This window comes from Canis lupus, chromosome 6 (genome assembly GCF_011100685.1).
Source record: "Canis lupus familiaris isolate Mischka breed German Shepherd chromosome 6, alternate assembly UU_Cfam_GSD_1.0, whole genome shotgun sequence".
Taxonomy (NCBI): Eukaryota; Metazoa; Chordata; class Mammalia; order Carnivora; family Canidae; genus Canis; species Canis lupus.
Window position 1 is genome coordinate 11,842,373 of NC_049227.1, and position 123,304 is coordinate 11,965,676.

At 47.5% G+C, this 123,304-nt stretch overlaps 3 protein-coding genes, 2 long non-coding RNA genes and 1 other non-coding gene across 11 annotated transcripts; 2 read left to right on the top strand and 4 right to left on the bottom strand.

The window, feature by feature from the left end:
• Positions 1 to 1,199: 1,199 nt before the first annotated feature.
• Positions 1,200 to 33,921, bottom strand: DAGLB (diacylglycerol lipase beta). Of its 2 annotated transcripts, XM_038539486.1 has the most exons (15): positions 33,706 to 33,921; positions 32,112 to 32,263; positions 25,542 to 25,713; positions 24,410 to 24,668; positions 22,111 to 22,233; positions 21,264 to 21,391; positions 19,644 to 19,770; positions 19,215 to 19,298; positions 17,055 to 17,132; positions 14,026 to 14,106; positions 13,805 to 13,932; positions 5,659 to 5,727; positions 5,503 to 5,575; positions 4,133 to 4,383; positions 1,200 to 4,027 (listed from the first exon to the last, which is right to left on the bottom strand). In XM_038539486.1, exons 1-15 carry the CDS (start codon positions 33,798 to 33,800, stop codon positions 3,832 to 3,834), a joined length of 2,016 nt encoding a protein of 671 aa, XP_038395414.1. In that variant the 5' UTR covers positions 33,801 to 33,921; the 3' UTR covers positions 1,200 to 3,831. The 2 variants fall into 2 exon arrangements, with proteins under 2 accessions (XP_038395414.1, XP_038395415.1); XM_038539487.1 differs by lacking the exon at positions 32,112 to 32,263 and having other exon boundaries at positions 33,706 to 33,853.
• Positions 33,922 to 38,514: 4,593 nt separating this feature from the next.
• Positions 38,515 to 57,740, bottom strand: KDELR2 (KDEL endoplasmic reticulum protein retention receptor 2). Of its 3 annotated transcripts, none has more exons than XM_038539489.1 (5): positions 57,548 to 57,740; positions 47,817 to 47,917; positions 43,510 to 43,668; positions 42,231 to 42,483; positions 38,515 to 40,609 (listed from the first exon to the last, which is right to left on the bottom strand). In XM_038539489.1, the coding sequence occupies exons 1-5, from the start codon at positions 57,636 to 57,638 to the stop codon at positions 40,575 to 40,577; spliced, it is 639 nt and encodes a 212-aa protein (XP_038395417.1). In that variant the 5' UTR covers positions 57,639 to 57,740; the 3' UTR covers positions 38,515 to 40,574. The 3 variants fall into 3 exon arrangements, with proteins under 3 accessions (XP_038395417.1, XP_038395418.1, XP_038395416.1); XM_038539488.1 differs by lacking the exon at positions 38,515 to 40,609 and adding an exon at positions 42,004 to 42,149 and having other exon boundaries at positions 42,189 to 42,483; XM_038539490.1 differs by lacking the exon at positions 42,231 to 42,483 and having other exon boundaries at positions 57,548 to 57,726.
• Positions 41,842 to 41,945, bottom strand: LOC119872421. The gene has a single exon (XR_005361511.1). It is a non-coding gene; the product is annotated as a small nucleolar RNA U13 (small nucleolar RNA).
• Positions 57,741 to 70,817: 13,077 nt separating the features above from the next.
• GRID2IP (Grid2 interacting protein) lies at positions 70,818 to 97,885 on the bottom strand. The gene is made up of 21 exons (XM_038539491.1): positions 97,757 to 97,885; positions 94,909 to 95,157; positions 94,601 to 94,686; positions 91,729 to 91,798; positions 91,021 to 91,115; positions 90,526 to 90,709; positions 86,822 to 86,976; positions 85,793 to 85,951; positions 85,438 to 85,535; positions 85,146 to 85,263; positions 84,028 to 84,383; positions 83,206 to 83,622; positions 82,601 to 82,688; positions 81,754 to 81,831; positions 81,053 to 81,249; positions 80,590 to 80,745; positions 80,365 to 80,451; positions 79,348 to 79,477; positions 79,132 to 79,250; positions 78,292 to 78,456; positions 70,818 to 78,048 (listed from the first exon to the last, which is right to left on the bottom strand). The coding sequence occupies exons 1-21, from the start codon at positions 97,789 to 97,791 to the stop codon at positions 77,977 to 77,979; spliced, it is 3,114 nt and encodes a 1,037-aa protein (XP_038395419.1). The 5' UTR covers positions 97,792 to 97,885; the 3' UTR covers positions 70,818 to 77,976.
• LOC111096225 lies at positions 74,236 to 81,077 on the top strand. Its single transcript, XR_005360614.1, has 3 exons — positions 74,236 to 74,411; positions 76,682 to 76,858; positions 80,689 to 81,077. It is a non-coding gene; the product is annotated as an uncharacterized LOC111096225 (long non-coding RNA).
• Positions 81,107 to 88,144, top strand: LOC102151186. Of its 3 annotated transcripts, none has more exons than XR_005360616.1 (4): positions 81,107 to 81,232; positions 84,048 to 84,114; positions 85,220 to 85,284; positions 85,729 to 88,144. It is a non-coding gene; the product is annotated as an uncharacterized LOC102151186 (long non-coding RNA). The 3 variants fall into 3 exon arrangements; XR_005360615.1 differs by lacking the exon at positions 81,107 to 81,232 and adding an exon at positions 81,311 to 81,396; XR_005360617.1 differs by lacking the exon at positions 81,107 to 81,232 and adding an exon at positions 83,577 to 83,639.
• Positions 97,886 to 123,304: the final 25,419 nt, after the last annotated feature.

Below are 123,304 nucleotides of genomic sequence, written 5' to 3' on the forward strand. Positions count from 1 at the left end.
CCCCCCGGACACACGCTTCCCGTTGCCCTGCCTGACCATGTTCCCTTGGGTCTGTGACATTCTGTAAGCCCGTGCTTGTGCTAACGAAGTTCTGTACGACTTACCCACTGGCAAGAATACAAGGTTGGACCTCTCAACCAATAAAATAGAACAACATTTTTTAAATTGACAGTTACAGAATCGTGGAGTGTTTTTACATTGATCTTTTGCTAATGCAATTAGCAGTATGTTTTGCATGTATGACTTAATAAATCCTTGAATCATATGATTGTGATACTTGAATTCTTAAGAGCTCGAGCAATTTCCTGGGGTGTGTTCGGTTGTCTCACCTGAAAATCCTGGGTTGTGGGAAACCTAATTCCCAGTGCATGTTTTCATACTGGAGGGCTTGGAAGGGGCCCCTCCTGGAGAGGAGCTGGGGAATCAGGTTGGGTTCTGCACCTCCTGAATGCTGGGGAGACCTAGGTGACATCCACACTGGGGTGCATGTGCATACATCCTGGGCCAGAGCTCTGGGCTGAGGCAGACGGTGGCAGCCTGATAGGGAAGAGGCTAATGATGACTTTGAATCAGATTCTTTCTGGAGCCTGAAACTGTACTATGAACTGGTCATGTTAGAATCAGTTTTTTAAGTAATCCTTTTTATTGCTCTGAAGATCGCTTTGAGTATTTTTTAAAGAGTTTAAAAACCACATAATTCTAGGGATGCCTGGGTGCTCAGCAGTTGAGGTTTGCCTTCGGCTCAGGGCATGATCTCGGGTCCTGGGAGCAAGTCCCGCATCGGGCTCCCCATGGGGAGCCTGCTTCTCCCTCTACCTAGGTCTCTGCCTCTCTCTCTCTCTGGGTCTCTTATGAATTAAAAAAAAAGATCATGTAATTCTAAAGGTTTGCTACAAAAACAGCAGCCTTCTCTCTTCACACCGTCCCCAAAGGCAGTCAATTTGAGTTCTTTTAACTGTTTCTCTCCATATGTCTAAGTGATGCCCTTTTTTTTTTAAACCTACTAGATCACCAGTTATGAAAGGATGGATAGACTCCCAACAGCCAGATGGAAGAGATGCCTAGATGCCTAGGGCCAGGTATGGGGGAGGGGCATGGAGCCTCCCCAAATCTCCACATGCTCCCCAGCCTGTAAGCTACACCCACCCCCCATTCTTACAGGTTTTTTTCTAGAGGCTTTGTTACATAGGCACGGTTAATTAAATCACAGGCAATTTATTTGCTTCAGTCTCCAGCCCCCCCGCCCCGGGCCCTGGGGGTCAGGCTAAGTCACTTTATGGCTGGTTGCATTTTCAGTTTCAGCTGCTACCACAGATACTCCTGGAGTGGCAACTCCCCCCACTCCCTTCCCTAAACAGAATTATTTTGGTTGGTGGTCACTATTGAGTATCCATGTGAATATTCCTTGCTGAGCTGTGGAGGAACAAAACTTGGCTGCACAACTGCTTTTTTTTTAGGAATAACTGGTACTTTGCTTAATTTCGATTTTGCTTAATGATCTAGTAAGTGAACTTCCATCTGTGATCTAAATCTCAAACGTGTAGATTTATTTTGTTTCACAAATTTCATTTTCCTAAAAGTCTCAGAATCCTTGGGCCACTGTTCCCTGATGTGCTGATCTTCGTATCCCCTGGGCCACTGTGGGCCTCACTCCCAATTCCAGCATCAGGAGCCCACGCGCAAATGACTGAGCCAGCTACATGCCGCCAACTCCTTTTTAATTTGCTTTATCTTGAACACCTCCAAGAGTTTCCTGAGAAAGAAGTAAGTGTGTGGGAAATGGGTTTCTCAGCCTTGTGTCTTTGAAAACAACTTCCTTCTCCCTTGATCCTTCCTGGCTGGTCCGAAGTGCTGGAGTGGAAATGGTTTCCTTTCCGTTTTGAAGGCCGCTCCCTCGGGTCTTCCTTGGCCATTTCTGTTGTGTGGAGTGAACTTATGTTGATAAGCTCTGTGAGATTTCTTCCCGTCTTGCACAGCCTGGGCTTCTCTGAGCCTTTTTGCTTGTGGGTTCTGTCGGCTGGGGCGCTGTTGCCCAGCTGCCCTGGAGTCCAGTGCTCATGCTTTTCACCTTCAGGGGTTATCCTCCGTCGTGTTCCAGCCTCGGGACCTGTTTTGTGGTTGCAATGCTTTCTCTGTTCCCACGCTGTAGCTGGGATTGCTACTCCTGGTCCCTTGTTTTTCTGTGCCCGGTAGACCCGGGCCCATGCTTAGAAGTTGTGAGGCTATGAAAGCAGACTGGGGGGGCACCTGGAGGTACAACTGGTTGAACGTCTGATTCAGTTTTGGCTCAGGTCATGATCTCTCAGGGTCTGAGAATTGACCCCTGCAATGGGCTCCCTACACTCAGTGTGGTCTGAAATTCTTTCTCCCCTCCTACCTCCTCCCCATGCTCACTCAATCTAAAATAAATCTTAAAGGGAAGGGATGCCTGGGTGGCTCAGCGGTTGAGCCTTCGGCTCAGGGCATGATCTTGGAGTCCTGGGATTGAGTCCCACGTCAGGCTCCTTGCATGGAGCCTACTTCTCCCTCTGCGTCTCTGCCTCTCTCTGTGTCTCTCATGAATACATAAAAATAAAATCTTTAAAAAAATTAAAAAAATAAAGGGAAGGGGGCAGACTGGAAACCAGGCACCATAGGTGGTAGCAACAGGTGTCCAAAATCTCTTAGCTTTCTGCCACTAGGAACGTACAGGAATTGTGTTTAGACACAAAACCTGTGGCAGTTAAGACACCTAAGTAGAAGAAGCTGAGGAGTGTGTTGTTCCCCCCGCCCCCCACTGCACTGCTGTCTAGGGCTCTTCCCCCCCAGAACAAACCCAAGGGCCAAACTTCCAGCTTTCAAATAAGCAGCCTCACTTTCACTGGTTCCCTGCTGTGCACAGGGGAGAGGGGATCAGAATCCTAAACCAGGGTAGTTCTGGTTTTTCCTCCTCCACTTAGGATTTTATCTCTAGCCAACCAATTGTTCCTTCTCTTCTTTCCCCATCCGTGTGGGTTTATGCTTTTTAAAGAGATCTGTTTACTGTCATTTTCTAGCACTTTGGTGGGGTTAAATCAGATGCCTGTGTGATCTTCAACCTTTAGGCCAAAGCTCCAAAAAAGCCTAAGGCTTCATTTTTGTTCACAATGGACAAAACTTTTACAACAGGATTGCTGGTAAAACCTTCCTGGAAATATCCAATAGATAAATACATCACAGTAATGACACGTGTAAGTGCTTTATTCACTCCGAGTCCACTGGCTGATCTCCAAAAGCCAGAATATTTTGTGAAAATGAAACAGCTTGAAATTGAGACTGGAGTGCTTGGGGGCAGTGGTCCCATTCCTAGCCCAGCCTCGGAGCCAGCCCTTCAGGCCACCCAGGAGAAACCCATCTGTGCCCTGACAATGGAGTACTGAGTTGGTGCAGCCAGGAAAATCCAGTTTGCAAAATAAACTGCAGATCTGCATGCAGGTCTCCTCTAAACAATGGTAAGAACCTGTCAGCAAAAAGGTGGCCTAAGGGGTGGGAATCTACAGATCCATCCGGGTCTTAAACCTGGCCTTGGGTTCCCACCCTTTCCTGGGACAGTTCTCAGATCACCAAGGGAGTTGCCCTGAAGCTTCAGATTGAGTCCCATCATCTCAGTCCTCTCTCCTGATAACTGATCCTGCTAATACTTGGATCAAAGTCACTTCCCAAGTTATTCAGTGATTTAGAAAACCATCGAATTTAGTACCCACCAGATTCCTACCAATGGACATCCAAGGTACTGGCATCATGGAATCACTCTGATTTTGTCCATGTAAGAACAAAAGTGAGTCATCCCGGAGCAGGTGGCATTAGCCCCAGTTACACCACATCCACGTTCGAGCTGCCTCCGGCTGGACAGAGAACAAATGCAGCCCTGTCGGCTACCACGCTGTCCAAGGCCTTCATCAGGACGTCAGGCATGTGGTCTGTTAACATCTTTGGGCCGATGAGTATTTTGCTGAACTGTGATTCATGGGACCACCTCGCACAGTACTGAGCAGCAGCACGGCAAAACCTGAGAAGGACAAGAGGTGACCTGGCTAAGCCTCCCTTTAGGGCGCCACCGTGTGCCTCGTCTTCCACCTGCTTAGTGGCCTCTGCCCACACTGCCCACACTCACCTCCCCGAAGTGCCTTCTTCCTCCAGGTGGATGATCCTGCCGGGAGGGTAGAGGGGTGGGTACTTGGTGGGGGACTCCAAGGGGGAGTCGCTGGAGAAGCTGTATGTCGGGGACCCATGTGTTAGCAGGCTCTGCTCCCCCAGAAGCGGCTGTGTCAGGTCCCCCTGGGTGCCCCCATCCAGCTCCGTGGGAGAGTTATCAGGGCTTCCTCCGAACAGCTCATACCAACACCCGTGCAGCAGGATCTTGTACTGAAGGAGAGACCCAAGAAGGCAGTACGCTCGTTACACTGTGCGGCTGGCACTGTCAACACAGACCCTGGACCCAGAAACCTGTGCTTAGGGACCGTGATCCTCAGAGCTCAGACCAGTGGTCTCTTTAAATCCTGGGTTTTGGGGATCCCTGGGTGGCGCAGCGGTTTGGCGCCTGCCTTTGGCCCGGGGCGTGATCCTGGAGACCCGGGATCGAATCCCACGTCGGGCTCCCGGTGTATGGAGCCTGCTTCTCCCTCTGCCTGTGTCTCTGCCTCTCTCTCTCTCTCTCTCTATCATAATTAATTAATTAATTAAAAAATAAATAAATCCTGGGTCTTAGGAGTGTGGAGGTCAGTGGCCCGACCTCCTGTGTCTCTTGGCCAGTGAAGCCATATCAGACTTGAAGTAATATGTGAAAACCAAATCCTGCAGATTTTGAGGAAAAATCATTATCATTTTTCATTCTTTTCAGGTAGTTCTGCCAACCAGCTTGACTTTTCCTTAAAGAGATTTATTAATTTTTAAAACTCTGGATTGGGGGGGTAGTGGGTAAGGAGAAAGTTATTTTAAATTAAAATTTCTGAGTAGCATCAAAGAAATGCTAGAAAACAGGTTAAAAACTTCTCTATATCCCCTGCCTTGGATCACATCGCTAAGAATTTTTTAAATCTGCCCTTTTTAAAACTTCAACACATCATAGATATCTTTATTGGTAAACATAAACTTATGTCACCATTTCTAGTGACTAGAATAATCCACTGTATAAATTTGCTAGTTCTTCTTAAACTCTGGGAGCCTTTTTTTCTAAGCTTTGAGACCAAAAGCATCCAAATACTGCTGGTCACAAGACAGGGCTAAGAAAGCATGAGAAGGTAAATCACCTAACTAGGACAGGGATGGTTCTAGTCAGTATTCTGACTGTGACATCTCATGACTGAGCCGTTTGCTTTCTTCAGCATCGTTATAGGATGCCAAAGATCTGTACAGAAGGTAGAGAGAGCTTCAGGCAACAGCATCAAATGCTGTGGTCTAAGAGGCTCTGAATTTAGAAATATCCTCTCCTTGGCACATACAGCCGCAGACTCCTTAGATCCTCTCACAGGCACCCCAAGTTACCTTGGGCTTGTTACAGTGAGCAATCACTCGCAAGATTCTCTTCTTCAAATCTTCCAGGTTAGTCACACTTAACCTGTTTAGCAAAAGACCAGATTGAGGCTCAGAACTTGGCCTTTCAGCCACCCCAAACCCAGATGAAGCATCCAGTGGACTCACCTGGGAATGACATCCTTGCCTAGGACAAGTGACACGATGAAATTCTTAGAGTATTCATAAAGGGATTTGCTGAAATTTCAGAAAAATAAAAATTAGTGAGGTCTGAGGATTATACTGCCCATAAAGAACTCCACAAAGAGAAATCAGGTCACTCTGCCAAGGTCAGTGAGCTAAGTTTCAGAGAATAAAACTGTTCTCTACTCTTTAAAGGGGAAGAGAAATAAAATGGAGAGACTCCAACCAGAGCAACACATTTCCAGATTCTAGTAAAGCCACAACATCCATCAACCAGATCAAAATCAAGCCTATGCTTGTATCCTTTGACCCAGGAACCCCACTTGGAGGAATCTAACAAAGACGCTTTGGCAAAATGGTAAAGAGATGCAAAAGGCTATTCACTGCAGCTCTTATATAAGTTTGTCAGAGCACGCCACGGCTACCATGTATTATGATTACCATTTTCTAGGACGTACAGCCAGTAGTGCAGAGGAACATGGGAAGCAGCATAGTGAGTATACAAGAGAAATCCAGAATGTGGATTCTCCAGAACAAGTAATGTGGTTTCAGATACAGAGGGAACTGAAATGTCTTTTTTTTTTTTTTTTAAGATTTATTTGAAAGAGCAAGAGCGCACGAGTGAGTCGGGCAGAGGGAGATGATTCCCCATTGGGCACAGAGCCCATGCAGGACTCCATCTTGGAATTCTGGGATCATGACCCAACCCAAAGGCAGATGCTTAACCGACTGAGCACCCAGGGGCCCCGGAACTGAAATATCTGTATGTTAAAGGAGAATTACATTATTTCCATGTCTGTGTGGATTCCCTGTACATAGGCTATTAAATCTGATTTAAAAACAATAACAAAAAAGTAGTTACAAGGCAAATCCACTATATCCTTGTTTGGAATTTAAAAAAATCAACTGTAAAACATTTAGGAGATAATTGGGAGAACATGACCAATTACTGGAATCAAATTTTCTCCAAGTGCTCTCTGCTTTAAGGACCCCCAGGGTATTTACAGATGAAATGATAGGTCTCAGATTTGTTTCAAGGTACTCTAGCCACAGGGATGTGTGGGAAGTAGGGTGTGTACGTGAAGATTGGTTATGTTAACAAATTATGGAAGCTGATTAAATGGTGGCTTATACTACTTAATTTTGATTTTTAATTTTTGTATGAAAATTCCAATTCCATTTAACAGATCATTAGAAGCAGTGAAGAGAGAACCAGTGACCAAGTAAATAGATCTGAAGAACTATCTAGATTGTAGCACTAAAAGTAAAGATACAGAGGTAGGAGCAAGAGGTTGGAGATACCCAACAAGATCAAGTGGAGGGAGGTGCCACCCATCTGTTGGGAGGCCCTGAAAGAGTGTGAGAACACAGCAGAGGCACTCTGTAAACCTTCACAGACTGGAGAATCTACAACTTCGAAGTGAGATACACTGAAGATCATACACTCAGAATAAAGCAAATGTCCACATAACCTGGATGCATCTTACTGAGTAGAAGAAATGCAACACAATCCTGCACATTGTAGGATTCCATTTATATGGCATCAAAAAAGGCAAAACCATAGTGACAAAAAGATCCTTGTATACCCGGGGGTGCGTGGAGGGGACCGATAATGGTGATCCTATCAAACCCCAAAGGCAAAAGGATGATAAAACTGTCATTCATGAAATTAGTTTATAGAGTAAAAAAAAAGGCATCCGAAAATGAATTCTAACTAATAAACAGATTTAATGAGGCTGTTGGATACAAAATCTTGGCAAATTTCTCAGAAGACTGATCTATGACAACAAAAGATGTAGAAAATCATAAAACTCAACTGAAAGACACTAAAGACTCCCTGAAGTTTGAAATGTGATTTCATGTTCAAAGGTAGGAAAGCTCAATGTCCGTTACCTACAAAATAGAGGCAGTTGAAATAAAAATTCTAAGCTTTTAGTTCACGGAATTTACCAAACTGATTCTGAAGCTGACATGGAGATGTCAAGGGCCAAGGATAGCCAAGATGCTTTTTCAAAAGTAAAAGGATTTGCACTAGTGGATGCCCACACTTGATGTCAGCAGTAGGGTAGGGGTTATGATAATGTGCCATGTGCAGAGGAAATAAAACTGGTTCCCTGCCTCACACCACAAACAGAAACTCAGTGAAACAAAGAGACTGACAGAAAGCTGAAAGGCCAGACTAAAAGAGTAGAGGACACAAGGTCCAGATCCTTACGATACAAAAATCATAAACGGGAAGATAGACAAATTAGTGTTACGATTAAGAAGTGATGACCTGAAGACAGGACTCAAGGAAAAAAGCACACCAAGGACCAGGAGAGAGCATATTCATGACAGAGAACTTGCAGCCACAAAAAACAGATTACAGAATATATGTGTTTACAAATCAATGAGAGGAAGAACCGACCCGACGGAAAAATGGCCAAAAAGAACATCACAAAAGTGGAAACTCAACAGCCAATAAAGACCTGAAAAGAGAACCAACTTGGTTAGCAATCATGGATATGTAAGTTAAATCACGATGAAACATCACTATGTGCCCATTGGACTGGGAAAGTTTTAAATCTGAGATTAACGGTTGGTGAGAATGTGGAATGAGGTGACCTCCCATCCGCTGCAGGCCAAAGGACAGTGGCAGAGCCCCTTTGTAGAGCAAGGGGCATTCACATGCAGAGGCGGGGCATGCGCACACGCACACTCCGTGATCCAGTAACACCCCCCCACCCTCGGTCTACACCCAGAGAGGGTCCAAACAACCAATGACCATCACCAGCAAAACAAACCTTTGTGATGGATATAGGACGAAACAGAACCAGAACTGACAGGATCACATCTTACAGGCAGCAAACATAATGTGGAACAAAAAAGAGAAGTCACAGGGTAAATTAAGTACAATTCTAATTGGATAAATTTCAAAAAAATAAGGGCACCTCAGTGGCTCAGTCGGTAAAACACCTGCCTTGGGTTCAGGTCATGATCTCAAAATCCTGGGATGGAGCTCCTGATCAGTGGGGAGCCTGCTTCTCCCTCCACCTCTGCCCCTCCCCCTGCTTGTGCGCTCTCTGTCAAATAAAATCTTAAAAATAATACATTTCAAAAAAATTAAATTTCAAAACCATACAAATCCAAACTATTATGTGTCTATAGGTGGTAAAGCTACTTTTCAAGCAAAAGTATTTTCACACAGCTCACTTTCCTGAAGTAGACAGCAAAACCACCTGCCATATGTGTACAACCAGTTCTGACAAATCCATGTAGCTGTTTAACTACCACCACCATTAAGATAAAGAGCATTTCCATCACCCCCAAAAGCTCCCTGTATCCCTTGGCAATCAGTCCCACCTCCAACCCCAGGCAACCACAGCAAAATGCATACAACCTGTATGGACATTTACTTATTGTTCTCAAAAATATGTTTTTGGTTTTTTTTTAAGATTTTATTTATTTATGAGAGACATAATGAGAGGCAGAGGCACAGGCAGAGGAAGAAGCAAGCTCCCCACAAGGAGCTTGATGTGGGACTTGATCCCAGATCCCAGGATCATGCTGTGCCAAAGGCAGATGCTCACCAGATGAGCCACCCAGGTGTCCCTCAAAAATGTTTTATGTTAATGTTTCACAACTTACAAATTGTTATTTTAAAAAATTACTCGTGTCTTTTTATATGTACAAGTATATATATTTTAATCTAAAAAGAACTTAGGGGCACCTGGATGGCTCAGTCGGTGAAGCATCTACTTGGGCTCTGGTCATGCTCCTGGGGCCCTGGGATTGAGCCCCACGTTGGGCTCCCTGCTCAGTGAGGAGTCTGTTTTTCCCTCTCTCTCTGCTCCTTGTGCTCTCGCACTCTCTCTCAAATAATAAAATAAAAAAAAATAAAAGAAAAATCTTAAAAAAAGAACTAAACATTTAAAAGGTACATCAATATTTATATATGTGACAATTACTTGTAATAATAGAAAAAATGAATGTAAATATCCCACAGTGGTAGGATAAAAATGGTATAACCAGATGATAGAATACTAATGAGTTCTATAAAAAACATGTTCTCAAACAATATAAGTATATAGTGTATATAGAATATCATGTTAATTTGTAAAATACACACACAGAGATGGAAGTAAACAAACCTAAATAGTTATAATGGTGAGTTCTGGGTAGATCTTTGATCTTTCCACTTTTTTATATTTTCTGAAATTTCTATGATGGATATGAATTTTTTTCCTCCCTTTTTTCCATCTTATTCTTAATTTTTTAAAAAGATTTTATTTATTTATTTGAGCACAAACAGGAAGTAGGGGGGAAGGGGAGCAGAGGGAGAAGCCGACTCAAGGCTGAGGAGAGAGCCCAATGCAGGGCTTGATCCCAGGATCCTAGGATCATGACCTGAGCCGAAGTCAGATGCTTAACCGACGGAGTCACCTAGGCGCCCTTCTTTTTTAATTGTAGCACAAATTTCTTTTATAATCAGGGCAAAAGATTATATAGGATTAAGTATGTTAAGAAAAGAAAAATGTACTTTTCACACTTAAAAAATAATCAGTAAACAAATCCAGTAAAGTTGTAGGATACAGAATCAATACAGACATAACTTGAGAGTCTTGCAGGTTCAGTTAGAGACTGCTGAAGTAAAGCAAATATTGCAATACTGTAAAATGAACTGTTTGTTTTCCCAGTGCATGTAAGGTATGTTTACACTACACTGCAGTCCATTAAGCATGCAATAACATGTCTAAAAAACCAATGTACATACTTTAAAAAATATTTTATTGCTAAAAAATGCCAACCACTGTTGGGGGTTTTCAGGAAGTCATCATTGATTGCAGATCAGCTTAACAAAATATAAAATCATGAAAAAAATCTGAAATATTGCAAGAACTATTAAATGTGACACAGACAAAAAAAATGAGCAAATGCTGTTGGAAAAATGGCTCCAATAGACTTGCTTTTAAGGCAAGGTTGCCAAAATCTTTAATTTATTAAAAAAAAATTTAAAAAACAGTATCTGCAAAGTACAAAACAAGGTATGCCTATGTACAGAAATCTGTTCTTTTTTATAAAGTAATAATGAACTATCAGAAAAATAAAGCAATCCCACCTACAACTGTAGTGAAAAAAAAAATATGAAGTGAGAAATTCAACCAAGGAGGTGGAGACGTGTACCCCACAAGTAGTAAGACACTGATGAAAGAAACTGAAGACACAAATAGAAAGATGTTCTGTGCTCCTGGACTGGAAGAATCAATACTGTTAAAATGTCCACACTACCCAGAGAAACCTAGAGTCAGTGCAATCCCTATCAAAATTCCAATGGCATTTTTCAAGAAACAGATCAATTGATCCTAAAATTTATGTGGAACCACAAAAAAACCCTAAGCAGCCAAAGCCATCTTGAGAAGGAAGAACCAGGCTGGAGGCCTCATGTTCCTTGAGTTCAGACTGTTACAAAGCCACAGTAATCACAACCGTATGGTACTGGCACAAAACAGATACAGATCCCAGAGGTACTTTACAACAAAAGAGCCAAAAATATACTGATGGGGAAAGAACAGTGTCTTCAATTAACGGTGATGGGAAAACTGAAGCCACTTGCAAAAGAATGAAACTGGACCCCATCTCACATCTCTCTCACACACACACACACACACACACACACACACACACACACAAATTAACTCATAATGGATTAAAGACTTGAATATAAGACCTAAAACCGATTATAGAAAAGCTTTGTCAGATTTTTGAACATGATATTTACATTATTCTTTAGCAGACTCTTTCTGTAAATAACCATGCATAAATTACTTTCTGCGTTGTTTTCTTAGAAACTGTCTGGATATCTTTTCATTAATTTAAAATTAAGTGAACTTAATATATAGAGAAAATTTGAGTGTTAAAGATAGCTTGTTTTAGGACAGATTTTTAAAAAATGAGTATTCCACATGTCCTTTATAAGAAAATTAAAAAAAAAAAAAAGAAAAGAAAATTTTTTTATTTTCTTTTTAAGGGACATGCCAGTTCTAGGGATTCTCAGTTGAGAAGCTTGGTTTTTATAGCATTGCCATCTTAGAGATTCTTACAGGAAGAGATTGTATTAGATATTATATTTATTTCATTTAAGACACTTTTGAAAATTAATTTTCTGAGTAAGATATTCTCATTTGCATTTGTCTTTTAAAAGCCAATAAAATATCTTTCAATTAAAAAAAAAAAAAAAAAAGACCTAAAACCATAAAACAACTCGAAGAAAACAGGCAATAAACTACTTGACATGTGTCCTGGTGATAATTTTTTTTGATCTGACACTAAAAGCAAAGGCAAAAAAAGCCAAAATAAAAAAGGACTGCATCCAACGGAAAAGCTTCTGCACAGCAAAGGGAACCACCAACAAAATGAACAGGCAACCTAAGGAATGGGAGAAAACATGGGCAAATCTCATCTCTGAAAAGGGTTGATACCCAAAATATATTAAGAATTCACACAACCCAACAGCAAAAAAGACAGTAAGATTAAAAAAAATGGGCAGAGGATATTAATAGAGATTCCCAAAAAGAGACATGCATATGACCCACAGTTACACAGAAAGGTGCTCAGCATCACTACTTATCAGGAAATGCAAATCAAAACCACAATGAGGGATCCCTGGGTGGCGCAGCGGTTTGGCGCCTGCCTTTGGCCTGGGGCACGATCCTGGAGACCCGGGATCGAATCCCACATCAGGCTCCCGGTGCATGGAGCCTGCTTCTCCCTCTGCCTGTGTCTCTGCCTCTCTCTCTCTCTCTGTGACTATCATAAATAAATAAAAATTAAAAAAAAAAAAAAACAAAAAACAATGAGATCCCACCTCACATCTATCAGAATGGCTAGTATCAAAAACAAAAACAAAGCCCCCAAACAGGGCAGCCTGGGTGGCTCAGCAGTTTAGCGCCGCCTTCAGCACAGGGCATGATCCTGGAGACCCGGGATTGAGTCCCACATCAGGCTCTCTGCATGGAGCCTGCTTCTTCCTCTGCCTGTGTCTCTGCCTCTCTCTCTCTCTCCCTGTCTCTCATGAATAAACAAATAAATAAATCTTACAAAAAAAAAAAAGCCCCCCCCAAACCAAGAAACCCCAGGTGTTGGTGAAGAGATGGAGAGCAGGGAACCCATGTGCATTAATGGTGGGAATGTAAACTGGCATAGTTGCTGTGGAAAACACTATGGCAGTTCCTCAGAGAACTGAAAAAACTACCGTTATCATCTAACAATTGCATTTTTGGGTATGTATCCAAAAAAAAGAAAATACTAACTCAAAGAGATGTCCACATCCCAGGTGCACTGAAGCATTATTTGCAAGAGCCAAGACATGGAAACCACAACATGAGTGTCCATCAGCACATGAATGGACAAAACAGTGTGCGTGCATATGCATACACAGTGGCCAGAAAACAGAATGAAAACAGAATAGAGTAAAAGGAAATCCTGCCATTTGCAACAACATGAATGGACCCGAAGGCATTATGCTATGTGAGATAAGCGAGGCAGACTCATTTATCTTTACAAATACTGTATGATCTCCCGTTCATGTAAATCTAAAAAAAACCCCAAACTAAAAACCAAGCTCAAAGATCTAGAACACATGGGTTTGTGGAGTAGGTGAGGGGAGCCAAAGGGTACAAACTCCCAGTCATAAATAAGTCATGGAGACTGACGGGCGTAGAGTACGCAGCACGGGGACTCAAGTTAATGATACTGCACTGCGTGTCGGAAAGCCGCTGAGAGAACAAGTCTTACAGGTTCTTACCACAAGCAAAAAAATTCTGTAACTATGTTAACGTGGTAAGTGTTAACATGACTTCCTGTCATGTTATCATTTCACAACATATACAAATACCAAGTCATTACCGCTGCGCTCCTGATACGAAAGCAATGCTACAGGTCAGGTGCATCTCCATTTAAAAAACAAACCCTTAGTGCTGTCTCATTTAGGCAGCAGAGCTCCGCTCACATAGACCTATGAAAGGCTGATATTCAGTCTTCAACTGAACAGGGCCTGAAACAAACTGGTGCCAAGGAAGAGAAAGCAGAATGAAATCACAAAGAAAAGCCCAGTGTGGAGCACCATGGCCCAGGCTTGACGCAGAGCAAGTACCTCAGTAGCCCCCTGGGTGGGGAGAAGGCGTAACACCGGACCTGCGGGTATGAGTTCCGGAGCATGATGGCCAACACGGCTGCGGCGCCCGCCCCCAGGCTGTGCCCCACCACCACGAGCTGATACTCCTACAGGACAGAAGCAGAACATGGCAGGGTTACAAATTTTTTAAAAAAAGCAAACCGTGGACGACAACAATTAAAGAAAAATTAAAATCTCACGGGAGCGATGCTGAATGCTTGGCTCAAAATCCCATCGTTGACGAGGCGCTGGTAAACATATCTGGCAGCTTGAGAAATCCCCTAAAAACGCAGACAAGAGAAGGTGGCTATTGGTCATCAGAAGAGACAGGCTCCATCATGACATGGCAGGATTACTGTGTGCACACTTATTTGTGAGGAGCATGAGGGGGAATCAGCGGCCGCAGCTGCCGCCCACCGCCGTGTTCCTGGAACCTGATGCAGGGCTGGCAAAGAGTGGATGCTCTATGAATATTTCCATAAACTAAGGATGGGGCGACATCGACAACACCTTTACACGTCAACAGATCTTTCTATGGCTTTTCAGTAGCTACGTGGCATTTTGCTGCATGCATTTAGCACGGTTTAGTTCAGCAAAGTCCCAATGACTTAGATTTAGATTATAAAAGACTGATCTTGTAATGTGATATTAAAACATAAAAGTTCCGAACTGACGATAATTGATTAAGCATCTGGTTTCTGCAGAGGCAAAACTGAGACCACTGGAAGCCGAGTCCTAGGGGCGGTCAGGTTTTAATATCAAAAAATAAAATTTAAGACCTCCTAACAAGTATAGCTGTCCTAAGAAACAGATTTCTTGAAAACAAAGCAGTTTCAATGGAGAGAGCACCATGCAGACTGACAAGATGGGCCTGTCTTCTCACAGGACCAAGGGGGAGAAATCCTGCATTGAGATGGGAGACTTGGCACTGCCTGGAACGTTCCTGCCAATTCCCAAGTGGGTCATTACTGAGTTCTGTGGGAGAAGACTGAATCTGGCCGCATACAAGAGAAGCTAAAAAGAGATTTGCAGGGTTTAGCATCTGTGAACAGCACTTTCCCTGCCTTCCCTGTGGCCAGCAGGGCAGTCACCTCCCACATGCGTCAGGGACCAGTGTCCATGTGTCCAGTTCAGGTCAGGTATAGCCAAATGTGACCTGGACACAATGGCCATGGCTGCAGGCCCTGGTGTGTGTCGCACACACATGAAGGTCAAGATTGCGTTCAGCTGCGTAGCCTTAAACTCTGGCTATTTTGGCCAGTATCAGACAAAACTTGTACATGCAAAGCCAGAAGCAGGGAGCAAGAGTTCACGCCCTCAGGCATCACACTGCTGCCTTCCTGGCCCGAGGGAGTAGCTGTTCCTGGCAGGAACGGGACCTAGAGCGCACAGGGTGGATGCACAAAGGCTCGACCAGAGGGCAGATTCTAAGAACAGAGCCGCGGCCCAGCCCACTGAAACCTGACCGGTATTTTGTGGTTGGCTAGTTGATGTGTCTCTGTAAAAAGTTTAACATTTTTCTGTGTTTTTCTTCACATGTGCCCAGTAGTTAAACCGGACTTTTCTGTGACTTGAGGCACAAAAAGACACCTAAGGGTTAGAGGGGAAAATTCACATTCCCAGGACCATCATGCTTCTAACTGGTGGCAGAAGAGCCTCCAGTCTGGCTCCACATTGCAAACCGTCCAGGCAGGACACTGTCGCTCCATCAGCTACACTCTGGTTTTGACATGTATTTTATAAAGATTAAACATTTTACTTACAAAACATGATTACAATGATAGCAATGCATGTTTTGGGTCAAAAACACTCAGAGTATATAAAAACAGCACAGACCTGCTGCCCTGCACCTCAACATCCCTCTCCCCAGAAGGAGCTGCTGTAACCCCTGGGACCAAATCATTCCCTCAAATGTGTCAACACTCTGCTCTAAGCTGATCCATCATCTCGGAAACGCGAACCCAAACCACAGTGAGATACTGCCTCACACCTACTAGGATGGCTAGAAGAATCAAAAACCAGAAGGTACGTGTCCTTGAGCATGTGGAGAACATGCACCTTGTGCCCTGCTGGGAGGATGTCACATGGGGTAGCTCTGCAGGAAAATAGCTCGTGGTTCCTCAAAAAGTTAAACACAGCAGATACACAAGACCCAGCAATCCCACCTCCTCGGAGATTCCCTAAAGAACCAATAGGAGGAACTCAAACGGTAGTCTGTCCATCCCTGCTCCCAGCAACAGCGCTGACAGCAGTCCATTAGTGAACAAATGGATAAACCAAAGGTCATCTGTGCACAGTGGGATGTCAGCCAGACCAGGAAGGGGACTCTGACATGTGCTACGGCCTGGACTGAACTTGGGGACACTATGCTCAATGAAAGGACAAACAATTGCCTGATTCCACTTTTGTGAGTTCCCTAGAGCAAGCACATTGGGGTGTGGGCAGGGGGCACTAGAATGGAGGTGACCAGGGGCTGCGGGAGTGGAGGGAAAAGCTATTCCTTAATGGAGAAGGAGTTCATGTCCGGGATGATGAAAAAATTCTGAGTACAGATGGTGGTAACAGACACACAGCATTCTGAACTATCTGCCACCACTGAATGCATACTTACAAATGGTTACAATGATAAATATCATGTTACATAATTAAAAACCTTTTAAAACACAATTCTGCTCTAGGAAGGCTATTTCTGTCCCTTGAGGAGGAGCCTCCCCCACCCAACCAACACAGTAATAATGAAACGAGAACTTGTGTTGTGACATGGGCAGAGGAAACCTGCCAGACGACAGGGCAGTGCTGTGGGTGGCTGCCCCTCTGGGGGGCACAGGGCGGGAGGGCCTTGTGTGCTGGATGCTGCCCTGTACCTTGCTGAGAGGAGGTCACATGGTGTAGCTCTCTTTACCACATGGTGAAGCTTCTCTTCACAATATATTACTCCCATCAAGGGAAGAAGAGCATTCAACTGGGGTTCATAACTGTGTGGCCTCTGGCCGTCCCTTGATGGCTCTGAATCTGCTCCTTCCTCTTAAAAAACAAAAGCAGCCTCGAGAGGTTGCCATGAGAATTTCTACTAAAAGAACAAAAAGCCCTTACTTTGAACAGCACTTGGCACATGGTAGCTATCTATTGTAGGGTTAGCATTCACAGAGATTCAGAGTTGGAAAAATCCTGACCCTTTTGAGCTTCTCCTTAATGGAACATTCCTGAACACACACCCCAGGGCTTGTACCTTGTGTGCCGAACAGTCTTGCACCCCACATTCTAAGCTGAGGGTCTCACTCTCCGCTGACAGGTCCGTGAGGATGTCCTACAAAGAGTACAAGGGAAGAGGCTGTTGGGATGGACTGTGCGTGGAGGTTGGGGGCAGGTCCCTCTGAAGGATGGCAGAGAGGGCCAGCATTCTGGGTCACACTGCTGAGGGAGGGAAACCCAGGTGGCCAGGAAGCTCCTGAGGGACCCAGAGTGTGTGTGTGTGGGGGGAACGACACGTGGCTAAGACACACTTTCTGCCTTCCCTCACTGCACACCTCTTCTAAGTACCCACGAAGGAGAGAGCCCTGTACCTAGGTTTTGAACAAAGCATGGTTCCTGTCCTCAAGGGGCTACCAACAGATCACTGAAACCTAAGGGAGGGTAAGAGATGCATCAGAGGGGGTATGTGTGCTGTAGGACAGGGGTGGCGGGTGGGGAGCTTCCTGGAGGAGGTGGCAGACTAAGCAGAGACTAAAGGAAAAACTTGCTCTCAGGAAACAGAAAGAGGTGGGCAATGCTCACCTAAGGGGCTGGCAGGACTCAAGGCAGAGCATCTGAGCAAAGAAGCACGGGATCCCTGGGTGGCGCAGCGGTTTGGCGCCTGCCTTTGGCCCAGGGCGCGATCCTGGAGACCCGGGATCGAATCCCACATCGGGCTCCCAGTGCATGGAGCCTGCTTCTCCCTCTGCCTGTGTCTCTGCCTCTCTCTCTCTCTCTCTCTGTGACTATCATAAATAAATTAAAAAAAAAAAAATTAAAAAAGAAGCTGGCAATGGCCAGGCACATGGGTGCTAAGAGGGGCTGAGGGCAGAGCCCAAGAGGCGGGTGTATCCCCAGGACCCAGTACAGTTAACCTGCTGGGGGCGGGACTCCATAGCTAGACCCTGCAAAGCTCAAGGGGCCTTTGGGGCATTGGAGAACCACTGGCAAGCTGAGTGCAGGGTAGGAACTGGCAAGGCAGGCTGGGGTCAGGTCACAAAGCACCAACAGTGCTGTGATAAGACATACGAATTTTCTATTAAAAAGTAATGAGGGTGGGGTGCCTGGGCAGCTCAGTTGGTTAAGGGTCTGCCTTAGGCTTAGGTCCTGGATCCCAGGGTCCTGGCATTGAGCCCCCACATCAGGCTTCTGCTCAGCGGGGAGTCTGCTTCTCGCTCTCCCTCTGCCCCTCCTCCAGCTCACATGCTCTTTCTCTTAAATCCTTAAAAAAAAAAATGTAATGGGGGGCAAGGGAAGTTTCTAAGAAGCAGTGGTAACATCTGAAACATGTTCTAGAAAAAGTTCTCTGTGGACAGTATGAGGACTGACTGGGGAAGACCAGAGATAGGGACCAAGATAGAAAACTGCTTCCCTGGCCCAGGAAGGGGAGCAGGGCCACAATCAGAGCCGTAGCACCTCGAATTAGAGACAAGCAGAGAGACCTGAGGAGGAAGCCAGGAGACAAAGTGAGGACAACTCCACTGTTCCTTCAGGGGCCAACTGGGGGATGCTGCAGAATTACTAGAAACAGGACCTGGAGAAGGTGAGGCGTCCTGCTTTCTAGGTGCGGGGTCCTGGCTGCCACCCTGAGCTGCAAGCCCTCCGCTACAGCGGGTGAGGGCTCACACTGTGGTGTCTCAGTATGCTTTCCGGGTCAGCAAGGAAGTGAGAACCAGGAAATGAGACTGAAGAAGGGCCAAAAACAAACCAGACAGCATGACACAAAATCAGAGAGAAGCAGCCACCCAGTAGCTCCATGGGGCAGAGAAGCGGGGAGAGGCAGGCCTGAAGGCAGCTTGCTGGCTCTGGACGGACACATGGCTGGTCCCGAGGCCCCTGCAGGGAGAGCCAGGAGGGGAGGGGCAAGGGGAGCAGCTCAGGGGAGTCTAGTGGGAGCCTCTGGAGGAGCTCCTCGAGTGGGGAACCTAACCCTGATGGTTGTTTCTGGCATTTCTCACTTAAAAGGAAATGACTATTCATTTTTTTTCCAAAGGGAGAATTTCACAAGACTGGGCGGCTTCTGCATTTTCTACAACGGTGTTTTCTGCTGCTCTAACTGATGTGTCCTCTATCCTCATTTCCTATGGGCCTCCTGGCACCTGCAGCTCACTGTTCACCCCACCCCTTGTCCCCAGCTCCCGAGCATCAGGCTCCTTACCTGGAGAGACATGGTACCTCTCACAGCTACCACAACAGATTCTTTCCTATGGTCCAGGGCCACTAAGAAGGGGAGCTCATAGACCTGAAGGTGAGGGAAAGAAGCGTGAGGCCTTGACAGGGAGAGCGTGCAGCTATGGGGCCGTGTTAGGCCGGTCTGCCATCACTAACAGCTTGGCAACAGTTCTTCAACAGAAGGAGGGCTACATAACAACACAGGATGGTATCCCTATGAAGACTTCTGGCTCCAGCTAGTGTTAAGCCCACGTGGGGCCTAGAAGCCCCCCTGGAATAGTATGCAAATCGCATGTGTGCCTGTGCATGCGTGTGTGTCTACACATATTTTTGGGGGGCAAGAACTTATAACTTCCATCATTATCTTGAAGGATCCCGGGACCCTACAGAAGTTATGAAACACCGTTATTCTGACCTTGTCATGAAAGCTTATGTGAATGAAGTCCCTGTACTGCAGTCCTGTCGTATGCAGGATGGAGCCAAAATGACAGTGGAGCTGATCACCTCCAACCAAGTCATATTCTGTTGTCCTGTTTCTACAACTAAAAAATAGGCAAAGGCATTAGTTGCTGTACCACTTAGCAGATAATGTCAATCCCCACTGCCTTGTTTCCCCAGCAAACACAAGGACCAGAGTTCACAATTTTCAGGACTTACTCTGGCTACTGGAAAACTGCTCTATTTCTGTGCATAGTTTTTACTAAAGTTTTGACTTCTGGAATCATGTTACTGTTTTAAAATTCAAAAACTAGGGATCCCTGGGGGGCTCAGCAGTTTAGCACCTGCCTTTGGCCCGGGGAGTGATCCTGCAGTCCCGGGATCGAGTCCCACATCGGGCTCCCTGCATGGAGCCTGCTTCTCCTTCTGCCTGTGTCTCTGCCTCTCTCTCTCTCTCTCTTTATATGTCTATCATGAATAAATAAATACAATCTTAAAAAAAAAAAATTCGAAAACTAGGGCAGCCCAGGTGGCTCAGCAGTTTAGTGCCGCCTTCAGCCCAGGGCCTGATCCTGGAGTCCTAGGATCGAGTCCCACATCAGGCTCCCTGCATGGAGCCTGCTTCTCCCTCTGCCTGTGTCTCTGCCTCTCTCTCTTTCTCTGTGTCTCTCATGAATAAATTTTAAAAAATATTTTTTAAAATTCCGGAACTAAATTCTATTAAGAACAAGTGAGACTCTCAAATCTCCAGGAATGGGACAAACTGGCATCTTGTGCTTCCTGATATGATGGACTGAGAAGGGTATGGTATTCTTCCTGGCACATTCCTGCCAAAAAAAGGTAAACTCAACTTTAATCCAGAACAAACCATCAGGTAAATACAAATTGAGGGCCATTCACAAAATACCTAGATTGTCCTTTCAAAATGTCAAATTATGCAAGACAAGAAACTACCAATGTTCCAAACGGAAAAAGACTAGGGATGAGGGGCACCTGGGTGGCTCAGTGAAGCGTCTGCCTTTGGGTTGGGTCATGATCCTGGGGTCCTATGATTGAGCCCCTCCCTTAAGGGGCTCCCCGCTCAGCAGGAGTCTGCTTTTCCCTCTCCATCTGCTCCTCCCCCTGCTTAAAGACTAGGGATGCATGATAACCAACTGCAATGCATAAGCCTGAAGTAGAGGAAAAATTGCCATAAAGGATACTATTGGGACAACTGGAAAAATGTGAATACAAAATGTAAATGAGGTATTGCTTAATACTAGCTCTCCTGGCACACAACCATATCATAGTTATGTAAAAGGTCCTTGTTCTTAAGAAACAGAGGCTGAAACAGTTGGAAATAAGGGGCACGCCTCTGCCACTAAACTTCCAGTGGTTTGGGAGGAAGCAAGAGTGACACAGCATATGTGATTACAATGAGTCACAATTGGTGGCTCCAGATAAAGAATCTATGGGAGTTCTCAGCACTGTTCTGACAGTTTTGAAACATTTCAAAACAAAGTTTTTGGAAAGGAGAAACAGGATTATTCTTAGGATGAAGTGTGGGCACCATAGGAGTGACAAGCAGAAGGCGGGGGCCTCGGGCATGCCCACCTACCAGTCCCCACCAATCTTGCAGAGCCCTGTGAAGGGGTTCCGATAGATGTAGAGGGGCCATCCATAGGCCGCTGCTGCAAACTGCATGTAATGGTGACAATTTGCTAACTCTGCGTCCAAATCAGCTTCCTGGAACGGAAGAAAAAAAGCTTTTTGTTTCAGGGAACCCATTATGGACAAGATCATAACCTGGATTTGAACTCTTGACCTTCCTTTCCTCACAGAATAGACCTCTCGGCAGACTTTCACAAGGAAAACTGCTCCTTAAACACAGACTGAGACAGACCCCTCATTTAGAAGAATGCAGCAAGTATGGTGGAAAAAAATCCCTAATGACTTTCGTGCCTCATTCTGGAACGAGCCAGTGACTGTGCCAGAAGCACACGGGGAGAGCAGACCACTGGGCCCTTGTAACAATAAGTAAGCATGGAAGACCCGGGCGTCTATATGAGATGCAGAGAAATACATATATCCAGGTGCAACCTTCTCTTTCAGAAGCATGAACATCTGTGACAGGAAAACAACTCCAGAAAAACTCTGCTCCCTTGGTGCAGAGAAGAAAGCAAACACACCCAGGGAGAAACAGGCCCCATCCCAGAAAGAATTTTTGCTATGTAGACTTCAGTTGCCAATTTCCTAAAATAATGAAGTGGCCAGGAATGGGCTCCTTCAACCTGAGCTCCAGGTGAGGAGATGCCTCACCTGATGAGAGATACAACTAGCAGAAGCCACACATCAGATTCCAAGCCAACTGCTTCTGAAATTGTTGCTGGCTAGTTTTGTTTTTTTGAAGATGTATAAATAGGTATAAATGTCAAAACTTTACAACCCAACACAAAGGGGCTTACCTGGGGGGGCCCTGGGGAATGGCTGATCACCTCATCAGGCTCCTGGCCGTTCCTAATATTGTCTTGTTGCTGATGGAGAAGAGTGAGGCCTGCTGCAATGTCGCTGGGCACCAGATCGGTGTCCTGGATGAAAACAGCAGCTTGTCATGAAACTCATCAGATACTGCCCATTAGTTCCTTAAAACCCAGTTTAATACAGTTCACACATACACACACAGTTATGTGTAATGAGGCACCTTAGGGCAGCCCCGGTGGCGGAGCGGTTTAGCACCGCCTGCAGCCGAGGGCTTGATCCTGGAGACCCGGGATCGAGTCCCATGTCAGGCTCCCTGCATGGAGCCTGCTTCTCTCTCTGCCTGTGTCTCTGCCCAACGCCCCCACTTCTCTGAATAAATACATAAAAAATCTTAAAAAAAAAAAAAAAAAAAAAAGAGGCACCTTAAAAGTATTTTCAAGACTCCTACACGTTAGCTTAATGATTTTTACTGTCCTGCCCTCAGACAAATCCACCGGAGAAACAAATACTGCTGAGCTCTTATTTTCAAATTTCATTTCAAGTCACTTAACTACTTACTACTTCACATCTTTTGTATAGTTGGGAGCAAACGGATCAGTAAGCTCACCATCTTTGTAGTAATGGCCAATTTTAGCCCAAATTTAGACTCTTGCTCAAGATGTTGTGACTTTGTTCAGAGAGTCCCCAGTAGAGATTTAAGAGGCTCAACTTCTCACTGGCCGCAGCAAGCCTCCGAAAGAACCTCAAACTAGGGAAACAACAGAAAGGGTCTCATGCACCCAACTGTTTCTGTCTCCTTCAAGAGGATGCCTTGGCTGCCTCCAGGCACTTCCAGCTCATAGGGAAGGACCAGGCACTGACCACGCGGCCCCTGAGCTATCAGTTCTTCCATCTTAAGACCAGACCGAAGCACTCCTTTATGGTTAGTTTAGGGAGATGTGTGGTGGCCTGGTGCCAGCCTACAGGGCCAGCCCAGGGCCCTGCAGACACACCACATCCTCCCCCACAAAGAGGCAAGGAAGGACCAGCAGTGTGCAAGATGTCAGGAGAACTGCTCCCCCTTACCTAATCTCAATACTGAACACAACAGTTTACCAGAGAATATTACATAAAAACACTGGATGTGAAAGAAAATGAGTATTTTTTTTTTTTTAATTTATGATAGGCACACAGTGAGAGAGAGAGAGGCAGAGACACAGGCAGAGGGAGAAGCAGGCTCCATGCACCGGGAGCCTGCTGTGGGATTCGATCCCGGGTCTCCAGGATCGCGCCCTGGGCCAAAGGCAGGCGCCAAACCGCTGCGCCACCCAGGGATCCCGAAAATGAATATTTTTAAATCACAGGAGAAACTGCTCTGGAACGAAAACACCTTCTGGCACTATAATGACATATTCAAACTCCCCTTCAAAAGTAGAATAATCTGGGATCCCTGGGTGGCGCAGCAGTTTGGCGCCTGCCTTTGGCCCAGGGCGCGATCCTGGAGACCCGGGATCGAATCCCACATCGGGCTCCCGGTGCATGGAGCCTGCTTCTCCCTCTGCCTATGTCTCTGCCTCTCTCTCTCTCTCTCTCTCTCTGACTATCATAAATAAATTAAAAAAAAAAAAAAAAAACAAAAGTAGAATAATCTTAGGATGCCTGGGTGGCTCAGGAGTTGGGCACCTGCCTTCAGCTTAGGTTGTGATCCTGGGATCCAGGATCGAGTCCCATATCAGTCTCCCTGCATGGAGCCTGCTTCTCCCTCTGCCTGTGTCTCTGCCTCTCTCTTTGTGTCTCTCATGAATAAATAAATAAATCTTTAAAAAAAAAAAAAAGGAATAATCTCAACCCACCCCCACCCCCCAAAAAAACCCAGCAGAAGAATCTCTCATTTCTATCATGCTCTGACGTAGTAAACAAGGTCTGACTGATACCACCTCGGATGCAGGACACTGCCTGTGCCTGGCACCTGCAGAAGACCAGCTGGATGGAGGACACGGGATTCAGACAACTGGCAAATCATCCCCAAAATATCTGGGTTCCATTATTTAACTCCTTAAAAACAACTTAAAATCTGGACAATGTAATGGACAGGTAGCAACACCCAGACGCATCACCCAGAGAGACAGGGTCAGTAAGAGCAGGGCTAATGCTCCCTAGGGTCTCCCCGACTCTGCCACACCACAGACTACACATGTGCGAGAGGTATTTTACATGAACAGGGGATTAGCTCCAAACAGATGATTCATCTTAACATGACATTTACTTAGGAAAAAGAGACGAAAGCAGACCCCTTCAGCTTACTGAAAAGTAGGTTGAGAAAAGCTCTGCCGTACTCGAAAAAGCAACTCGAGTATGGTCGTCATTCCCAACGCAACAGCACAGGAACTTGATTCTGGTTTCCCACACGCTGGTAGCTGCTGTCTTGAGGCCACTGAATAGCTGGCTCGACTCATGACTGTCCAAGTGATTGGGGCCAGCAGAGGGATAGGGAGCCATTTTCCCCCCAAGGGGGTCAAACACAACGATGATGGTGACCACAGTGGAAATGATGATGATCCAGCTGCAAAAGAGAGAGAGAGAGGGTGTGATGACCTTGGATCCCACATGCAGACTCAGGAGCCATGGTTCCCTCTTCAGGGTTCAGTTTTTTCATCTGTACAGCTGTGGCTCTCAATACCTAGGAAAATGTGGATCTCCTAGAACCAGGCTGAGGTGAGCAATTTGTTTCTTCTAGAAAGTTCTTTATGAGCCCATGGCTGATCCAGGCCCCCCCAAAATCAGAGCCTTAGAAGTGAATACCACAAAAAAAAGGAGGTGCCTGGTAGGCAGTTGTAGCCCAGGCATGTGTATAGCTGGAACCTGCTCTCCATGGTCCACTCACCACAACCCAAGCCCTCAACTCCTCAGGGCCTTGGAGTTCTTCTCGGTAAAACCAAAAGAACTTTGCCACATTATGGGATACTCTGATGGCTCTTTTATGCACATGTGTAAGTATTTCTAGATTGTCCCCAGTGTGCCAGGCCCTGTGGTTCATGAATGCGTGTACCTCGGGAAGATGCATCTCTGCAAAGGGCCTCTGCTGTCCCTGAGTGTGTGGCACGGGAAGGGCAGTGTCAGCACGAGTGTCCAGAAGGGAAAGTAACTAGATCGGTTCTAATCCCGAGTCCTGTGCATGAGTCCCTGTCACAGTTCCTGCCTGATACCATGTTTCTTCTCATCCTGCCTTCAGTTTTTGCCTTTGATCCGGTCTTCGGGTTTTCTTCCTTCTTATAATAGAATGGATGGAATGCAGAAGAATAAGAACCAGCAAGAAAGAAAATGACAACAGATGCATAATGATGTGGGCTATCTTCAGTGACTCAGAAAGGTCTTTTTCCTTATACCTCAAATGCATCTGAGACAAGAAATGGAAAGAGAAGACGGAATGCCTCACCTGATGACAACGGTGGCAATGATACCGTTCACCACCGTCTTGTCACACTGAACGTCGTCTGCTATCCAGGCAGCCCCCAGAGAAGCCCAGACCATTTCCGGCAGAAAGAGCGCTAGGCGGATGTAAAGCAGTTTGGACATAGATTTCCGTGGCCCAGGATTGCAGATGGTTCCTGAAACACAGAAGATACTCAATCTAGCACCCAGCTCCCTCAGAGACTTCCCTTCCACAGAACAGTGCATAGAGCATCTGTTAGTACTGGAGGCATGTCTGGCAGCTTCTACTTGTAATTGGAAATCAATGTGTAAGGCTAAGAGCAAGTGACCAAGTGATGATGGAAAGAGGACAAAAAGCCTCAGATTCATTTCCTAGAAATGACAAGGGTTTCAAGATATTTCAAGGTTCTAGCCAGGATGATGATATACTCATTGTCTAAACTGGGACACTTCTGAGAGAAGAAGGAGGTGTTAATAATTATGCTGGGACAACCGGCACACAACACAGCTGTCCTGGGCCAACAGACATACACGGTCACCTGAGTTTTAGAAAATAACTCCCCCATCTGCCTGAGACCTATGGTGTTCAGGCACCATCTGAAAGACTTATACCCATTATTCCGCAATCCTCACGACTCTAAAGATAGTCACTATCCCATTTTACAAATAAGGAAACTGAGGCTAAGAGCTTAGTAACTGCTTTCTAAAACATAACCCAGGGGGTGCCTCGGTGGCACAGTCAATTAAACCTCCCACTCTTGATTTCAGCTCAGGTCATGATCTCAGGGTCGTAAGACCAAGCCCTGAGTCGGGCTCTGCACTCAGCGGAGAGTCTGCTGAGATTCTCTCTCCCTCTCCCCAAATTCTCTCTCTCAGATAAATAAATGAAATCTTAAAAGAAACAAAACAAAAACAAAACACAATCCAGGTCTGCATGGTCCCGGCTTCTCTGTCTCACCAATGTCTGCACTTTTGGGACATGAAAAATTCTGACATGTGAGAACACTTACAGCCTAATGTGCAGGCGGAGCCTTTTTACCTTGTGTCTCAAACAAACCCAAGTATCCGTAGAGGTCCGTGTGCTATAATTCCTGATGTAAAACATCAACCCTCTCCCTCTGAGAAAAAGTTGTGATAAATACCAATTTAAGCAATATAAAAATACCACGATTAAAACAAAAATACTGGAAACAAACTCCAAAACAGTGAATGAAGACAATCTAAAATGTAAAGAATGATTTGATGAGGAAACAGCTTTTATGTTCCAAAAAATCACCTTCCATTAGGATGGATTACTTAGAGTCACACTTTAAAATTTTTTTTTTTTTTTTTTAGATTTTATTTATTTATTCATGAGAGACACAGAGAGAGAGAGGCAGAGACACAGGCGGAGGGAGAAGCAGGCTCCATGCAGGGAGCCCGACGCGGGACTCGATCCTGGATCTCCAGGATCACGCCCTGGGCTGAAGGCGGCGCCAAACCGCTAAGCCACCCAGGCTGCCCCACACTTTAAAATGTTAAGACACTATCCAGCCTCAGTTTGGGCACAAAGTCAAAATTCAAGGCAACCAAAACAGCACATTCTCTCTGAGGGGCAAAGAGCACACGCTCTATTTGGGGTCTGCTGCTAATAATAGTGGCTAACCCAAAAAAACAGAAACACCATCTGGATGGCTCCAAAGTAAGGAATGAGGCCCTGACAAGCACCTGGGCCTGATACTCGGTGAATGAAATAAAGATGGAAATAAGAAAGCAGAAAATGGAGTTCTGGGTAGGATTCCAAAAAGAAATCAAGATACTGAAAAACTCTCCCTTGTATAGTCATACCCACCTCTGAAAACACTGTTATTTTATTTAGAGAAGAGACCTTCCTCCCAAGACAAAGTGTGACTCCTGTGGGCGCTGTGATACTGAGGCCCCATAATTAATGAGTAGAACTTCCTCCCTGAATGCAAGGTCTTCAGCATAGCCTTGGTCTGCATCAGGCAGAACCATTTACACAAAGATCACAAAAGGAAGGCCTGTGTCACAGTTCTTTGGTTCAACACCTCAACACACTGCAGCAATCTTCTCCAATGTGAGATAAACAATGAGCTCCCAATACAAATACAGAGGAGATGCAAGGAAATGTCTTACAGTCAGGATCAAACACAGTGAACGGCACACCCTGGAGTTTGAGGGCGTGTCTTTTGCTGCCATCAAAACATGGTAGTCATGAGGCTGGACGTTCCCTAATTAAACCTCCCATATGGTAGAAACAGTACGATTTCACCAGGGAGGTTCTCAAATCAAAACTAGAAACTACCACAATATCAAGATTCTTTTTTTTTTTTTAAGATTTTATTTATTTATTCATGAGAGACAGAGAGAGGAAGAGAGAGAAGCAGGCTCCATGCAGGGAGCCTGACGTGGGACTCAATCCTGGACTCCAGTATCATGCCCTGGGCCAAAGGCAGGCACTCAACTGTTGAGCCACCCAGGTGTCCCACAGCCTCACCAACCAAATGTATTATGTGAATCTTTGCTATTTTGACTGAGGCTGCACATTTTTCATACTTAAAAAGCCATTTATATTTATTTTACCATTTGTGATCTTTGCCCATTTTTCTACTGATGGTTGGTCTTTTCCTTACCTATGACAGAACCCCATTATATATGAAAAAGATTGGCTCTTAGTTACAATTCTTCCCATGCCTTTTTTTTTTTTTTTTTACTTTATGGCATTTTCATTGAAATTTACTTAATATTTTTAATAAGGCATATGATATTTATAACAAACTGATATTTAAACTAATATGATTCATAAAATACTGTTTTTAATTCAGTCATAGTATCTGTAGCCACAAGTAACAAAAGGTGTACAAAGAGGAAGGCCCTGGGACCTCCTGCACTGGCTTCGGGACTGGATAGACAGGCATCACAGATCTCTTGTCTCTCACAGCTCTGCCCTCTTCAGTCAGCTCATCCTGGCTGTGAGAGGAAATACACCAGGAATTCAGCAGTTCATCCCTCTGCAGAATCACCCAGAATGAAAACAGTGTCTTGTTTTGGTTATTTCCTAGAGGAGCAAGGAAAAGACTCCCCCAGAACTTTCTGGAAAACTCCTGAATTTCACTGGCTCAAACTGGGTCACACAACTATTCCTGAACCAATCACTGACACATGAGGATCATTCCTGAGCTGGGTGGAGAGTTGGCTTCTCTGACACCATATTTCACATGTGAGGGGCGGGGGAATGTCCCAAATAAAACTGGGTTCTGTCTGGAAGAGGCCACTGGGTAGGCAACCCACCCAGAACACACAAAGCTGGCACAGAATGCCTAACACATACTGTCAGATGTTTTCTGAGCTCTGGCTGGGAGTATGAGATGGTGCAGGCATTAGGCAAGTGCTTAGGAGAGGAGCCTCAGTGAACATGGCCAGCCACTACAGGGTGTGAATGTGCCCTGATATCACCAAAAATATCTAAAGAAAAACACTAAAGGGAAAAAAAAGCTTATATTCCCGCTTCAAATCTGAACCCATTATTTCAGTGGCACACTTGGTCTCCTAACCAGAACAGGACATGAAAACAGAGGACCAATAAATGAGATGATGCCACCGCTAAAGGGACACCAACCTAAATACTTCATCTTTCAGAAACTCAGACTTCATTAAAAAGCTCCATAGTGGGATGCCTGGGTGACTCAGCGGTTGAGCATCTGTCTTTGGCTTGGGGCATGATCCCCATCCCAAGATCGAGTCCCACATTGGGCTCCCTGCATGGAGCCTGCTTCTCCCTCTATGTCTCTGCCTCTCTGTCTCTCATGAATAAATAAATAAAATCTTAAAAAAAAAAAACTCCATAGTTCGAGGGTACATGGCTGGCTCAGTCAGTAGAGCATGTAACTCTTGATCTCGGGGTCATGAGTCCCATGTTGGTCACAGTTTGTTTGTTTATTTTAAAGATTTCTTATTTATTTATTCATGATAGACTTAGAGAGAGAGAGAGAGGCAGAGACACAGGCAAAGGGAGAAGCAGGCTCCATACCGGGAGCCCGACGTGGGACTCGATCGTGGGACTCCAGGATCGCGCCCTGGGCCGAAGGCAGGCGCTAAACCGCTGAGCCACCCAGGGATCCCCTATTTATTTATTTTTTTTAAAGATTTTATTTATTTATTCATGAAAGACCCATAGAGAGAGAGAGAGACTGAGAGAGAGAGAGAGAGAGAGGCAGAGACACAGGCGGAGGGAGAAGCAGGCTCCATGCAGGGAGCCCGACGTGGGACTCAATCCCAGGTCTCCAGGATCAGACCCTGGGCTGAAGGCAGCGCTGAACCGCTGAGCCACCTGGGCTGCCCTAGAGTTTACTTTAAAAAGACAAAACAGGGATCCCTGGGTGGCGCAGCAGTTTGGCGCCTGCCTTTGGCCCAGGGCGCGATCCTGGAGACCCGGGATCGAATCCCACATCGGGCTCCCGGTGCATGGAGCCTGCTTCTCCCTCTGCCTGTGTCTCTGCTTCTCTCTCTCTCTCTGTGACTATCATAAATAAATAAAAAAATTAAAAAAAAAAAAAAAAAAGACGAAACAGGGTTCTTGGGTGGCTCGGTCAAGTAAGGGTCCGACTACTGGTTTCAGCTCAGGGCATGATCTCAGGGTCATGAGGTTGAGCCCCTGCATCAGGCTCCGTGCTCAGTGCAGAGTCTGCTTGGGATTCTATCTCTCCCTTTGCCCCCCCACTACCACTCACACTCTCTAAAAAACACCACCACACTACAACCACAACTCCACAGTGGTAAAGCCACACAGCGGGCACTGGCACACCACAAAACTGGGGCCTTCCTTGCTCTAGACATTTGTTCATGCATTCATGTTTCCAGGGGCATGCTAAAATACACAGAGCTCTCTTTTCCATACATTTCTCTGTAAGCAGGCACAAGCCACTCTTCCCAGTTTTCCAAAACCCTGTGGTGTTTCCCATGAAACACTTGGCCACTAACATTTCTCTATCACTCCCCATGAGCTATCCCCATCTTTTAAGTTGCAGATTGTCATTCCAAAGCATTAAGATCATGCCACCCAGTATATCAACTATTCCCTCCCAGTACTTTTACCATCTCCTGGAGTGTGTAAACATGCCATCCATAGCCCCACTCAAGCAATGGTGAAATGTGCTGGAGGGCAGCATGGTGTTCAGCCCTGCCTCTGATCAAGGTTTTAGTTACTAACACACTACCATGCTCAGCTCATCCTATGAACCTGAGCACTCATACAAGGAAGGCCCCCAACATTTGCAGTGAAGTGACTACAGAAAACTGTAACATGTAGAAGACAATAGTTATTAAGAATAGATGGAACTGGGATCCCTGGGTGGCGCAGCGGTTTGGCACCTGCCCCTGGCCCAGGGCGCGATCCTGGAGACCCGGGATTGAATCCCACATTGGGCTCCCGGTGCATGAAGCCTGCTTCTCCCTCTGCCTGTGTCTCTGCCTCTCTCTCTCTGTGTGACTATCATAAATAAATAAAATTAAAAAAAAAAAAAAAAGAATAGATGGAACTGTTACAACTCATTAATAAAGAGGACAAATAACCCAACTTAAAATAGGCCAAAGGATCTTAGTACACACATCGCCAAAGATGATATAAGAATGGCCAGTAAGCAGATGAGAGGATGCGCATCAAGGATACTAATGAGACACACCAGGATGGCTAAGATCAGAAATTGGACAATGTTAAGTATTGCCAAGGGTGTAGAGACACTGAAATTATAAACTGAAAGAAAGACAGTGTAGCTGCTTGGAAACCGGTTTGGCAGTTCCCCAAAATGTTAAACATAAGGTTACCAAATGATCTAGCAATTCCATGCCTCCACATATATCCAAGAGAAGTGGAAACTTGTCCATACTAAAACACCTGTGTGAAAGTTCATAGTAGCACTATTTGTAACAGCCCCAAAATGTAATAACCCTAAATGTTCAACTACTGACAAATGGATAAGCAAAATGTGGCAAATCCATTCAACGTAATTTTTAAATTTTTAAAATTTCTTTGAGAGCAAGCGAGCACGAACAGTGTGTGTGTGGGGGGGTTACAGAAAGAGAAAGAGAGAGAAGCAGACTCCCCACAGCCTGACATAGGGCTTGATCCCAGGACCCTGGATCATGACCTGAGCAGGAGGCAGAAGCTTAACCGGCTGAGCCCCCAGAAGCCCCCCATTCAATGTATTACTGAGTCGTAAGAGGAATGAAGAGCTGACACACACTAAAATGTGCATAAACCTTGAAAACATCATGATAAGCTTAAGAGGCCAGACCAAATGGCCACATAGTGGATGATTCCAACTGTATGAGCCAGAATAGGCAGATCTATAGAGAGAAAGATTAGTGGATGGCTAGGACTGAGGAAACTGGGGGGTAATGGGGAGTGATCCCTCATGGGTATAGGATTTCTTTTGGGGGTGATGAAAATGTACTAGAATTGCGGTGATGGCTGTGTAATTCTGTGAATATACTAAAAATTCACAGACTTGTTACACTCTAAATGGGTGAACTGTATGGTATTTGAATTATATGTCAATAAATTCCTATCCTTTACCTTTCATGCTGACACACACGATGGCAGACACTGTACATATAATAACTGCCAAGAGAACGATAAGAACGATCAAGTAACTGCTGAGCAGAACTCCACCTGCACAGTCCAGCTTCCCTCTGTGCATGAGATACAAAGTCAAAATGCCAATCCACCTGCCAAGAGATAGGGAGGGTCAGAAATGGAAACCAGGGAACTACATCATAAAACATTACAAAAAGAAAGAAAAGGAGTTAATATTTAAACAAAAAAAATCTTAAAGGAGTTAATATTTCCCAAAACAAGGTGAAGTTTGCTTTCAAATACAATTTTCTTCAATAAAAGATCTACTAAAACAAAAATAAAAGATTAGAGTATGACTTTTTAAAAAAAAAACTGAACTTTAAAAAAAAAAAACTGAACTTTATACTTCCTATGCTTACATGATTGTTCCTTTTTTATTCCTGCTGTAGTTCCTAAGAGGCACTGAATGCCATAAGCAAGCAAATATAATGTGAGCTGCTGAAAAAAAGCACAGCCCCACAGGACTCAGAAATATGCGAGCGTAAATCAACAAAATACATGCTTGCTAAATTATTAACAAGATAATGTTTACTCCTGGGGACAAACAAGAAATTGACAAACACACATTGTAATCTGCTGTGTGTAATACAAAAAAATAAAAAATAAAAAAAAAAACAGGAGGTGGGAATCAAGTTATGCCAAGATGTTCCATAGTGAACAGTGATGAACTTGCAAGGCCACATACTGCCGACTTCTTTATTTTGTAATTCAGTGCGGAATAAGGAAAGAGCACCAAGCAATGCAAAGTAACAGTGATGGATCACTGGAGGTGTTTCACCAAAGGGCAGAGCACCGCTGTATTAAGGATTCGAGCCCAGGGGTGGAATCTGGGCTCTATTAGGAGACTGGGTCTGGAGACAAATAGTGGGAAATGATCTCGGAGAGACGTGGCTCTTAAAACTATGAAATTACGGAGGGGTCTCTTCCAATATTCCTTTGCCCTCAAGAATCCACTCTTCAGTAACAGAGGTGCTGTATTATTCTCTGCTCACACTCTCTGGGAGCAGACTTGAGGCGCCCAATTCACTGCCCATAGGTTGCACGCTTTGTGCCAGGCCTGGCTGCTCCCCAGGGAATTCAGCCGCCACCGGTACAGAAGGCTACTATTTCCCATCCTTTCCTCTGGCGGACACCAGATGCCCTGTGTTTCCATGCCGAGCGCCGTAATGATGCAAGTGCCTGCTCTTGGCTCGGGGAAGCCGATCCCGAGGCCACGGCCATGGGTCGGCGACCACGTCCTGGAGGCTCCCGGGGCCAGGCCCCTCAGTGCCGCAAGCGGCGGGGGCCCAAACAGGGGACCCCGGGCCCGGCCTCCCCGCTCCGGCCTCAGTGTGCCCTCCGAGAAAAGGGGAGAGCAGAGCGGCAGGACGCCGGTCCTCGTAGGTCTCGCGCGGTGGAGAGGCCCGCACAGGAGAACGTGGGCACCGCGTGGGCGCGCACAGAGCCGGAGACACGGCCACTCCAACCCGCTCCGTCTGCGTCCCCCCAGCTCCCAGCCGCCCGCCCGGCAGCCCGCACAGCCTGCCGCCCTTACCACACCACTCTCAGGGACAGCTCGAAGAACCCCGGGAAGACCAGGTCGTCGCTGGCGATGGCCCAGCGCCGACCGAACAGCACCATCCCCGGCATGGCGGAGGCCCCGCTGCCCGGCCTCGGGGCGGCCGCCGCGCGCCGCTGGCCCTTCAGAGCCCCACTCCCTTCGGAACCCAAAGCCAAACTGACTGCGACTCAGCGCAGGCGCGAGCGAGGGTCGGGCCCGGCGCACGCGCACTGAGTCCCCGCGCCGCCGTGGGGCCCTCCGCGCCTGCGCAGAGACGCTGACCCTGACGGGGCTGGCGCGGGTGGTCTTGCCAGCTGTCTTTCACGTGTGCAAAGTCCGTTCTAATAATATTCGCGTTTTGTAGATAAGGATTCTTCCGGGCCGGGAGGAATGAGCACACCTAGAGATCTACGGATGTTAATGGCGGAACTGGGGCTGCTCTCAGTTCACCCAGGCCTCAGATCAAGTGTCCCCCTCTCAAAGAGACCTTCCCTGGCCACCCTCCCTGAACAGCACATCCACCTGTTCCCATTCCCTTACTCTGCTTCAGTTTTCCTCCTAATATTTGATCGCTCCCTGACATTATACTGCGTTTGTACCTCTTTCCTCCCACCTTAGAGTGTAAATTGCATGAGCAATTTACCTCGTCCATCTTGTTTTACTGCTACGCTCATAATAGAGCACACTACCGGATATTTGATGAAATCATACAGGGAATTATAAGTGGGGAAGTTACAAGGTTTCTATAGAAAAAGAGAACTAGGGATCCCTGGGTGGTGCGGCGGTTTGGCGCCTGCCTTTGGCCCAGGGCGTGATCCTGGAGACCCGGAATCGAGTCCCACCTCGGGCTCCCTGCATGGGGCCTGCTTCTGTCTCTGCCTCTCTCTCTCTCTGTGACTATCATTAAAAAAATATATATATATATAAATATATATATATATTAGAAAAAAGAAAAAGAGAACTATTCATTACAAAATAAATATTTTGGAGGCACTTGGTGTGGCCAGAAGTGACCCAATCAGAGAGGTCAGGGAAGACTTCCCTGGAGAAGATACTAAAACAAAATCGGAAGGAAGAGTAGGAATTCAGTGGAAGAGAGTGATTTAGAAGTTAGAGGGCTGTGCCTATGATCTGAATATTCCCAAATGTGGTAATAGTTCCCCTTTTGAAAACAGGATTTGTAAGGCTTAGCAATAAGATTATTCTTCTATATAAGCTTTTGTTAGTAAAGATACTGATGACTTAATGTTATGAACAATAACAACCCACAAAACTATAATTTCAAAGAGGTAGTATATGCATTAAAAAAAAGAAAATGTTTTGTATAATTCTTTTTTTTTTTTAGATTTATTTATTTATGGGGGGGAGGGGCAGAGGGAGAGAAAATCCAAGCAGACTCTGTGCTGAGTGCAGAGCCCAACACAGGGCTTAATCTGACAGGCCTGAGATCATCCCTGAGCTGAAACCAAGAGTTGAACACTTCACCGACGGTGCCAGCCAGGCGCCCCTGTATTTTGTGTAGTTCTGATCGTCTGCAAATATGTTCTGCCATTTCCGTGTAACATTAGTCCATTGGTTGAGTTAAAGCTATTTAAAACATTGTTCCTTTATGTGGGTATCTCATACAAAGAATATCCTTAGACAAGTTTTTCTACTATTAAAAATAGCTCTTTTTAAAAATATTTTATCTATTCATGAGAAACAAAGAGAGGAGAGAGAGGCAGAGACACAGGCAGAGGGAGAAGCAGGCTCCATGCAGAGAGCCTGATGTGGGACTCAATCCCAGGTCTCCAGTAACACACCATGGGCTGAAGGCTGTGCTAAACCACTGAGCCACCCAGGCTGCCCCTAAAAATAGCTTTTAAAAAAATAGATCCGGGACACCTGGGTGGCTCAGCGATTGAGCATCTGCCTTTGGCCCAGGGCGTGATCCTGGAGTCCTGGGATCGAGTCCGGCATCCAGCTCCCTGCATGGAGCCTGCTTCTCTCTGCCTGTGTCTCTACCTCTCTGTGTGTGTCTCTCTCAAGAATAAATAAAACCTTTTAAAAATAAATAAATAAATAAATAAATAAATAAATAAATAAATAGGTCCTTGGGACACCTGGGTGGCTCTGTGGCTGAGCACCTGCCTTTGGCTCAGGTGTAACACGGGGGTCCTGGGATCAAGTCCCACATCGGGCTCCCAGTGGGGAGCCTGCTTCTCCCTCTGCCTCGGTCTCTGCCTCTCTATCTGTCATGAATAAATAAAATCTTTAAAAAATCTTTTTAAAAGATTTATCTTTATAAATACAGTTCCTTGAACATCGTAGAGATTAGAGATGCCAATCCCACACAACTGAAAATCTGAGTATAACTTTTGACTTGCCTGAAATTTAACCAATAGCTTACTGGTGACCAGAACTCTCATCGATAAGTTAACACATATTTTCTATGTCACGTATTATATACTGTATTCTTACAATAAAGTAAGCTAGAGAAAAGAAAATATTAAGAAACCCATAAGGAAAATACATTTATAGTTCTGTATTGTATTTATCGAAAATAATCTGTGTGTAAGTGGCCCCATGCAGTACAAACCCATGTTGTTCAGGGTCAACTGTATTTCCTCTTTCTAAAATGAAATATCAGGGCAGCCCGGGTGGCTCAGCGGTTTAGCACTGCCTTCCGCCCAGGGCCTGATCCTGGAGACCCGGGATCAAGTCCCACGTCGGGCTCCCTGCATGGAGCCTGCTTGTGTCTCTGCCTCTCTCTCTCTCTCATTAATAAATAAAATCTTAAAAAAAAAAGAAAAAAAAAAAGAAATATCCAAGTCATAGCACAGCCCTTGAAAAGGTAAATGGGCCATCATGACTTTTTAAAAAATATTATTTATTTATTCATGAGAGACAGAGGCAGACACAGGGAGAGGGAGAAGCAGGCTTCCAATGGGAAGCCTGATGCAGGACTCAATCCCAGGACCCCAGGATCACATCCTAAGCCAAAGGCAGACGCTCAACCACTGAGCCACCCAGGTGTCCCAGGACTTTTTTTGAAATGATAAAAATTTTCAGATACAGAGATTCCTGACACCTAAGGAGCTACCATCTAGCTGTAACAAGGGATAACATCCCACCATATTTGCTCCATCTTGAATTTTGAAGAAAATAAAAAATCTTTGATATCCTTCTCTGCTTGTTCTTTCAAGCAGAGTTAATTTCACTATTTGCAAAGTATAGTATTTTTCACTTTCCTGTTAACTTGGAGCAACTGTGATCTTTAATCTTTCATTTTTCCAAATCAATTGGTTCATTTTCTCCCTTTAGCATTTAATTTTCTTCGAGTAAATGTCTGTGTCCTGTAAAATTAATATCCTTGCATTGAGTCCTCAGATGGTGGGGGGTGGGCAGTGTCAGCCAGGTGACCTTTCAGGAAGTTCCATAGTTGTTTTTCTAAGCTCTTCTTTACAGCCCTGGGATCTTCAATCCTCAGAATTCAAAGTAAATGAGGGAATTTTTCATTGTAGGGCACACCAGTTCTCCTGTTACCTAGCCATGTATCTGTGTTAGATCCCTTATCAGAGGAATAAACACATTCCGTATTTTCATTCTGTTTTGGTAACAGAGTCAAGTGTAGTGTAGCACTTGCCCAAAGACTCTCACCGTTTTTTGTTTTTAAGATTTCATTTATTCATGACAGACACACACACACAGAGAGGCAGAGACACAGGCAGGCTCCATGCAGGGAGGATACTGGCCGAAGGTGGCGCTAAACTGCTGGGCCACCAGGGCTGCCCAGACTCTTACCTTTTTAGTGACCAATTGGAAGTTGGAGGTAGAGACTAGGAGCATTCTAGTATTAGAAAAAAGTATCCCTGTCATTGTTTTAAAACATTAGTGCTATATTATGCTGCAACTTGCTCTTAAACTGCAGGGATGAGAGGAGATGGTCTCAGAACCCGAGGAGTTAAGGCCCACAGCACCCACACGACTCCACACACTCCAAAGGCTAGCTCAGAGGGGTTGGAGTGAGAACCTTGCTAATGTGGGTTCCTTGCTAATTCCCCATTCAGTCACTAGAGGGCGAAGTGCACAGAGAAACCGCACCTGAAGCTCCCACCCAATTAGTCACTCAGGTAGTTTTGGGAAGGGACTTAGCAGTGAATGTCTATAGTTGCATCACTCTCCCAACTAGGGCAAATTTGACCTATGTCATCATATAGGTCATGAGGACTCCTGCCCGAAGTGTTTTCCAGCCAGCTTTCGGGGCAGCTGTCCCAAACTAAGCCCAGGGGGAGGGGGAGGAGGGCCAAAGGTGCCGAGCTCTAGATGTGTGTGTGTGCATCAAGCTCTATTTCGAGCTTCATCAATATGGGCCATTCACAACTTGCAAAAGTCCTGTGGTGGAAGTCTCTGCAGGTAATACGGAGATGGAGGCTCATGGAGCTAGGGTGTGAGGAGCCATGAATCCTAACACAAGGCTGACTCCACAGCTTGAACTTTTCTTACACAGGATTCCCACCAAGCATTCATGATTTCTATTGAAAAGCAATCTTTCCAGGAAGTCGTCCAAACTAGTGGCATCTTTGAAAAGGCAGGCCTGGATCTTCTCCCAAGGCCTTCTACCTGCAACCTTCTCTCTTCCCCTCAGCTATTTCTCTACCTACTCCTTTCCTGAGCAGCCTGGAAGGAAGCAGGAAATGTTATTGACACTGGTGTCAGTAAGCAGCCAACTTAAACCCACTTAATGGGCAAATTTGTTAACTTTATTTCTCCTCATGCTTTCATTAAAAAAAAATTCACACAAATAAAACAGGTGGATAAAAATATTAATTACCTGATAATCTTTATTGAAATGAAAGGAACTCTGAAACAGTGCTTCATAAGGCGCATTATACAAGGCCTTTACCCCTACATGTGTGAGGACGCTGCCCCAGTCCTGCACTCCCACTCAGCCACCCTGTTTATCATGTCATCCTGGTTGACTACAAAATGGTGGTAACATCTTAGCCAGTTTCACTTTTACGTGGGCAGGATGACCAGAGGAGACACTGATACTTCAGATCGATGCCTTCAGTCAGGCAGCCTGCTGAGGTCCCAGATCCCTGTCATCTGCACTATGCTCTCCCATAATGATCCCAGCTTGTGTTCGATTTACATGCACAGAAACAGTGTGAGCCCACCACCCCTGCCCCCAGTGTGGGCAGCAGGCTGCTCCACCTATACTGAGATTTCCCATCCTTCCTCCACACTCTCAGAATCTTCCAAGGAGGATGAAAACAGAAACTAAACCAAGACTAGAATGCTAGAAAGACAGATACACAAAAGGACAACCATGAGGTATGGGTGGGGTGGGGTGTGTGTGGAAATGAGAGATAAAGACAAGAGGTTCAACTGTGCAAGTCACACTGCCAATTTAGAAAGATGTTAAGAGACATATTAGATAAAAATAAAACCCATCTTGCTCCCTTCTTCCATAAGATATTTTAATGCAGCAAGCAAAAATACTACATCCTTCTTGTAGTAAGCACTGTTAGTATTCAACACTTTAACATTTATGGTGCATCAGAGAAAAACAAAGTCATATGCTTTTGCATAAATCAAAAAAATGTAGCAAATCAATAAAATGGCAAAATTAGGAGGAAAAATTTCAATTTTTCCTCAAAATACAGAAACTTTTAGATTGATTTGTGAACGATAAATGTTTGCGGCCCTATATAGAGCTTTTGTTGCCAATCGGAAAATGAAAAAATCATCCTGACGTAGGATGTTCCAAAAGCCTAATTCATCCCCCCCCCCAAATAAGACAATTTATTCTACATTTAATAAAATGTTTATTTAGGATGGTAACACAAGATAAATCATGCAAGAGCTCAGTAAAAACAAAACAAAACAAAAACAAATCAAAGAGTGTAAGGAATGGCAATTGGTGCTGCCAATTAAGAAAAAAATGTAAATCATTTTACTACCCGAAAGTGATATGAAAAACCATTTGAATCTGAGCATGGACATGGTTGTAGTAATCTTTTGGAATTGTAAATTTAAGTGATAGGTGACTACCTTGTGTTCCATTCCTCAGAGGAGTAGAGCCTAGATTCAACATAATCATTAATGTCCCTCACATCCCACACCTAGATGGCAAGCAGACCAGAACCCCTGCCCACTGAGTTCTCTGACACTCTTGGGACAGTCTCAAAGGGACTCTTCTTAGCAGGAAAGGGGGGCAGGCACCTTTGGTGACTCTTAAACGAGACTCCATCTACATTCAGAATCTGAAAATTTTGGTAATGAAAACCATAAGCTTGTGTGAGTCATCCTTACCAGCCTTACATGTAGTGTGATGTCCAAGGAAGGATTTCCACATTAGGTGGGAAGAAATTTGAACAAAGATAGACCAATTTGAACATAGTGTCTCAGATTTCAAACAAATAAAACTCATCTTTTGGCAAAAATAAATATAGTGGAATGCAAGTTTGATAGATGGAAGAATATATAATCTATCAACTGTCAAGGAGTACAATTTCATTGCAGACACAAAGAATCAACAATTTCAAAGAATTAAAAAAAAAGTTTGCACTTATTCCTCACAAAATCTTCACTTTTGGAACTACTCCAATTGAAGCTACACACTGAATTTATTAATACAGCATTAAGTTTCTTTGTGTAAAAAAATCTTTGTACATAGTAATAAAAAAAGATAAGGCAAGATGCATTTAACAGAAACCTTCTGGTTCTTTTCCTCTGGGTTCTTACAGAGCCACTGATGACTATCTGCAACAAAAGAGTTAAGTTTCTGATTTTCCGTATCAAGCATCTTGTGCCTTTGCTGTGGTAAGAATTCTGTCCGAGCACCCTGAAGGACAGATGCTGGTGATGGTCTTTGGCACTTACGCGGGCAGACTGAGCTTCTTTCCCTTGAGTACTAGAATTTTAAAGAGAGGAAAAGAAAATAAAAGGTTATTGGTATTAAAAAAAGAAAAAAAGGTTATTGGTATTGACAAGCTTGTAGTTTCCTTCTTCCTGCTCCTAGAGATCTGTCACCTCAAGACACTACAGAGGAAGGTACAAGGAAATAAGTCTTTGGCACCAAAAGTCATTTGATTTTGGTGTCAAAAAACAAACTTCTGAAATATGAATATGTCATGTACACATATACTGGGATTTCTTTCATGTACCTCCATGTCCCAGCAATTGAATTTAAAAAACACAAATTCAACTGAACTTGTCACTAAGTTCATAGCAGTGTTTTATCATTACTTTCTCACCTAATCAACATACATTAAAATATAACTGTTAATATGTACAGAGAGATCTACGAAATTTTGGATGTTAAAAAAGATATAAGATATATATGCCCTTGTACCTACCAATTCCATCATTAGAAATTATACTGTATAGCAAGGGTTTTTAGCCTGAGACTGTGGTTGGGTTACAGGGTTCCTGAATCCCCTAAAACTATATTTATTTGTGTGCACATGCATAAATATGCCTTTTTTTTTAACAAGGACCACAGTTTTCATCAAGTCTTTGTGATGTTCGCATGTCCTATATTCATATAAATATGAAAATATACACATACAAGGATACTGATTTAGCCACTGTTTTTGCTGGTTTTTTTTTCAAAAATTTTTTTGAGAGAGAGAGCATGCACACAAGTGAGGGGGAGGGAGAGAGCGGGAGGGAGAGGAAGAGGAGACAGAGAGAGAGAGAGAGAGAGAGAGAAAGTCTTAAGCAGACTCCACCCTTAGCACAGAGCCTGATGCAGGGCTCAATCTCACAACCCTAAGGTCATGACCTGAGCCGAAATCAAGGGTGGAATGCCTAACCAACTGAACCACCCAGATGCCCCAAGCACTGGATTTTAATACCAGCAAATCAGTCTGAATACCCATGAGGAGGGGGGGAAGTGAATTATGGTAATACACAAAATGAAATAGTCTACGGCCACTGAAAACTATGTAGATTTCTATCAACAGACTTGAAAAAATGTGAGTGGGGAAAAAAAAAAAACCCAGATTATAGAACAGCATGTACAGCTTAATCATTTACCTGTGTATATGTATAGACATATCTGGAATTACATTTACTGAAACATTACGATCATCTCTGAGTGGTAGGGTTTCAAGTGATTATTTTCAGAATTATTATTTTTTACGTCAGATGGATAATATGCCAAGGTCGTAACAAGGTTTGAGGAGGCACATTGTCACACAACTGCGTGAACACCCAATCATTATGCTCATCAACTACAAAAAGATCACGTATTCAGAGTTATAAAAGCTGATTAAATTTCTTACAATAAAAACATCCTATTATGGAAAAACAATGAAGCTACAGAAAAAAAAAGGAAAACACCCAGAATTTTATTTGACAGTCATTAAAATGTTTTCCTGAAACCAGTTTTGCTTTATGGGCTAGTGCCAGATTAGGAGCATGCTGGGCTGGAGAGCTCCTAAAAACACATGGCTGAAAAAAAAAAAAAACAAAAAACAAAAAAACACATGGCTGTAGGAACAAAGCAGGGAGGAGGCAGCCTGAGGTACCTTTTGTAATATACAAGTAGAAGAAGTCGCAGTATAGAATCGTTTGGACAACGCCAGCCACCACAGCAATGAGGTCAAAGAAGCCCTCGAAATAGAAGCGCCAGATCCAGTTGACCAGATACAGAGCACGGTAGAGGCCCAGGAAAAACAGGTAGTGGGTGGTGATGGTCTCCGCCTCCCCTGTCTTGCTGATCATGAAGAGCTGAGGGAGGATAGCCACAGATTCCAGGTAGATGGAGAAGGTCCACAAAATCTGTAAGAGTAACCACAGGCTTCATTAGCACCCAGTACCCACCATGAGTTCATAGGACATATTCTTGCTTTATTGTGGAGCAGCACAAAAAGTGAGGAGTCTGGGCATCGGAGCATCAAGCATGGCAGCTCACCAATTTAATGAATTACAGAAACTTGAGCTACATTGAAGAGGCACAACACTCCACTGACAAGCTGGGTAACCCAGACACTCTTGCTTCTGTGAATTTTCGTTAGCCATCTCTCCAACATCTCCTTCCTGGTACATTTTTCCATGAATCTACACAGATGTTTCTCCTGGATAAGTTTGTCCCATTCCGAATCTAGGGTCCTGGATGAACGCTGCTCGCTGCCAGGGTGAATGAGGCTGATAGCTCTCCCACTGCTGCTTTTCCTTACCACTTGGGTCTCCTTCACGGACTATCTCAATATTTACATCATCTCTCTTATTCTTTAGGCTTTTTTTGGTGTGGTTAAATCAAAGGGTAAGTAATGGGAATTGTAATCATGCAAACATTCTGCCCAACAATGGCACTTGATTCACACAGTAAGCCTTGCAGGTAGTTCTGGGAGTGTTCTGAATCCACGACCAGCAGCTTCCCCAAGATGCTAAGGGAAGGGTTAGGCATCCAGGAGCAGGCTGCTGCTCTGTGGAGTACAGGGCACCATGCAAACCACTCTTCTAAATACCAGCAGTGTAGCAACACTGCTTAGGGGATTTGCACGCAGCATCAACATGCAACTCCCCTACATGAAAAGGAAACAAAGCTAGGTGCTCTTGAAGCACCTGCACAGGCAAGGCACTATGTTTGCTACCACAGAAGCCTGGTTCATTCTCTAGAGGAGAATCCAGCAATAATCTGTCAGCAGATGCCCAAATACCTGGAAGCTTAACTCCTGTCTGTGATTTATTTAGACCTAATAGGGTATATGCTGCACCAGAAGCTTGTCAAATCGAAAAAACAAATCAGAACCACCCACATTATCTGCAAACACGTCTATTTCCCTAAATAATCTCTTCACTAACCTCCAGAGGAGAGAAATCATGATTGACTAGAAAGGAGAGGCCTCCCACAGGGACCACCAGAAACTCCACTCGGAAGGTATCATGATTTCCATCGTAGGTTGCCTTAAATTTCATGTAGATCAGGTACACCGTGGCATAGGAGCAGGCAATGTAGATGAGCTAAAGACAGAAGAAAAGCACCAGGTCATCCATATTTTACAACAGTTCCAACTCCCTTGGCTTTCTACATCATCCATATGCTCAGAAAGGCATGATTTTTTTTCTTAGCTTTTTTTGTTTTGAAACTTAAATACAATAAAGTTTGCTTCTGGGGAATAGAGAGTTCTATAAGTCATATAACCACCATCACAACTGAGACACAGAATAGTCTTATCAAGTGACACCTAAACACCTCCCTCAGACCTGCCCCTCTGTAGTCAAGCCCTCTCCCCAGGCCCAACCTCTAGTGGAAACCGATCTATTCTTCTTCCTCTTTTTGATAACTGATCTATTCTTGGTCCCTGCAGTTTTTGCCTTTTCCAGAATGCCAAATAATGAGATTGTATCGTATGTCCCCCTAAGACTGGCTTCTTTCAAGCAGCGTAATGCTCCCCCCCTTTTTTATTTTTTTTTTATTTTTTTATTTTTTTAATTTTTTATTTATTTATGATAGTCACAGAGAGAGAGAGAGAGGCAGAGACACAGGCAGAGGGAGAAGCAGGCTCCATGCACCGGGAGCCCGACGTGGGATTCGATCCCGGGTCTCCAGGATCGCGCCCTGGGCCAAAGGCAGGCGCTAAACCGCTGCGCCACCCAGGGATCCCTCCCCCCCCCTTTTTTAAAGATTTTATTTATTTGAGAGAGAAAAGCCAAGCAAGAGCAAAATCAGAGTGGAGAGGCAGAAGCAGACTCCCCGCTGAGCAAGCAGCCCAACGTGGGGCTCAATCCCAGGACCCCAGAACCATGACGTGAGCCGTAGGCACTTAACTGACTGAGCCCCCCAGAAGCCCTTAAAAGCAACATAATGGATTCTCAATCCAACCACGTTGTTGTGTGTATTAACAAGCAGTTCCTTTTTACTGCTGAACAGTTTACTGTTTGGGTATACCACAGTTTGCTCATCCACGCACTAGCTTAAGGACAGGTGGGTTGTTTCTAGCTTGGGGGATGGCAGATAAAGCTGCTATGAGCATTTATGTACAGACATTCATGTGAACCTAAGTTTTCATTTCTCTTGGGTAAATACCTAGGAATGGGATTGCTGGATCATATGTTAAATAATGTATTATGTATTATTAATTATTATATATTATTAACCTCAGTTTAAACTATTAGCAGCAGCTTAAGAAAAAAAAAAAAAGAACACATAGTTCAATGCAGTTCAACCAGTGCACCTCCCTCCAGCACGATGCTATTTCTTAGCTAGTGCTTTCCTTTTTTTTTTTCCTTAGGACTTTATTTATTTGAGAGAGAAAGAACATGAGCAGAAGGGAAAAGGAGAACTAGGCTCCCTGTTGAGAAGGGAGCCCAACATGGGGCTCAATCCCAGGACCCCAGGATCATGCCTCGAGCTGAAGGCAGATGCTTAACCCACTGAGCCACCCAGGCACCCCTCCTTTTTTAAAGATTTATTTAGTTGTAAGAGAGAGGGAGAAAGAGAGTGAGGGGAGGGGCAGAGGGAGAGAATCTTGAAAAGACTCTCCATCGAGCAGGGAGCCCAACTCAGGGCTCGATTCCACGACCCATGAGATCAGGACCTGAGCCAAAACCAGGAGTTGGAGGCTTAAATGACTGAGCCACCCAGGTGCCCCCAGCTAGGGCTTTTCTAAATAGAAGATACAACATAGCTCACATTTAACTCTACAATGATCACTTTTACTTATAGTGTGTTACTTTAACACAGAACATTCAGATCATTTCTATGAAATTTTGTCTGGTAGCATATGACAGCAAACCAAAAATAAGGGATAACTTGTGAAACACTGACGCCTACGAGGGAGCTCACATAGCAGTACAGTCGTTTAAAGGCTTACAATCAAGTCATGTCCTTTCATATTCAAAAGGTCAAACACCAAAGGAAAAGTCTGTTATTCTGAAATTATAGCAATTTTCAGAATGCAGAATTTTACACACAAGAATCAAAGGGCAGCTTTAGCCTCTGAATGGAAAGAAATGGGATATCAGTTGGGCTACCCGATACCACTCCTTAGGAAAACCACCTCGTGAAACTTAATTAGGAAAACATTTGGGCAAATAACTTATTAGGAAAATGAGAGCAATCATCAAGCCCTCATATGTCTAAAGACAAAATAACTAAACTATCCCTGGTACCTCATCATGAAGTTATATTTGCAAATACATAGTTGACAAGGTACTAAAATTGTTGGTTATACCCATATACCAACTACTAAAAAAAAAAAAAATTAATATATGGTTAGAGTTCTCTCCATATAGATATGTATACATATATATAAATAACATACAATCTACAGGTATCAACACAACATATATACATTTATACACAAAGTCTCCTCCAGCAGAACATCCAGCCAAGGCACATGTTTGTGGGGGTCCTTCCCCAGCGCCCGGACTACAGCCAGCCAAGATTGGTTCATAAAGGTCTTATGGCCACTGGGGTAAGCAGCTGCTTCTCTCCTCTCACCAGTGCTGTGCATTTAAAGTCAAAGCAATGAGTAGGGACACCTGGGTGGCTCAGTGGTTTGGCGTCTGTCTTCGGCTCAGGGTGTGATCCTGGGGACCCGGGGATCGAGTCCCATATCAGGCTCCGTACATGGAGCCTGCTTCTCCCCCTGCCTGGGTCTCTGCCTCTCTCCCTTTGGCTCTCATGAATTAAAAAAAAAAAAAAAAAAAAAAAGGCAATGAGCACATAAAACTTGGCTGTCACTCCTCTGATTTTCAGGATGTGCTTGGAAATTAGAACCAAGCAAGAAGGATTCCTCTGAAAGCTAGGTATCCCAAGGAAAACGGAGGAGGATTTCTGCTTACACACTAGTAATATCTGCAGTTTTGACTTGCCTGGACAATAAGCAGGGACCTACCGGTTTTAAGTAAGCTAATTATTTCCTGATTACTAGGCCCTGGTCACTTAGTAATGAAGAATGAAATGATTACAGGCAACTCAAATTAGTTTTTTAGTAAAGACCACAGACCCAAATATGGTTTTGTCTACTTTGATCCGTGTTTATGAAAAACGCTTTTTAAATACCACACCAAATAGGCTTCAGCTTAAACTTGACTTTATCAGGTGTGCCAATAATCAAGTGCCTACAACACTGTCCCCCCCCCACATACACAGGTGCTCAGTAAACTATGTAGAACGAATGAATGAAAGAAATGAGACTTCTACTGCACACCCTGAGAGCCCCATACTTCTTTTTCTTTCCCCCCATACTTCTTAGCACTCATCACAAACTGCTATCACTCACTAAGTATCGATTGGGATGATTGGTCTACTCTCCCCAACCAGAAACTTAATAAGACTTCTGCTCGTTTTCTGCCTTATCTTCAATCCTAGGGAAGTACCCACCACTGCGGGTGCTCAATAAATGTAAGTTCAATGACTCTGGGAAACTGAGGCCTCAGCAAGTAGAGAGCATGCACCCCCAGTAGTCCACAAGATGTGAGATGGTACACAAACATCTTGCATTTTAATAATTACAAGTTTGTTTTAATGTGGATTTAGAAAAATAGAAGGACACCAAAGCCATGGATACTAATGCTTAAGAAAGTTAAAAGGTTTTATAAACACATTGAGAAAATTATGGTACAGATGTTATTTAGGCATAGCAAAAGTACTAAAGATGGCACACAGAAAAGTTCCAGAAACATGGATTTAGCATGAAAAAAAAAGAAAAGAAGTCGAAGTCTATACATAATCTCTCCCACAAGAGCAAAACGAGGTATTGCAGCGAGGAGCCTAGCTAAGCTTCCAGTCCTTGTTCTGAACCAACCTGCTGGATTTCCCAGTGAGTCTGTAATTTCCCTGCTTGAAACATAATAGTTATCTCTCTTTCTTACAGGGTTATCAAGAGCTTTAGAGGTTTATCATACTCAAGGAATGTAAGATTAAAAAATCTCTAACTGCAAAGCACTTCAATTAAACAGATACTCTGAAACAGAAAATGTGCTTAATGATAACACTATCCCCACTTCTTTGTACAAGGTGGTCTAAAAGTGCTTAGGTCTAGAACAGCATGTTTAGACATTATTCTAGAAAATGTTTAACTGTACAACTGACATCAACTTAATAGTTTCCATAGGCCTGTGAATTATGTATAAAATGCATTCCATTGGATGCCATACCATACCTTCATAGATGTATTATATAATGAAATAAATGAAGTAAAAAGATCCAGGTAACGAGTTGTGAAGACCAGTGCAAAGAGAAGCTGGCTTTTTCCAGAAATACCTAAAGAAACAAAAGGAAAGTATTAGAAAAGCCTCTCTTAGAGGAGCTGAGTGCTTCCTGCAGAGAACACTGCAGGAAGTGGAGACAGGACAAGTGGGCTCCAGGGTCAAAGGCTGATGTCTGGGGTGACTCCAAAATGACAGCAGCTCTAGTTTTCTTTTCACTTAGCATTCCTGAACATGCTTCTTTGGAGAGGGTCTAACAGCTCTGCAGTCTTATCATGCTGGGTGACTATGGGAAAGTGCCTTAATTATGCCAGTGCCAATCAATATACCAGGATGTGTACTGTTCGAATGAACATTATATTTTTCTTTTTTAAAAAAGATTTTATTTATTTTTGAGAGAGCGCGTGCATACACTAGTGGGGGAGGAGCAGAGGGAGAAGGACCATGCAGGCTCTACCCTGAGCACAGGGCTCAATCACAACTCCAAGATCAGGAACTGAGCCAAAATTAAGAGTTGGACACTGACTGAGCCACCCAGGGGCCCCTGAACATTGTATTTTTCAAATATATACTTTAGACAAAAATAATTTCACCAATTCTGCTGGTATTTAGTGTTATAACTTGTCTGCTACCTTTAGCATCCTTCTTTCCACTTTAAAACAATATATCTCATGAAGACAAATCCTTCATCGTGTTGGGGTCTAACCTGATTAAGGAGATGAGGAACTCAGTGAGGAACACTGCACTGCTTCAGGTAAGAGTGAGCGGTAACCCTGTGGAGTGGTGGTACGGCCTCCCAAGGTGACTGATTTTGTGAGGGCAGCATGTTAAGATTTTTAAAAATTCCATCTCTTAGATTCATCACACAGCCATAAAAATGTTGCTATGGATGCTATGGCAACAAAAGGGTGGGAATCTACTACTATAGTCAGTCCTCAAAAGAAAATAGTCTTAAAAAAAAATAATTTTTTTTTTTTAATCTGCTTCTACTTACTGCCAACCACCAGTCTACCTCCAGAGCGTCATTTAAGGATGTGGAGACTCCATTGGGGGTTGGGGGTAGGTATTGAAGGTCACATAGTATGTACACTCAGCTTTTTTGACATCTATATTTGGCCAAATATTTATGTGACAAAGGATGTGAACTATGGGTTTCAGAAGATTGAGTGAATTCATTAAGGAAACTGAATCTTACTACACATCAGAACCCACCCACCTTCCTCTATGTTGCAAACTTCACACCATTAAATATTTAAGCAAGCATGTATTTAGCAGAAATGTCACTGCACCATATTACTGGCAACACTCATACATAACATGAAAATCATTTTTAATTTTATTATTATTATTTTTAATTTTACTCATTTATCCATGAGAGAGAGAGAGAGAGAGAGGCAGAGACACAGAGGGAGAAGCAGGTCCCATGCAGGAAGCCTGACGCGGGACTCAATCCAGGGACCCCAGGATCATGCCGCAGGCCGAAGGCAGGCTCCAAACTGCTGAGCCACCCAGGAATCCCCGAAAATCACATTGTTTTTATTTTTATTTTTTATTTTTATTTTTTTTAATTTTTATTTATTTATGATAGTTACAGAGAGAGAGAGAGAGGCAGAGACACAGGCAGAGGGAGAAGCAGGCTCCATGCACCGGGAGCCCGATGTGGGATTCGATCCCGGGTCTCCAGGATCGCGCCCTGGGCCAAAGGCAGGCGCCAAACCGCTGCGCCACCCAGGGATCCCCACATTGTTTTTAAATGATATCTTATAAAACAATTCTGCAGCTTGTAAAAGCCTGGACAAGAATGTTACTTTCTCCATATGAATAACTACAGTTCTAGTCTATTCACAAAACCACCAAAACAGAATCTGAAGAAAAAGTTGACTCTCTTCTGGATCTATCAATAGCAACCAATTTTAAGGGTCAAAGGTGGAGATACAGACAGTCTGCTCCTTCCAGTCTTCCCCAGTAACAGGGAGTTATTTTTCTTATCAGAGAGATCAATGTTCTAAAGAAAAATAATGAGGCTGCCATTCACATAGAGACACGGGAGAGAAAGAGAAAGACAAGATGAAGAGGAAAAGGATAGGGAGCATGCAGTTCACATCTGATACTTGTTGAAGCTTTGAGAGAGAAATTCCCAGATCCTTTACCATCTGGTTCTTTCCAATATTTTAAACAAAAAATTACAGGGTACATGCAGGCAAATTTGTTATAAGGGGTTTATTCTAATGGAACTTTGGGAGTCAGATTTGTAATTTTTCATTTTCAGCATTCCCAAATTAAAAACCCAGGACTATCATATTGCTTTTACCACTCCCTTTGGGACCCAAATCACATATCACTTCACTCTGGGAAATCGTCTTTGAAGACACCCTCCCTTGGTGATGTTTATTCATTCAGCAAGTATATAATGGGAATTACTCCCCACCAGCTGCTGCCCTAGCTCCTATTATGGTCTTATAAAATACACTGCGATTATCTGATTGCCTGTCTTCCTTCTTCTCCAACAGACACTGAGATCTCCAAAGGCTGGGGTCATGTCTTACCCATTTTGTATTCTCAGTGCTCAGCACTAGGCCTGACACACAGCAGGGCTAAGAAAATATCTGCCAAATGAATGAACAAATGGTCCAAAAAAAAAAAAAAAAAAAGATAGAATTCATTTTATTTTCATGTCATGGGGTAAATTCTCATTTTGTGGTATTTTGGGATAACATTTCCAAAGAGTTTCTAAGTCATACTGTGCCTCTATGACTGTAAATAGGCAATGTTCTTTGGGTTCTGCCCTAATTTACTGCTAACCAGAGGGTAGAAGAGCCCTCTGAGCAGGAGAGGGAAAGAGAGACAGGCAGCATGTGGCCTGCAGCTTGTCTTGTGGTACAGAATCCATGTAAAGAACATGCTGGAAATATAAGTTTGCTTATTCAGTTCTACCCTATTCTTCCTGGTCTAGGATCCTGATTACCAAGCAGCAGCTTTTTCCCTTAAGAGAGAAAAATTTTCTTGTCTTCACAAGATGGCAGGGACCCCAGAGCAGGCAGAGGCAGGAATCTCCTTAAAGGGGGAGAACCTCTTGCAAAGCCTGAGGGGTCCCACAGTCACTTTCTCCCTGTTTTGAGATCAAAGCATGTAAAGGCTAGCAGGTAACAAGCTCTCAAGAATACTCATCCTGAATGTTTCTAAAAGAGCCATCCCAATACCACATGCACCAAATATCTGTATTAAGGAGTATAACATGTTAAATAGAAATCAGTCATTAAACCTAACACCATTCCTATCTTTCCCCATTGGGCCAAGTTAGGGGGTTTTTTTTGTTTGTTTTTTGTTCTGTTTTTTTTTTTTTTTTTTTTTTTTTTTAATTCATGAGAGACACAGAGAGAGAGAGGGGCAGAGACACAGGCAGAGGGAGAAGCAGGCTCCAAAGGAACCTGATGTGGGACTCGATTCCGGGACTCCAGGATCATGCCCTGGGCCAAAGGCGGCGCTAAACCACTGAGGCACCCAGGGATCCCCCAAGTTAGGTTTAATAAAATCCTACAACTATACACTACAGTATATATTACTTTAAATTACACTGCAGGTTAAAGTTGGATTTCTTATATTCCCAGTGGTATATAGAAAAGAACCCTTGATCAAACAGAAAAGCTTTCCATTAATTATTTTTGTTCTGGTAACAGGTGAGCTGTAAGCCCCCCCTCCCCCCCAGGTTAGACCACCAGAACATTCTGCACTGTCAATAAGGCAGCATTCAACAAGGGCCCCAGGAACCATGCTCCAAGCCATTGTCTTATGGATATTCTCCTAAAGTCCATTAACTTTCCCTGGAACCAGCAGCCTAATAGGAACTAACTCGTAACACAACTTTTGTTACTTAGGGAAAAAGAAGCTCCAGAGGTAGACAAACTGGGTTTAAGCTCAGCCCAGGAACAGAGTTAAGCCTGGGCCCATTACATACATTGCCCTCTCTCCCGACTGCCAAACCTCACTTTCTGCATCTGTCAAATGGGGACAAATTATGACAACTTTATGGGACCATTAGAGAAAAAGTGCTTTATACTATACCTGCCACACTACAAATGCTTGATAAATGACAGCTCTTATTATGTACTGATTTGCTATTTCTTCTTGCTTTCAAAGAAATCCATGCTATTTAATTAAAAATTCTAACTGGGCTAAAATATATGGAATAAAAACAAAATGACTTTTTTTTTTTTTTGTCCAAAATGACTTTTTAACAACCCTCCCACCCCTGTTTTAAGTGCAACTTTCCTGGGACACCTGGGTAGCTTAGTGTTTGAGTGTCTGCGTTTGGCTAGGGTTGTGGTCCCTGGGTCATGAGACTGAGTGTCACACTGGGCTCCCTGCAGGAAGCCTCTTCTTTCTCTGCCTATGTTTCTGCCTCTCTCTGTGCCTTTCATGAATAAATAAAATCTTTAAAATAAATAAATAAGTGCAACTTTCCAGGCTTTTAAAAAACTCCTTTCTGTATATATGCTTGTATATGTACCTGCATATATTTGCTCTGAAAACGGAGCCATATAATCTTTTGCTTTACCTTTTTTTTTTGGTAAAGATTTTACATATTTGAGAGAGAGCACAGGAAGCAGCAGAGGGAGAGGGAGAAGCAGGTTCCCCACTGAGCAGGAAGCTCAATCCCAGAACCCTGGGATCATGACCTGAGCTGAAGGCAGACACTTAACTAGCTGAGCCACCTAGGAGCCCCTTCAATTTGCTTTTTTAAACTCAACCTCTCAGATATCTTCTCCTGTTAATACTTCTAGCTCTTTCTTGTTAAAGGTTGCATAGTGTTCTATAGTATAACCATATCACATTTGAGCAACCACTCTATTAACAGATATTTGGGTTGTTTACAACTTTTGTTTTTATGAATACTACAAACATCTTTTTACCTATAAACAGTGTTTTGTACTTATTTAGGTACAAGAATATCTTTATACCCATAGACAGTTTATTCACATATGTGGCGGTTTCTGTGGTTTTGATGCCCTTTGCTAGGATATCCTTTGCTAGGATAAAACATATGAACATCAAATTGCTAAACAGTCAGATTTCCCCTAGAAAGGCTGTGCCAATTTTCATACTAACACTAAAGGAGAATGCCCTTTCACATCCTTGCCTATGTTAGATGTTATAAACCTCTTTTTTCACCCAGTAAGGAAATAATGGTATGCATTGCCATTTTATTATCCCAGTTCCTAACTATTAGTAAGGCTGGGCATGCTTTCATGCTTAATGAGCCTTCTGTTACTCTTCTGTGAACTGCCAACTTTGCGCATTTTTCTACCCTTTTTTTATTTATAGGAGTATTTAATTATGCATATTAACTTTTTGTCACTTAGATATATTACAGATTATTTCTCTCAGGTTACTGTCTTTTAACTTTGATGATATTCTAAATCAGTGACTTCATTTCGGGAGATGAATCATCTTGCTTCCTTACCAGCCTACCTGGTCCTATGCAGGACCATGGTTATGAAGATACATTAGGTCAGGTCATCTTCTGTGTCAATCAACAAAGTTTCAGACTTTTCTTACAGAGGTCTTATATACACCTTGCTGGGAAGTCAAGGGAGCCTTCCCTGGGATCCTCCAAGCCACTTCACATCCACAAGATTTACTGCCTACATGGTTTAATATTTAATACCTTTTATTTTTTTAAATTTTTTATGTATTTCTTATTATTTCAAATAAATTGCCAACTTTCTTGAAACAGAGACTTTGATAGGTACAAGGTGCTGCTCTTGTGTCCTCAGGGCCTTGCACACAATGCATGGTCAGTAGATGTTTGAGAGCAACAATTAGTCAACAGACTGGCAGTCAAAAGAATAGAGGTGACAGCTGCTACTAAGAGGAAGCTGTGATACAGAAGCTTCTTGAATTCTCAATGATCATAATAAAAGATGAGATTCTATACTTCAAAATTATAAGTTGTCCAATTATGAGGAATGCAGGGGACACTATATGTTCCTGTCTTGTTTGGAAGGACAAAAAGTCAACACAACCCACATAACAACAGCTAACAACAATCAAAGCAATAGATGGGGGAGGAGGAGAGACTAGGAGATGGTGGCTGGGAGTCATGGATCTCAAAAGGACTCCACTAGTAATTTAAGCACAATAGATACAGCACTATTAATAACTATCAGCCAGCCTACAGAAAAAATGTTGCTGGGAAGTTCTTCATCTACAAACCAAGGCTTTTCTCCCAAGGCTATCCAGGTCAGTGTTTAGAACAAGGATAAAGTGCATATCTTGAGCATACTGTGGATCCAGCTGCAGTGACAGTTTAGGGATATGAGAAAGTCACACTTCATGTGGGCGCACCACTTTGTAGCGACAGTGGCAGAGAAAGACACAGACAGCTACACCAAGATCAGCTCTTCTGCCCTCACTTCAAAACAGGCCCCTTAAGGTAGCCATTCTCAAATTAGATGGTCAGGAAAACAGAATCTCCAGCTTCCTCACTAATCTGTCACATCCCTTACCCTAAGGGAACAAAGTCCCCTGGTTCTAGCTGCAGGCAAGTTTAAAACAGGTGCCAAAATCCTAAAATGATTCCCAATACCAGTATTGTCAGAGTGAGAAACACAACCTGAATGTACAAGTCTCTTATTCCAGTTATTTGAGAAACTCATATCAAATTCTTACTCTTTCAAAGGCCTCTAAACAACTTTCATAATTTAGAATGGAAAAACAAAGCAGCCAATCAAATTTAGCACTTAAGTCTGAATAAATGATCTCAGTGGTTTTGATTTTTAAAAGACCAGGAAATCTCATGTTTAAGAACTAAAATGATCCTAACTCTAATAAAGATACTAGAGTTCAATAATGCCCTATAAGTACAGGTTAACTGTAGGAACACCAGACAAATACACATGAACTTAACTACTTATCTTCCTTATTATTTTGGCTGAAGTATTTTCTATTTTCCTAAATCTCCCATATGCAGATAGTGAATATTAAGCAAACTAAACAGCAAACTGTCTCACTTTCTCCATATGACTCAAGGGTTCCCTTAAGAATTCTATACCTGGGGCAGCCCCGGTGGCGCAGCGGTTTAGCAGGGCCTACAGCCTGGGGTGTGATCCTGGAGACTCGGGATCGAGTCCCATGTCAGGTTCCCTGCATGGAGCCTGCTTCTCCCTCTGCCTCTGTCTCTGCCTCTTTCTCTCCTTCTCTCTGTGTCTCTATGAATAAATAAACAAAATCTTAAAAAAAAAAAAAAAGAATTCTATACCTGGTGCACTGGCTTCTCCCCCGTATCTTAGATATGTGTTTATTTATTTTTAAAGATTTTATTTATTTATTTATGAGAGACACACACAGAGAGAGGCAGAGACATGGGCAGAAGGAGAAGCAGGTTCCCTGCAGGGAGACCCATGTGGGACTCAATCCAGGTACTCCAGGATCACGCCCTGGGCCAAAGGCAGGCGCTAAACTGCTGAGCCACCCAGGCATCCCTAGATACGTGTTTAAAAGACAGTATGCTTCAACACTTAAGGACTTGACAGAAACAGGCTTCTGAGAAACACATGAGGGAAGATGAAGAGACTCATACAAAAATTTCGCAGCAAAAACCAAGATTAAAAGTAACACTTTCTGAGTGAGGTATGGGTAAACATGGGTAGTCAAAAGGTATACACTTCCAGTTTTAAAATCAATAAGTCCTGGGGATGCAATGTACAGCACGATGACTACAGTCAATAACACTATACTGCATATTTGAAAGTTAATAAGAGAGTAGATCTTAAAAGTTCTCATCACCAGAAAAAAAAAATGGTTAACTATGTGCAGTGATGGATGTTAACTAAACTTATTGTGGTGGTCATTTCACAATATATACACATATCAAATCACATTACACACCTAAAACTAATACAAGGTTATATGTCAATTATATCTTAATAAAATGGGGTATGTGGGGGGGGGGGGGGGGAGACAGGACACGACACTATCACACCTTGCCTGAGTGCAACAAAAAAGATTACCTAAACTACCGATCTGGCATCAAAGTTTAAACTAAAAGTACTTAGGCCAAAATAGATACTGATTCAAAATCCTTAACTGTGAGTTAGCTTCCTTGTTTCAATCCTGGCTCTACCACTAATTTCCTCACCTCCCTTAAAACTCAGTTCCCTGATCCATGGAATGGGGAGGATAGCACCTGGCTCTTAAGACCAGTTTAAAGACTAAGTGGAATAAGCAATACAAACCATTTACTGCACTACCTAGTACACAGTAAGTGTACTTAGTAAATGTCAGCTATCACAATTGCTGCAATCACCTTGCTATAATTGGAAATCTTACAACTGAATCTCTCAGAAAATGTACAAAAATGAGAGATCACCTCCAAGCCACACAACACTGGTTTCAGTACATGGACTTTGTAACATCCATTTTGATTGCTCAAAGGTCTCTTTTGTTTTTGCGTACTTCCTCCATCTCAGGTATATTCTGGGGAGACAGGGGAGTCCTGAAGACAACAACAGTCAGTGATGTGCAGTGTTACTCTAGATGTGGAAATCTTTAGAAACTGATCAGGGAAATGGGATCTCTGCCACCAGGTCCATCTTTTACTGCCTCTGAGAAAATTAAGCTCTTGAATTCAAAAGTTATTTCACTGACGCCATGGCATCAAAAAGACGTTTAAAGACACTGCATTTTAAGAAATCATCTAAAAAGTCGCCACTCTGAAGCTTTTAGGGGTAATGAAATGTTAAAACTTCACTGCTATTATCTGGGGAAGATCTGTCCCACTGCCTTCCAGCAATGCATGCATGAAATGTGTACTCCAGAGGAGGGAGTCGCCAACTCACTGGTGACGTGGAGTGAGGAATTACAGGAGACCGCATCAGACCTCGGCGGTACCCCGGCGCCGCAGGTTGAAGAGAACCCGTTATTAGACGGAGGCACCCGAGTTCCACAAACTAGTTCGTTTCTCAAAGCAGCACTGATGGTCCCCCCAAAATTTTACTTAGGTACCTCCTCACACCCCCTCCCACGGCGGGCGTGCCCCTGGGCCCCAGCGCTGGGGTGAAGCCCACACCACTCTAATCAGGCCTGGCCCGACACCCTAACCTAGAGGCCAGTGCTCGAAGGGGCTGGGTGGGGAGCGGGGTGACCTCCCCGCGCCCGCTCCACCTCCCGGGCCGGCCTGGCTGCCACGTCAGGCCGAGCGGGCCGCGGGCCTGCCCATCCTCCTCCCTCCCGTCCCATTGATTCGCGGGCTCCCAGCACCTCCGGACCCGCCGCCCAGGCGCCCAGGCGGGCGGAGCAGCGCCCATCAGAGCCGAAGGCCGGGGGCGAGCCTGCCGGACTCCCCCGGCCCCCGCCCCATCCAAACTTTTCAGACAGAATGAGGCCCGCGCATTCCGGCTGGCGCCCTCTCCCCCGCCCCGCCCCGACCGCTCAAGTTCAGGGGCCGACCCAGCGCCGAGCTGGGCCCAGCGCCGCGACACCCCGCCCGGCCTGGGCGCCCACCCCGGAGCGGCCGCAGGGTTCCCCCCACACACACACCCACGCCGGGCTGGCAGCTCGCCGGGCTGGCCGAGGGGGTGTGTCGGGCGCCGCAGGCCCGCGGGCAGAGGGGCGGCCGAGGTCGGCGGCTCCTCGGGGCGACCCGGCCTGGCGCCCGAGCCTCTCCGGGACCTGGCCCGCCGCTCACCCGCGCAGGAGCGCGTCTTCCAGATCTTCAGCAGCAGGATGACGATGGCCGCCAGGTGGGACAAGTCCCCCGTCAGCCGGAAGATGTTCATGGCGGCGGCGGTCGGCGCGGCGGCCCGGGGCTCTGCGGCTCAGGCGGCGGCGGCGGCGGCGACGGCCCCTGAAAGGAAGCGGCGAAGATGGCGAGAGCCGGCGCGACGTGGCCAGGGACGTGGCCGAACTGCCGGCGCGCGCGGGGGAGTCTGGGAGAGGGGGACGCCGCCTGGCCCCGCCCCAGCCCCGCCCCTTAAAGGGGACGCGCCCAGCGCAGGCGCGGTCCGAAGCGCCCGCGTAGGGGGGCGGGGGGGGGGCTCCCTTCCCAGGATCCCGACCCCTGGCCAACTTCACCCTACTGGTTTCCGTCTTCCCCTCGGGTTCCAGCGATTTCCTTTAATTTTTGAAATGATACTTCCTTGTGAGGGATTTTTCCCTACCTTCCTACTGTTCTTAAGAGCTCTTGCAAGCTTGCTGGATGAAAAAGTGAAGGGGAAAATAAAACATTAATGAGCGATGGGTTCGCTTCAGACATGAGGTCGTTATTGGGGGTGAACGGAAGCATGCCGCTTCGGCCGGGCAGTTGCAGTTTTTACCATTCTGGGGACTCTCTTTGAGAAAGAGAGTGCAGAATTAGGAGAAAAAGTGAACATTTCGGGGATCCCTGGGTGGCTCAGCGGTTGGGCACCTGCCTTCAGCCCAGGGTGTGGTCCTGGGGTCCCAGGATCAAGTCCCACATTGGGCTCCCTGCATGGAGCCTGCTTCCCCCTCTGCCTGTGTCTCTGCCTCTCTCTCTCTCTCTCTCTCTCTCTCTCTCTATGTCTATAATGAATAAATAAATAAAACCTTAAAAAAAAGAAACGTCTGGATCATAGATCCTAATTTTAATTTTAAGAAATCAGTGTTTTGGGGATGCCTGGGTGGCTCAACAGGTTAGCACCTGCCTTCAGCCCAGGGCGTGGTCCTGGGGTCCCAGGATCAAGTCCCACATTGGGCTCCCTGCATGGAGCCTGCTTCCCCTTCTGCCTGTGTCTCTGCCTCTCTCTCTCTATCATAATTCAATCAATCTTTAAAAAAAAAATCTGAACATTTCTGTAGGATGAGAAAATAAATCGCAAGGAATTACAAAATAGAAAAAAGCTGACAATCCGCTGCATAATTTGCGGAGCCTAGTGCTAATTGAAAACTTGGGGTCTCGGGTTCAAAAGCAGGCAATAAAAGCTCTGGCCAAAATACAAAGCTTTCCTTTATTTTTTTTAAGATTTATTTATTTATGATAGATAAATGCTCGGTATGATAGATAGATGCTCGGTAGAGCAGGCTCCACGCCGGGAGCCCGACGCGGGACTCGATACTGGGACTCCAGGATCGCAAGAATCACGCCCTGGGCCAAAGGCAGGTGCTAAACCGCGGAGCCACCCAGGGATCCCTGCTTCCTTTTATCTTTTGCAGTCTCTTTTGGGGTGTTTCCTATTTGCTACTTAATGCTCTTAATAAGAAAAAGTCTTTTTAAAAAACTTTTTAAAAAAGATTTTATTTATTCATGAGAGACACAGAAAGAGAAGCAGAGACATAGGCAGAGGGAGAAGCAGGCTCCTCAGACAGGCGGAGTCTATGGGACTTGATCCCAAGACCCGGGGATTGTGACCTGCACCAAGGCAGACACTCTGCATCACTTAGCCACCCAGGTGTCCCTTAAACATTTTTAAAAAGATTTTATTTACTTATTTGAGAGAGAGAGAGAGTGAGAGAAAGCAGGAGGCGGGAGGAGAAGGAGAAGCAGACTCCCCAGGGAGCAAGGAGCCCTGCCAGACACTGGGTCCCAGGACCCTGAGATCATGACCTGAGACCAAGGCAGGTGGTTAACCCACTGAGCCACCCAGGCACCCCTGAATAAGAAAAAGCTTTAAATTATGATCAAGAGTTTCACAGATTTTCTTTATATGGGTCCATGTCAGTTTTGAATGCAAACACCAGAACCCTTAACTGTTTAATGTTAAGTCCCTGAAATGGACACAATTCGTATTTCAGGGCTTGTCCTGGAGCTGGTCAGGAGAGATGGACACAGCACAGACCCAGGAAGAGTGGAAGGATAGAGAGGGGGTCCACCAGGCACAGAGCCCCTCAGAGAGCACATCTTTGGGCATGGGGGTACTGGATGAGCCAGTGCCATCACTCACGTGAGCCAAGGTCTGCTCTGGACTCCAGTGGAGTGTGCACATGGATCTGATGGCTGGCTGCTGGTTGCCTCTTCAGACAGCTGGTAATTCTGTGGCTGAGAGGTCAAGACAGGCAGCTTCCCTTTCCATGCTCAACCCATAGGCAGAAGGTAGCCCTCAAGGGTATTGTAACCTCAGTGCCAGGACGCATGAGGTATCTGGATCAGGGGAGAGTGAGAGGCTTGTCCCCGCTGAGTTGGCTGCTAAATGGTGGGATAGCTACCTGCCATGTCCTGCTCAGAGAGGCCAAAGGGCAACCCAGAGCCACTCTGACCCAGCTGGACCCACCCCATACCTGCACCCATGCCCCTACCTAAGTGGAGGGTGACTGTAGTCACTGTCGGGAGCAGAGAGGAGGAAGCTAGATGCCAGGGCACAGGGGAACAGGCAGCCCAGAACCCATTCTGAGGAGGCAAGGAGGAGGCAAGAGTGGAACCACACAGAAGCCAATGCTCCAAGTCCCCACTGTATGTCCCATTGTCTCATTGAACCTCATCTGCAAAACACAAATTCAAAGATAAAATTACTAAGAATTTGAAGATGGTGACCACAGAGCATTAAGCCTTAAATGTGGGGCCATTCTGTCCCTGTGAAACTGCATTGATCGCTCACCAAGAACTCAGCCCTGCTGACAGATACTGCAAACAGCACAAAATCCTGAAAATATCACTATATTTTTATTAACTAACAACCTCATACAATTCCATAGTATCCTTTTACCTCTTTTTTTTTTCAGTGTATATTCTTTGGACACTTCCTCCCATGACAATGATTTTTATGTATGACTGTGTGTTGGGATTAAAACTTTAATAGTGCAGAACATTGTACTTTTTTCTATATTTGTATTAAGATGTAATTGATATATAACATCATTTTGGTTTCAGTTATATAACATAATGATTCAATATTTGTAGTTACTATGAAATGATCACTACAATAAGTCTAGTTAACATCTGTCACCACACAGAGCTATAATTTATTTTCTTGTAATGAGAGCTTTGAAGATCTACTCTCTTAGCAATATTGAAAAATACAATTTAAGGATGCCTGGGTGGCTCAGTGGTTGAACGTCTGCCTTTGGTTCAGGTTGTGATGCTTAGGTCCTGGGATCGAGTTCCACATCCAGGATCCCCACAGGGAGCCTGCTTCTCCCTCTGCCTGTGTCTCTGCCTCTCTTTCTGTGTCTCTCATGAATAAATAAATAAAATCTTTAAAAAAAAAAAAGTGTTGCCTAACTGACTGAGCCACACTGGTGCCCCACCTCGTATCTTTTCAACAAGCAGAAACTTAAAACTTGGAGCCAGGCACATAAGCTAAACTCCTAGAGAGACAGAGAGACAAGGTGTCATCCTCTTTGGTGCTTCCATTCCCATAGCCCCTATGAAAGACTGTCCTGGGATGCAAAAATGGCAAGAGATATATTTAGCTTTTAGAAAGATTTATATAATCTGAAAGAGACAGAAAAGATTTGAGATTACAAGTTTTCTAAAGGAAGTGCTAAAAGAAAAGTTCATGGTGTCTTTCCCTTTGGGGACCAAGGAAATTTTAATTATTTTTAGATTTTTATTTACCCAACCTCATGATATTTCCTAAGCCAGAGGCAGCCAGCCTAAATCAATCCCAAATTCCTGGACTTCCCAAACTATGAGATAATGAATATTTGCTGTTTTACGATACTAAGTTTTGGGGTAATTTGTTACCTGGCCACAGATAACTAATACAGAAGTGATGCATAAAACATGCAGCTTCATCAAAGACACATGAGATGTCCGAGTTCTATCAGGGTTCGTGCCTCACACAGAGTACAGAGGAATTGTGATCTATTTCCCTGGATTTCCATAAAAACAAAAATGAGTCATGTGTCCATAATTGTATAAACTGGATTACTGAGTCTATTCGCACAGGAGAGAAGTTCCATTTGGATGCAGCATCGGGGAGAACTCACTCCTCCGCTTGCCCTTTTACGCTTTTACTGGCTGGCAGGATTTTTTGCAGACTAGCGTCTGGTCCTCTACCCTGCACAACTTGTTTCTCCTTCACAGAGATGCACCATCCCCCCTCCACCCCACCCCAGATCCCCTTTCAAGAAAGGGCTTGCTGGGACACCTGGGTGGCTCAGCAGTAGAGCACCTGCCTTCAGCCCAGGGCGTGATTCTGGAGTCCCAGGATTGAGTCTCATATTGGGCTCCTTGCATGGAGCCTGCTTTACCCTTTGCCTGTGTCTCTGCCTCTCTCGCTCTGTATCTCTCATGAATAAATAAATAAAATCTTTTTAAAAGGCGGGGGGCTTGCTGCCCAGCTGTAGGAAATGTAGTCAGGATGCAGGTGTCAGCATCATCAGGGATGGCCTCACCCATGGAGTGCCACCTCACCCAAGGTCACACCTTTCATGGAGCAACCTATATCGGCTTCCAGTGACTGAGTGAAGCAGATATAAAGGCTTGGCCAGTTCATCTTAAAGAAGAATATTCTAGCAGACCACACTTAGTCTAGAACATCCATCATGTGGCCAGGACTTTACTGGGCCTGTGTAACAATTTGCTTTCTCTACGCCCAGGGCTGCTTCTCTTTCTTCCTTCCACGGATATAGATTCCTGATAAACATGACATACCTCCAACTGTCTCAGCAGTGGCTGCTTCTGGAGAACCCATCTCATGACAGTTGGAACAGGGAGGGGTTCAAGAAAGCAGGTGATTAGGTGTGGTTTTGGAGCTGGCTGGCAGTGGCTGCCACTGGAGCACGGCCAGCCCTTGGCAGAAGGTAGATATTCAATCATGAAAGCTAACTGGTGGTGGACTGGGAGGTTGTATCAGTGGAAGTGAAAACACCAGTGGGTACAATGTATCAGCCAGGTGAACCTTATGGAGGAAATAGACACAAGGAGGATGATAGGATTGGCTGGTGGGTCCTAAGTGCAGCTTATACTCAACATCTACAAAAAGACAACAAAGAGGTGAGAACAAGTTTCAAGTCCCTTGAAAGTCAGGCTAGAGGGCAGCCCCGGTGGCGCAGCGGTTTAGCGCCGCCTGTAGCCCAGGGCATGATCCTGGAGCCCCGGGATCGAGTCCCACATCGGGCTCCCTGCATGGAGCCTGCTTCTCCCTCTGCCTGTGTCTCTGCCTCTCTCTCTCTCTCACTCTGTGTCTCTCTCATGAATAAATAAATAAAATCTTAAAAAAAAAAAGAAAGGCTAGAAAGCCAACAGATACAATGGCTGCGTGCAGGGAAGTCCTCCAGCATAATGGGAGGTCGGGAATCAGGGCTCAAGTTCAAACCATCATAGTCCCGGAGATGACCGTGAAAGAAACTTAATGAACTTGCCCAACCAAGACAAGTCTGTTATGTCAAGGTCAGGGCCTTGCTTGAAAGAACCTGGAATCCACATACACAGTTTGGAGGTGTTTGGGCAGAGGCCTCAACCATTTCTAGCTCCCTGGCTACCATGAAACTTTTGAGCCTGTAGAAATGCCCCCACTCCTCACCCTCGCCCAAGAGCTAGCACTCCCTGGAGCTAGAAGGCTATGCAAAGACCTCTCCTATGCCAGGTAACATGTGCTCCTCTCAGAATCAATCCTAACATGTTTATGTCATGGGCTTGTCCCTATATTAAGGGAGTTGGTACAGGTGTTCCTGGAAGCCATTCCCCTGCGGGGACAGCTAGCAGTCACATAACTATACATACAGAGGACTGTGGGCCCCATACATGTTTCCCACTGAACCTCAACCAAACATAAACCCTGTGCAACTTCCCGTTAGCCAGACCACAAAAGTGCCTGTGGCCTCTCCATTAACACTTAGAATGTGAGGGAAGGAAAACAAGCAAATAGGAGCAACCTCAAATATTCCACTTTTATAAAATTTCTGAAAGCATATGTCCCTATGAATGCAGTGTTAGAAGCCCCTGCCAGGGTCTTGGAAGTAGCCTGGGTAAGTGAGGGCAGGGCTCTGGAGCTTCGGCTTCACTCAATCCCATGGTAAACAGATGGCCAGGGGGTATTTTGTCCTGTTGTTTTTTTGTATGTACCACACATATAATGTAAAATTATATCTTGCTTTTAATAGATTAAAACAGTATAATCATTCTTTCTCATCATTAATTCGTTCTGAACATCACTGTTCCATGGAACTTAAGCTTTTATTGTACCCCTTTTATAATAGAAAGGAACACACGCTCATTATAGGATATTTGAGAATATAAAAAGGTAAAAGTGACAGGGGAACAAAATCACCTGTAAGTTCACAACTTAGATAATCATAGTCACTGGAGACCTTGTCTGCTCTAAGGCAGAAGGTCAAAGAAGGTGTCATGTTAAGAAGGGACCCCCCCCCTCATGACAACAACCCAGTTCCCAGGGAACAGCCAGAGTTTCAGAGTCTTGCCAACTGTGGGGTGGGCTGGGGGGAATTTAAACTGTGTCTTAACTGGGTGTTCCTCAAATATGGACCTGTTTGGGAAGACTTGGGGAAGCAACGGAAGCCTAGTTCCAGACAATCCTGTGATCCCCCAATGGGGGCTCCCTGTAAGAGAAGAGAGAGGAGGGAGTGGCTGGTACTAGAACAACTTTAGTTATCCTAGCAGGAGGATCTAGCTTGAAGGCCTGAGGCGGCTGCACCACTGGAGTCTGTAATTGGGGTCCTAGACATTTTGCTCTGTATCTCTTTGATAGAGCAAGATCTGGGGCAGGGGGTTGGAGCAAGATGAGTTCTTCACTTTTCTCCTTCACAATAGAGTGCCAAGTGGCTATAAGGCTGGGGGATGTGGCTGGAGACCTCTGTGGACTCTGTCCCCCACACCCAGCCTAACTGATAGGAGGGAAGGCAGACTGGCATCTGTGGTGTTGGGATTTCAGCAGATGGAGCCTCAGCACTGGAGAGAGACTGGGGAGGGTTACCACACGTGGTCACCCTCCATAACCACACCACCTGGTAGACATGTGCTTGTGAATCCTCTTCTGTTTGGTTCTGGGATGGGCCTGTGACTCACATTAACTCAGAATGAAGCAGCAATGATGCTGTTCTGGCTCTGGACCTGGACTTCAATGGGACTGGCAGTTTCCCAGTCCTCTCTCTTTGGAAATGTGTTTTTGGGAACCCTGGACTGCTCTGCCAGGACCCCAGCTACCCTGCTGGGGCAGCCAAGCTGTGAGGAGAGACCTACACAGCATGGTTGAGTTGGAAGAAAGGTAAAACCAAAATGACAAAAGAGCAAAAATCCAGAGAAGAAAAGCCCTGGATCTAGAATCAGCCTGGAGGTTTGTGTTGATGGCTCTTGGTTCAGAAGGACACAGGAGAAAAAGCTTGTACAGTATGGGAGAGGGTTAGTGTTGCAGACTTGCATATAAAGTGGTACACTCAGGAGGTGGGACCCTCAGAAGGGAGGACTTCAGGAGCTGGGACCTCAGGAGGTAGACTAGGGTGGAAATCCCAGAGAGTGAAGGGGTTCTCTCAGCCTTGGGTCCAGGTGAAGGGAGCAAAAAACAAAAAGTCTCCTTGAGAATTGTTTAAAAGATTTATTTATATGAAGGAGGAGCAGAGAGAGAGAGAGAGAGAGAGAGAATCCTGAAGTGAACTCCTCTCTGAGCTTGGAGCCCAATGTAGGCTTGATCCCAGAACCCTGAGATCATGACCTGAGCTGAAACCAAGAGCAGAATGCCCAACTAACTGAGCCACTCAGGTGCCCTTCCCTTGAGAATTCTTTTTTTTTTCTTTAAAGATTTATTCATTTGTTTTTAGAGAGAGAGAGAGAATGAGCAGGGCGAGGGGCAGAGGGAGAGGGTGAGAGAATCTTAACACTCTACACTGAACACAGAGCCCTACACAAGGGTCCATCTCATGACCCTGAGATCATAAACTGAGCTGAAACCAAGAGTTGAATGCCCAATTGATTGAGCCACCCAGGCACCCCTCTCTTGAGAATTCTTTTTTTTTTTTTAAGATTGTATTTACTTATTTGAGAGAGAGCAAGTGAGCATGAGGGGAGCGGGAAGGTCAGAGGGAGAGGGAGAAGCAGGTCCCACTGAGCAGGGAACCCTATACAGGGTTTAATGCCAGGACCCTGAGATCATGACCTGAGCCAAAGACAGATGCTTAACCAACTGAGCTACCCAGGTGCCCCAGAAATGCATTTTAAATCCACACTTTAAAAAAATTACCACAGGCCAGTTTCCAAGAATAAGAGTTCTTAATAAAATATTGCAAAAGCATGGGATCCCTGGGTGGCGCAGCGGTTTGGCACCTGCCTTTGGCCCAGGGCGTGATCCTGGAGACCCGGGGATCGAATCCCACGTCGGGCTCCCAGTGCATGGAGCCTGCTTCTCCCTCTGCCTGTGCCTCTGCCTCTCTCTCTCTGTGTGACTATCATAAATATATAAAATTCTTTAAAAAAAATATTGCAAAAGCAAACAAACAAAAAGCAAAAAACCCACACAAGGAGAAAGTCACTGAGAGATAGAAAGAGCAGAAATAAGACACTGTGATATTGGACTTGCATAAACTTCAGTTATTAGAATTAGCAGACACAGAATAAAAAATTAAATGTGTTTAACATGTTTATATAGATAAAAGGAGGAAAAAATATGAATGGGAAGCCAGAGACTATAAAAAATTATCAGGCATAGTTGAAAAAGAACCAAATGGAACTTTTTTTTTTTTTAGATTTTATTTTTAAGCCATCTACACCCAATCTGGAATTTGAACTCATGACCCCGAAATCAAGAGTCACATGCTCTACTGACTGAGTCAACCCAGGCACCCCCTAAATAGAACTTTTATAAATAAAAACCATAATAATTGACATTAGAAATTCAATAGATGAAGCAAACAGATTAAACACAGCTAAAGAGAGAATTAATGAACTAGAAGTTAGATATGGAAATTAAACAATTTATGGGGCAAATAGATGAAAAACATGAAAGAGAGGGGTTGGAAGAGACAGAGAATAGAGTAAGAAACAAAATACCCCCAAAAATAAAAATAAAAAAAAGAAACAAAATACCCAATTGGCATTTCAGAAGGAAGAGAAAATGGAGAGAATGAGAGATAAGCAATATTCAGAAAGATAATTACTGAGAACTTTCCAAAACAGATGAAATATCTGAATTCTCAGATTCAGGAATCCCAGTGAATCCCAAGTGAGATAAAGAAATCCCTTTCTGGGGATCCCTGGGTGGCGCAGCGGTTTGGCGCCTGCCTTTGGCCCAGGGCGCGATCCCAGAGACCGGGGATCGAATCCCACGTCGGGCTCCCGGTGCATGGAGCCTGCTTCTCCCTCTGCCTGTGTCTCTGCCTCTCTCTCTCTCTCACTGTGTGCCTATCATAAATAAAATAAAATAAAAAAAGAAATCGCTTTCTAGACACAGAAAAATGTCAAGAGGAAAGAAAAAACTTTGAAATTAACCACAGGGAAAATACATAGAACCCACTGTGCTCAGTTGAATAGTGTTCCCTCATCCCTTTCAAATTTATGTCCACCTGGAAACTCAGAATGTGACCTTATTTGGAAATAGGATCTTTGCAAATGTAAATAGTTAGAATGAGATCATATGGGATTAGATGGGTCCTAAACGGGGATCCCTGGGTGGTGCAGCAGTTTAGCGCCTGCCTTTGGCTCAGGGCGCGATCCTGGAGCCCTGGGATCGAATCTCACGTCGGGCTCCCAGTGCATGGAGCCTGCTTCTCCCTCTGCCTATGTCTCTGCCTCTCTCTAGCTCTCTCTCTGTGTAACTATCGCAAATAAATAAAAATTAAAAAAAAAAGATGGGTCCTAAGCCAATGACAGGTGTCCTTATAAGAGAAAGAAAACAGAGATGTGGACACAGACACACACACATACACACATACACACCATATGAAAACACACACACACACACGGAAAACACTATTTGATGGTGGAGGATGGAGTGGCATGTCTATAAGCCAATGCATGCCAGGGATTGCTGGTAACCACCAGAAGGTAGGAGAGATACATGAAATGGATTCTTCCTCAGAGCCTCCAAAGGGAACTAATTCTGCCAACATCTTGATTTTAGACTTTTGATCTTCCAAACTGTGAGAGAATACATTTCCATTATTTTAAGTCACCCAATTTGTGGTAATTTGTTTACAGCAGACCTGGAAAATGAATACGTCTACCCTTTACAACAAAACCATCATTAGGGATGCCTGGGTGGCTCCGTGGTTAAAAGCATCTGCCTTTGGCTCAGGGAGTGATCCTGGAGTCCTGGGATCGAAGTCCCGCATCAGGATCCCTGCATGGAGCCTGCTTCTCTCTCTGTCTGTGTCTCTGCTCTGTCTCTCTCTCTCTCTCTCTCTCTGTCTCTCATGAATAAATAAATAAAATCTTAAAATCATTAGACTGACAGCTAACTTCTCAAGATTGGAAGTGGTAGAATGGTATCTTCAAATTGATGAGAAAATGTAACTGTCAACTTAGAGACATATACCCACTAAAATCATCTTTCAAGAATATAGGTGATAAAAAGATATTTTTAGGGGTGTCTGGATGGCTCAGTCAGTTGAGCATTGGACTTCTGATTTTGGCTCAGGTCATGATCTCAGAGATCATGGGATCAAGTCCCTAGCTGGGCTCTGGGCTTGGTGGGGGTGGTGGTGGAGGATCTGCCTGAGATTCTGTGCCCGTTCCTCCACTCATGCTCTTCTCTCAATCTCTCTCTCTCTCTCTCTCTCAAATGAATAAATCTTACTTTTAAAGATTTTATTTATTTATTCATGATAGTCACACACAGAGAGAGAGAGAGAGAGAGGCAAAGACACAGGCAGAGGGAGAAGCAGGCTCCATGCAGGGAGCCCGACGTGGGATTCAATCCCGGGTCTCCAGGATCACGCCCTGGGCCAAAGGCAGGCGCCAAACCGCTGCGCCACCCAGGGATCCCCTGAATAAATCTTTTTATTTTATTTTATTTTTTTGAATAAATCTTTTTAAAAAGACATTTTCAGATACAAAACCTGAATTTACTCCTGACAGGCTCTCACCACATAAAGTTCTAAAGTAGGGGCACCTGGCTCACTCAGTTGGTGGAGCATGGGACCCTTGATCTTGCAGTCCCGAGTTCAAGCCCCATGTTGGGTGTGGAGATTACTTAAATTAATAAGTAAAAACTTGGGGATCCCTGGGTGGCTCAGCAGTTTGGCGCCTGCGTTTGGCCCAGGGCGCGATCCTGGAGTCTCGGAATCGAGTCCCACGTCCGGGTCCCGGTATGGAGTCTGCTTCTCCCTCCTCCTGTGTCTCTGCCTCTTTCTCTCTCTATGATACATAAATAAATAAATCTTTAGAAAATAAATAAATAAATAAATAAATAAATAAATAAATAAATAAATAAATAAAAACTTTTTAAAAAGTTCTGAAGTAGGGCAGCCCCGGTGGCGCAGCGGTTTAGCGCCGCCTGCAGCCCAGGGCGTGATCCTGGAGACCCTGGATCGAGTCCCACATCAGGCTCTCTGTATGGTGCCTGCTTCTCCCTCTGCCTGTCTCTCTCTCTCTCTCTCTCTCTCTCTCTCAATAAAAAAAAAAGTTCTGAATTAAGATATATACTTGAGAAGTGTGAAAATGATCCCAAGAAGGAATAACAATTGAGGAGAATGAGAAGATAAGAAGTCCTCAGTGGTGGAAACTGGGAGTCCCAGAACAACACAAGGGTTCAGCAGTCAGCCTTTCATTAGGCAGAAGCTCTGCACGCAGGAGACAATGGGCCCGATTGTTTCCCAGGATGGAGTTTTCCACTAAGCCTGAGAAAAAACTGAGAAAATTAAAAACATCTCCTATACCAGTGATCCCTTGTGACTCAGGAGTTCAGCTCCTGACTCAGCATTGCATTAATTAGTGTCCATTTACACACCTTCTTTCAGAAATATCAGTCCTCAGTAGAAGGAAAGGCTAACCAAGGTTTTGGGATGCATTTCTTGAGCACCTAAGAAATGGCTCTTGATATGGTCATAAATATTCTCATTTATTTCTGGGAACTTTAAATAGTTTTTGGTAACTAAGTCATGTGTTTTCTGCGATATTATGTATTTCGACTACTTCTACCGAGTGGTAAGTAAAAATCTGAGACCAAAAAAATAAATAAATAAATAAATAAATAAATAAATAAATAAATAAATAAAAATAAAAAAATAAAAAAATAAAAATCTGAGACCACTTTTAATATTTTGGGTCACTCATGGGCAAACATAATTTTTTCACTGGTCCCCTATTTTTTGACATCCTGGTTGCTTCTTATTTGGCTCACTCATTGGAAAGCATTGCAAAACAAATTGATTTGTAGTGAGATGCTGCCAGTTGTATTCACATACACTATACACCTGTATATTTCAGCAATGTGACTGGGGTCCTATCACCTATTACCCTTTTTTGGGGAGGGGTAGTGAAAAAGATTCAGAGCAAGCACACAACCATTTTTCATTCTTAGCCACAGATGGATAAAACAGTCTCCTATCAGGGCAATACAAAGTTAAACACTGAAAGTGTCCAGATACTATGAAAAAGTTCTCCTCTGTTCATCTCTGCTTCCATTTGGAGTATAGTGGATGCATGCCTCTTTTGGTATAGTCAGCTTTGTGAATTTTTTTTTTTTGTAAAAACTTGTGGTACCTCAACTCATATGGACAGTAACATCTAAGAGATTTATAATTTCTTTTGACTCTTCTGTAGAGCTAATGAGATAAAGATTCAGCCTTAAGTTAGCATCACCAAAACCTTGTATACACATTTCAGTTTACTACATAATATGGGGACACAAAATTGTACTTCATTTTCTCTCTCATTTCTTTTTTTGCACGTAAGTTTGCTGTGAAAATGCAAATCTCTGGGGATCCCTGGGTGGCTCAGTGGTGTTAGCACCTGCCTTTGGCCCAGGGCATGATCCTGGGGCCCCGGGATCGAGTCCCGCATTGGGCTCCCTGCATGGAGTCTGCTTCTTCCTATACCTCTCTTTCTTTCTGTGTTTCTCATGAATAAATAAATAAAGTATTAAAAAAAAAAGAAAATGCAAATCTCTGTATGTGAATGAGGTTATATCTGAGATTTATTTCTGCATATTATGTATCTGAGTCCATGTCTTCAGAAGAATGATAAATTATTTTCTATGTGTGTATATATACAGATACATTCATATAGGCCTCAACACACACACACACACACACACACACACACACGCATGCATATACTTTTGAATAATATGAAATTATTTGAAGAGAACAACTTTCTGCAGATTCCTTCACCAGTGAGGATTAAATTAATGATTGCTTAAAAACCCTTGACAATCCAAAGATAATTTCTCATGGATTAGGTTTAATGGCTGAGAACACAGAAATGGCAAGACAGATTGAATGGCATGCATCTTGCTCTTTTCTCTCTCTGCAGACTGGTCTTTCCTTCTCTGGCCCACCAGCAAGCTTACATCTCTTTCATTCCAGAGAGCAGCCATAATGAGCCTGAAATCTCTAGGTACTTCTTTCACATCTCCTTGGGAGGGGTTCTGATTGGCTCAGCTGAGGCCAGGATTCCACTCAAAGTCCAACATATTAGCCAAGTGGAAAAGACACAATGTGGAAAATGTGTGTGCCAAGGGTCCATTGGATTTATTGGGAGGAGGGGCATTGGGTGGGGTCTACATAGACAACCAAGAGAGCTGCCCTGCACACTCCATGGGACAAGGGCAGGCTCTCTGGCTCCTGTGAAAACATTCCAGGCATCTTCTGGTTTTAGAGGTCAAGCCAGAAAGAATGGTCATCTTCAGCCCAGGATAAAGCTCGCTCAGATTCATTTCAGGCATTGAGATTTACCTTTTTGAGAATGACTGATGGTACAATTAATATTTCCATCAGAAGAACATCCATCTCCCAGAAAGGTAATCACATGGAAGTTAGATCAACTCCACAAAAAACCAACCGTATGCCTGGCTGTCTATTTGCATTCCTGACTGTCTCGGTGAGGTGACTTTCCTAGTGACTGAAATGGGATATCACCCATTTCACCAGATGGGGGTGAGGGTAAGGGGGCGGGGGTGGGGGGTGGATTGATGACACAGTGGGGTTTTTAACTGCTCGAGTCACAATGCTTCTAAGACTGCTGTGGCTCCAACTGGCGGGACTTCTAGTCTTTCTCCTGGGGTTTCCCTCCTCAAATAGCTTCTGGGGGATTTTTTAAAAAGACTTTATTTACTCATGAGAGACAGAGAGAGAGAGAGGCAGTGGGAGAAGCGGGCTCCCTGTGGGGAGCCTGATGTGAGACTCGATCCCAGGACCCCAGGATCACAACCTGAGCCGAAGGCAGACACTCAGCCACTGAGTCACCCAGGCACCCCAATTCCAGGGGATTCTGTAGGGATGGGTCCATGTGCCACACATCTGTTCTGGTGGGCCCCTGAACTTTGGCCTGGCTCCTATTGTCTGAGTTGTCATTTCTTCCCATCCTGTTTGTATCCCTGAACCAATTCTCCTCCTAACACAGTTAAATTCTGCCAGTGTAGCTAAGGCCACATCAAGGTGTCTGCCCAGCACCCAGGCGGGAGAGAGTACTTCCAGATTGACACTTTCATCTCATACCAGGACCTCTGTCCCTGTAGCTCTCACAAGGCAGGGCCCAGCTCACCTCTCGCTGCTGGGGGGTTCCCAGCTCCACCCCAGTGGGCTCTCCTCTCTATACCTTATTGTCCTTCCTGCCCACGGATGTGTGACAGGGTGAGGGGCATCCATTTCTTTCTGTGGAAACCCCCACACTATCCCTACATGGTCCAGAACACACTGCGTGAATTCAGTGTTGGCGACATTGGGAATCTAATCAAATTCTCTTTAGAGAAAATACTTTCCTTTCAGGACCCTGTCAAGGTATAGATGTAGCTCATTTGCTCAACTAAACAGACCCTTTATCTCTTGGTCTGTGGAACCAGCGTTTGGTTTCATGGTAGCTCACAGTCCCTCCCCCCCCCAGAACAGTGTGGGTCCCACCTTCTTATGAATGAAGCACTCATCGAGTGAATTTCCTCAAAGGGCATCTTCACAATAAGGCAATAGCATCTTTCCATCCAGAACCCGGAACTGTCAATTAGCCCTAAACACAGTTCCCTTGTTAAAATTTAAAAATGATTCAAGTAAAAAAAAAAAAAAAAAAGATTCAAGTCTTTTTTATGGGGTACCCCTCTATACCCCAGGGTAGTACGAATGTGTCAAATGATTCAGGCATCTTATTTCAGGGGTTACAATCTCACAGATGGGCTCCATCTGGCTCACAGACATGTTTTCTTTGGGGGGGGGGGTGCTCATAACTGATAATCTTCCTTACAGTTTTGCATTGGCTGCCAACATTTCACCAGGACATTTTAAATTTAAAAAATCTGGGTTTCTGGCTCGCTTTGAGAAAGCCTGAAGATCAGGGCATCACAAGGTTTGCCTCCCGCACAGGGAGGTCCACTGGCCAGAGGGGAGGTCTCCCTGCAGACAGAGCACCTGCCCTCCAGCGCCCCCAGGGTCTCCCTGTCATTCTGTGTCAACTCCCCTTCATCCCGGGCTTTGCATCATTCTCCTGCACCTGCCCACTTCCTGTGCTCCCCCTGCTTGCTTGGCCTCTGTGGACTTCTACTTTACAACCCTTGTTTTACTGCTTTGGGTACACGTGGCCAAACTGTCTTACAGAAAGAAGGCGGTCATTTTCTGGAGCAGCTTGGTAGCCGCTATTTGGATGTGATTTCAGCTTGATTTAATGGGCATTATTGAGCACTCGCTGCGTATAAAGGCTGCAAGCAGCCGGGCCAGGGGGAAATCAAGCTGATGGCAGGGTTATCGGTGCATAGATACCTGGGAGCCCGAGCCTGGGTGTGTGATAATTTGCCAAGGGAGGACAAACAGTGCCCAGTGTTGCTTCAATAAAGGTCAATTAAGATAAGAACAAGTGTGCCCTTGGCTTCCTGTCTGGGAAACAGCAGGCTAAGGGGGATGATGGGAGAGAAAGCTAGGTGGCCAAGCGCTGAGAGGTGAGTGGATGGTGGGGACACAGAAGCAGGGAGAGTGGGCCACAGCTCTGAAAGACTGGCTCTGAAGGGGGCAGTGACAAGGCATGGGGCGCTGGGGTCTAGACGGTTCTTGGAGGGCTGCTGGGGGAGGGATATTTATAGGTGATGGGCAGGGAGCCAGTGGAGAGTGATTTGTGTTCAGTCCTCTGGGAGCTTGGAGAGCAGGAATATAGCACACAAAATTCACTCTGAGTTGGACTTGAGACCAAAGGGATGAAGACGGGGAAGGGGAAAACATCCTGGTTACAGCAGCCTTTCTCTTTGAAACATCAGCTCCATCCAGAGATCTTTGAGGCCTCCAGGGTACCTGATAAAGTACCCCGGAAGGTGAATGCATTTGGAGGTGGGGTCTCTAAGGAGACAATTAAGGCTAAATGAGGTCATAAGGGTGGGACTCTAAAGCAAGAGGACTGATGTTCTTATAAGAGGCAGAGACACCAGGATGTGTACACACAGAGAAAAACCAACTGCAAGCCAAAGAGAGCAACCTCAGGAGGAACCAAACCTGAGGACACCTTAACCTTGGACTCCGAGCCTCCAGACTGTGAGACAGAAAACTGGTGGAGTCTAAGCCACTTTGTCTTGGTATTTGTTATGGTAGCCTGAGCAAATGAATGCAGGGAAAGACAGAAGGGGTGAGAAAGGGCCTTTGGGCTTTATGTTGAAGTCACCAGCATCTGTGACCCTGGGACACATATATATGACATAATATTGAGAAATAAGTAAATTCCCGGGGATAAATGCTTGCATTCACAACCTGTCACTTGGTAAGGAGTTGCTGGGGGGATATGGCACATATATGGGCTCACATGTAGGGCTTTGTAGTGACTTGGGTGTTGAACCACCGTGAAGTACAACCCTAGAAAATTGAACTCGGAGAGGTTAACCCATAAGATGTTTGCACTCAGTATGGTGCTTGGCACAAGTAGGCAGTCAAAATGTATTGGCCAATGCATTTATGAATGAAGAACGTTCACTGAGGATGTGAAAAGAGTGAACATCCATAACCACCTTGGGTGTTATTAGTTAACCCTTTTAGTGTTGCAAGTGACAGAAACCCATTCAAACCAGCCTAAGCCAAAAAATTAAATTTTAAAAGTTTACAAATGGAGGGGGAATTTGTTGGCTCAGAGACTGACAAGTCTGGAAGTCCGCTTCAGGCATGGTTGGATCCAGGGACAAAGAGATGTATGGAGTGGTCTTCTCTTCTCTTCTTCCCTGTATTGGGTTTATCCCCAGGCAGGTGTCTCCACATGGTGGTCCTGGCAGCCCCATTTGGGGTTCCACCCTCTATACATCCAACAATTCATCCAGAAGAGAGGGAGCCTCCCTTTTCAAATAGTGCTAACTTGAGTCTTAACTGGACTCTGAGCCACCCAGCCAGAGTCATGAGACCATCCTTGTCCAATTGGCACCGCTCAGGGCCTGTGAGTAGGGGAGAGATAATTTATCAAAGGAAAAACAGGGTGCTTTCCCTGTAGCAGGGAAACTAGTTGCTAGGGAGGCACAGGCCATTGCTGCCCACTGGACAGAGTGGAGTCAGGGGACTAGGTAATGGGAGAATAGGTAAGAGAGAGGAGGAAGCATGACACCAGGACGACACATGGAGATGATAACCAGAGCTGAGCCAAGTCCAGGCAGGATGGAGGCCACTGAAAATTAAAGAGGCTGAGATCTGTACCAGGATGTCTGGCCAAGCAGGCAGGTGGTAAACCAATTGCAAAAATGGCTCTGATTCTCCAGCCAACCCTGAATCCACACCCTACGCAGTGTGACTTGGCTTCATCTCTCATCCAGAGCGGAGCCAATTAGACCGCCCCTAGAATCTGGGCTGGCCTTGTTACATGACAGGAAACTGTGATAGAATGGTGGTGTGCCAGGTCTGAGGTCTGAGGTTAGACTTCAAGGGGCCTTCTGTGACTTTGTTTCTCCTGGACCCCTGCCTTCACTATGGGAACCATCCTGGCTATTTGGCTAGAGAATGAGAGGTCACACAAAGCCACCCCAGTTGTCCCAGCCAAAGCCCCAGACATGGGAGAGAGCCCTCCCTGCATGACTAGTAAAGCTGCCTACCTGATTTACAGATGACATTTGATTTGTGAGTCCACTGAGCCCAGCTCAGATCAGAACTGCCCAGGTGACTCCAAGATTCATGAGCAGTAAGTGGCTGCTGTTTTAAGTGACCAAGATTTAGGACAGTTTGCTACATGACATCATGTGACACATAGGTTCCCAATAGAAGGTGTTCAGGGAGAAAACAGAGCTAGTGCTGGCTTGCCAACTTGTGTACCCTCGCACCACACCCTCCTCCCCAGCATAGGGCTGGATTTACTTGGAGAGTGTGTTGGGGCTGGAGCCTATCATTTCTATGGATCTCATACAGGGATTTTAACTCACTGTCTGACATGTTTCTCAGAGACACAGGCTTTGGTCATTCATTAAATCATCCAGCTTAAGCTGCTGGGAAGAAATGAACACCTCTAGCCACATCTGGATCTCTCTCCCCATCCCCACTGAATTATACATTTTGGTTAGCCTTTTTTTTTTTTTTAAGAGGGTGGGGAGGGGCAGAGGGAGAGGGAGAGAATCTTAAACTTAAATCTTAAACTGGCTCCACATCCAGCACGGGGCCCGACATGGGATTCGATCTCATGACCCTGAGATCATGACCTGAGCTGAAATCAAGAGTCGCTTAACCGACTGAGCCACTCTGGTGCCCCAAGTTTATATGGTGGCTGTGAGTGGGGGACAAGGAAAGAATATATACATGGCCTCAAAGAATAGTCTGGGAGATTGCCAGGAACTGAACGGGTCCCAGATACTGTCCAAAAGCAACATTAGCCATTTGATTGTAGGGAGAGAAAAAGAATCCGAGACAAATTTAAAGCCCATTGCAGACTTCTCTGGAAGAAAGTTAAGGAAAGAGGCAACAGGAATCTGCCTGATGTTGGGACTGCCAATTGGAACATGAAAAGGATGGAGGAAATGAACATATCCTCCCCGTCCACAGCACCCCTGCTCTTGGTGTCCAGGTAACTGTCTCCTCTACCCCTGACCTCACCAGGGCCTCCAGACACATATGTGAAATGGCCTCTGGGATCCCAACTATGTCCCACTGTGTCATCTACCCTGACGTCCACTCTGCTCATGTGACCCATTCCAGGGAACATCACCATGACCCAGCCAGGCAATCAGTTACCAAGTCCTGCTCACCCAGCACCTAAACAGCTTTCCATCCTCTCTGTCCCTACTTGACCACGCCATCCCACTCTCGGGCTCCCCAAACTGGACTCAAATTTGTTTGCTGGATAAAACCCCTCAATTCTACAGTCTGAAACCCCTCAGTTCTACAGTCTGACATCGCGGTCTTCCTAATCCAGTCCTCTCCTGTATTCCTGCCCAGCGTCTGTCCTCCCTTCCCTGCTTCTAGCTTCCAAGACCCAGGCTTGGTACACAGGCCCCCAGGTCCCTGCACTTGGGGATATCCTTTCTTCCAGTTTCTTCCAGGCAGCCCCAGGAGGCCAGGGCTGGGTGAGGAACCTCAAGGCCTGTCATGCTCACTGGCATGGCATGTTCAAGGGCATCTGTCACTTTGTCCAGGGTCCAGAGTGCATGTTCTGCAAGGGCGTCCCTCCAGCCTACTGGGAGCAGGCTCGGAAAGGAGATTCCGATGTCCTTGCTTGGGGCAGAGAATGCTCTGGCCAAGCTCTGAGGGGCAGACAGTAGACACTGCCCCCAGGTGGGGGCCACTTCACAATCCACTCACTGGTGGAAGCCCTGCCACCCCTCCCTTGGGCCAGACCAGAGTCCTGAGGGTGTGCATAGCCAGCATCTACTCCAAGACCCAGAGAGAGGCCGGGCAAAGCCAGGCCTTCCAGTGTGAGCATGCCTGTGGGCAGCTAAGGTTCACACTCTCCGAGGAGTTAGCACCTCCTCTCTGTCCCATGCCCCCAGTGCTCACTTGGAGCCAGAGCCAAAGCCAAGGCCCACAGAGGGGAACTAGGCTGACCCTGCACCTTCCCAGTGCCCAGAGCCTGACAGCTGAGGTAGCTGGAGACACGGGGAGGCCGGGCCCCATCTCCCACACCTAGGCTGCTATGGACTGCTCCAGGCTACTGGGATGGGCCTCAGGCAGGATGGACTCCGCAGGTCACCAGGCCAGGGGTGAAACCATCCCCGAGCTGCGTGGGCCATCCCCAGCCTCCAGGTCACTGAGTGCTCGCTGGAGAGGAAAAGGTACAAGAGGAAGGGCTGGTCAGTGGTCCCAGGAGCCCCTGACCCCTGTCCTACCTCATTCCCCTCCCCCCCCCCCCAAAAAAAAGCCAGGAAAGAGACCTATCAGCTCCGTGGGGGTCGCATCACACTTGCTGGAGGCCCTTTCCCAATCTGGGCTTTATGGAGGCGCCTGCTTTTGACCCCTGGAGGGACTTCTAAGAGGCCCCTTAGATCTCCCATGATGGCTCACCTCGAACTTGCTCATGAACTCTGCAAAGATGCCAAAGAAGGCCTCAGAAGTGGTTGCTTTGGAGTCCTCACCGAAGAAGGCCAGTGCCCTGCCCAGCTCCTCCATGGCCTCATGTTGCAACCCGTCCAGTGCCCGCAGCACCGGCTGGGCTGTATCTAGGAAGGACTGATCAGCCTCTGTTAAGGAAACTACCCTCAGGTTCTCTAAGCTGCCTGGCTCCTGCCTGCCCCGTGCCCCATGCTCAGCTATGTCCAGCGGCTCCAGGACCTTTGTACACTGCTCCCTCAGCTGCCTCTGAAGTCCACAACATCCAGGCCATCCACGTGTCTTCTCTGTAAGGCAGCCCTTTCCCTACTCTGGGCACTTCTCAGATGCCATGACCCCTTCCTCCTCAAACACCCACATATAATAGCCCCCTGGCATTCTCTCGGTTTTGATCTCTCCTTTTTTTTCCCCTTGTAGTATCCATCCCTATCTGTGCTCAGTGGCAACATGCCCCTCTCCTGATTCCCTTTGGCTGGTTAGGGCCTGAGAGGTCTGTCCCTGTATCTTGTGACTTGAGCCTGGGCTGCCCATGAGGACAGATGGGGCAAGGTGGTGGCTTTCAGATAGTCCAAAGAGCTCCTCTTCAGTTATGCAGACATGGTGTGAGTACCTGGATTCTAAATCACCAGGATGGACCCTCTGCCAGGACCCCCTGACCCACTTACAGCAGCCTCTGCCCAGAATCTCTGCTGGGACACAGGGTCTGCAGTGGCCACGGGAGTTGATCTTGAAGCCAGCTCTACCTGGCCACCCCAGGGCCCACCTTGTTACTGGGACAGGCTGCTCTTTGGATACCGTCATGACCATAGCAAACTTGTCCTCACTAGAGGGAGACATGCTCTGGCAAGCATCCTGTATCTCACTGATGGTGCCATGGAGGTCAGCCAGGTCACTGGTCAGGGCCCGTTGATTCACTGTAGGGAAGGCAACAGAGCCTCATGAGCACTGACCTCCCAGCCCAGGACAGCAGTGCCTCTGCTTCCTGACCCATTGTCCATCCACTCAGCTTACCTTTGGCAGCCAGGGGCACAGTGGGCAGGTCCTGAGCAAAGCCCAGCAGTTCTGGGAAGTGCTGGCTCAGTGATTTGGCAAGGATGTGCAGGAAGGTGGACTTCCCATCCACAGTCTTTGTGGAATTCAGCTGCAAGTGATGCCCAACATACAACCTCCTCAAGGACCCCATCAGATTGCTGATCATATGGGTCTGGGTACCCTTGGCCCCACTTCCCCTGGAGTGTGGCAGCAGTTCCTGGCCCTTGACACTCACCAACTCCAAAGTTTCTAGTATTCCTCACTGTGAGGCTCTGCTGGGATGCCCATGGGCCTCCCTAGGAGTTTGAAAGCTCTCCAGCCCAGATCTTTGAGACACCTCCCCACCCCACCACCCAGGAACCAGGGTCATAGCCACCAGCTAGAGGAGGCCACCAGCTGTTCTGTCCTTGGGAGCGTGCTCTTGTCAGCAGGTATAGCCCAAGATTTTTCTGACCCCCAGGGGAGCACCACTCACATATCTTCCTTCCTGTGATTTTCTGGAACCATCTCTGGCCCACCTGTGCCTCAGACATCCTAAAACATTCATGTCTACAAATGGAGATTTCTTCCTCTCTTTTAAAACAACAAAAGGTACCCCGGTAAAAGGTCTCAGAAACAGTGGGAAGGCTGGATATTCGAGTTGTCCTTTCTCAGATCCTAGATCTTTCGAGGTTAGGATGGCCTGGCAATCGTGCTGTTATTAAGGGCACAGAACCTACCAAGTGGGATTCTCTCCTTCCTCCTGGAGTCTCCCTTCCCTGCCCCCCCACACTCCATTTCCCCAGATCCTGAGGCTTGCCTTGCCTTATAAAAGCCTCCCACCCCCAACCTTTGCTGCATTCCAGCCTGCAGGCAGCCAGCTTTTGCTTCTGGGGAAAGGGCCCTCCTTGGCCATGATATTCTCTTCTCTCCTCTGCCACAACTTGGGTTGGGCCTGACCTCCCCATCCTCGATGGTAGAGCATGCTCATCGATTACTGCCAGCTGGTTCCCTCACCTCTGTCAGGAAGTTGATCTTGAAGCCTGTGGTCTTGTTGGTTTTAGGCTGTCCATCATTGAGATAGTTGCCCATGGCCAACACAAACTGTGGAAAGGAAGGTGGGCAGGTCCTGCCCAGGTCCTCACCTCACCCCCTGGACCCCCATCATGGTGGACCTCCAGACAGGAAGCCCCAGGGGGCAGACAGGCAGGTGGAGTGACCAGGGAGGGGGTGCGCCCTGACCTCCAGGATCTTGGCGAGCTTCCGGCTGTTCTTGAGCTCAAGGGAGGCCTGGCGCAAGCACTCCAGGCTGCCCCGGATCTCTTCCGTCTTCTCTTGTAGGGTGGCTTGGAAGTGGAGGCTGCGCAAGCGGGTTTTGTATTCGGGAACGGATAGCATCTGTCATGAAGGCAAAGCCAGGATTCACCCGCCCCACCAGGAGACCCACTGCCCCACCGCAGCCTGGGGTGGGGGTCAGCCGGCAAACCGGCATTCCCTCGAGAAAGAATAAGCCCCCAAAGGAAGCACAATCCCATCTACCTTGGACTCCAGGAGGGAACCGGACGTTAATGGGACACAGGCACGGGCGCAGCGGCCGTGGGGGAGCGGGACCCACACAGCCCCGGTACAACGAGGGCCCCGACAGAGGCGGCCAAGGCCACTGGGCAGCACCCCTGACCCCTGGCGGCCGTCACGGCCGCAGCACCTGCAGGACGAACTGGTCGGGCTCGCTGAGGCGGCCGGGCGCCTCGCGGAAGGCCTGGTAGCGCTGCTCCTCGTCAGCGTCGGGCGCGAAGAGCAGCAGCTGCGCCAGGTGCGCGGGCTCCAGGCGCCGGGGCTCCATGCTCATGAGCACCTGCCGCAGCTCCGCGGGGCTCAGCTTCAGGTGAGCGAGCAGGATGGCTGCGGGCGGGGCCGCGAGCGTGAGCCGGGGGCGGGGCCAGGCGGATGGTGGGCGGGGCGACTGGACGGAACCTGCGCGGGGCGAGGAACCTGGGCGGGGGCGGGGCCGGCCCAGAGACGGAGGGTCCTTCCCACGGCCGAACAGAGGTGAGGACACGGTTCTCGAAGGGGTAGACAGGTGGGGCCTGTGGCGGTGGCGCCAGAAACGAGGGAGGAGACCGCGAGAGGGAGAATAGGGGATGGCCGAGGCGTGGCCAGAACTCAGGAGCCTTAGACCCTTGGGGGCGGGGCCAACGGGGGGCCAACGAGGAGGCCAACGAGGGGGGAGCCCAAGCGCGCACCTGCGCCTTGGAGGGATCTAGGACCCCAGAAGGGGCCTTCACCCAGCAGCCGGTGTCGGGCCCCCAAGAACTAATGTGTCATCCACACAGGTGGATCCAAAGCTCTGCGGCCCAGAGGGCCACCTCCTGTCCCCCATACCCCTGGGACTCCCCAACCCCTCACAGGTGTTGTAGGCCTTCTTGTGAGACAGGATCTCCACCACCTCTTTCTTCCTGAAGGGCTCAGGCCCAGGCACCGGCTCTGGAAGGCAAAATGGTTTAATGATGGGAGTCCAAGCTGGTTGGAGGACCCAGGAGGGGTTTGGCCACACCCACAGTCCAGCTCCAGGGGTCCAGTTACTTCCTTCCTCAGCCTCCCACTCTCGGGGTTAGTGCAACATTCTCAGCATGGGCAGTGCGTGCCCCTCCCCCACCCTCTCTCCCCTGGGTCCTTGGGGCTGAGCTGTCCAAGGAAGGTGAACTAACCACCTCTCCACCTTGCAGATGCTTCCTGGATGGACAAAGGCCTTTCTCTTCCATCCTGGAACCACCTTCCACACATAATATTCCTCACTGCCTGGAGTCCCACCCGATGACTATAGGGAGATACCCTGAGAAGGGCAAGGGGACAGAGAGACTGGAGGGACATCTAGTCTCCTAGATATGGTTACCTCCTGATACCCTTATTCTGGCTGTGTGACTTTGAGCAAATTACCTAGCTTCTCTGTGCATCTTCATGAGGAAGTTAAGGTGATCACAGTTTCTACCTCATAGAATTGTCACAGGATTAATTTAGAAACGGGGGTGTCTGGCATTTGGTGAGCATGGAATAAATACCAGCTACTATGATTATGTCCACTTTGAGATGGGAAAACTGAAGCTCTGGGAGGTAAACTCAGGGACACAGGAAGTAAATGGCAGTCAGCGCAGACTTCTGGGACTCTAAGCCCGGGGATGCCACAGAAGGCAGCAGGTGGGCTTCCACAGATGGCTTGGTATGAGGGTTCCCCCAGGACCCCCAGGCCACTCACTAGTAGGTTTCTGGGTGCCAAAGTGCAGCTCCAAATCGAGGTATTTCACCATGTCGCTCAGCTTGTCATAGTCAGAATCTTCCCCTAGCTGCAAGGCAGGGGTGGGGGAGGCCAGGAGAGATTCAGAGGGAGGAGAAACACTGACAGCTGGACTCCCACCCCCCACACCACCCATCCTCTAAGGGCTGCCCTGGGAACTACTAAGGGAGAGCCCTCATCAGGCCCTGGGAGAGAACTGAGGACCAGAGGAGACTGCAGGAGAAGCTAAATCATCCAAGTTATGGGATGGTGAACTGCCTCTTTGTGAGGACAGTAATGCACACAAGCAGAAGGCAGCAAGTTTCAGTGGAGCAGGGGGATAAAGGGACTGCTAAGGGACTGAGGCCAACCAAGGGGGCTAACGGAGGTGGCTGAGAGGTCTGGCCCTGTTTTGAGGGGTCCTTTGCAGGGGGTGAGTTCAGCAGAGCTGCCCTGAGCTTCTGATGTTGGGGGAATGGAAGCAGGGAAATGCCAGGCACTAGAAACTGGCCAGGGTCTTGTCTTCAATGCTGCTCCCCAGGCCAGACTCCCCTGGTACAGGGCACCCCAGGCCCCAGGCCACCTACCTGACCCCAGATGGTGCCTTCCGAGTTCTCTACCTGCTCCCACCGCAGGCGCTTGACGCTCATGTGGCTGGTCTCACTTCGACGGTGGCCCAGGCCCCGGGACAGCATTGGGGGTGCACAGGGCACCGGTGGGGGCAGGGGAGGCGGGGGCGGTGGAGGGACTGGGTGGCTGAGTTGGGCGAGGGGCTTGGCCAGCGTCTGAGCAGGGCCCCGGGGACCATCAGGGGTGCGGGAGCTGGGCTTGGGGTCATGGAAGGGCAGGGGTGGTGGAGGCGGGGGGCTGAGCGGGGGTGGGGGAATGTGGTCGGAGATGGAGGAGTAGGTCAGGGAGCTGCCTTCCTCACTGCTGCTGATGCACTCACTAGCGCTGCTCCGCTCATTGGTCACAAAGCTTCCCTGGTCATCATGGAAGCTCATCTGCCAGGCAGAGCAAGGTGAGGGATGGTGGGATAGCCTGGGGCAAGGGGTGGGATAACCTGGGGACAAGGATTGGATAGTCTGGTGGGTTAGCCTGAGGCTGTGGGTAGGATGGCCTGACAAGTAGTCTGGGAAAAGGAATGGGGTGACCTGAGACGAGGTATATGGGGGAGCCTTGAGTGAGGGGTGTCATAGCTGAGTTAAAGGGTGGGATAGCTCAGCCAGGGGGTGGGGTAGTCTGGGACAGATTTCAGGATGGACTGGAGCAGGGAGAGGAGTGAGTAGCCTGGGGCAGATCCCAAGGGCAACAAGATTCTTGCAGGAGCCCAGGGATACTGTTCCCCTTACAGACCCCCATGTCACCCCTGGGCCCCTGACCCTCCACATCTGCTGGCATGTGCTCACCTCCTCGTAATCGTTCTCAGGGCTCAGGAAATCATCCACAGCAGTGACCCGGGGACCCAGCTGCTCACTCAGCACGTCCAGGAAGCGGTCAGTATCTCGGCTTCGCATGGGGCGGGAGAAGGTGAAGAGCTTCCTGCGGCTGGGCGGGCGGGCAGGGTCCGGGCTTGGGGGGCTGTCAGAGTGGATGGGCCCAGGGTCTGGCTGTGGGGAGGGCGCCCTGCTGCTGTCCAGGCTGGCGTAGGGGTGGGACTCAGAGCTGCTGGGGGAGGCCAGGCCCCCTGAACACAGTGGGTAGTAGCAGGGGGAGGGCAGGAGCCGCTCGCTGGGCCACGAGACGCTGGACAGGGTCCTGGGCCCTGGGGTGGGGGATCAAGCGTGAGGACCCCTCTTCAGTCAGTACCTGGGTTCCAGGTGCAGGCTGAGGGTAGGGGCCGGGGGCAGGTTGGCTCTGTGTCCCTGGGTACCTTCCTTTCCCTCTCTGGACACAGCACAAGAAGACCCTAGATGACCCTGCCTCCCCAGGCCTTTATCTGAGGGAAATCACAGGTCAGAGCAGGTGAGGGGGAGCACTACTTAGCCCCAGGAAAGGCCAGACCCCAGCTTATCTTGGAAGGGACCTCAGGGATCCCACCTAGGACCAACTGAACACAACTGAAAGGGCAGAGGGGGACTTCTCCAGACCCTAGATCAAGGATCATGAGGTGGTTCCCACACCCACCAGGCCCTTGGCTGACAGGAACATTGTCCAGGGGTCCTGCCTTCTGAACTGCAGAGAAACCATCTTCCCAGTTGTGCCATTCACAGAGCAATGCATGCACTTAATAGTTTATCCAACAGCCACATGCTAACCTGGGGCTCCTTCAAGGGAAGACCTCTGCTTTTCTAAATCTGCAGTAGGGGTAAGGATCATAGGGGACATGGGAAGGCCTCTGATGACCTTGACCTTGAGGGACCTTTGCCATGGAGGCTGCTGAGGTTCCCCACAACTCAGTCACATGGTAATGGAACAAAGGGGAGGCTCCAAGGATGTGCCCCAGATGGGGGCAACACCTAGATAGGTAGCCCAGAGGCCACAGGCCAGTGCTGCTTTCAGGAACCGGGGCTGGCTGAGCCCCTACCTGCTGTGCCTGACGGGCTGGGCACTGGTGGGGAGGCACGGGATCTGGACGAGGTCCCCACCTTCCCTTTGAAGCTGCTGTTCAGTCGGGACTCAAGCTCTGCATAGACGGCCGACATCTTCAGGGAGAGGAGGCCAGGGTGAGTCCAGCCCACCCTCACCTCCCCCATGAGGCCCTCACATAGCCTCAGAGGTCAGGCCTGGGTGATCAGGAAGGCAGGGATCTGCCCCAGCCCCATGAGCCACCTATTCCCAGTGGCCACAGAACCACCAGGAGGGCAGTGAGGTCTCACCATCTTAGGATTGGGGGTCTCAGGGAGGGACGTGCCGTCGCCTGCCTGGCGCTCGCCTGGGATTAGAGGAAGAGGCATCTCGGGGCAGTCGCCGGGACCTGCCAGGGGAATCGGGGAGGGTGGAGTCCACCATGGAACAGTCTAGTGACCCCTCTGAGCTCTAAGGCTTGGGTTCATAGCCATGGAGAAAGAACCAGCAAGCCCTGGTGGTTGGTCCATTAGGAGGGCCATCACTCAGCCCTGCTTAACCTGTTCTCGGGGATCTCTCATCTCACCCACCCCATTCTGCAGGTGGGAAAACTGAGCCCTGCTGGCATCCTCACACCCAGTCCCGCCTTTTGGTCCAGAGCCTTACCGCAACTGAGGCTGGCCTCCAGACCTTGGGACCGGAGGCTGCGGCGGCACATGGAGGAGGCCCTCAGGGAACTCCGCCGCTGGAGTTCCGGCACCGGCTCAGGCTCAGGCTCAGGCTCAGGCTCAGGCTCAGGCTCCAGGTCCAGCTCAGGCTCCGGCTCTGCTGTGCAACATGAACAGGAGATGGGCCCCTTGTGTTCTCAGCCAGTCAAATGGCCTCCAAATACAGGAGTGAAGGCAGCAGTTGTCTGCACCAATCTGTGACCCCAGGCCCTGCTTCGCATGTGGGGTAAGATGCAAGATTCCAGGTCTAGGCAGACATATGGAACATTGCTACCCAGACTATGTTCTGAGCCTCTTGCTAAAACCCTCGAGCCTCCTCCAGCAAATTGTGGGTCCCCAGGACTAGGGACAGTGGACACACAAGGGCCAGAATGTAGGATATCTGCAAGCTTTACCATAGCAGGTGTAGAGTGCCTAGAACAAATGCACAGTGTTTGGCACACTTTCGACTCCTGTGGCCTCAATGATAACATGCATGGTTGTATGGGCACCTGGGGCCCACTGTAAGAGGTATGAAGTAGTTGGAAACTGAGGCCGCAGATGGTCTGGCAGGCCCTACTGTGTATCTGTGTGCATCAAGGCTCACCAATCAGGTGTGACCTGGCTGTGTGCTTGCTATCCAGCTCTGCAAACAGAAACCACATGAATTTCTTGATCTGTGACATATTTCTTGGTGTGTGATGTACAGCCACTGAGGTCACTTCCATTCTGTGGGTGAGAATCCTGGGGTTCCGGGTGGATAGGTAGGGTGTCTAGAGTCCAAGGTAATGTTGCAGTGCTACTTAAAGATCAAACTGAAAAGGCACATTTGTGGGGGCAAGTGTAGGACCAGCCTGGGTGCGGCCGGCATGGGTCTGCATGATATGGAGGTCCATTTATATGTGGGAGAAGCCCAGGTCGGCTGTAATCTGAGAACAGGTGTCTGGCTCTTCACCTGGTGGGCTGGAGAGGGGGAGAGGCTGCTTACCTGTCATGGCTGTGTAGCCCAGGAAACATGCAATTTTCTCCTGGCAGAGCTCCTGCTCCTCGTAAGTCAGCAGCTGGTAGATGAACTGCCAAAGGACTTGCTTGGCAGGTGTGTCCAGCACAGGGTAGACATCCACAATGAGGGTGTCAATGTTCCTGGGGAAAGGTGCAGAAGCAAGGGGTTCATTTCTCAGGGGCTCAATGCAGGGGAGGGAGAGAGGGATATGGGGGCACTGCAGGCCATGGAACCCACCCCGGCCAAAACAGAGAAGTGAGGAAAGGTAGGAATGCAGGCCCTGGTGATGGGCCACCCTGATTCAAATCCTGGCTCTGCCACTTACCAACCAAGTGACCTTTCTCATACTTAATTCCATTGTGCCTCAGTTTCCTCCTCTGTAAAACATGGATAAAAATAGCATCTACCCCATAGAGTCGCTGTAAGATGAAAACACACACACACACACACACACACACAAAAAAAAAAAAAAGAAAAGAAAAGAAAATACACAGTGCATTGGGCAAGTGGATTCATTATATCAGGGATTGGTAAATGATGGCCTGCAGCCTAAAATCTGGCCCACCTTCTGTTTTTGTAAAGAAAGTTTTATTGGAACACAGCCATGACTGTGTATTTATCCATTGTCTGTGGCTGTTTTCGAGCTACAATGGCAGGGTTGAATAGTTTCTGTGGAGACCATATGGCCCACAAACCCTAAAATATTTAACATGTGGCCCTTTGTAGAAATAGTTTGCTGATCCTTGGACTATATGGGAAAATAAAACTGGATCCTCTCGTAACACCACACATAAGGATGAACTCTAGGTGGCTAAAAGACAACATATGAAGGGCAAAATTGTAAAATAAATAGAAACAGTGCAGAAAAATATCTTTTGGCCAGGGGTGGGGGGTGGGGTGGAGAGAGAGTTCTTAAAATTTCAAAAGTCAAAGCCATAAGGCCCAAAATGTACTGAATTTGATTTTACAAAATCAAGGATATCTGTTCAAAGAAGCCCACTTTTGGCACATTGATATTAGATATAAAAGAAATAATAACAAGAAAAGTGGAAGATGTTTACAATGTCTAAAATCAACAAGCAACCAGTGTCTAAAATATACAAGGAACTCCTCCAAATTAACAAGAACAAAAAGCCCGTAAAATAAAAATGCATTAAGGGTCTAAAAAGGTATTCTATAGATAAACAAAAAAAGCTAACAAGGCTATTAAAAGATATTTAAAATAGTAATTTAAAAGCCCAAAATAGTGGGATACCTGGGTGGCTCAGTAGTTGAGCATCTGCCTTTGGCTCAAGTCGTGATCCCAGGGTCTTGGGATCGAGTCCCACACCGGGCTCCCCTGGAGGAGCCTCCTTCTCCCTCTACCTGCATCTCTGCCTCTCTCTGTCTCCCTCTCTGTCTCTCCTAAATAAATAAATAAAATCTTAAAAAATAAAATAAAATCCCAAAATAGGGGCACCTGGGGTAGCTCAGTCAGTTAAGTGTCCTCCTTCGGCTCAGGTCATCATCCCTGGGATCCAGCCCCACATCGGGCTCCCTGCTCAGTGGGGAATGTGAGGAATCTCAGTGGGGAATTCCCTCTCCTTCTGTGCTTGTTCTCTCATGCGCTCTCTTTTTCACTCTCAAATAAATAAAAATCTTAAAAAAAAAACCGAATACACAAAACCCAAAATAAAATAAGATGTCACTTTATGCCTAAAAGACTAGCATGAGTAGAAAGCTGGATAGTGCCAAATGCTGGTGAGTACATGGGGATGAGGGAGCCCCGAGGATGTGAGTGATAGCAGTGCTCTGGGAAACAATTTGGGAAGATCTAGTCAAATTCAGAAAACAAACACCTTAATAGCCAGCAAGGCTGCTCTTAGATATAAATTTCAAATGAGGGGATTCCTGGGTGGCGCAGCGGTTTGGCACCTGCCTTTGGCCCAGGGCGTGATCCTGGAGACCCGGGATCGAATCCCACATCGGGCTCCCGGTGCATGGAGCCTGCTTCTCCCTCTGCCTGTGTCTCTGCCTCTTTCTCTTTCTGTGTGTGACTATCATAAAAAAAAATTTTTTTTTTCAAATGAATCATACACAGCTCCATGGGGAAATGTGCATGATGATGTTCATCACCTACTATCAAGATGGAAGAGAGTGGTGACAAGCCTGTTTCTATCACTGGCAGATTAGACCTGTACCCTTGGTCCACAGGAATTTGGCCACAGTTATAAACAATGTATTAAATGTATACAGAGAGGGGGCTCCTGGGTGATTCAGCTGGATAAGTGCCTGAGTTCGGCTTAGGTCATGATCCCAGGGTCCTGGGATTGAGCCCTGCATGGGGCTCCCTGATCAGTGGGGAACCTGCTTCTTCCTCTCCTTCTACCTACTGCTTCCCGTGTGTGCTTGCTTGTGTGCTCTTTTTCCTTCTCTGTCAAATAAATCAATGAAATCTTACATGTATACAGAGCAACATGGACAGATCTAAACAAATAGCACTTGGTGAAAAAAAAAGTCACACACAGAATATGCACAGAATATCCCCAACTGTGATGTAGAACAAAAATATATCATATGGGGGGGGGGCATGTGGCTGGCTCAGTGGGAAGAGCATGCAACTCTTGATCGAGAGTTTGAGCCCCATGTTGGTTGGGTGTAGAGATTACTTAAAAAAAAAAAAACTTAAAAAAATACATCCTATGAAACAGCAATGCCCACACTTCAAGAATACATCAGAGAAAAGGATGTCCATTAAACTCATGGGACTGGTGGCCTTGGCAGGGGAGGGACACAGAAGGGGGGGGGTAGCTAAAAGGGAACAAAAGGTGGAAACAAGCCAAGTGTCCATCACGGATGAGTGCACAGACAACATGTGGTCTATACACACAGTAGAATGTTACTTGGCCAAGATAAAGGGAAGAAGTAGATGTTCTGTCTTGGATGAACATTGAAAACATGATGTTGAGTGAAAGAAGCCAGACATAAAATCCCACACATACTACAGGAGCCTGTTCATAGGAAAGCCCAGAATAGGGAAAGCCTCAAAGACCCTAACATAGATTAGCAGTTGTTTGGGGTGGGGGAGGGGTGGGAGGAGGGGATGACAGCGAAGAGGTGCAGGGTTTCTTTTTGAGGTGATGAAAATGTTCTAAAATGGGAGTGTGGTGATGGGTGCTCAGATTTGTCAATGAAAAAGCTGTGCACTGTCCACTTAAAAGAGTGAGTTTTATGGTGTGTGAATTTTGTCTCAATAAAGCTGTTTAAACAAAAAAAGAAAAGGGGGTGAACAGGTGAGGGGTTTGCACAGACCATGACAATGACCCTCTGGACCAAGGAGGGTGACAGATGCTGCCTGCTGCTGGCACTCAGGTACAAAGAGGAAAACCCCAAACCAACCCCAACAGACCTGGCCAGCTAGTAGCAAATGCCCACAGGCTAGTCTTGTGACCTTCCCACAAACAACGTTGCAGGTCAGCACTTCACTTTGCAGGGGCTAGGTCACGTGGCTAGGGGGTTTCAGAGGCAGGGTTTGTGGTAGGGCACTTTGACCACCACTCTGGTGGCCCTGGTACCAGCTGCTGCTTTCTCTGAGTCTCTCCCAGGAGAAGGAGACTCGGGAGGCACAGACAGGGAGACCCGCATGGTGAGTCTGGGCAGGATTGGAGGCCCACCCAAGGCAGCTCACACCACCCCTCTGGCCCAGCCACCTGTGCTGGAAGAAGCTCTCAAGGGCCCGGCAGACCCCATAGCGCTCGGGAGGCGTGAGTAGGTGCTCCAGCTGCTGGCTGAAAGTCCTCCCCTGCACCCGAATACTGGAAGGCAGGATCTCCGCCACCCACTGCAGGGAGGTGAGCGCCGAGGACGGGTTGGGGGAATCCAAAGAATCGGAGTCTGTCAGGGCCACAGGCAGGAGAGGCACGGGTGACCCAGCATCCCCAGGTCAGATGCAGTTTCTCTGGCAGCTGGGGTGAGTGCCAGGCTTCGGGAGGCACACCTACTGCCAGAGGCTGGAGACAGGGACAGAGGGACAGCCCCAGGCAGGGCCCTGAGGCTGTCCCACTGGAGTCTACAGCACCACTTGGGGAGGGAGGCTGCAGGTGTGGGGGAAAAGCAGAGTCCTCTGTGGACTTGTAAGTCCCACACATGGAGACCCTGACAGGGTCTCCATGGGCCATGAAGCCAAGTGGCAGTGGGTGTCTCACCGCTGGCAAATGGGACGAGCCCTTCCTCCACCACCAGTGTGGGCATTGCACCACTGCCTTGAAGCATGGACACCACCTTGTCATGGGAGCAGTTCCTGCCAAGAAGAGATGGCCCAGGAGGGCCTGACCAGGATGAGCCCTGTCCACAGCCACCCACCAGATATCCATGTCCTGCCTGTAGAGGCCACTCAGCAGTCTGAGGCTGGGCCAGGACCAGAAGCCAGGGCCCTGCCTCTCCTGCCTATTTATGTCCTCTGCAGGAGAAGCTCCAGGACCAGGACCAGCTGGACACTTCTGGGTGCAGAGGGGTTGTGCCCATGTCATCCCTAGGCAGGGCTCCCCTGAAAGGGCAAGACACTCATAGTCCATGTAATTCTGTGTCTCAGGGCACCTGGCTGGCTTTGGCAGGAGAGCATGTCACTTTTGATCTCGGGTTATAAGTTCAAGCCCCACATTGGGTGTAGAGGTTACTTTAAAATCTTTAAAAACAAAAACAAAACAAACAAAAAAACCCTCTGTATTCCTTGCATGAAGTGACATCCTATCTAGTCTGAGGGGACAAATTCAAGAGTTCCCATAGGAAGAGGGGTAGATCCTGGAGACAAACTGGTCATAGGAGATTGGGACCATGGCCTAGGTGTCCCAAAAGTCAAGAGCCTTGGAAGATGGGTTTGTCACCCAGCTCTGATGTCCCCAGTAGCCTCTGACCTCATGTCTAGTCCATTGAGGAAGAGGATCCGGTCACCTGACTTGAGGGACGCATTGTCAGCCGGGCTCCCTAGAAGCAAAAAGAGAGTGTGTGCTGGTCAGCTGGGCAGGGCTGCAGTCTGTGAGCCCATTTTACAGGTGCCAAATAGGATGAGTGGCAAAGGAGAGCCAAATTCAGGCCAGCACATCCCACATTAGACCCAGCATCCCTCTGCTCTCAGCTGCTCTGAGCAGGGAGTGAGCCCCTGGGTAAGGGTGGGAGGCTTTGGGGCAGTGTGGACCTCTGATCAGCCTGAGCTGTTGCGGGAGAGCAGAAACAAGGAAGTTTGTTGGGAGCCGTATTTCTGTAGCATCTGTACACATGCTGAGAACCCCGCTCTCTGCCCTGCATGTAACAGTTCACATCATAGATTCCTCTGTGTCTTTGTTATTGGGAGAAAATGCATCTGCCTACAGGGAGGCAGCTTCCTCCCCCAGGCTGGGAAACATGGCGAGTTAATCATGCTTATTTGTTTCTGTACTTCCTGAGGCTTTGGTATTTTGGGGTCTTGCTGAACCAGGAAGCACAGCCTTCCAACTGGCTAGCCAATTCCTACATGGTAAATAACTGGCTCAGAAGAGGTCTTCTTGTATGCACACCAACTGATCCAGAGCCCACGCCCAAACCCCTTCCTGATGGGGCTCTCACACCCTGGGCCACATCTGCATACTGCCCTAATCTCCCAGGGCCAGGTACCTGCCAACTGGGGACAGCTCCTCTGCCTCAGAGCCAGCTCAGACTAATCCTGTACCTGCTCAGCCTGCTTTGCCTATCCTTCCCTTCCCCATGCACTATGGCCCTGTGTGTTATGGCCCTGAGTGGTGTGGCATGCCCCCTGCTCTTGGGAACTGTGAGGGACAAGCTCTTCTTTAAATGGTAACCATCTCTTGATCTGTTGGCCTCACCATACCAGAATAATAATAAAACCTGCATTTTATACACATGGGAGCAGCTGATTCTCACTCTGCCTGGGTAGCCTTGAGTAATGTAACACCTGGGGAGGGGACTGGTAGATTTGCTCCTGTGGATGTAGGGTTTTTTTTTTTTTCTTTCTGCCTCTTTTGTCAGCTGTTAGTCTAAATTTGATTGGTGGGGAGGGGGTGCCTGAGTGGCTCAGTTGGTTAAGTGTCTGCCTTTGGCTGCGGTCATGATCCTGGGGTCCTAGGATTGAGCCTTGCGTTAGGCTCCCTGCTCAGTGGGGAGCCTGCTTCTCCCTCTCCCGCTTGGACACCACCTTGTTCCCCCTGCTTGTGCTCTCTGGCTCTCTGGCTCTCTCTATTAAATAAATAAAATCTTTAAAAAAATAAATTTGATTTGGAAGCAAGGGGGGCTAGTGACAAATGCCTAAAGAAAATCTCAGATTGTGAGGAATTCTGTGGTGAGGCTGTGGGGTTTGTCCAGGGAGGAAGAGGGAGCTCATGAAAGACTTTCTGGGAAGGGGAATCCTTCCCCTGGAACTGAAAAGAAGGAGAGGGGAGGACGATGGTGGTGATAAATCCAACCTGGCCTGTTGGGAAGCTTGGGCCAGCCTGGGGTGGGAGGGCCAGAGGGATTGTAGCTGGGGATTCAAGATCACTGGATCAGGAGTCAGGAGATCCCAGGCTCTGGTCCTTGCTTTGCCAGAGCCTCTAAAGGCCTCAGTTTCCCAATCTGTAAAAGCTCTCACTTAAGCATCCACTTGGCTTCCTATGAGAAGGAAGGAATGGGGTTTCCAACCTGGAGGCTGGGCTGGGGAGAACATCACAGCTGGATTTGAAACATGGCCCCAAGCTCATATCCCTGTCTGCACATGTAGGTGATGGGAGGTAGTTGTGCTGGTTGTGGCACAGTTGGAAAGGAGAAAGAGGAGAGATTACTCATTTCTAAAGGACCAGTCTTGGCCCTTTCCCCTACAACACTGTGTTGACAACTTAGTAATGCACAAATTTGAGAAGAACTGGGACATGTCAGCCTCAAAAGGATTTGGTCTCAAAATGATCGGATGGCTAGAACAATGATGTAAAGGCAGGAGGGCACTTTCTTGGGGATCAGGTGTCCAATCCACAAATCCCTGCATGAGAGGTGCGAGATGGGGAAGGGTAGAAAGGAGTCATCATGAGCAGGGCCACCAATGGGGATGCATCACCAGGAGCATCATCCTCAGGTGCTGGGAGGATATGGGTGCAGGACAGAGAGAGCGGGTGACCCAGCCCTGTGGGGTGGTCAGCGGGAGGGAGGGTTCAGTTTAGCACCACCAAACATTTCTGCCCCACAGAGACCTTCCACAATGGAATGTGCTACCTCAGGAAGGAACGAGTTTCTTCCCACACTCCCCCCACCCACCCTGGAGAGGCAGGAAGAATTCTTGCACCGAGAAGGCTCTGCCTTCTTCAAGATATCACTGTTCCAGGATCAAAAAGAGGCAGGCTGGGTGGGGGTAGAAGGAGAGTCCAGATTAGGGGTAGGGGACCATATAGCGGGCAGAGATCCCGAGGGCCTGATGCTTCTCGGAGTCTGGCCTGCCCAGCAAGTGCCAGTTTATAGTGGGCACTCCACACAGGGCATGCTGTTTGGGTGCAGCCTGGGCAAGCACAGGTGTGTCCTGGCTATCCAGTGTCTGAGGCAGGGCCCCCAAAGGTCTGGATGGAACATTTGGCTCTCTGAGCTCAGTGACCCTGAGCTTGGTAGAGGTTTGCCCCAACTCAGACAGTGACTCTGGGACACTTAGAGGACACAGGCTAAATAAGGTGAGAACCTAGGGGCAGAGTGTGTGTGTGTGTGTGTGGGGGGGTGTTACTGAATATCAGCCTTACAGTGCTTCACCCCATCCTAGACAACCCGCCCACCCCTCACCAGGCAGGACAGACTCGATCCAGACAGGCCCGTGACCGCGCAGTGTGAAGCCGAAACTCTTGTTGCCCTTGTAGACTCGGACTGTCCTGGGAAGAAAGAAAGGGCGGGGTCGGGGGCTGGCAGCATCGGGAGAGGGAGACTGGGCCGGGAGGGGGGTGTGGAGGCGGTAGAGGATAGAGATGTCCCGCGTCCTGCCCTCCACCCCCACCCCCAGGTGTCCACGCCAGACCCCAGCCCTCTGCGCAGATGTGCATCCCAGCCCGCCCACTAGGAGGCATCCGCGGCCCGTGCCCGCGCGCCCCGGGTACCTGCGCGCGCCCCCCGGGCCCGCGCGGCCGCCCAGCAGCGAGGCAGCCTTGCGCGGGGGCGGCTCATCCGGGCGGCGCGGGGCGGCGCTGGCGCGAGTGGACACCAGGAGGCGCTCCGGCCGCTCCTCGCTGCGGCTCCGGCGCAGCCGCTGCGCTCCCTGCGTCCGCCGAGCGCGGCACAGCTTGCCCAGCAGACCCTGCGACACCACCTCGTCGAAGCGTGCTCGGTGCTTCTTGGGGATGAAGATCCTGCCGGCGAGGACCGCTGAGTCGGGGCGCGTCCCCAGACCGCGCCCTAAAAGTCTCCTGTCTTGGGCGCCGACCTAGGCTCTCCCCCCGCCCCTCCCGAGGGGTAACAAGGGAACCAGCAGCCGGCGCCTCATTCTCCCCCGCGGTGCTGGCACTTGCGCCCCAACCGGCGGGGGCGGGGGGGTGGGCACACAAGGACCGCGGTGCCTGGCTCTCCACCTCGGAAAAGTCACAATCGGACCGCCCCCATTACTCAGGGCCCCCAAATCCCATCCGTGGACCTTTTCCTCCTCCTGTCTCTGCCTTCCCACTTCTGGCCTTTCTCCTCATTTCATGCTCTTGCACCTGCCAGGCCAAACCCCAGCAGGGATCCCCCACCACCCATCTTCTTCTTACCTGATGCCCGGCAAGTCTGCTGGAGGAAATTGAAACCACAGCCCGGCCACGGTCAGACTTCCTCCAGACACTCATCACACTCCCAGCCGTCCTGCTTGCTTCTCTGCCCAACCCTTTCTATAGCTGCCTCTTCAGAAATTGCCAGAACCGCCACATCCAGCCCTACCTCTTACACTCTTGCCCTGGCTGCAGCCCTTCGCCCAGGGTCCTCTCTCTGCTTCCTAGCTACACTGGGCTCAACCTTCAACGCCCAGCGCTGGCCCTCTGTGAGTTTGATCTTACATGCTTCAGTAAGACTCTGTTGTCTGTGCCAGCCAGGCACTTGGGTTCAGAGCTGAAGGCTCTGTGGTTCCTCCTCTCAGAGAGGGCACCTGGATGTGATGGGAGGCAGTGGGGAGGCTTGGATGGACCCTGTGCAGAGCGTACACCCTGGGATGATTCCCTGGTACCTGTGAGTGTCCTCTGCAAGGCTGGAAGTTCCCTGAGGGCTAGAGCTGTAGCTGGGCTGAGAGCCATAGTGACCAGTCAGAGTTTGGCACGGGGAGGGACTCAGTGACTCAGGAAACAAGGGGGGGGGGGGGTCCGCCAGCAGCATAAACGTACCTCTCCAAGTAATGGCAGAAGTTAACATCCTAGTGGACTCTCTGTGGCAGAGGATCAGGGGGCTCAGAGGAGATCTGTTAACTTGCCAGGGCTACACAGCTGGCCCTGGGCACAGCTTGGACAGAAGGCCAGCCTCTGAGCCTCAGCACTGTGGCAGGACTCTGCTGAGGGCCTCTGAAGTTCTGGTTGCTAGTGAGGCCTCCCTGACTGCATCCCAACGTTCCCTTCCATGCTCTTTGTACCAGGAGCCAGTGCCAAGGGCATGGTGGGGAGGAGGAAGGAAGATGGGAACAATGGCTCTGCAGCCAACTGAAATACAACTCCTCTGAGGTTGTTTGGAGTCCTCCACTTAGTTCTCCTGACTTCTATGGGTAGGATTTTAATAAGACCAGGCAGGCAGTATAAGCTGCCTGCTAGGGGGGGAAGGAATGTGGATCCTCCAGGAGGCGGGTGCATCAAGGCTGCCCCTCAGTGACCTCTGTTCTGGGTCTGAATGTTCTAGGAGGCCAAAATGAAAGACCTACTCAACTCCTCCAGGAGCATTCTGGCCTGATGCTCATCCTCACCCATTCACAGTGATTCCCAAAAATCTAGAGCCTAGGCCTCATTCCCCAGATGGTTACTCAAGGTCCCTGGAACCTGACACCTCCATCTGCCTGGCCTGCACATTACCCACACCCTCCCAGATCTACCATGTGCCTCATGCCCAGTCAAAGATGGATGACAAGCTGGAGATTGTCCACTTCATGCTTTGGGCTCTAGCCTCAGGCTCCAGAAGACCCTAGGTCCAACCTGGGCAGGGGCCAGATGACCATCCCAGCCCTACTCTCCAGCAGCAATTCAAAAAGGCCTTGCCCCTCACCTCCCCCCACCCCGGTGGTAACCATGGTGAGTCACCAAGTGCACAGGTGGGAGATGATTGGTAGCCTTTTCCCTGCTTTGCGTCCTTGGGATTAAGCCAAAGCGCAAGGCTGCCTCATGAGCCAGATGCCCTTCCTGGCTTGTGTTGGCCCTCCATGCAGTCACGAGTCTGGGCTAGCCCTGGGCCTGCTCTGAATCCACTCCCCCCCCCCCCACCCCAGGACAGCCAGGCACAATGGGGCCTCATGGACCACTGTGGCACATCACTGCTCCTCTGACCCTGACAGTACAGCTGCCCCAGGATGTCCAGGTCCCTGCTATGCCAACAGGCTTCTTGGAGACCACAGGGCTCTTCCCTGGCCACACAATGTTGTCAGCCAGCTCCGTTCCCTCTGCCTGGGGGGTCAGGTGCAAATCCGTGTCCAGAGTCTTCCTAGAGGCTGCGCTAGGGTCCTCTCTCTCTCCACCACATCCCCAGTTCCCTAGACCTGCCCAATCGTAGAAAGGAAAGAGGGCTTTCCGGTCCCGACCCTCGGTGCCCTCCGACCCCCATCCCGACCCCCAGGGGCGCGTGGAGGTTCCAGGCATCCAACGCGGGGAGCTCGCCCCCCTTGCGCCGGGTGAGTGTCCACCTCAGTACCCCAGCCCCACCCCTTCTCAGGCCGCCTGAGGCGGGTCCGCCGCGCCTAGGGCGCACAGTTCCCGGGGGCGCGGGGCGCGGGGCGCGGGGGGGAACTACCGAAAGTGCCGAGAGAAGCCCTGGTCCTTCCCCATCTGGAGCCGGCGACGGCGGCGTGGCAGGTGCCGGCAGGTATGGGTGGCCAAGCCCGCGAGCAGAGCGAGGGCGCCGCGACTCCGCCAGCCTCTGCCGGGCGAGCGCACTCGGCCCCTCCCGAGCCTGCCCGGCCCGCGGCCCCGCGCCCGCCCCCTACGGGTGGCCCCGCCCCGCCCCGCCCCCACGGGGGACCCTCCGGCTAGCTCCCGGGGAGCTGGGGGGCGGTTCAGCGCGGCCAACGCCGCTTCCTCTCGGCCGCCCCCAGGTGTCTCGCCTCCAACCTCTCGGGCCGCCGCGCCCAGGTCCCCGGCACCGTGGCGAGTCCCTGGCACCTGGCTGCGGCGAGACTGAACCCCACAGTTCGGAAGAAGCCCCGACTTTCTTTGTAGAGCCTGCGAAGGCTTTCCGGAGGGTGTGGCCTTTGCGCTAGGGAGCTGGTCCGCGAGGGGAAGCCCTCCTCACCTACCCAGGGCAAAGCGCCAATCAAGATGCGGCTAGAGAGGGAGGCCTTGAATACTATCGCTGAACTCTGAGAACACTGAGGAGCCCGGGGAGGGTCTCTGGATTTAAGGAGAGGAGGAGGGACCCCAGGGGTTTTGGTGCACTCGGGGAGTGGGTGAGGCTGAGAGGGGAACAGGGAAGGGTGTGGAGTGGGGCAAGTGGCTAGCTTCTAAGAAACACAGAGGAAAGGGAATGTATGAGATCTGATGAGTGAGTGAAAATGAGGAAGGAGAGTCAGGTTGGGGTGTAGGGGAGGACAGAGGGTCTCCTCCTGGGAGAGAGGATGGGAGGACCAGCTAAAGGTAAAAGAGGGTGATAACAAGAAAGGGAGTCTGGACCTTTGGCTCTGGGCCTGCTGCTGGTGGAAGTCAGAGCAGGTGCTCACTGCAGGGAAGCTACTGCATTGTCATTTCTCGGTGGTCCTGTCCCGCTTGCGGGTGGAAGGGCACATAGATACCTGGGAACCAGCCCAGGACATCCTGAGGAGGGGCTCCTTGGGGGACATTAACACAAGGCTCTCTCCTCACCAGGCACTGGCCACTACCCAGACAGACTGGAGCTGCAGAGGCAGAAAACCCTAGGACTCTCCCTGTGTCTCAGTCGCTAGAAGGAAGGAACATCTTACATGGTTCTGCCTACAGGTTCCTGCAGCGGGTCACAGAGAGGCACCTACAGGCCTGATGGTCTGACTGGTACTGGGTTCGAACCACGCTGCCCGACACCTCAGCCCCCACGTTCCTGGCCCCAGTGAGGCCACCACCTTCCTGTGACCAATCAGGGCTGCTTTTCTCCCCAGCAGCATTAGGAAGTCAGAGCCAGCACTCATGCCACATCCTTCCAGGCCTTGTCCTCAGCCCTGCCAGGGAGAGAGATCCCTGAAAACCTCTACAGTGAGTACAGCTCCCTGACATCTGTAGGGCCACAGCCAGCGTATCATGATAGAGACATTTCCGAAGTTTGGTTCTGAGTGCAATGGCCCAGCATCCAGAACCAGGCCAGCCCAAAGGTTATGACAGCTGTCCACCTCACTGGGGGCAGAGGAGGCATGAGTAGGGAGCGAATCCTCATGCTCAAATTCAGACAGAGGCAGAAGTGCACATCTCCATGGGGCCCAGTGTTCTTGTATCCCTGTCCCTGTCTGTCCACACTGTATGCTGTCCCTCTGTCCCATTGCACAGTGAGGCCGTCAGAAAGGGACAGCAGCTGGTGCATCTGGCCAGATAGCCCAAGACAGCATGGGGGAGGCGGAGGTCAAGCAACAGCTAGCCTTGGCTGAAGTACCTGCCCCAGCGAGAGGCAATTGATAATGCTCTTATTTATTCATTCATTCTCTGGGGCAGTAGTTCTCAGTTGGTGATTTTGCCCTCCAGGGGACATCTGGCACTACCTGGAGATAGTTTTAGTTGTCACAAAATGGCAATTGGGTTGGGGAGTGTGCTACTGGCATGTAATGGGTGGAGGTCAGTGATGCTGCTAAACATCCTACAACAGACAGGCCAGCCCCCAAATGTCAGGCCCCAAATGTCACAAGTGCCATGGTTGAGAAACCTGCTCGATGGAGAAAGACACCTTCCTTAGGGGAAGCCCACACTAGCTGAGCACATACTATGTATGTCCTTTGTACTTCTACACAGTTTCATAGAATTCTCCCAATCTTTTTGCATTATGGTGTGTCTGACATTTGTCATTAAAGCGGAAGAGGATGAAGGGGGTACACGTGTTCCCTCACACCCTACCCCCAGATTCTCAACTAATCTCTTTTCTGCTTGCAGTTGGCAGTGTTCGTTTATATGATTTCCTACCAAGATCCCTGCTGGGAACACGTAAGGATTGCCAACCCCATTTTACAAGCAGACCATAGCGGTCAATTAACCTGCTCAAGGTTGCACAGCCAGTGAGCAGACTTGGGGGGTCCAAGCTAGGTCTGTCAGGATTCCAGATCCTAACTTCTTCCAGCACTGCCTGCTCCTCCCTCTCCTTCCAGATTTCCTGAAATACAGCCGACCACAAAGCTGCTCCCTCTTAACCACGTCACACCTCCCAAGCTGCCTGGCCTGTCCTAATTAGAAAGTCATTTTATCACTTCATCAAACTGGGATCCCTTTGGGGATAGACCCAAATTAGACTCTGAGCTGCAGGATGAACTGCCGTCATGAAGGAAGATGAGACCCTCTGCTTACATTACCATCACTGACCCAAATTTTACTCTTATGGCAGCACCGTCCAAGAGAACTTCCTTCAATGATGGACATGTTCTAAATGTGCACTGTCCTGCACAGTGGCTGCTAGTCATATGGGGCTATTGAGCACTGGAAATGTGGCTAATGAGACTGAGAAACTGACTTTTAAATTTTATTTAATATCCACTGAATTTAATTTTAAAAAGCCACATGTGGCTACTGTGCTTCCTGGTCTCACTGCTCCTTCTCCTTTCTCCCCAAGCATTCTTTTTTTTTTTCTTAAAGGCAATTGATAATGCTCTTATTTATTCATTCTTAGAGACCAAGAGAGAGGCAGATGGAGAAGCAGGCTCCACTCAGGGAGCCTGACGTGGGACTCGATCCTGGGACCCCAGGATCATGCCCCGGGCCCAGGGCGGCGCTAAACCGCTGGGCCACTGGGGCTGCCCTCCCCAAGCCTTCTGATTTGGCCAGGGAGACCACCTCTCAGAGGTCACACAGTGACTTGGGTGGGTTCCAGCCTCTGCCAAGCTCACAGACACACACATGCTCACACGTGCACACACACGCACACACACACAGCTTCACCTATTTGCACTCAATCTCTCATTTAAACCTTATCTCTCCTCAATGGGGCATCCTAAGGCCACCACTGTAGCTCTTTGTGGCCACCCATCCTAGGCAAGGTGGTTCACACCGTGGTACTGTTGAGTATGCAGTGTTGGGTACTAAGTGGCACCACCCTTGCTTGGTAAGGTCCACTTCTGTAGCTAGATGCCTGGCCCTGATTAACTCTTCTTGGGGACTGTCTTTCTGCCCCCATAGGACATACTGCCAGACTCTGAGGGTCAATGAGTTGAGCACTGGCACCTGTTGCCTCTTCCAAGGAGCCTGCCCTGATTAACCCCCACCCCGCCCCCCGCTGAGTTAGCCCTGGGCTGCTGGCACTCAGCCCTCAGAATCACAGATAACTGTATCTGTGACTCCTCCATGCCCCCTCAGAACTCTCCCATAGAAAGTTCTGCATGAGGATCCCTACTGCAATCCTGGAACCCAGCATGTGGCCCACCACAGCCTGGGGGTGGGGTGGGGAGGTAGAGGGTAAGGAGTTGGGGGTTGGGGTGGCTGAAACCACACTACCAAGGTACCCCGCTCCCTGCAGAGCCCAGCTGGGCGCCGCCCCTTCCTCCAGCATCCTCCCCAATTTTCATGTCGCGCTTGACACGCGCTGACAATAGAGGCTGCTGTTTCATCCTCCCCACCAGCGTCTCGGGGATGCTGCGGGGTACCGGGCATCCCCAGGTGTCCAGGTTTCCCGCTTTCCAGGCTCTAAATTGAGTGCACCCAAGGGGGTGCCTCCCCCACTTGGGCTCTTCTTGACCCACTGCCAGTCGCTTGGGGATGAACTGCAGACGGGAAAGCAGGCGTGGGGAGACAGGCTGTCCCGGGAGGCAGAGGCGACACAGATGGAAGCCAGGGCAGCTCTGAAGGGAGATGAGGGGGGAACTGCGGGGGCCTCCAGCGGAGTCCGGAGGCCAGCTGCTAGCAGCCTTGTGACACGCGTGCCAACTTCCCAGGGGACAGCCAGCCACCCGCGCCCCTGGCCCAGCCCTGGTGGAGTTGGGCGGGGTAGGGGGCTTCCCGTTCATCACCTCCCCAGGGAGCCCTCGGCGCCAGCGCATCATCTCCACTGCCAATTAGGCTGTAGAAATAACTTTTTTTTCCTCTTTGGATTTTCCTAGCAAGGGGCAAGCCCCTAACTCACCCCAGGCAGCTCATGGTGGCCTCTTTCGGTGGCCTTCTGTGCTCCGCTGCAGAGCTGAGCTGCTGCGCCCAGGCTTTGTTGGGGGGGGGAGGTTGGCCAGCCCCATCCCTGACATTGGCCAGGCCCAGAGGGAGGGGCAGGCTGCGGGGTGAATGGCAGCAAGGGGAGGGGGCGGGCTGTGCCCAGGAAGTGGGGGGAGCAGTGGCAGGCCCTGGAGGCAGGGTGAGGAGAGAAACCACCCCCTCCCCCCAACAGGATCCTGGCAGCAAAGGCATCACTAAGGCCCAGAGGGGGCCTGATCAAAGCTGTGCTGTACAGGTCAGTGATGCCCTGGCAGGAAAGTGGCGAGTGTGGGGGGGTTCGGAAAATTCCAGGGCCACTCCAGGTATAAACCCACCATGAATTTTTTTTTCCTAAAGGATAAACGTACAGGGGTCCAAAGCTAAGCAGAAGAACAGAAAGTGCATAGCTGATGGTTTCACGGTCCTGTGACAGCTGCTCATTTGCTGTGTGACTTTTGGGCCAGCCTCTTAATCTCTCTGAGCCTCAGTTTGCTTCCAAGAAATGGGGATAACAATCATGCTGGGATGATTCATCCAGAGAGTGTTCCTCTAGGCCCTGATGAGGTCCTCGGCACAGGGCTTGGCATCATCAAAGGGCAGAGGGTACCCATTTTTTGTAGCATGGGGATGTCCTTTCTGCAGGAGGTTGGTCCTCTCTGCAGCTTGTGCCAGCCCAACATCTAGCAGCCAATCCATTTTCACCCACAGCAATGCCCTCATACCCAGCAGAGCCAACAGCCACCCTGACCAGGGTCAGCGTTCAGGGTCACTGGCCCACCCTGGGAGTGGGTCAGTGTTGGGCCCAGTTCAGTAGCAGGACGTGCAGCAGCAGTGCCTGGGTGCTGGTGGGAGAGTGGGTACCTCTGAGCTAGGCACACCCTGCCTGCCTATTCCTCCCCCAAATGAGGTACCTGAGGTTGTCCAGGAGTGGTGCACGGGCCTCAAGGGGCAGCTCCAGGGTGAGCGCCCACACCAGGTCATCTACTTGCTGCTCAGCTGCGAATTGCTTCAGTGCAGCAAATACCCGTTCCTTGGCAGTTGGCTGGTCCCCCAAGATTTCATCCACCTGTGAGGAAGGGTCTGGTGAATGACCACATGGACCAGAGCGGAACCCTGCTCACCTCCTTCCCTTCCTCCCTCAGTTTACCTCCACAGGACAGCTGCCAAGGGAGCCCTGCTTGAGCACTGTTGCAAGCTTTTTACCCAAATGACGTCATTTCCAGCCTCAGGGCAGCCATCCAAGATAGCAGGGCTAGTATCTTTATTTACATCCAAGCAAACCTAGGCTAGTCTAGGTGGAGTGACTTGCCCAAGGCCATGGGGTCAGGACTCATACTAAGAGAAAGGCCTTCTACTGAGCATTATAAGGATCAAAGGAATCCTTTAAAAGCTCTTAAAAAAGAGCTTTAAAATGCACCAGGCACTCAATAATTGCTAGTTACTATTATTATAACACTATACTCCTTTCCACCACACTGTTCACTGAGAGATCCCACAGAGAATATTCTGGTGTTACAAAGAAGCCCTGGAGTGTGTGCCTCTCCCTGAATTTGGATTCCCTTAGTGCCCCCTCTGGACTTCTGTTTTTTTCTGCTTTGTGTACAAACCAGCTGATACAAATCAAGGTACATCTATTCAGAGGAGTCCATGCAGCTATTGGAAAGGGGCATGCAAATAGGCACCATGTTTCTGGAGGGCAGCTTTGGTAAGTGTATCCAGAGCCTAAAAATGCACCCATCATCTTACTCAATGATCTAGAAATGGATCCTAGGTATGTCCTGAGAAACAAGATGGTGCACGATGATATATGAGTGAAAAGGTTCACCTCTGCATTGTTCATAAAACAGATATATTGGAAGCAATATAGATATCTGATAATATGGAATGGATAATTTTAGCTCATCCATTTGAGGGATATTTGTAGTCCTGGCTATTTGGCTAAGAAAAGAGGAAACCCCAGACTATGTGGGAGGCAGGACCCTGGCAGTTATGTGGTAGTCTGGGGCAGTTGTAGGCTCTGGTCTAGGGTTTTGGCTCTTGAAAATATGATGCAGAGAGATGGGGACAGCAGAGCTTGCTGAGGGTGGTGGCCAAGGCCCACAGAGTACCCTGAGCACTAGTGGGGTAATTTAGGACAGCTGGGCTCCAGGTTGCCCATCCCATCCTGGTTCTAAGGCTGGATATCCAGCTGGGATTCTGCAAACTGTTCCTCCCACAAATCAAATCCCTTTCCTGCCTAAGTTAGCAGAGTCAACTTCTGTTGTTTGAGAGCCAAGTCCACTTGATATTCTGTAGTACTGGATATCGTTGATTCTGGGTTAACCTTTTTTTTTTTTTTTTTTCATATTTTAACGTCCCTGAAATCAGGATGTATCTTATGACTAGTAGCCATTCCTGGGCATGTATATATGGATGTAGTCGTGGGTGTTCATATTGTTACTTACACTGATTTATGTGCATTGCTGGTACTAAATATGTTCAAATAAGTCTAAAGTCCTTTTGCAATAACTACTAAATCAAGTGAAAAGTAAGGTGATAAGGAAGCATGTGTCATGGGTTTATTGCCAGAGGTATTTCTCTTTTTGTGGTAAAAAAACAAACAAATGGGGTGTCTTGCAATTAACATGCTTTCAATTTGATGCAATGTATACTTTTTGGCCAGAAAGAATGATGCTGGGGATTTTTATTTAAAACCATAAGGTAGGGATCCCTGGGTGGCGCAGCAGTTTGGCGCCTGCCTTTGGCCCAGGGCGCGATCCTGGAGACCCGGGATCGAATCCCACATCGGGCTCCCGGTGCATGGAGCCTGCTTCTCCCTCTGCCTGTGTCTCTGCCTCTCTCTCTCTCACTGTGTGCCTATCATAAATAAATAAAAAAAAATTAAAAAAAATAAAATAAAATAAAACCATAAGGTGCACCTAGGCGGCTCAGTGGATAGTGTCCGACTCTTGATTTCAGCTCAGGTCATGATCTCAGGGTCCTGGGATAAAGCCCCATGCTGGAAAAAAAAAAAAAAAAAAGCCCCATGCTGGGCTCCACGCTCAGTGAGGAGTCTGCTTGAGGATTCTCTCCCTCTGAGCCTCCCCTGCTCTCTCTCTCATAAATAAATCTTTAAAAAAATAGAACTATGAAATGCAGAGTGATGGCTAAGGGTGTGGAGGTTCTTTTGGGAGTGACCAGAGTATTCTAAAGCTGGTCATGGTGATGGTTGCACAAATCTATGAATATACCCAAAACCACTGGATTGTACATTTTATTATTTTTTTATTATTTTTTTAATTTTTATTTACTTATGATAGTCAAGAGAGAGAGAGAGAGAGAGAGAGAGAGAGAGAGAGAGGCAGAGACATATGCAGAGGGAGAAGCAGGCTCCATGCACCCGGAGCCTGATGTGGGACTCGATCCCGGGTCTCCAGGATCGCGCCCTGGGCCAAAGGCAGGCGTCAAACCGCTGCGCCACCCAGGGATCCCTGGATTGTACATTTTAAATGAGTAGATTGTATGATATGTGAATCTATCTCAATAAGGCCATTATAAAATATGCAGAAAAATGCGATGAACAGGCAAGTGAGAAGAGCAGTTTACAAATGGAATACACAGGGTTGTCTGAGCCACTGGGTGGCTCAGTGGTTGAGCATCTGCCTTCAGCTCAGGTTGTGATCCCAGGGTCCTGGGACTGACCATGCTTCTCTCTCTGCCCATGTCTCTGCCTCTGTGTCTCTCATGAATAAATAAATAATATCTTTTAAAAAAACAAATGGAATACACAGTGTTATATTTTTAGATATATATGATTACACATATATCTATGAATTAGAAATATGCACTAAGTTTTATAGTGATTTGGATTTTCTAAAATAAGTCAATGGTTTCCATTTTTTCTATAGCAAGCTTGTATGATTTATACAGTCAAGAAAAGGGAAACATGTTATTATTGTTCCTTTTCTTTTCCTTTATTTTTTACTGTGGTAAAAATGCACATAACATACAATTTACCATTATAACCATTTTAACATGTACAATTCAGTGGTGTTAAGTACATCCACTGTGTGGTGTAACTATCACCATTATCCAGTTCCGGAACATATTCATACCCCCCAAATAGAAACTCTGTATTCATGAAATACTTGCTCCCCATTCCCCTCGTCCCCAGCCTCTGGCAACCACTAATTGGTTTTCTCTCTCCGTGGATTTGCTTATACTGGATACTTCTTGTGAATGGGATCATACAGTGTGTGACTTTTGTGTCTGAAATTGTTACTTTTTGTTTTTGCAACAATTAAACGTTGTCTGTCCATACTCCATGAGAGCCCTCCTGTGATAGTCAGGAGGTCTGGGGGTGTCTGAACGCTGACGCCCTGAGCTGACCCTGAAGCAGAGATGGGAGGCTGGGCGTGGAGTGAATGTGTGGGTTTGCTGTGTCTCGCTTTCAGGGGAGAGTAGATGCAACCTTAGCCAGAGCTAGGGCTGTTCGATACCACCTCTATCACCTTCCATTCACCCCCAACATCCGTAGACAGCATCCTTCCCCACCACCCTCTGCTGTCAGAGGATGAAGAGCTCCCCATCCCCCTGGCCAAGGTCAACCCTCCAATCCAGACACCCACGGCCCCACACGACCCCACCTTCTTTTCCTCCACCTACTTGTCACTCGGCTCTCAGCTCGAAAGTCACCTCCTCACAGAGCTTTCCTGACCACCCTGGCCAAGCAGCCCTCCTACTTTCTCTCTCATCTCCCTGTTCATTTCTTCCTTCCACAATCATGATCCTCAGATAGCTTGTTTATAGACTTGTGCACTTCCTCGCTGGCTTTTTCCCACAGGGACAACAGGTTCCCTGCTTGTCCTCATCACAGCCATCTCCCCGGTCTCAGCGCATCACAGATCCACAACCAATGATGGCGAAACACGTGGATTTCAGTGTCTCTACTGCCTTCTTCCCTTCAGCTTGCATAAATATTCAAGTCTCTCCTATAAATACATGAGTACATGAAGTCCTCTTACCCTGCAACCCAAGCAACCTCTTAATTCTTCTGGCCCAGAGCTGTCTACACTCCTTGCTTCGATACTACTATCCTGATCTACTGCAGCACTCCGTGGCAATTCCCTGGGCAAGGACCCCAAAGGGTGACTTCTGGAGCTCAATCTTCAGCCCAATGCTTGCTCCAGAGCTTCAGAATGGCATGCCCAACTCCTTCCTAGATAGTCGCACCAGGAGATTAAGGCAGGCTTTCCAGAGGTGGTGATGCCATAAAACGGGACTTCAAGGGCATCATGCCAGAGTCCTAGCACGTGCACCCCACAAAGTCTGTGTTACTGTTTGTCTCCTCCACCTGCTATGACCTCATATGATGGCCTGAGACCCAGACCTAACGTCTTGTTCCTGCTTAGCATCAAGCACAGGGCTTGGCACATAGTAGGCACTCAGTGAATGTTTATGGAACTGAACTGAAGAGCCACAAATGGCCAGCTGTTCTCTCACTGCATTTCCTGTGACTCCCCTGGCGACCTCAGTTTCCCTGGCAGTGAGTAGGGCAGGCTGCAGCACCGGCACACACACATCCACACACACACACACACACACATCCACTGTGCCAAGGAAGGTTAGGGTTTTGCAATCAAAGTCAGCTGCAGCCTCAATTCAAAGGAGAACATGGCTAGCTGGAAAGACGTTTTATGTAAGAAAGAGGAAAAAATAGTTCCCCCCCCTCCGGGGCCTGTGCCACAGTGCGGCTTTGGTGTCAGCCATTACCCAGATGCTCTCAACCTACATCTAAGCATGAGGCACCATCACGGGATGCTAATGGATTTTCTATTAAATATCAGAATCTTCAAGGAGGAAAAACTGGGGCAGAGAGAGCACTGGCAACAACCCGGGAGCTAATTGTCAGAAAGTCCTTGATTGTCCCCAGGCAGTCTCTTCTGGGGATTTGCTCTCAGTTTTTGCAGGTGCTTGGTGAGCTCAAACCAGAGCCCACCACTCCCACTCCCCCTTGGTAGAACACACATCATGGCTGGCCTGGGCAGCCAGTCAGATTCCTCCCTCCCTCTGGCAGTCGCCACCCTGGCCCTGCTTTGTGGCCAGGTCTGCATGTCCACCCTGCCCTTCTGGGGGCTCTGAGCATGCCCTCTTACAACTTTGCAGGGGTTGGATGGAGTCTGGGACACGCCTTTGGTTCTGTAGCAGGTCATCTGGAATTATAGCAGACATTACTAGTGACTGCAGTCTGAATGGTGGTGTCCCCCGCCCCGCCCCCATTCATAGGCTGCAAACCTAATGTCCAATGTGATGGTATCAGGAGGTGGGAACTTTGGGAAGGGATGAGATCATGAGGGTGGTTCCTTGCGAATGGGATCAGTGTCCTTATAAAAGACACTCCAGAGACCTCCCAGCTCCTTCCCTCCGGTGAAGACACGAGAGGTCTGCAACCCAAAAGAGAGCCCTCATTCTGCCATGTTGGCACTCTGATCATGGACTTCTGGCCTCCAGAGCTGGTAGGAAATAAATTCCTGCAGTTTCTAAGCCATCCAGGCTGATATTCTGTTACAGCAGCCAGAAGGGATTAAGCCACTAGTGCTCACCAATATTGCTAGCTCCCCTCCCCTCTCTGAGCGCACAGAAGACTGCGTTTCCCGGCACCCTTTGGAAGCAGTGGCGTGACTAATTGTGGCCAATGAGCACGGGCTGCGGGTGCAGTGCTTTGCTCCCTCTCTGAAGTCCTTAAGAGCCAATGCACACGTTTCCACCCTCTCTTCCTCTTCTACAGAAACTTCCGAAGCTGCACGTTGAGATGGGGGCGTCTGGCATGTTGAGGCCTTGTGTCAGCCATCCTGGAGAGTTGCCTGGACTTTTAGAGGACTTTGTGTGGATGGAGAATAAACCTGTGGGGTGTGCAAAGGCCCCAAGATGTTTGCTGTTTGCTATAACAGCAGAGCCTATTCTGGGGATAGAAAGAAACTGCATCTTCTGAGGAGTTGTACCCTGGTGACCTAGGGAGGCGAGAGCTGAATCTTGCATGTATGTGTGAGTGACTGCATACACTTGGCTACAGAGGCTGGCCTGCTCAGAATCATGGGCTAAAAGGCTCAAGTTGGGGTCCTGCCCAGACACAGGGTCATGCCAGGGTACATGGTGGGGATGAGGCTCCTGAGGGGATTCAGTTTAGAAGGAAGGAGGACTGGACCATGCTTGGGCACTGAAGAAGGCCAGGTGGATAGAGATCTGGTACCTGGGCAGTGGGCTGGGGGCCATTTCTCTAATAGCAGGGCTCCTAGTCCTCTGCCCACCAAAACCTCATGGCCAAGCTCTGCCAAAAGGAGGAATGAACAGTGCCCTTTCCATGGAGGAAAAGTGAGGGTGCCTGTGAACTTAAGTGTCCTAATCACCAAACTGAGTTTCCAGGATGTTGGGCTGGGCATCCACATCTGAAGACTCTGAAGGACAAGTTAGGAGACCTCTGGAAGGTCTCAGGTAGTTGCTATACTGACACCTTCCAGTAGGTCCCAGTAGATATGATGATACTACTCAGCCTCTTTCTCCCTGACTGTGTCCCAACCAGGTTGCCTGGATTTTTCCAGAAAAGATCCAGGTTTCTGCAAATCAGGGATTACTTGGGATTCAGGTCTAAAGGCCAGCTCCATCCTCAGAAGTCCTTTTCCAGCTCTGGGTCTCTACCTCTCTTGGTGGCTGCTTCTTGCTTCCTGTAGATGACTTAGACCTTGGGCTCCTCTTGTGGCTAAGGATGTTAGTCATTATAGGATCTGACGCTCAGTCCTCAGGGAAGTCCTAACTTTCCACCAGCCACCCCTTAAGGCCTGCTCGTGCCAAAGTCTGATGCCTTTGGAAGATCAGGGGACTTGAATCAGGGCCTCTTGTTGCCAACTAGCCAGCCAGACTACTGTGTAAGGCAGAGCCAGATCCCAGTTTTGTGAGGGCTTAAAACAAGTGTGGCTCTTTAAAACAAAACAAAACAAAACAAAACAAAAAAATAAAACAAAACAAAACAAAACAACTATGTGCTGTTGTCTGAATGTTCGTGTTCCTTCCAAATTCATATCTTAAAACCCTAAGCCCCAAAGATGATGGCATTAGGAGGTGGGGCCTCTGGGAGGTGCTTACATCATAAGGGTAGAGCCCTTATGAATGGGATTAGTGCCCTTACAAAAGAGACCCCAGAGAGCTTCCTTGCCCTTTCCACCGTGTGAGGACACAGTGAGAAGGCACCAGCTAGGAACCAGAAAGTGGCTCTCACCAGACACCAAATCCGCTGGTGCTAAGATCCTGGACTTCAGGCCTCCAGAAATGTGAGAAATGAATTGAAATAAATTCCTGTTGTTTATAAGCCTCCTGGTCTCTGGGATTTTGTTACAGACTAAGACACTACGTTAGTCAGACAGACAATAGAAGGAATGATCCACTGCCACACGATGTGGATGAAAGTCACAGCAAAATGTTGAGCACAAGAGGCTCAGCACCAAAGAGTTATGTGCTGTACATCCATTTTTTAAAAAAGATTTTATTTATTTATTCATGAGAGACACAGAGAGAGAGAAGCAGAGACATAGGCAGAGGGAGAAGCAGGCTCCATGCAGGGAGCCTGATGTGGGACTCGATTCCCAGGACTCCAGCACCATGCCCTGAGCCGGGAGGCTGACACTTAACTGCTGAGCCACCCAGGCGTCCCCTGTATATCCATTAATACGAAGTTCACAAAAGGGAGATACCTGAGTGGCTCAGGCAGTTAAGCATCTGCCTTCAGCTCAGGTCATGATCCCGAGGTTCTGGGATTGAGCCCTGAGTAGGGCTCCCTGCTCAGCTGGACACCTACTTCTTCTCCCTTTCCCTCTGCTGTTCCCCCTGCTTGCTCTCTCTCTCTCTCTTTCCATCAAATAAATAAATACAATCTTTTTTAAAAAGTTCACAAACAGGCAAAAGTCATCTCTAATGATGCAAGCCCAAATAGCAGCAACCTCTTGATGGAACCAATAGAGAAAGGGGAACATAGGATCTTTCTGGGGGTGAAGGAATCATTCCATTTTCTATCATTACCTATATTCTGTCGATCTGCATTTTGATCAGGGTGGTTTACAAGGGTGTGTGCACATGTAAAATCTAGTGAGCTGTACACTTAATGTACTTTACACCTGTGTATCTCAGTAAAAAAGAGAAGCAACCCCCATAAAACAACCAAACAGAATTACAAAATTAGGTAAAGGGCCTTGAAGCTCGCGTGTCTTTATATTTCTGGCAAATGTGTCCCTAGAAGACTCCTCGGCTCCAGGTTGTGGGAGCCATACCAGGCCCCAGAAGGGTACCCGGCCAACCACACCCCCCCACCCCCCCACCCCCCGCGCGTCCTACCTTGCGGCTGAACTCCTGGGCCTTGCGTCTGCGCTCCCGGTGCACAGCATCCGGGCGCTTGCGGCGGCCCAGGCGCAGCAGCTCGCGGCCCAGGGAGAGGCCCGGGCCGCAGCGCGCGGGCCGCGGGGCTGCGGTCGGGGATGCGCAGCGGGATCCCGCGCCTGGGTCGCCGTCGGGACTGGGGAGCACCCCGAGGCTGGGCGGCACGCGCGGGCAGCGCCGGGCCAGGCGTACGAGGCGCTCCCGGCTCAGGCCACCCACAGCCAGCCCCTCCACCTCCAGGATCTGGTCTCCGGGCCGCAGCCCCCCAGCGTGTGCGCTGCTCCCTTCTGTCACCTCCAGGACGAAGCAGGGGCCCGAGCCACCCAGACGGAAGCCGAAGTCTTCGGGCCAGCCCTGGTTGGTGGCGGGCATGGCAGCGCTGGTGGGGCAGCTGAAGAGGGAAAGAGAGGGCACAGGGGATTCATCGAGGCCCTGGTCTGCTGCGCTGCAGGCCGCTTAAAGACCCAGGAGATGTGCCAGTCTGGGCCTCTACTTCTCTCTGCCTCCAGCTGGAGGATTAGTGCTTAAGTTAAGACACTATTGTGTCTCAACTCCTAGATTCAGCTGTGCCTTAAGTTCACCAACTTCCATGTAAAATAAGGACTTCCCAGTGCCATGCGCTCACAAATGCCTACTGACTTTGGCAGGTATTTGCCCTTTGAATTGTAGGACTCTCCTTTTGGACTTCCTTGGGGAAGCATGGTATGACTGATTTGGAGGTCTCCCAGGTCCTGACTCTAGGACAGGCTCAGGGGGAGGGGGAACCTCTGTCCTCCAAAAAAGGCCAGGTTGTGTGGCCTGGTGAGGTGGGACGAGACACAAACCTGAAAATAAAGGGAAATCTCACTAAACCCAAGTCAGGAGGCCAGAAGGGGGAGCCATACCATTCCACCTCAATTATAATAAGGATTATCTCTCCCAAAGCCCAACAGGAGAATCATCAAACAGAAAAAAATCATCAATTACAAGCCCAACAGGAAAAGACACGCATTGCCTCTCCTACAAGAGGACCACCCTTGCAACTCAGCCAATGAGCAACCGTGATTATTATTATTTTATTCAAAATAATCCCTCCCAACTTCCTTATTCTTCTCTATAAAATTCCTCTCCTTTGTTTGTTGGACTTGCCTATGGTTTTTGCCATAGCTTGTTTGTCCTGAATTGCTATTCTCTACGATTCCTGGGTTAACCCATTTTTACTAGAAAAAGAACTTTTATTTTTAAGGTTAACAAACACAGCCTGGGGAGGCAAAAGGGTGACTGTCCCAGATGGAACAATCTAGGTGTGTTTCTACATGTCTATTTAGAGCAGGGATTGCTTAGAGCTCATGGATGGCCTCTGAAACTGTAGGCAATATGTGGTGTGAAGGTTTGGTTTTCCAAGGAAGAGTCTTTAGTTCTGAGGACTTCCTGACTCTGGTTTCAAAGAACCTCTGAGGGCTGGATTTGAAGGCCCTCCACAGATGCTCAGAGCCCCCCAGCATGGAGTCAGTCATCCTCTTATGGCTCCCTTTCCCAAGATGCCTGAACATGTCTTAGTGACTGGAGAGTTGGGGTGAGGAGGAGATCCAGGGTTCCAGCAGCGTCGTGGACTAGTAAAAAATGGTCTTAAGTGACCAACAGTGAGACTCACCTGGCCACCAGAGGACAGTGTGAACACTTTTCACCTTGCATGTGGTGGAGGCTGTTACACCCCAAGGCTGGCCAGCTTCTTTCCAAGCCCATTCCAGGGGACCTGGTCCTCCTCTGCCAGGTGGCCATGCTGCCATGGGGCCTCAGGGACACTTACTCTATTGCTTGATGGCAGCACTGGACTCCTGGGTGCACTGGGCCCAGATGGGGTCGGGGGCATCACCATGTCTTAGAGGAGCCCGAGGTCAGTTCTTATACCATGAGAGAAGTAGTAGCTCCTCCACAATCAAAGAGGGGCTGGCTGTAAACTCTGAATTTGGGGCAGAGGCATATGTTTCCCATACATGTGCACACCTGTTCTGGCCCACATACCCGTGGCAAGGCTGCCTGTCAGAGACCAGAGCAGGCAATGCCTAATACCTCTACACCCAACCTGTGGAGCCCACAGTGCAAAAGTGGCTACCAGCACTCAGACCCCACTGGGCTTTTGCACCATGTCAAGCCCTCCTATGTGTCGCCAACCCTGCAGAGTCACCCAAGCTCTCTCCCACCCACCCAGAACTCCTTGTGTGGGCCAGTCTGCCCTCTCACCTTCACCTAGAAACAGAAATCCAGGCTCCTGACAGGGCTGATGGGCTATCTCAGGGCATGAGAGGGAGGCATCTCAGGGCTACCCATCCCAGATTATTGGGTGCCTCTCCCACCCCGTGCTCCCAAGTTTGCTCACCTTCCTCACTGGTGATTTCAGTGGTTGCAGGGACAGAGCACAGGGCTTGTGGAATGCCTGGGGACACTTGCTTGTTGCCAGCCCTCTGCTACTGTACGAACAGTATGACCTTGGCGTCAGTTACTGATGAGCCCGAGGTGACAGCTGGAGTTTCTAAGGCAAAGTGATCCTCTGAGTAACCTGAGAAGGCCCCAGTTACCAGGCAGACCAGCAGGATGGCTGGACAGCTTGGCTAGGGCCCAGAGTGGCTGGCCCCTGCTGTGTGGTCCTGGGGGGCAAGCAATTATGCTCAGGCAGGAGTGGAGGCTGGCTGGAGCTGGGCCATGGGCTGGGTACACCCATGAGGTCATAGAACTCGGTGGGTGGTTTGAGAGGGTTCATCTAGGCTGTTTTGAGATGAGGGAATGTAAGATGGAAGAGGGGGTTGGTGAGACTCAGTAGGGCGTGGGGATCCAGTCTCCACAGAGAATATCACTGCCAGAGCCCCAGTGGTCAGATTTATCCTCAGAAAAAGGTGAGATCCAGCCCAGAAAAACCGGTTTGGATGGGCAAAAAGATGCTCACCTAAGTAACTTTGGAAATGAGTGGAGTCTGTAAAACTGAAGGCAGATGGAACTGCACACAGTCCTGTACTCTAGGAGGTTTCCCACTAGGGTGCAGGTTAACAATTCTGAAATCACACACATGCACACTGGAATCAAATGATTATGTAAATGGATGGCAGGAGCCAGGTTTCTCCCTAGTGGAGTGGGAGGTTATAGACAAGCTAAGGGGAAAGCTAGAATAATCCACGTGGTACTAGATCAAAGCTGGGGATGTCAGTATGAACTCGTGTTTTGCTTACTACAGCTGTGGAAATATTTATGACTGTGTGTATTATACATAGGTTAGTATATGGACTTATGTCTGCTTATTCTGTCAGCAAGAGGGCCTAGAAGCAAGACTCCCCAGCAGCAATGAGCATATCTAGTGCCAGGCCTTGGCTTCTAATATTCTCCAATAAAAGGAGTCCAGGATCCTTAGACAAATGACTGATTCTAGGCCTGGAGCAGGAAGCATGCAAGAGGATCCTAGAGCATCTTCTGGTACCAGAGAGTACACAAATGCTAAATGCACACACACACACTCACGTGCATGTACCTACATATGGTGGGGTTTGTCAAAGGGACACAGGAGCAAATTGAGAGACATCTCATTGGCTGAAGATGGAACAATATGAGCAACAAAATAAATAATGTAGTACTAGGTTATGACCCCAAACATAAAATAAATATCCATGAGTCTATGCTGATGTAAACATATGGTTGAATAAGTAGGGGAGAAAAGACATCTCTCCCATGCAGAAGAATCTCAAATGATTTATAACTTTCCCCCATTTAAGTGTGGGCTGCACGTAGCAACTTCCTTCCAACAGGGACAGTACAAAGGGGTGGGGGTCACAGTACTTCACAGTGAAGAAAATGATCAACCCTCCCTCAGGCAGGTGATCGAAGTTAATAGCAACAGGGATAAGTCAGGTTGATGGCATGTGCCCTTTATCTGATGTGATGAGAGCAGCACTTTGCCTCCGTGAACTTCCTCCCCTAAACCCATAACCGTTCAACTAGGAGAAAGAGGAACATCAGCATACTTAAATTGAGGGACATTCTTAAAACACGAGGTTTGTCAAAGGGACACAGGAACCTGCCTAAAGAGCTCCCAGAGGCCAATGATGAAGCATTTGAGCAACAAAGTCAATAAGAGAGTGTTGGATCATAACCCAAATAAAATAAATATCCACGGGTCCATACTGATACAGACAAAACATACTTGGCTCTTCAAAACTGTCAAGGTCATCGAAAACAGGATAGTCTAGATATTGTCACAGACTGGAAGGGCTTAAGGAGACCTGATGGCTAGATGCAGTGTGGGATCTTGGGACAGAGAAAGGACATTAGGTGAAAGCTAAGGAATCAGAACTAATGATAAAGATCAACATTTATCAGTTGTGACAAATGTACCATAGTAATGTAAGACACCAGCAATAGGAGATGTCGGGTGTGGGGCAACAGGGAACTACCATAACAGCTTTTTTTGCACACCCAACAGTATTCTAAAATTAAAATTTTATTAAATTTTTTTTCTGAGGATGTGGGTGATGGGGATCAGATGGATCAGGTGAGGGATGCCTGGGTGGCTCAGCAGTTGAGTGTCTGCCTTCAGCTCAGGGCCAGATCCCAGGATCCGGGATTGAGTCTCACATCCGGCTCCCTGCATGGAGCCTACTTGTCCCTCTGCCTGTGTCTCCGCCTCTTTCTCTCTCTGTGTCTCCCATTAATAAATAAATAAAATCTTTAAAAAAAAAGATGGATCGGGTGGTATTTTTAATAGGTCATCACGATGGAGCTGGATGTTTTGCAGTTTGCTTAGGCAAGGATGCTCTAAATTATTGTGTGTGCATGCAGTGCATGCACTGCATGCATGTAGAGAGGTAGATGTGTCTATGCGTGTTCTCTAGTCTCATTTACATTACAAACTCTGCTGGGTAGGTTACAGTATATCTTCTTTGGGGGGAAAAAACCCTAACACTGTGCGTGAACCAGTGTCCCCAGAACATGGTCGAAGAACAACTGATATTGGAATAAAATACATCTTTGAGCATACCTCCAAATGCTTAACAGGCTGCGTAATTGTTGTGCTACATGGTAATTACGCATAAGCTGTGACAGTCACATGAGTGGCTTTACTTGGTGTGCTTTTTTGACTTCTTGATTAATAAACTGATGTTTCTCTACATGGTAAAAAAAAAAATAGAGTCACGCAATGCTGCTGATGGGAGTGTAAAATGGTACATCCATTATGGGATACTGCTTGATGTTTTCTTAAAAAGGTAAACGTGGGGCACCTGGCTGGCTCAGTCTGTACAGCACTCGACTCTTAATATCAGGGTCATGAGTTTGAGCCCCACGCTGGACATGGAGCCTATGGGAAAAAAAATAAAAGTTATGGATGCCTGGGTGGCTCAGTGGGTTAAGCGCAGGACTCTTGATTTTGGCTTGGGTCATGATTTCAGGGTCATGAGATCGAGCCCTGTCTTGGGTTCTATACGCAGTGTGGCGTCTACTTGAGATTCTCCCTCTTTCTCTACTCATGCTTTCTCTCTCTCCCTCAAAATAAATGAATAAAATCGTCTTTTTAGGAAAGCTAAATGTACACTTATCATGCAACCTGCCCATCCCATTCCTAGGTATTTATGTGTCCAAGAGAAATGACAGCATATGTGTACATAAAGACTTGGACGTGAATGTTTATAGCAGTACCAATCACAATAGCCCAAAACTGGAAACAATTTATACATTGATCTATTGGCAAATGGATAAACAAACTGTGGTATATCTATGCAATGAAATGCTACTCAATAATAATAATAAGTGAATTCTTGATACACATAACATGAATGAACCTTAAAAACAGTATGCTAAGTGAAAGAAGCTGGTAACAAAAGTCTCTCTGCTCAGATATCAGGCTCTCTGCTCAGCAGGGGTCTGCTTCTCCCTCTCCCCCCCCCGCCCCTCCCCCCTGCTCCTTCTTTCTCTCTCTTTCTTTCTCTCTCTCTCTCAAATAAATAAAATCTTAATAAAAAACGTCATTCTCATCACATCTTATCAATGGCACATGCTAAAAGCCTGATTTACATGCTGTTAACCTTGATCATCTATCTGAGGTTGGATTTGTCAGTTTCTCCACTGTAAAGTACTGTGACCCCCACTCCTTAATACTGTCTTTGTTGGAAGACAGTCACTGTGTGCAGTCCACACTTAAGAAGGTAGAGTTATGCTCAACATAAATTATTTGGAATCCTTATGCATGGGAGATATGTCTCTTCTCCCCTATTTATTTGATCATTTATTTATATCAGTATGGATTTATGGATATTTATTTTATACTTTGGGTTATAATCTAGCACTAAGTTATTTTGTTGCTCATATTGTTCCATCTTTGGCTAGGGGAGTCTCTTTTAGCTCATTCCTACTCTCCTTTGGCAAGTCTCCATTGCTCTGTGTGTGTGTGGTATGTGTGCATATGTGCGTTTTACAATTGGCGTGACAAGTTGGTCCCAGGATCATCCCAGCCCTAGAATCAGCCATTTCTCCAAGGTGCTTTGATTTACTTGGAAGAGGAGGGAATAATATTCAAAACTAAGTTCTGGGCACTGGATGTGTTCATTGCTTCTGGGATGTCATTGCTTCTCGGCTGGGTCACTGATGGCAAGCACACACATGCTCCCCTAGCCATGTGGTCTCCAATTGGTCCCACATTTACTCAGTTCAGCACCCTTTCGTTTTGTCCCCCTCACTGAGGTTACCTTAGACATTTGTAATGCAGTTACATTCTTTCGGTCACATTCTGTCTTTCATCTTAGGATGCCCCAACTTGCTAGGAGATTTTTAAATTTGCATACATTGAAGGTCACTCTTTGTGCTATAACTGCTTATGGATTCTGACAAGTGTGTGATGGCATTTATCTGCCATTACTGTGTCACCACCCTAGAATAGTTTCTGTGCTTCATCCACTCAATCTCTCTGCCCCTGCCCCCCCCGCCCATCTTCTGGCAGCCACCAATCTCTTTATAAAGTGATATCTCTATAGTTTTGCCCTTTCTAGATTGTCACATAAATGCAATCATATGATACGTAGCCTTTCAGACTGTCCTTTTTGCACCTAGCAATATTCATCCATGTTTCTGTGTCTTGATAGCTCTTTTTTTTTTTTTTTTGTATCATTCCATTGTATGGATGTACCGCAATTTCTTTACCCATTCACCTATGAAAGGACATCTTGATTGCTTCTAGTTTTTGGCAATAATGAATAAATCACAGACAGGTTTTAGGGCAGACATAACTTTCCAATCAGTTGAGTAAATATATAGTACAATTGTTGTATGATTACAGTTAAACAAAGTTTAGTTTTCTCAAACTGTCAAACTGTCTCCAAAGTGGCTGCACCATTTTGCAACCTGCCAGCAACAAATGAAGAGTTTCTGTTGCTCCACATTGTTGTGGGCAATTGGTGGTCTAAAGGTTATTTGGGACTTTAGTGTGTGTGTGTGTCTCTCATTGTTTTCATTGTTTTTTTTTTCTTTTTTTTTAAAGATTTATTTTATTTATTCATGAGAGAGAGAGAGAGAGAGAGAGGCAGAGACACAGGAGGAGGGAGAAACAGGCTCTATGCCGGGAGCCCGACGCGAGACTCGAGACTCAATCCCGGAACTCGATCCCGGGACTCCAGGATCGCGCCCTGGGCCAAAGGCAGGCACTAAACCACTGAGCCACCCAGGGATTCTCTCATTGTTTGTTTGTTTTTTTATCCAATGTTAAATGATGTTGAGCATCTTTTCATAAACTTATTTGCCACTTGTATATCTTCTTTGGTGAGGTATCTGTTTAGATATTTTGCCTATTAAAATTTTTGTAATTGTTGAGTTATCAGAGTTTTTTTTTTTTTAAACCTGTGTATTTTGGATACAAGTCCTTTATCTGCAGTGTGATTTACAAATATTTTTTCACAGTAGGTAACTTGTATTTTCATTCTCTTAACAGTGCTATTCACAGAGCAAAGTTTTTAAATTTAATAAAGTCCAGTTTATTAGATTTGGGTGGGGGTATTATGCTTTTGCTGTTGTATCTAGAAACTCATCACCAAACCCAAGGTGGTATAGAGATTTTCTCCCAATTTTTTTCTTCTAGAAAACTGTGGAAAACATCCAGTCCAATCTTGATGCCCTGTAAAGACTGTGTTGTCATTAATCTGACTCTTCCATGAGAACAGGCTTTTTTTTTTTCTCTTAAATAATCCACAGAAATATGACTGTGAACACCATAGAATGGATCCTGATTGTTATGGACTGAATTTGTCCCTTCCAGTCCAGATGTTGAATTTCTAACCCTCAGAACCTCAAAATGTGACTATCTCCTTTCAAGAGGTAATGGAGTAAAAATGAGACTGTTAGGGTGGGGGCCAACCCAGCATGGCTGCTTTCTCTACAAGAACGGGAAATTTGGACATAAAGAGACACCAAGGATGTGCATTCACTCAGGAAAGACTATGTGAGGACACAGCGAGAAGATGGCCATCTACAAGCCCCAGGAGAAACCAAGCCTGCTAACATCTTGATCCAGACTTCCTACCTCCAGAGCTGAGAGAAAATAAATTTCTATTGTTTAAGCCACTCAGGGGCACCTGGGTGGCTCAGTGGTTGAGCATCCGCCTTTGGCTCAGGTCGTGATCCAGGGGTCCTGGGATGGAGTCCCACATCGGGCTCCCCACTGGGAGCCTGCTTCTTCCTCTGCCTATGTCTCTGCCTCTCTCTGTGTGTCTCTCATGAATGAATGAATGAATGAATGAATGAATGAATAATAAATAAATAAATAAATAAATAAATAAATCTTTTTAAAAAAGGCCACACGGTCTGTGGTATTCTATTATGGTACCTTAGCAAATTAATGCACTGCACAGTGAAATTTTATCAGAGTTTGGCTAAAAGATTCCTCCTTCAGGAGGTGTTGAGAGCTGGGTAAGTGGTTTGGCTAAGGAGACTGGAGGGGGGAGGGGCAGAAAAGAATTGATTGGGAAAACCCAGACATAAGTTTAAAATTAGCTGGTGTCCTTTGCCCATGCCAAGTCCACCTGTCATATCCAGCCACTTTGGACTGAGTAGACAGAGACCAAACTAGGCATTAATATCTTGTAGTCCTGTCATGTCCTACTACTCAAAGCCTCTGAGTATATCTGCAAAATATCCTCAGGTGACTGAGGCAGGGAATAGGAGACTACCTGCTTGGGGGATGGAGGGGTTGGACAAGATGATTGTCCCTACCCATGACAGGAGAACTGAAGTTGACTGATGACATAATGGCATCTTGAGGACATTTTAATGACTGCCATGGGGCCATGCTATGGCTTTCATCAGCAACTTGGTAGTGTATTAGTCAAGGTGATTAATGCTAGCTGTTGTAAGAAACAACATCAAATCTCAGTGGCTTAACATAATGAAATTTCATTTATCACTTACATCACTGTCCAGTGTGGGTTGGATGGCTCTCCTGGGTTGGGGGGAGGGCTTCCTCCAAGAAAGTCCACGGGGTTCTTGATCCTTCCATCTTGTACTGACATCTTTTTTTTTTTAAGAGTTTATTTATTTATTCATAGAGACAGAGAGAGAGAGGCAGAGACACGGCAGAGGGAGAAGCAGGCATCATACAGAGAGCCTGACGTGGGACTCGATCCACGGTCTCCAGGATCACGCCCTGGGCTGCAGGCGGCGCTAAACCGCTGCGCCATGGGGCTGCCCTGTACTGACATCTTATACTGTGGTTGCTTCTCCAGGGTTACTGCAGAAGGGCAGGGGATTGCCAGAGGATTGTGCAAGAATATTTTAAGGCCCAGTGTAGAAGTGACCTACTTTTCTTTTGTCCACTTTTTTAATACCCAGAATGAACTTCAAATGAGCTTGAATGATGTAGTCTTCCCCTGTGCCTAGGAAAAGGAGATACTGTGGCAAACATCTGGCATGGTCTCTACCACAGATGAGGACATGAATTTTTCTACCCAGCTTGCAAATGTTGGGTTGCTGGGGAAGACCATGGGTGGAGACTCAGCCCTGCAGTCAGGGATGTTGGTTGTGACATCATTTCAATCTAACAAGACAGGAGAATTGGCTTAGCAATAAAGTGGCAAGAGTTGGGGGCTTTCTTGACTATAGTCTGATGTGAATTAAGGAGCAGGTTTGTTGGGAGCATTCTTTGAAGAGGAGGGTGGCATGGTGAACAGAATTTGGGTTAGTAAATCCCACTGCCATACCATTGGAAAGTGTTAGCAGTACAATAAGGATGAACGAAGCAGCTGCTATGTCCAGGTCCAGGCAGGCCTGACACTGCTCAGCACTCATCAGGTCTTGGGCCTGAAGTTGCAATGTAGAGGTAGTTTGTGAGCCACATGCTAGTGGGAGCCTCTCCCAGAACCCTGCTTCCACAACAGAAGTGAGATCAGCCCATGGAGCACCTCATCTTTCTTATGTTCACTTCCCTTTTGTCTGTTTCTCCTCTACTCACATTGAAGATACTTTATCTTGTTCTGCATATCTAGGTGAACCATCTCTAGTCCTATCTGAAATAAATTAGGGAGATGTAAATAAACGTGGTGGAGAATAATCTGTGATATTGAGAAGTCGCTCTTCTCATTCCTTTTATCCACTGCTCTTCCCCCAATAATCAAGGTAATTGGTGGGGGAAGGGAGTTCTGAGAGGGCCAGTGGAGGGGGAGATTGAGCCCTAGAGGAGCCACCTATCTGTTTTTCAACTTCCTATGTAGACTTCAGTGTCTTTTGAAAAGACAACTGTCTGAAAGCCAAACTAATTTTTTGGTGTCAAATTGGGGACTTTGGAGAGGAAAAAATAGAATTGCAAAAGCTTATGGTTTACACTATAAACCATAGAGTGGGACTGCTTGCACAGCGATCAAGAACCTCTTTCACACCCAAAGGAAGAGTTTGAGCTGAGGGCATGGAGGAGAGACTCACAAGGGAGGCTTGGAGGAGCGACTCACTGCCTCATTGGAACCTGGGTTACTGAAGCCAAGCTAAATCCAGTTACGGAAAACCAAAGAAGGTTACATTCAGCACAGTGTGAACTCCTATCAGCTGCACAAGCTCCACCCCACTCTTAGGAGCACCATCAGAGTCAAAGTAATTATTATTTTTTAAAGATTATTTAATGAGAAACACACACACACACACACACACAGAGAGAGAGAGAGAGAGAGAGAGAGAGAGAGAGAATCAGGCTCCATGCAGGAAGCCTGATGCAGGACTCGATCCCAGGTCTTCAGGATCACGCCCTGGGCTAAAGGCAGCGCTAAACCGCTGAGCCACCGGGTCTGCCCAGAGTCAGAGTAATTAATGCTAGCTATGGTAACAAACCACGTCACTGTTTGTATGTGTGACAAACTGTGTGTCCCAGATGCCTCTCCCTCTGGTCCCTTGCTTTGGACTAATGTTCAGAAGCACTCCTGATACTGGAGACGCAGAGGTCCCAGGCTGCAAAGTTTGTAAGCTGCTAATCCTGCTCATTCTGGAGCTCCTAGTCAGTGATGCACCATTGGTAACAGGCTCTGAAGAGGAGTTGCCCTGGTGGCTTCCTGACCCAGAGGAGCCATCAGAACCTGGTGGACTAGTTCACTGTCATTACTGAAGGCAGGATAAGAGG

Bases quoted from the DNA above. Each gene is read 5' to 3' on its own strand.
- DAGLB (XM_038539486.1), bottom strand. From the start codon at position 33,800: ATGCCGGGGATGGTGCTGTTCGGTCGGCGCTGGGCCATCGCCAGCGAC. The intron at 22,234-24,409 runs GTAAGCTGAAGG...GTTTTCATCCAG, and splicing joins TTTTCTCAACCTACTTTTCA to GACACCGATCTGGTGCCCAG. The intron at 4,028-4,132 runs GTGAGTGTGGGC...TGTCCTTCTCAG, and splicing joins GAAGAAGGCACTTCGGGGAG to GTTTTGCCGTGCTGCTGCTC.
- KDELR2 (XM_038539488.1), bottom strand. From the start codon at position 57,638: ATGAACATCTTCCGGCTGACGGGGGACTTGTCCCACCTGGCGGCCATC. The intron at 47,918-57,547 runs GTGAGCGGCGGG...TTGTTTCTTTAG, and splicing joins GAAGACGCGCTCCTGCGCGG to GTATTTCTGGAAAAAGCCAG. The intron at 42,150-42,188 runs GTGTTTTTTTGT...TTTTTCAGCCAT, and splicing joins TGCTTTGTTCCTACAGCCAT to GTGTTTTTAGGAGCTCTCCA.
- GRID2IP (XM_038539491.1), bottom strand. From the start codon at position 97,791: ATGGGGAAGGACCAGGGCTTCTCTCGGCACTTTCG. The intron at 91,799-94,600 runs GTGAGGGGTGGG...TTTTGCTTCTAG, and splicing joins GATCGAGTCTGTCCTGCCTG to GGAGCCCGGCTGACAATGCG. The intron at 78,049-78,291 runs GTGAGCCATCAT...TTTCCTCTCCAG, and splicing joins AGTTCATGAGCAAGTTCGAG to CGAGCACTCAGTGACCTGGA.